Genomic DNA, 113971 nt, shown 5'->3' on the forward strand with positions numbered 1-113971 from the left:
ATTGTGAGAGAGGGGGAGATGGCTGCAGGTTAAGCAGCCTCGAGCTCTAACACAGGCCAAGGGCAGACCAAAAACTTCATAGAACCTATTTTGTTCCTGTTGTTAAATTTTATGGTGAGGATACCCAGATATTGCATCAGGTTGAAAATGCAGATACATGCGTGATTTCGATAAACCTCCAGTTAATAGTCTGCCTGGATCACCTACGTATGACAGCAGCATCTTGGTTGTCTATGCCTGTGACGTTACAGCTTGTTGACTGCTGTGATATATGTCACCTTTTACTGAGTGTAGACACACTCCTGGAGGTATTTAAAAGACATGTAGACGTGGCACTTAGGGACATGGTTTAGTGGTGGACTTGGTAGTGTTAGCTTAACAGTTGGACTCTATGATCTTAAGGGTCTTTTCCAACCTAAATTATTCTGTGATGCCTTCACGTTTCTGTCCTGCCTTGACATTTGCAGGTATTTAACATGCTGCAGCAGAAGACTAAGGTGGAGGAAGATGCCATCAAGGACAGAGGTGTCCCTCACAAGACAAGAGCAGTAGGATAAGTGCCTTGACAAGGCCCACGATAAATGCAGATTAGGGCCACGGTGCTTTAGGCTTGTGTCTGTCAAATCATGCAACTGTGGTTAGAAATGCTGGTGTACAGACAGCACATTTCTTCCTGACAGGGGTTAGTTTGTCAAGCGAGGCACAGGCTAGCTGCTGCCAAGAGCTACGTCCTTCTTCATCTTGGCCACAGGTTTCCCGTGCCCTACAGAACATCACGCCGCTTTCTGGTGAAACAGAAGACATTCCATTTACAAGTTCTTTCCTACCTCAAGCAAAGAATCATCTCTTCATACAGCTGTGGACACCTCTTCATACAGCTGTGGACACAGAGAGAGAATGGAAAGTTTCTTCTTCAGCTTAATCATTCCCCATATGGAACAAGTCATATCTGCCCACTGAAATGACCCAAGACAGTTTACACAACTTTTTACTTTTATGACCCTTCCCGTCCAGCCCTGGCATTGGGTCTGAAAGCTATTTTGGGCTAGTGTTCCTCTGATAATGCTCACAAATTTACAACTCCAGAGTCACTAGTAGCAAGTGACTCAACCCAAGATGTAGTTGCACCTCAGGACATTGACTTGAAAGATAAGGGGACGAGGGGGGCAATACACTATTTCAGCAATTTCCACATGAAGTTCAACAAGAGGAGAATGAACGCACGGAGAAAATATGTGGTATTTTCCTGGTAAACACGTGGTCACAAGGAAGGAAGGGAGACAGAAGTGTCCGTTTATAGCATAGTCATTTCTAAACTTGAACAGGTCATGTTGTCTTTCCCACCAAGGACTTGCAACATCTTTCTGGTCATGTGAAAGGGTCCACAGCAAATAGGTGTAGGTCCCCCCCAAAAAAAGCAACAAACCAAAACCCCCACATGCAACAACAACAGAAAAAAGACACACACACACACACTAAAATCCCACACCAAATTAAGTTCTAGATTCACATCCAACTCTCGAGTGTCACAAATCAACACAGCTTCAACAAAGCCAAGGACTCTTCACCAGAACACACCAGCTGATAGCGGACCTTTATCTGCCTCTGCCTATAATAACATGATTCTTCGGCAGTTTTGTTCTCATCAATAAAACTGGAGCAAAAAGTATTTGCCCTGCCTGTCATAGACACAAACACCTTTTGATTTTTTTAAATACTCATTGAAACCTGCACACTAGTGGATTTTGAAACAACACAGTATAGGCGAAGGCTGTCCATTGTTTTACGCAACGTGCAAACTATAGCATGTGGCATATGCATTTATAAAGCGTGAAAGGCAGTGGAGAATTAGAATTTCTAGCCTATATAATAATTTAGTTTGATGCTAGATATCACCTCTTTGGAGGTCTTGCCTATATCCTCTGAACCTTAAAGCTAAAAGCAAATTGCAGTGCCATTTATGCCCACAGGTAATTCCACTTTTGAAAAAGACTTTTGTGGAAAGCCATTTGCTCCAAAATGAGATGCATACAGAAGTGACGTGTGGAAGAAGGGAGTTGTTTCCAGCAGCTCAGAAAAAAAACCAAACAGCTGCATCCCTGGAACTTCAATAAACAAGATGATTACATTTTTTCTCTTGCTGCTGTAAGATGAGGACAGCGGGCTTGCTTCCCCACTCCCAAGCCAAGGGACTGCGTTGCAACGGTGTCATGATGTTTACCAGGCAGATCTAGCCCAAATCAGACAAGGCCGTGCCTTGTCTGTCCTCCCTGTTTAAACTGTGTTGTAACCAGGAAAGGGATGAATGTGTAACCAGAGTAAGAGATAGCAACACGGAAACATGGTCTATCACTTGGTGACACAGAGTCCAGATGCCATTCTGTGTGCTGTGAGACAACACGAGCAGGGAAGTTGCTGATGATGGTTGACTGCAGTTGGAATGTGGCGCACCTGTAATTTGGTCTGAAATGTTAATAATCCACAGGGCTACTTAATGTTTTTCTGTGTTTTTTAAACATAAACTCACTGTAGTAAAAAAAAGTTACAGAGAACTTTAAAATGCTCACAGTCATGAGCATGTTGAACTTCCCCATACGAACAAGCTGAACCTTTCTGTTTAATATTCAGGTTCCAAACTGCTGTAAGACTTCAACTTTTTGCCCCAGTTCAGGATGGAAGAAGTGACCTGAAACGCTGAAAACATTCACAAGGTAGGCAGATAGAAAGTGTTTGTCCTCCCACAGTCTGGTTTTCAGACTAATTCCACCCCAGCTTACCTAGTGTGCGTGTTACGCTCCACCAGCCACATGGTCTCTGCCCTATTGCTCATCCATCCCACAGGACAACCAGCAACGCCCATACGGCCACTGCAGCACAGTTCTCAGTGGTGATTTTTTTGTAGAAGAAAATTGTCCCTCATCCGATGGCTCCAGGAAATCACGCTATAGCAGTTAAAGTAGTTACTAGCTCTCGTTGTCCCCCCTTTACCTTAGCTGTTGCAGTCACAGCTCAGCCTCAGCTCAGCTCAGCCTCATTTTGCTGCTGGTTGAGGCTACAAAGCCAGGCTTTGCATGGAGGTGGCCACAGCAAAAGCACACACACCTTTCTCTTGGCACTGCTGGGTGTGTGAATGGCTTTTGGCGGAGATCTGGAATGGAAAGGTGAGGACAGGCATGGCAGTTCACTACAGCCTGTCCATCAAGACCACATCTCCCTTACAGAATCACAGAATCACAGAATCAACTAGGTTGGAAAGGACCTTGAAGATCATCTAGTCCAACCTTTAACCTAACACTGCCAGTTCCCATCTACACCATATCTCTCAGCGCTATGTCGACCCTACTCTTAAACACCTCCAGGGATGGGGACTCCACCACCTCCCTGGGCAATTCATTCCACTGCCTAATAACCCGTTCTGTAAAGAAATACTTCCTGACATCTAGTCTAAACCTTCCCTGGCGCAACTTGAGGCCATTCCCTCTTGTCCTATCGCTTGTTACTTGGTTAAAGAGGCTCATCCCCAGCTCTCTGCACCCTCCTTTCAGACAGCTGTAGAGGGCGATGAGGTCTCCCCTCAGCCTCCTCTTCTCCAGACTAAACCCCCCCAGTTCCCTCAGCCGCTCCCCATCAGACCTGTGCTCCAGACCCTGCACCAGCTCCGTTGCCCTTTTCTGGACACGCTCAAGTAATTCAATGTCCTTTTTGTAGTGAGGGGCCTTAAATACAGCTGAAGCTGTTTCTGCGATCCTTCTTCCAGCAGGCCGCTGGTACAGAAACCCAACAGCTCTTCCCACCTACCTGAGCGCAGTCAGGCGTCTTAAACAGCGGATCACACCACTGTCAGATCCAGCAGACGAGGAGTGAAGTTCTCATCCCAAACTACTACCCACACCTGCTGATTATCAGCCCTGCAGATTCGCTGTTGCACAAGTGTTTGCTAAATCATTGCAGACAAAAGCAACTGATATGGCTTAAATCATGGAAATCAGTTGTCTAAATTAGGGGAGCTGATTTTGCCTGATAGCAATTTTGGTGATCATTTCTCAACTTCACTGTTGGTAACATGCACCTCCAAAACGCACAAGAAGGTGGTGTGAATTTAGGGCGGTAATTTTTCCACCAGCGTGTGCATATCTGGGATGCAAACAGCCTTAGTGTAAGCCACAAAAAGAGGTGGTTTGAGCTGATTTTGCATGGCTGCAGACTGGGCGGTGGGCACACATGCTGTTCTGCCAGGAGAGAAGTGGGGGAAAATAACCCTACCTATTAGGAGACAACAAACTGATGAAGGTGTAACATCTTCAACCTCTTCAACAACCTCAACAGAAGTTGTCTGTTGCTAATATTAACTAGAAAAAAGAACCCCAAAACAGGACTTTTTTTGCCAGCATAGCTGCATTCACGCAGTGCGTTTTTGGAAGCAGTGGTAGTAACAGCTTGGAGGTAAGGGATTTGTGTTTGGGATTTCTTTTTCTGCACTCCAGAGAACATTGCTGCACTGACTAAATGTGGAAATATAAACTAGATCCTCCTTGGCTTCACCCCTAGCAGGTATCATTGATGATCTCAAGGAACCTTGAGCAGCTCAAGACAGTTGAAGCCCCCCATGAGGACCAGGACCTGCAAACACAAAGCTGCTCCTTCCTGTCTGTAGAGTCCTCCTGGTCAGGCAGCCTGTAACAAACACCTACGACAATGCCACCCTTACCCACCTCCTCTTTAATTTTCACCCATCCCCAGGTGAGCTCCTTCCTAAAGAGCCTGTATCTCCCGGTTGCAGCACTCTGGTCATGGGATCCATCCCACCATGTCTCCGTGATCCCACCCAGATGGTGGCCCTGCAGCTGCACGCAGGTCTCCAGCTCCTCAGGTTTATTCCTCATGCTGCTGGCACAGGCACCTCAGACAGGCATCCCAGTGCCTTGGCTTTCTAGAAATGGTTTGGGGGATTTCTCCACGACGGTGCCTTATAAGCACTTATTTGCTCACACGCGAATGCTGAAGGTGGCACCACTTAAGCTGTTTTGTTGATTTTGGTTTCCCTTCCCATCACATCACCCAGGCCCTTTGCTTGTTGACCTTGTCTGTCACTCTCTCCCAGGCTGCTGGTTGCTCTGTCCCTCCCCATTGTTCTTAGTGCCTGTGGTTAGCTGGGGAAAAGGGGGAGACTCATTTAAACTCACTGCCCTAGAAAAGCTGTTCTGCATTGTGCAGGACGTCCATTGAAACCTTATGTCAGGGCTAGTCAGTCATTGAGAGTTTAATTATACAGACGTTGCCTCCATACAAAAGTTGTGTTGACATAAGCTATATTGATTTAGTTATATCAATATGACTCTCTTTGATTATGTCCAAGTGTGGACACATCCTCCTCTAGCTTCTGCGAACTGTGAACACTACAGCTCCCCACGAGGTGTGGCACATATAAACCCACATACACTGGGTTTTCCATGACCGTATTCAGTACTTTTTGCAGAATTTCCATGCAGCTACGGCCAAACCAAACAGATAACACTCCAGATAAATGCTTAGTCCTTTAATTCCACTCAGTGGAAATTTCCAGGGTGAGAGGGAAGAGAGCATTTGCGTTTCTAGCTGTGCTAAAAACTTGTTAGGGGGAAGACAAAAAGTTGAGAGGAGTAACCTCTTCAAAGTCCATGTCCTCAAAACGGCGAGTCAGAAAGCCCTTGCCAGGGACTGTTTATACTGTGGTAAAAGGGACAGAGAGAGCCACCAGTTCAGGCTCCTTATATTTTGCACCTGATGCACTGGGATCACTCAGCAGTAAAATACAGCACGGAAGGGGCACAGAAAGCTTTCAGGTAGGAAAGTGCTGCGTGGGTTGGTACTTGTATAAAAATAGGGATTCTCCCCATTAAATCTGGCTGAACACAAGCAAACTTTTTTTTAAGCAAAAAACCTCAAAGGCAATTTTTTGTTTGGGTTTTGTTTTAATTCTCTGGGAATTTTTTCATTTTTTCAGTAAAACAATTCAAGGGAATAGCTTCATTTAAGGTTTCATTACCAGCAACAAAAACAACGGTATTTTTCACAGATAAACACGAAATTCCAAAGGATCCCACTACCTTTGCAGGGCATTTTCTTCCATCAAAAAACTAGTTTTTATCAAAATCTCCCTTTCGTGAAATAAAGTCAAACGGATCCTTTGAGCGGGATTGGATTTTAGCTGAATTCCAGTTTGCTTTGAGGAACGTGCCCTCCTGTGGGTATCTGTTACAGCTGCAGCAAACACGCTCCTTTGCGAGCAGGCGTAGTTTCTTCTCTTCCTTTACGAGCAGCTTGCTTAAATAAGGCTCCTTCCCCCAGACCCACCTCGATACCGTCCAGGCTGAGGGGGATGAGATCTGGTTTATGCAACAGGTTGCAAGAAACAAGGAGAAATGAATTCCAGTGATCAGCTTGACTCAAGAGGTGACAGACAGGTCCCTAATTAAAAATAACAGCCCTGTGATTACTCCCTAGGTTCCCAGGAGGGGACTGGCTAACTTCCAAGGTTTGTAGGACTTTATCAAAGATTGTGTGATGGGCATTATCAAGAATTTCAGGGTAGTGCTGGCAGAGTACAACAAAACAGGGAACCTCTGCTTTGGGTTTCATACAAGAATTGACACTTTGGAAAGAACAAGAGCATATCCAAACGTGTTTTCCATTTCTTTTGCAGAGGTACAGATGCCATGCAGCGGAGAGGCGTGCCCTAAAAACTAAAGTGGTAACAGCCCTGCAACCACACATCGCAGGTGGTACTAAACCGGGAAGAACTGCAGGCACTTCTGAAGGATTTCATTAAGCTCTCAGTAAATTTGAACGATGAAGCAAAATAAACAGGACGCAATTCAGTATGGCCAAATGCAAAATATGGTGCTTAAGCAGCAATAAGTGACCACAGTATTGCAGGATCAAAAATAGTTATTATGCAGTGCTTCTGTAGGAAAGGCCTGGGTTTTTCTTACAGGAAAACCAGAGGGTTAATTTAGAAAACAAAAGATTGAGGGAAGAAATGAGAACTATCTTCAAACACATCAGAAGGAGATATTAAGAAAAAGATATTGGTCTCCATTTCCCATGGTAAAGGCGGATGTTTATGTGCATTAGATGACCTCAATAACAATTCCATCTCTGTTTTCTGTTTTACTATTTATTAAGCAATGACACCCTCACCTGTGTGAGAGACCTGTCATTTGTCTCCCTCGTCTGAGTGGGATGTGACAACCTGAAAGCTGACCTTGTTAAATATCCTTGGCTGAAGGGTCCACAACCCATTAAGACAGTGACTTATTTTTCTTTGGAGCTTCTCAAAATCTCAGCTGGCATGTCCTTGGTGCTCAGACACACAACTCTGTGAATTTTTCCAGTATAACTCTCGCAGTAACCTATTGAAAGCAGGTGTACTAACCCCAAGTCTGCGGACAGACCAAACGCTAACCAGCAAGTCCAGTCTCTCCAGTTTATATCACCTCACTCAGTCACTTTCTCTCCGTCTCTCCTTTTTCCAGTTACTCCTTTCCTGATATGTTAGGTAAGAAAACTAATAATCCTGCGGCATTTGGAGCTGGCTGTGTTATTGGAGTCTCCATGGGTACAAATTCCACACACTTCCTTGGCTTAGGCTGGGACATACTTCTCAGAAAACGTTACAGAAAAATACATCATAAAAGCTTTTTATTGCATGTCAATAAGGTGATCCTTGAAATCTTGAGATGTCTGACAGGGATTTTTCAAAGCAATTGAAAAGTGCACGTGGTGATTCTGCTGGGTTTAAACAGGGGGGAAAAACCCAACAAAACCCCCACAAACGAAAGTATTCTGTAAAGCTTTGTAAAAAATGCTGCTTTCCTTGGCAGCACCTGCCTTCAAAAACCATAGAGAAGAACTGAGACCAATCTAGAGCACGTATTGGTTTTCATTATGCAGCCCTTACTGCCAGAATTAAAATAAACAAGAGAGGATGTGGGGAGCGGAGCACCTCCCTCTTCTGTGACTAAAGCAAGTGTCTTAGCCACTTCAGATCTATCAGTCATTTCAAACTTAAAAGAAATACCCATGATATAGGACTGGGTTAACTCTGCATGGGTCAGGCCAGCTCTGAAGCAGCAAGGTTGATGTGTGTTGGTGGGAGATGTAGTTACCCACAATAAGAGGAAGGACACATCCCCACTTGTTTTTAAAGCTATTCCCTCCATTCATAATTTCTTCTTGAGGAGCAAAACTGTATTTAACCTTAACCACAAAGCCATGACCAGGCTCATCATCACCATCATACTATCAGGACTCTCTGGTCGCAAACAAAACCTCTTAGAATTTGAACAGCGGAACCATCTTAACTTTCAAATAGGTTTGGATTTGTCACCTATTATAAATGCAAGGTGAAAAAGAGAAAAATCACATTAATAGCAGTGTCAGTGTTTCCTTCTCTCTTCTCAGGGACAGACACAAAACAGCCTGCATGAAATGCCAGAAAACCAGAGAATTTGGCCATTCTTTGCAAAAAGACTGCGACAAGATGGCTCAGCATGAGCTGGGGTTCTTGCAACTACTTAATATTCATTTCCAAGGGAGTTGCTTTAACCACCTGGAAAGGTCTGTACATGCTGATTTGTTTTTATAGGAATCCAGAGGAGCATCCCAACCCTGAAGGAGCAGAATTTGTCATGCTCACAACAAAAAGCCTGTTTCCCCCCCCCAAAAATGAAGGAATAAAGGCCATCCTTATGGATAGATTTTACTCTGTATGTATTCAGGACACCCACCACTGCCTTGCTAGTGAGGCCAGGCAGGCATGTCCAGACTGGAAATGTAAGTCTGAGGCTACAAATCCCCTTCTTCACACAGCATGATCTTTTGAGTCTCTCCTGGTCACTCAGGGAAGGGCTTTCAAGGAAACTCCACCTGAAATCTGCTGCGTTTCCAGCCTGAACCGCTTCCAGGAGGGCAGAGGATGTCTGTGCTGGGTAACACCGACTCCCACCGCAGGTGTGGCGGGGATGTTCATTTACAGGGAGAAAGCGTAGAACCTTTTGCAATTCTCTGCGTCCAGAGACTATAGTTTAGGCTTTTTTTGCTCTCCACCACCAACATAAAAACATCAGCTACATCTTCCCACCCATAAGCAGGTGCTACGTGGGTTTTCCCAGGTGCAGTATCCCGAAGCCTTGTGGTGCTGCACATGTGCAAAGATACGTTATCTGTGGGTGACCGGATTCTGCACATTTTCCGGCCGAGCGCGGGCGCTGGGAGCCGTTCCCCAGTTGCTGGCAGCTGGCAGACGGCTCCTCCGGACTCGCTCCGGCTCCACACGGAGCTCACCAGAAAATGTGTGGCTGCTGCAGCCGTTTGGGGTTAGAGCCCAGCGTTTTGTGGACTTAGCCCGTTCCTTAAAACCCGTGATGGATGCTCCATCAGGAAGCACTTGCTGTTAGACGGATAATTTTATGTCACGGGATAACGATGCTGCTTCTATCCGTACCCATCGCATCCCCCAAACGAACTCCAAATGCTGCCGGGGCCCCATTTCACCTGCCAAAATTTGCATTCACCCCAGGCCCCTGTTTCTCCATCAGCTCCCATCCACACCCCCCCCCCCCCCCCCCCCCTTTGTTGGCTGTGACTTCGCAGCCGGTCGCTATGGAAACGGTTTGATGTCGTGGGGAACTGGGAGCTCGGGGAGGGAGAAACCAGCGGCAACTGGGAGAAACCCCGAGCCCGCCCGCGTGCCGACCGGATTCGCGCCGTTGCCCAGGAGTCAAGGGGAACTTTTAAATATTTAATAGAGGAAAAAATTAACTTTTTTCCCCAATCTAGAAGCGCGGGGCTCACACAGTCACCGCTTTTCTCCCCCCCCACCCCCCCCCCGCGCGCCCTGTGTCACGCACCCGCCCCGCCCCGCGCTGAAGCGCCAAAGCGCGCGCCAACTCTCCGCCCCGCCCCTTCCCTGCCGCCATTGGTCCATCCCCAAAACGTCCCGCCCCTCCGACGACAGACAGCCGGCGCGCCAATAGCAGGTGGCGCCGCGCGGGGCACGCCCCCACGTCCCGCCCTCCGGCGGCGGAGTGGGCGGGGCCGGGCGGTGACGTGAGGGGAGAGGGTAGCAACAGTTGCCTCGAGACCCGGCGCCAGGCGCCATAGTGACCGTAGCCCTGGAGACTGTTACTTGCCAACGGGAGCAACGCGCGGCCCCGGCGGCCGGAGCCCAGCGCAGCCCGCGACGCCCGGCGGGGAGGGCAGGTGAGCGGGGGCGCGGCGACCCGCCGGGGTTGGGGAGGGGGGGGGAGGACAGCGGGGCCGCCCGCTGAGGGGGGGTCCCGCCCGCTGAGGGGGCCCGCGGCGGGGTGGCTGGGGGGACACACACACGCGCGCGAGTCGCTTCGCGGCCGCCGCGGGGGGGGGGGGGCGGCGGAGGACGCGGGGACACACACACACATCCCCCCACCCCCCGTCCCGGCCCTCCGCCCCGGCCGCAGGTTCCCCGCCTCGCAACGCTTCCCCGGTATCCGCCGCCCCACGGGGCCGCCCGGGGCTGAGGGCGCTCCCCGCGCCGCCCCCGGAAAGTTGGGAGCGGCGTCGCGCCCGGGCGGAGCGGGGGAGGCGACACCCCCCTCCCTCCCCGCCGTGCCGCTGCCCGGGGGCACCGCCCGGAGCCCGGCGGTCCCCGCTCCGCGCCCTGCCCGGGGAACGGGAGGCCAAACCGCCCCCCTCCGGCGTGGCGGGGCGGGTGGCGGCCCCGGCGGGGTCGCCGCATCCCTCCCGCCGTAACGAACTTCTTCCCGGCTCGCTTGCTTTTCTTTTTTTTCTTGAACTCCCTGCTCGGAGCATCAGGTTTGGTTGGGAACGAGCGTTCAGGAACAAACCGCGGCTGCTACAGAGCCCGGCAGGCTCCGTGTGTCCCCCCCACCCCGCGGCGGTGGGGGCCTGCAAGTACTGGTGAGAGTTGGGAAGCGGGGACCCAGCCGGGCAGCCCCCCCGCCGCCGTGCTCAGGACCTTGCACACCCCTCGTGGTGTCTCCGCTTTCCCCCGAGCACTTCTCCTGGTTTTACCGGGCGGCGGGGAGAGTTGATTTCAGCTCCAGTTTATCCCTTTCGTTTGCCAGAGCACTGAAATCCCAGCACTTGCTTTCTTGTTGGTCTTAGAAACGAGCGAAAATTGCAGTGACACCTATTTTTAAGCATCTGCCGTCTATTCTTGACTTGGTTTCTCCTGTTTGTTTTGAATAAAGTATGTTGTAAAACAAGACTCATCCCCTGTTAAAGCAGGATTTTGAGTATGTGCCTATTTCAAGCGTGAGTTCCTGCAGTCTGATTAAATCTTTCCATTCTTTTTACTTAGATGCTATTTTTTTTTTTTTTTGGTTTTGCTACTGAAAGAAGCAAATCTTACTAATTAAAGAGCAAAGTGGAATAAATAATAATCTTATTAAATCTACTTCATGTGTTTGAGCTTGGAATGTCCTTAAACTGACCGTGCTCAGCTTCAGATTCATTTGTTAGTCAATGCTTTTTTCATCTGCTTCTGCCCAAACTTTTCATCTCCCCATCTCGGTTAACAATGATTTGAGAACAGGGAGTAATTGCTGGCTTAAAAAAAGAAGAAAAATAAGTCTTAAAATAGAAAACTTAAGCTCCCAAAGACTGGGGTTCCTTCTTTGCTGTTTGGCTTTTTGGTGTGAGTTTGCTTCGGTCAGTTTAAGAGGAGTTCAGTTAAAGCTGCACATCTAGAGGAAGGGGAGGCATCTTGGAAGGCCCTCTCATGGTCACTCTCGTGTTGAGGGAGTCCAGGATGAGCAAAGTTTGACTTCTAGAAGTCAGGTGAGGAAAAACCACACTTGTAGGACCAAATTGTGGATACTGTGGATATCTAACATTGGGACTGGGATGTGGTGGCTCCAACATTGACTCTCGTTGTTTCATTTTGAAAATCTTAGTTCATTTTTTTTTTAAAAAAACAACGCATCCAGCTGGTTCTTTACCTCTGACTATTGCTGTCCCAAGGGATGTGAAATTTATTTGTATTTTGTGACATGTTCTGCATTTGCCTTTCAGTGTATACAGTTGTGGGCGTGCTCTGGTTTTTTTTTTGTTTTAAGCCTTTAGAGTTCATGTTCTCAAAGCTGTTCATGTCCCTGTGAGGTTTGGAAATACCTTTTTAAATGGAATCTAGCTTCTCAGGTAACTACAGGATCTCAGCCTTAAGGGTGAAAGTGCACGCAAAAGCAAGCGAGGGGTTGACAACTGGAATTTCTTTGTCCCCACTTGCTTTCTGCAGAACGGGAATGATCCCAGCGCATTCGTGGATAAGAGCATCCGCTGCCACAGAGCAGGAGCCAGGTCTGTCAGACTTCACATGGGGCTCCCACAGACAGTCCCTGCTTTGCATTTCCCTGCTGTGCCATTTGCATCTCATGAATTCCTCTCGTAGTACCGTGTCCCTCTCCTGGGGCCCTGCGTGCCAGCGCCAGCTCTGTTCACCGTGGAAGGGTCCGAGCGAGTGCAAAATCCCAACGCTGTGCTACAGCAACCGGAGAGGGTGTAAGACACGCAGGCAACTCGCTGGGTGCCGTGACCGTGGCCTAGTGCTGCAAATTCTCCCCTAGCAACAGATCTGCCCCCTCAAGGAGCGTTTTGTAGGTTTAGCATATAAGTTTGTAGGTTTAGCATATAATTTTGTAGGTTTGGCCTATAAATGGAGGCCCATCTTCATCAAGGGACTTTGGTGCCACGTGTCTTGTTGAGGGGTGGGAGGGAGGGGGTTGCCCATCTCAAGACTTAAGCCTGAGTGCAGTCTAGGGAGAGTAGCCGTTAAATGATGTGTTATGTACGTGAAGGTACATTAAAAATACACTTGCTGTATAGTTTTGCATGTGTACATCTGAAATGGTAATTTAAGGCCGTAATTGTTGAAGGCATGAGCAGCCAGTGTCACGGATGTTGTGTGTCCTGGGTAAATCCTCCAGCTGAGACTATTCATTGCCACTAAAAGTCACCTCTGTACTTGTTACCCTCTCTGTCACAAAACGTCTTCAGGGCTGCCATAAATGTAAAGCCTCAGTCAGCGGTTAATAACTGTAGCTTTTCCCAGCTCCATCGCAGTAAAATAGATGGCGCCAGTCATTGTCTTTAAATAGTCTCATGCTTGTAACACCTCAGAGCATTGACAGCTGTTATGTTTAATCACAACATGTTTTCGCTTTTAATACGGGCCTGTAAACATAGCTGTTTTAATGTATTCTAGCATATTTTCCTTGTTCAGTTTTAGTACTCTAGAGCTAAAAGCGTCCTGCAGCGTGCGGAGTCACAGCGCGGGGAGGGCAGTGCTGATTCAACAGGCTTATCTTACCCCTCGGCTTCTCAGCCAAAGTTTCTGCTGGAGGCTGCCGAGTTATATTTAAACCAAGTTTTCCCCTCTTTCCCTCCCTCAAAACAAATGCCGTCGCAGTTAACGTCGGGCCGCCCGCCAGCTGGAGCGAAGCGCTGCCCGGACCAGCGTGCCAGGGCTTGCCGTGGGTGCTGCGGGGAGGAGAGGAGCTGCCTCACCTCCCCCTGTGTCAGTGCACGCAGCTCCGTGAGCCGGGATTATGTTTCTGATATTTGAAACATATGCAAGGTTTCTTTCCGTAATCTGCGCTTTGAGACTCGGTATTTTGTCTTATTTGGACTGGCAGTTCTTTACTCCTGTGTTCAAACATTCACAAATCCACCTTATTGTCTAAGAATGTGCTGGCTTTCTCACGTTAGGTTGTTTCTGTCTAAGTAGCATATGAACTAATTATGCCATAAATACGTAAACAGACAACAAAACATTTCTTCAGCGCAAGCCACGTACCCATTAATACGCTGAACAAAGAAGAATCTTTTTGTACGAGGCACTATCTACAGAAAATCACTTTTTTTTACACAGGCAGCGCGGAGGCAGTTCTTGCAGTGCCCATCAGTACACAAACTGTTTTCAGTTAAGGGGGAAAGGGAAAAAAAAAAACACCCCACCTTCAGTTTTGGGCCATGTTTTTGATGAAAGATGGCTATGTTGCATTTCCCCCAGCTAAAACAGAACAACTAGAAAAGTTTAAATTTGTGTAATTCGGCTGACTTGCTAAAACAATATTTAGTGATGTGCAGACATGTGATTTCATGTCAATGAATGCGAAAATCTTCTGATGATATTCTTACTCACGACACTGGGGGGTTAAGCAGTATCTATCCAGCATTAAAGTTACAAGGAGTATTTCAAACTGCAACAGGAGTCCTCCCAAATAGAACTTCATAAACTGTTTTGTTTTGTTGATCTGGTATTACACCAGAGTTAAGAGCTGTAGAAATGCCAAATGAAGGCAATTGATAAGCTTGCTTGTTTTCCTAAATTAGATTTCTATTAAGATATTAAGAATTTGTTTTTCTGAGCTTAATAAATGCCTCAGCACAGTATAAATGTGTCGTAGCAGCGAAGCTTTGAAAGAGATTAACAACTGAACATTGCAGTTGCTTTCAAAGAAACAGGTCACAGAATGCTGTGCCAGTGATGACTTTATACAAAGCAAATACAAAAATATTTTAGATTCTTTGTTTCCTTGTCCCAAACCAATACTCTGCTGAAGGAAATCCTCAGTATCTCTAGCAAGAAGCTGACAGAAGTAATAATTGCATTGACTGCCACGGTATTCCTCACTGATGCATCATTTAGTTAATTGATGTATATTATGACTGTCCAGTCTCCACAAATTTTTTCTGTTTGAGGTGGTTCTTTGGCTTTATGCGCAGGAATGTCTGAATGCGTATGAGGACAAACGACAGCAGGTACCTGTGTGTAGGCTATGATGAAGACCAGCAGTTTGAGGCACGTCCCTGTCTTCTGGGGCAGAGTGACTTCATGCTCTGACTTCTTCAGGGCATCTCTAGTTTATACGAGGTCTCTAGTCCTTACAGAGAAAATGCAGAACATAACCAGAAACAAAGCGAAAGCGGGAGGCAAGAAGGCTTCTATGGATGCCACCATGTCCAAGGTGCGTGTAGCAGCGTCTCTCCGTGGAGATCAGCAGGAGTTGTCCTGCCGCCCCTCTCGGGGCAGCCCAAGCGGAGCCGACAGAAGCACTTTCCTGTTGCTCGCTGCATCTACGCCCTGAATTTTGCTACCGTACATAGTGCCGAAGGGGTGTGTTTCTTTTCTGTGCCCTTGCCAGCTGACGCTGTTCTGCTGTGAGAAATTCACAGTGTGGGTCAGGGTTTCCAAACCGCTGCTTGCTCAGCTGTCCTCACAGGAAGGATTTGCGTTGTACTGTGGTACGTGGCAGCAAGCTCCGGGCTTTGGGGCAGGAGACCTGTCTCCAGTCCTGCTGCCTCCCCTTGGTCTCTTGGTGTTGTACACAGATAGAGATGTTTGCATGGGAAATTGTATTTTCCTCATCCCTTCTAGAGAAGCGGTTCATGGCTGGATTTACTTTTCTCCCGTGCAGTTTTGGAGTGTGCACGGGCAGACACGTGCTGCAAACCCGTGCGGCTTCTCCTTCGCGGGCCTGTTACGGATGAGTGAATCCTTGTAAAGTCCACGTGACATGAGTGAATCTGGGGGTAAAGAAAGATGGTTCTGTCTTCGCTGAATTTTGCAAGTGCCCAACTCGTCTGGAAGCGCTAGCATGAAACCAGTACTGAACCTGTGTGGTGATGCACCAGTTATTCAGGAGTTTGTCTGGGATTATGTGGTTGGTGGTTCTTTGAGGTTAACACAAGGCAAAGGGCCCCGCTGAACTGAGCCCGTAATTAAGGATGCTCCTTCTTTTGGAGATGTCAGCAGTTGAGACTGACAAGAAGCATCGGGGGAAGAGGAGAGAAAGGAAAAGGCGCGGGTGGAATGATTATAAGCAAACAACCTAAGCATAATAAGCAATTTCCTTAGCTGCCACCTAGTTAGTCATTGCGAGACTATTCTTTAGTATCAGCTTAAGATCCCATTGCCACCATGACAACCCTGGAACTATTCTGGATAATTTCTGTCTTAACACACAGCTGATCAAACATTCACCTTGCTTTGGGAATTATATTCGTTCTTCTAACCTCTGGTGGAGGCTATCGGGGGTGTAGGGAGTTCAGTGGGTTTTAGAAGAAGGAACCTCATGCTGACAGGTAGAACCCCTAGACTGGCCTGTCTTTGTGTAGCTGAGCAGGTGCACTTTGCAACCACTTTTTTTTTCTTCTTTTTTCCTAAAACAGTGCTACAGTGATTAGAGAAACCAGGACACCGAGCATTTAATTTTTATTATAATCATGTACATCCAGCAGCCCTAGACTGCGATGCAGTGATGGCCTAATACAACACTGGTCGAAGTTATTCTAGTCACTTGATTTGGAAAGGTGATTTACAGTGGATGCAGTGTCTTCTAGAATGGCACAGTCTAGATGATCTGAGCACGTTGCATCTGAAGACAGCTTTTGCACAGAGGATTTCCCATGTTTTGGTGCTCACAGAACTAGATGCCGACGTAGTTGAGCTCTAATTGGCTCATGTGAAAAGGCCTTTTTCTTTTCCCTGCTTGGCTTTCTCCAAGATCTGATCCTGAGCTGAACCCGTGCTTGGTGATGTGTGGGCTGGATTAGTGCTTCTTGTGCCTAGGGGACAGGTTCAGAGGGCTTTACAGTCTGGTAATGGACAATTTCACAATTAGACAATTTCTTAAGTATCCTTTACTCGGTGTATAAACAAGGCTGTGGGACTGGTTAACAAGGCACAGGGACAGTAACTCTGAATGCAGATGGCATTCCTCTCCCCATCGCCTCACTGCCGTGGTGGAAGAGGGTTTCAGCAGTGCCCAGGGACAGAGCTGAGTCTCCACGTGGACAAAGCCAGGCTTTGCTGAGAAGGCAGCCTGTCCTTGCCAGGCAGTGTGTCGCTGTCTCCCACGGGTGAGTGTGCCTGTTCTTCACTGCTCGGCCCAACCTCTCCAGTCTGCTGCAACTGAGGCTGCCACTGGAGAAGGGAAGCAAAAGGAGGCACCTGGAGATGTGTGTGATTAGGTGGACAGAGAGCCTGTCTCCACGCAGCCAGGGGATGCTTGTGGGACACAGGGCTGACGGACAGATTCTGCGCAGAGCTGGATATTCCAGTCAGTTCAGCCAGATGTGGGGCCTTTCTGGCAAGCAGGCAGGAGTCTTGTATTTTCTCTTACCCAGACTGTGTTCAGTAAACAGAATTTGTGCACAGTCTCTGATAAGATGAAGCTTGCAGAAAGCTGGGAGGAAGCAAGTGCTGAGATAAGACCAACCTCTCAGTGTGTTGTAGGTACACTGTCAGTGTTGTCACCTCGCTGGTCTGTGCAAGAACATCCTTCTTTCTCCTCCCTCCTCCCAAGCTGTCTTGGATGGTACAGTTAAAAAAACAACTTGAAATCCATCTCTGGGCTGTGAAACATGGGGGTATATGTGAATGGACTACTTCTGTCTAATTTATCTTCAGTCCTTGCATTTAAACAAAATATGTGCTGTTTAAACCCCAACTCCCTTCCCCCCAAAAGAAGATGAAATGCAGATCTTTTCAAATATTCATGACCTTAAATGACCAATCATGGGAGGAAATTTTTCTTCAGTAGGTACAGATAATAAGAGAAATAATGGCTTCTGGTCACCAAGCTAATCTTCAGAGCTTCCTTCTTCCTAGCAAATATTTATTCTTCTTAATATGATAGATGTGCACCATTGTTCAGAAGACTTGCACCTGCCAGGAAAATGAAATATCCCTCACCCAGGTCCTAAAACCCTTGAAGAAACTGGGGTTTGCCTGCAGGTTACCTGTCCTTCACAGTTGTTTGAACTCAGAATGGAGATTTTTCTATATTAATTACCTTCCCCCAAACCGTAAATATAAGGCTCACCCTTCATGTTTTAGGCATCAGCTCTGTTACATTCATCTGCAGAGGCTGACAACCTGCAGCACTCTGGAGCCAGGCACTGCAAAAACAAAGGTTGTTCATGGCGTAGCCTAGAGATCTCTTGGTGTCAATGTTTTCCTTTAGGAATAGCATTTGCTGTGGTAGTTTCCATAAGATTGCTCCCAACACCGTGATCAGATAATGTTCACCGGATAGGAGCCCCTGGCAGGCAGGAAGCACTTAGGTGCTTAGAACTGCTGCTTGCTGTGCTAATAAATGGACTTATTTAAATTTCAGAGTATTGTCTTCTGTGCTGCAACCATTAGAGATAATTGTGTAAGGTAAGGAGTTGAGCCAGATAATTCATGTTTCAAATTTTATTGGAGCAGCAAAAGTGGTTTTTGATTCTTACCACTCATGTTTTCCACATTTTCATTCTTCCCAGTCTAGGTGCTGCTCAGAACTTAATCTTTAAAAACAAACAGACAGAAACCAAGAAAAATACCCCAACTTGTTTTTAGAGAAAGAGCGCAGTCAACATTTCTGTAACATTTAATAAACTATGTATTCCCAGAGGTTTACCTGGCTACCGAAATTTTGAGTCAGTTCCTTATTTAATCTTCCTTGAGGTAGAGGCACTGAGTAGAAGTAGCTTCTTTTAGACTTATTATCTAATAGTAGTTAAAAAGCATGAATGTCTGAGCTGTTACAGTGCCAGGAAGCCCCACCATACCCTGATAATCCCTTATCCTGGTGCAGTGGGGGCTGGTCTCTGCCCCAAAGTACTCACAGGGGTTTCATGGGAGAGGCAGATTGTTTTACGACAAAGATGGGGGTTAATTGGGTGCTGGCAGAGTGTTTTATCCGTCACAGAAATCTCCTCTGCAGTCCCCATCCAAGACATTCCAGTGTGATGCCTCATCAGCTGCTGCTGCGTCATCTCCGTACTGTTGGGAAGGGCTGTCGCCACAGCCTTTCGTTACTAGGGAAGAGCCCGAGGTGCCTTCAAGTGAAGGATCTTTAGGTTATTTAAGATACATAACCCTTCTAGAGATCAGCTTTGCTGAGACAAACCGCTCCCCTGTGCCTTCGTGGAGGCAACGCGTGACGTGTGAGCTGTCATGTTGGTGCTTAATAAACTACCAACTAATTTTTAGAGTTGATTTTTGGGAGTCAATATTCTGATTCTTACCAGGGTGTGAGGACAGAGCACACACAAGTATGGGCCAGGCAGTGCCTTTCTGTTTATTCCACTGTATCTATTGTCATGGTGGCTTACAGCTGAGCCGGGTAGTGGGCTGCGGAATAAGTTTCTCCTAAATACAAACTGTGGACCGGGTACTTTTCCGCATCTTTTCCGTGGATGCAATCACTCAGAAAAACATGATCTGCCTTATTGCAATGCTCAGGAATTTTTAAGTCCCCTACTGCAGCCCCACAGGGAAATGGGCTTTGTCTTTAGCTCCACAGGTACCATGCAAGCTCTGTCTTCATATCTCACTTGTAAAAAGCACATTTCCTTGATGGGGACTGAAAGGAGACATTTTAATATCAAAACATCTGAGGGTATGCCTGTCACAGTAAAATCTCTGTATGTTTATGCAGGCCCTGGGGCTTTATCTATATCTGTGTATGTGGAGATACATGCATTTTTTTTATATACACACACACGTATATAAAATTATACCTATATATGTACATTATGATAGAGTAGTTCCAGGAGTGCGCCACACTGAAGGATGTTTATTCCACATTTCTGATGCACCTCCTTGCCTCCAGACCCAGTCCTCGCAGGGGTTTCCATGCCACCTTAGACTCTCCTGTAGAATTGTGCTCTGAGGCATAAATTAGTCTCTGATCTAGCAAGTCCCATCTTTTTCTGATCCAGAATCCACATCTATTGGTACTTCAGAGTCTGTCTGGGAAGCTCTGCCTTATTTGCTCTCTGCTTTCATTTCCATTTCCCCTTAGGGAAAAATTCAATACCTGCCTTTTTTCCAGGAGCTAGAAAGTTGAGATGGGTAGACTTGTAAGGATTAATATTTGTAAACTGCTTTGAAATCCTCAAGTGATTGCTGCTTTACTCACTGATCAAAATCACATACGTATTTTTTGGGGTGGTGTCGTTATTAAAGGTCTTTTCCAACCTAAATTATTCTATGATTCTCCATCTGCTTCATGCCCTCTCAGAACACTTTATGCAGAGACACTTGCCTTTTACCCTCTCAACACCAAGAACGGGGATGTGTGCTGCACGGCTCTGGCTGCTCTGGGTCCTCTTAAGAGAAGCACTCGATGCTGTTGCTGGCTTCTCTTTGCTCCCCTGGATGTGCATGGGCACAGTCCTCCAGGAGAAACAGCTACTTGGTGGATCTTCCTCCCACAGTTTGCTCTCCCTTCTTCAGAGGGCTGGCAGTCTTGCAGGGTGCTGGCTAGTGAAGATGCAGAAACCATGCTCAGAGCCATGTTTTGGTCCTGAAAAACTGAGAGAGGGAAAACAGCTAACCAACTCCTGGAGAAATTATTTAATTAGATAAATGCTTTTGGGGAAGAGAGTCATTAGGGGATTTCACGCTGAAATGATGCCAGTGTCATTCTTCAGGCTGTTTTACAATCCCAGTGAACGCACGTGTAGAGTGCTCTCAAAAAGTGAAATTTTGGAACAAAAATATTTGGGAAGATGAACTGTAGGTGAGCTAAACTCTGTTCTTCCACGTTGCCCTGTTTGCGGTACCCGATGAGAAATACAGGATAGTTTCAGTGACACTCCCTCTCTTTGCACATTTCAAGAGACAATTTATGTTTCTGAATTTTTCCAGCTGTATTCTAACCTCATGTCCTTAAAACTCAAGCTTTTTTCTTAAATGCCACCAAATAACTAAATTAATACATCATACGTTGCAATTCTTATTCATGTTCCCTGAAGAATTACTTAATACTTTGGTGATGAGTCTCTTATTACTCTATCCTTAAGGAATTTTTGTGATCGCTTTCATTTTGGCAAATACACGGTTGAATTTATATTACGATGTTGGACAACAAAATGTTCCACAGTGAACATTTTGAATGCATCTCTTGATTTCTGACTACTTTCTTCATATATGAGGATTGAATTACATGATTAGATACAACATTATGCAGTATTTCCTGGAGAAAAATAAATTGTGGATGAATTTCTACTTTACACTCTGGCTTATAGCCATCCTGGGTTGATAGTGAACTGAAAGTTGGCAAGAACTGACAGCTTGTAGCCTCTCTGCACTAATTTTTTATACCTTTTTCTCTATCAGGTTTATAAAACTTTTACTAATTTTCTTGCATCACAAGGTTAAGGGTTGAGCTACTTCCTGTTCCCTGGAAGCAAGATTTTCCCCCAAATCAGCAGTAGCGTATGCTGACCAGTTAAAGAAGGTATGTAATAATATGGTCCAATAATGTAATAACAGAGGATTTTAATTTTTAAGTCTTCTTAAGTCTTAAAGTAACTCAAACTTAAGTCTGAGTAAGAGAAATCTTACTCAGCTGGGTGCAGTGAGTTAACTGCGTTATTCCTTTGAGAAAATAGTGTGTTGAAAACCTATTTTGGAAGGTAAACTAATCTCTGTACTGATGCCATTTTATAACAACAGTGGGTGTTTTCCCACCTGCAGAAGCACAGACAGCGTTCTCCCCTGGAGACACTTGTGCACACATTCGCGGAACTGGAGATCGAGGTTGCAAACACAATATTTGTAAAAAATGTCTTTTTTTTTTTTTTTCTTCTTTGCAAATGGCTGCTGGCATCATTGCTGTAACTGCCTTTTCCTAGAGACAACAATGTCTCTTGTGAACTTAATATAAACTGCTTGTAGTACTCCTTTGAGTCCATTTCTTGAACTGTATCTTTGAAAGATCCCTCTGTAGCTTTGTGTCAGTGTTGGAGGGTGAGCCAGCTGACTTTTTTGTTATATAGTGATGGTGGGAGAAAAAATCTGATGTGAATACTCAGCTGAACAATGTGCATTATTTCTACTGGAGTGCTTTTTGCCTGAGCAACGTAAGTGCAGATGCAGAGAAGATGATGGTGTTTTCTTTTTTCCCTCCATCTGTAGAAAGTAGAACTTCTCCATCGAGAAAATTAGATTTTTTAAAACTTCTGTTAATGTCTTGATGGTATGTACTCCTCTGACCTATACCACTGAACTAAACCCATTCACTTTTGATTTATAACATGCTAAATGAGAACAGAAGCTGACCCTTCTGTTCTGGAAGATTGAACTGGAAATTCGGGATTAACAAAATCTACTTTTTTGCCTTTGAAACAGGCAGATGGGATCCTTTAACATATCATTTGCTAAAGTTTATTTTGACTGAAGTCTGATGTCAAGTAGCATCCCCAGCAAATATTTAAGAATAAAATACCATATTGCTGACTTACGACTCTGTTGCTGTTGGTTTAAACTAACTATGGTTATAAAATCACTCGTATTGGCAAAGGTTCTGATAGCACAGCCGTAGTTGTTTGTATATAGGATTTTAAACCAGTTGTATTTTCTGCTATTACGTTAATGCAAAGCATGTTTTGACATCTTCCCCTTAGCTCCCTGACTAAACTGTCTGGGTTTGGAATTCTGTCTGGCTGCACTGAGGAAACTCTTCCCTCTATTCCCCACCTGAATCTCTTCTCGGTAAATAAAGGAGCCACTGAAAAGGTTAACTGTTTTTAAAGAAAACAAATCATTCTGCTTTTAAAGTTGGCAGTGCAATGGTCTTTACTGGCTACCTGCTGAACTGAGGCTCTCCAGAGGTGTTGGAAGCTGCTTCTAAAATGCTTCAAGTTCTTTGAAGCATGTTTGGCTCATAAATACCTACAGCTCATAGCCCATGAGAGACCTATGAGTCACAGAGTAGGAGTTAGGAAAGGGTCAAGTTATGGATGTTGTAGAAATCCCAATCCCAATACTTCAAGTAACAGAGTAAACTGTGATGCTTCATTTGACAGTGCTCCTCGACCTCTCTTCTCTCCCCTTCACAAATGTCTTTTTTCCCTTCTTTGTCTATTTGGGGAAGAACGCTACAAATGGGATTTATTCTGAAACGGTGAGATTAGTGTTAGCTTGTATCTTCTGGCTTTCTTTTTAAAGACAAGTTTATGCAATTCAGTCAATGAAAGGAAAATTAAGAGGGAGCGGTAATGGGTCGATAGCTAAACAATTCATAATTTAACAAGAAAAAAAAAGTGAATCGCTGATACCGTTGGAAGATATGAATGCTGACTGATTCCTCGTATGCTTCTGAAGCTGTGCAGCTCAGACAGGAGAATCAGTTTGAGGTGATTTAATCAAGCCACCCGAGCAATCTCTCTTACGGAAAAAATCCACTGAAAGCTTCACAGCCCACACAGAGGAGCAGGGTCTTGGCTCTTAATGCCTCAGACTGATCTCCCTCTGCTTCAGATAATGACAAATCTTCATTGTTCTTTGCAGCAGAATAAGGGCGAAAAGTTGCTGCTGATAGTTCAGAGTAATTCAGTGTTTCCTGCGTTTTGCTTTTTTGTAAAAACCAGAATGGATCGATGCTTCAGGCAATTCTGGAGGATGCTTAAAACCGCAGTGCTGGAGGCACGGGTGTTCCAGCTCGGACAACACCCTTGCACCAGCTCTTCAGCTGTTCTGGAAATAAAATAATCTGCTCCTGGTTTTTGTAGCTTTGATACAAAAGTCTTTTAAGTCAGCTGCGGTGTCACTGTCAGAGAGGTTGCTCATGACAGTAACAAGTTTTGTTAATCCTTGCACTGTTAATTAGGCTCTTTGTGTGAATTTGCAAACATCTGGGTGACCAAGGGAGTGCCACCTTCTTTCAGGAACCTGGCAGAAGAGCCCCGATTCCTCCCCCATCACCGCCATTTCATTCGTATGATTTAAGAATTAAAGTCTGTGCCAGTCTTCCTGACGAGGGACCGAGAGCGCGCAGGTTATCGCGGTGAGGTGACCGCGCAGGGCGCGCTGTTTCGGTGATGGAGTGGCACAGTGGATTGTCTGCCCCGTCTGGGGGGGGTCTCTTGCCATTTAAAGTCTGCCTGTCCGAACAAGTGTGGCAGGCTGTTGCCATTTCAAATATCTATGAGAAAAAGAATAAGCCGGTGTCCCGGCCGCTGAGCCTTGCGGTCACTCGCTTCGTCAGGTCCTGTGCAATCACCCAGGAGATGCTTAGGATATTGCTTCTCACTCTGCCTTTTCTGCTCCCTTGTAAAATGCTGTATCGTATAAAATGTGCTCTGTTGCAAAACACTTCTTGACTGCAAGACTATTCCCAGAAAACTTTTCTCTTTGCTAGTGGTGCTGCACTTTGCTACTAGTATTTGCGTTGCTGATTATTTGGCCTTAGGAGGATAGTTACTTTGTTCTCAGCAGCTGATGGCTTTCCTTTCCAGAGGAGATGGATTTGTTTTTTTCCATCCCTGAATAATTTAGATACTACTGATAGCTTAAAAATATTGTTTTGCAGAGTAACTAGGTACTTGGGTTAGACTGCAAATGAATATTCTTCTGTATTTCCACCTGCAAATTACAAAACTGCTACATGAAGTTTACTGTTACAAAGCTTTAGGGACTCTGATTTAGTTTTCATTTAATCAATTTATTTTGTAGAGGAAAATTTATATCAAACGTGGCAGTCTTTTTAATAGATATGTTTCAGGAATGAAATGATGTCTGATTCTGGTTCCAAATGTTCTGTGACATTAGTGTTAAAAAAAACCCAAAACCAACAAAGGAACCAAAAAACACAATTATTGCTTCTCTTAATTGTGAAATGGGCAGAGTTACTGTGTATAAAAGAGAGCTGTTTTAATTTTAAAAGGTTTTCTCATCCTCAGCTGTAGCCCACTATTGTCACTTACCAGTGCAGCCCCAACCCAGGAAATGTCTCATAATTTGAAAAACAAACATTTTTTTGGCTGGAAAGCATTTAGCCTGGAACCTTGAATTAAGATGTTGATATAAAGCAATAGGATGCTCTCAGTTGAGGAAAATACAAATTTCTTTGTTTGGAACATGGCAGTGTGAGGTGTGCTGCAGACCTGTACACAGAGGGTACCCTCAGTCGCACACCTCACATTGTCATGCTCCAAACAAAGAAACTGGTATTTCTAGTCCCTGATCCGATGCTCACGTGGAGGAGGAGTGTGTAAAGCTGTGAAGCAAAGCATGCCTGGCCTTCTCATTCCTTGCTAGCTGGGGTCTTGGCTGAACATTGCCATTGCTTGGCAGCTTGTGTGTTGACTGCAGTGGAACCTTCTGCATCTGAAGAGGGGCTCTGATACCAGGACCTGCTCTGTATCTGGGCTCCCTCCCAGGCTCTAGAGGCGTGTGGATGCTTCTCTCTGCTCCTGGTCTTCCTGCTGTAGCTCAGTTTGCAAGTGGAAGCATTCTTAGCATTCCTTCCAGTCTGCATTCTAGCCACACAACATCTAATTACACTTCTCCACAACAACTAGCCAGCAAATTAACATTATAATGGATCTTAAGGTTTTGTAATTACTCAAAAATGTCAATGGGCTGGAAGAGTGCTGGGCTCTGCCTGTCAGCAGCCTTTCCTCCCAGAGCAGTAGTGTGCACCCACTTCCCTCTGGTGCCTTCGGAATCTTCCTGCAGGTGAAAAATTTGTTGTCCTGAGGCCTTATCGTCCTTAGCAGCACCTTTCTCCTCTATTGTAAAGGCTTGTTCTGGTAATTACTTTGGATATAGGAGTGTCACCAAAGTTTGGGACCAGACTCTCAAGGGGAGCTGAATATGTCACTGAATTCTTTGCTGACCTGAAGTATCCCAGCCATTTCTAAACACCAGCAGCTGCTGCTTTCTTTTGTCCTGTCCCAATTTTGATTTTTTGTTTCTTCAGGCAAAATGTCTACTGAAATTGCTGGAAGAGCTGCCTTTGGCAGGGATGGGGATGCTACTTGGAGAACTGGTTCACAGGAGGGGAGCAGAAAGCTTTGCACACTGCAGTCTCTCAGATTCTACCTTAGCGCTTGCACTTGGGCAGGACAACAGCATCCCTTCTGCTGTCCATCTCCCCTCCTTTACAGCTCTGTGACCTGTCCTGGCAAAATCAAGGCTTTATTATCACAGGAGCGGTACCACCTCCGAAGGGTCGCCTCTCACCAGTCCGGGGTTGGATGCAGCAGGAGCCGTGGGGATGTTTGCATTGCTTCACTCCGGGCACTAAACTTAAATCAGGATTTTAGACTCCCTGCGTAGGCAGCGCAGAGGCAGTTGCCTCCAGAGGTTGACTCAGAGTAGCTGCATCTCCTGGTGTACCAAAAATGAGCTCTTCAGCCCCTAATGAGGGCACTCGGGGGAGGTGGCTAATGCTGGGTGCTGGAAATCCTGTGCATCCCATAGCGGCTGCATCAAGAGCATCCTATAGCTAAATGGGGTATATTCATCCCTTACAAGGCTTTAACTCCCGTTTCCAGTTGCGTGTAGCCAGCATTCGCTTTTGGGAAAAGATCCATCTGCTATGAATTGAGGTTGCTGTCTTTTTGTAGAAAGGGGGAAAGGAATGAAATAATAGTTAATACTTAATGCATATGAGCAGCAATGCTGCTCGGGTTGCCTAGCAGCCAGTTAGACAAGCAAGAGAATAAAAAGGGCTGTCTGAGTGAATGTGGCTGGAGCTGGTTTCTTGGTTTGCGGGTGGAATCTGACCCATGCAGTCCGTTTTTTTTTTTTTTTTTTGGGAGGGGGAGGAGATGGTGGAATTTGCCACTAATGGATATTTTAGCTCTGTCAGATCATCTCTATCCACTCCCCCACCCCCATCTGTTTTTCCTTTTCAGTTTTTCAAGTGTAACTTGGAAAGCTTTAACCAAGGGGAGGTGTTAAAGTTTTGTATGGTTACTGGAGATGGAATGGGCAAAAAAAAAAATCTCTCAAAGAGACTTTTCCCCTCTATTTAGGACTGTATCTCTAGCAGTCTGGAGATCATTAGCATTTCACGGCCTCTTCAATATACTGCTCAGCGCACGCAGTAAATGCTGTATGGACTGGAAATAGCTCCTGCAGTCACACTTAACGCTTCTAACATTGCTCTCATTCTTGCAAGAAACGGATGTACATTTCATTTTCTGGAAAGCAAAAGTAGAAAGATACTTGGGAAAAAAAAAAAAAAAAGGTTGAGCTGCTATATGATTGCAAATAAACTGCTCTATCCAACATGGGGCCAGAAATTCCCAAAAGTATAAGGTTGGATTAAAAACCACTAGGAGATAAAAATAAGGGAGGCAGGCTGCCTGCTTAAATAGTGACTTTGTGAAATTGGGTGGTTCTTTTTACTTTTACAGTAAAAGTGGGAAAGCTGGAAACCCTTTTTCTTGTCAGGCATGTCTCTGTGGGAGTAACAGGACTCGAGCAACTGAAACCCTAAAACCCCCCCCTAGCATCCACACTTGAGATGAGAGGTGTCAACTCTCAATTTTAATGTGTTTTCCGCATCCCAGCGGTAACTTTTTAGCATGTTACAAGTAGGAATGAGGGCCCTGGGCAAAAAGGAATGGAATGAGAAGAATCTTGGACTTAATTTGCCTATCTTAACAAGGAATAATAGTGGGTCTTTCAGGGCAGTTAGACTCTTTTACACGCTGAAATGAGTTGATAGGTCTTGGATCAATGCCAGCAAAGGTATCACTAGAAATTTTGGTGGAAGGACCACGATTGGGACAGGTCTGGACAGCGAGTCTCGGCTTGCTTCTCAGGCTGACATTTGAGTGAGACCTGAGTTATCAAGAGGTTGGTCAAGTTCATCTCTGCTGCTTCTGCTGCCATGGCTGAGATGCTCGTCTTAGCCAGAATTACCTTCTCTGATATGACTCTACAACTCGAAGACAGTTCTAAAGCAGGTATGTTTATTGCGGCGCCGGGGTGCAAGGGGATTTCTCCACAAAGCTTGCAAACCAACAGCACATTTTACCAGAAACTTCTGGAGTGTGGATATACATATTTATTGGATTACAGAATACAGATATACCTATGCATGAGTAAGGCTGGGTTAGTTCTAGGGGCTGGTGTCAGCAATTTATGTTCTCTTTGCGCCTGCGCATTGCCTCCTGGGGGGCGTCTTCCGGGGTCTTTTGGAGGAAGGCTCACTGTCCTCCTCACCTTGTACTTTTCCACCCCGTTCCTCGGAGCATGAGCAGATTGTCCTAAATAATTTATTGAACAAGAGTGGTCCCAGCCGGTTTACTCTATCTTATCTAAAAACACTAGCATACTAGTTTCTACTGTTCATACATGGCTATCTATGCTCTGCAAAGACTCAGCGTGTTAGAACACATCTGCTTTCTGAGGACATGTCTCTTATTTTTGCTGAACATAGTAGTTCTTGGTAAGTTTCCACAGAACAGCCAGGGCAAGCAGGATTATTAAGCAATATTCAGAAATTATAAATTGCTATAATAAGTTGCAAAGCAGGTGATCATTTCCCCGTATCGTCTGAAGTGCTTTACTTGGCCAAATGTTGCAATGTTAAAGCATCTTTTAACCATATTTCTCACAGCTTGGAGATTTCAATGCTGAAATCTACCATAAGGCAATAGGTAGGATGGGCAAGGATGCCATTACATAAAGGAGCTTGTTTCGAGTTTACTTTTTTGTGTAATGAGTGCGAATGCTACTGGATCACCTCAAATAGCTGCAAATGGTGCATATTTTATCCCTTTGCTGGGCAGATTTTTCAAGTGATGACATTTTTTAATTTTCAGTTGTCATTTTTAAGTTGCCAAGCTTTGCCAAACTCTTGGCTGTCTTGCACAAGTGTCTGCTCTCTGTTGAATGCTGCTCTGAACATCACAAGAAAAAGATCAGCTGCCTCCTTCAAAATGTTCCTGGATCTACTGTTCTCATGCAAGAGGCATGTGAGTCCCCCTGAGGAGGAGATAAATGCAATCAAATGCTAGAAGACCAAGGAGTAGTCTGGGGGCTGAGGTCAGCAATAGTTTGAAAAAAAAAAAAAAAATTATCCTTAAACCAAAGAGCAGAGTTTCTGAAAGACCTTATTTAAAAAGTGCCCAATACTATGGCTTTTTATTTTTTATCCAGTGGATGAGTGATTTGTGCTTTTCATGACATCAGCCCCAGAGAAGCACAACAGAGTGCTGCAAGTGTGTAGCAGAGCCGTGGAGGACTGTGCCATTAGGAGATAAACGCTGAAGTGCCAAAGGAAGCACTAAAAGCACCCCACACTTCGAAATCGGCAACTTCAGTGATAAGCTTTATCGTTAATCACTGTGAAGGTGAACTGATGTGATGCCAGCGCCTAAGCTTAGGTTTAAAAGTTGGAGGGACAAATTCTGCCCAAATTCTGCTCCTATTGAATTTGGGAGCCTGTGACAGCAGCATGTGGCCTTAATGATGATTAGCAAGCACAGCAGAACTTTTATGTTCTAGATCATACCACTGCGCCCAGGACAATGATGTTTCCATCAGCCCAACAAAAGCCTATCTCTATTCTTTATTTCCACAGAAAGCAAGCTCTCCCTTAAAATCCTCGGAGTGTTAATATTTTTTTTTTTTGCTTATGATTAGTCGACTCAAATTTTAATGTAAAAAATGCAAAGTAGGGAATTTAAATTAGTTTCTCATGTTCAGGGAACTAGAAGAAAACATCTTTCTGGTGAGTTTCTCCTCTTCATCAAATCAAAGGATACTCAACAACCACACATGCCCTCTCCAGAAGGCTTATTTCCCAGACAGACTACCTTTCCCTGGACTCAGAGATACAACCAAGAAAAGCAAACCTGTTTTAAGCAAGCTAAATCCTGCTTTAAAGGGATCTAAATTCTGCTGGGAAACTTCTAGGAATCTACAAATAGGTGTGTGTGGGGGGGAAATGAAGTTGGAAGAGTACTTGTTCAGGGCCTTGTGTGTTTGCGGGTAGCGGTGCTGGTGCCTGTGCCCTGCTTCCCTGGGCAGCGAACTGGGGACACGGGGCTTTGCATAATGATTCGTTACTACCGTCTCCAAAAGAGGTTAACTCCTTAATAATATTTTTAAAAACAAACCCACTAGCTTCCTTTCCTGAGCATCTGCTTTGAAGAACACTGTCCAGCCTGTTAATCCGTTTATTCTGAAATAACAATTAAAAAAAAAAAAATAAAACCAAAACAAAGCACCAAACCCCACAGTCCTCCCCCCTTTCAGTTACTATAGCAAAGAAATTATTTGTCAGTCCTCCCGGGCTTCTGAAAATACCCGCTGACATATTTAGTGTGCGGTCGCGGCGGGGCGGGGAGCGGGGATGGGGATGTTTGGTTTGGGCAGCGCTCCCCGCGTTGCCTAGCAACGCGCCCTGGACACGGGAGGGGACCGCGTCGCCCCTGGCAACCGCTGTTGCTCCCCAAACAGCGTGGGCCCCGCATCCTCCCCCAGCATCGGCCTCTTCCTCCGCCTGCACCGCGCTTCCGATGGGCTTGGGCTCATCAGCGGCACCAGGCAGGGCGCTGGGGGTCCCCCTTGCCCCCGAAACCCCTCAAGGTAGTCTCAGAATTAGGGCTAAAGACACCCCACCCCCCCCTTAGTTTATGATTCAAAAGGATTTAAATCTTCCCACTCAGCTTGATAGACTAAGCGCAATCCTGATCCGTCAGCACAGTGCTGGAGGATGAGCTTTTAAAACTGCAGCTTTGCCTTTGCCCACTTAGTGGATGGATAAAATAAAGTGGTTTCTGGGTGTTACCTGAACCCCTCTCTGGCCAGACTACGGACAGAAAGTTTAGTGAGCTGAGATGTCTGTTGGGAAGCCACCCGCTCATGTCTCCAGGCCAAAAATACTGCCCACAGGATTTTGTTGCATGGATAAAAGATATAACTTGGTTAATTCTAGTTCAGTAACAGTCAATTCTCTCTCTTTGGGAGAGTGTGAACTGTTAGAGCAGTGGACAGTTGTTGCAAGCCTTTATCTTCTCCCATTCATCTAGAATGCAGTCTGTGCTATTATTGTCCTCAGCAAAAATGCAGCAGTGCCCTTCTCCAAGTGCAGAATATTAAAATACATATTCCTAAACTGCGTTTCTAGGGCATCTAAAGCAGCCTTCTGATTTCTTTGCCTTTCTAAGAAAAATTGCGTGTCTCTGGATAGTTTGTGTCTTCTATTTGGGGTCTTCTTTAGTCCTGGTCAGCAGTCCTGGTCACCAACAGCTGTTATGAACCTTAAATTTCCACAGGAATAAAACCCATTTCATTCCCCCTCTTCACCGGTAGCAGTACACTGGTCTGGAAAGCAATTGCTTCTCTCCCAGTACTTGCTGAAACACGCACTGAATACTGCGATGGAGCAGTTGAATAACAACTGTGAGTTTAGTTGTGAGACCCCCCCGTGCCAGCCTGTGGCTCTGATGAGCAGTGTGGATTTTGAACTTGGGGCAGTTGTATTGCACGGGTGGAAGCACAATCATCAACAAGCAAATCTCAGACTCTCGTGAGAGAAGTTTGCACGTCCCCAAGGGGATGTTTTGGTGTGGCATCATCACGTACAGGGCGAGACTCCATTTTCTGTGGAGTGCAGGAGCAGAGCCCAGACCTCCGTGGCGGTTCCTCCCCAGTAACACCAGTCCCTGGTCAGGGCAATGCTCACTGGGAGCGTGCCCAGTTAGCACAGCCTGGAACAGCATCTCGTGTGCAGGCAGGACGGTGGGGTCAGAGCTCATGCAGATGTTTGAGAGAGACAAAGAAACTTGCCCATATTGTCAGGAGAAAGCAAACAAGCCCTCCTCCTCCTCCTCGTGCCCGCCCAGGCACTACCTGCCTTTCAGAGGGGAAAAGTGACTTCCTCTTATTTCTCTCCTTGCTCCAAGTCTCCTTCTGGCTTCTCAAACTCCCCAGTACAAACCCACAGCAACGCTAACGCTTGTGACCACTTGTTTATCCCCTGGTGCCATGTTTCAGTGTCCACCCCATGGTGGAATCTCTCCCAGAGACCTCTGGAGCTGATGCTGTAAAATCTGAGACATTGTCATCTCTTCTCTGAATGGCCACAGTTTATGTTTGTGGCTTGTTCTGCTTAACTTTGTTAAGCACCACAGTGCTTGTGAATGGTGCTACATAAATAAATAACAATATACTGGGCTGCGTTGGCAGTGGTTACTTCTATATTTGCTGTTCACCAGATAGGCATGGTGGAAATAGAAGTGAGGGCTGATAAATGTACAGGTTTAAATTATGCTGATGTCTTGGAATTAATTTAAAATAAATGACATATTCTGTAGTTTTCTGCCATAGGACAAGCTATAAAAGTGGGTCTTGCAAAAACGCGGTTGAGGATCAAGGTTTGCAGTTCCTTGTTCCAAAATGAGCCCAGCTCAGTCGGGTGGGGATTAGCTGTACCCAGGTACCTGGGATCATCCTGGGAGCATGCCCAAGCAGAGCTACAGACCGCAGGGGTCAATAACCAGATGTTCTGGTTTGGTTGATGATTGAAACTTTGAGATTTGTCCTAGAAAGGAACCTTTGAAATGCTTTTGTGCCAGGTTTTTGCTTGACGCGCTGTATTCCCCCTATTGAATCCCAGCCCTGGGAAACCCCTACAGTGCACGTATTAAAAATACGGGAAAATGACTGATTTGAGCCCAGAACTTGTTCTTGCTTTTGCCAGATAGCACCAATGCACATGTTGCAGCCGGTGTCTGAAGGGTCTGGACATGGAGTAGTACAGTGTAATACGTGACTTTTAATTCCTCCTTCCAGACGGGAAAGCTTCCTTACTGCTCAGCAGATAGCAAGACGTTGTCGCTTGGGTAGCATTATTTGCCATCGTTGTAGCAAAACTTTTCTGAAGTCAAGATTTAGCTGGTTAGTAGGAAAGAAGGAGTTTCAAGCACTTGTTGAAAAGGTCGTGCAAGGCTAAAAATCTGGAAGTTGTTGGACTTTTTCTTAAGAACAAACAGCTGAGACTCGTGCAGGTGAGTCTGTTGGGAGACTGAAGGTGAAATGCAGCATGGCAGTAAAGAGGCTGGATGCTGGCCCCTGCATTTCTGAGCACTAGAAGGGATGCATTCAGATCTGAAGGAACCCAGTCCTGGCTTTTGACACTTGAAGAGTGTTTGTATTAACCCAGAAAGAAAATAGGACAGGTTTTTGTCTGGGAGGGAGATTCTCAGTGTTACTTTGCCCATGTTCAGGTCTAAGCTCCGTGCACGTGGGATTTGTCCTCAGGCTGCTGCCAGCAACTTTAAACCATCACTGCTTCTGCTATTCAGTCTCAGCTGGCTCTTAAGGAAACTCCAAATTATAGGGCCAGCACAGATACATTCCTCACTCTCTTCTGCCTCTCTGAAAGTTACTTTTAAAGAAACAGCACGGATTAGTGAACTGCTGTTACACAACAATTACGTGTGCGTGTGTGTATATATATATTACTTGACTTGATTCCATGAAATCTAATTAAAGACTGAGTGTATATTTGTATTTTGGTGTATTATTAACTTGCTAATAAAAGCCATTTCCAAATTTGTATTTTTCCATGAGGACCAGGTTTCTGAAAAAAAGAAAACAACCAGCAGCTATACTGCGTCCTGCCCTTGAAACACGTGTTTTGGGTTTATCTGTGTTTCCAGGTAACTAGAGCTCTTAGACAAGCAGCGTTTGCTTCTGTTTTAAATTAATTTAACCTAATCAGTGGAAGGCTCTGGTGCCTTCTCTGTAACATTTTGAGGCAATGTAATAAGCAGCCTCTACAGAATCAGCTTATTATCAAGTTCCTTGTCATGTTTGCTTCCCCCTTCCATCCCCTCCACTTACCACCACTTATTAAAAGGCTAAAGGTTAGGACACGTGGTTCAGGACGCTCTTTAGATGAGCCAGCTCAAGTGCCAGCTCCCGCTAGTCTGGAAGAGCTCGCTTTCAGCTGCGATGGGGCTAAGGGCACGTTCACACTGCTCTGAGTACAGAGACGGCCCAGACCTCTCCCCCATCCTCGCCTGGTTCAGCAGGGGCTGGCTGCGACAGGCGAATGCTGCTCCAGCCCTCGGGATGCGAATGGTACCCGAGTGCTTGTTGCTGGTAGCAGGACGCGGGGCACCTCCCTGCACTGTCCCCGGCTCTGTGGGGTGGCTCGGTGTCCCCTGACTGCAGGCGTTGTGGGCTGAGGGGTTTTGGTGCAGAGGCCAAGGTTTTGATGAGCCAAGACTGTCCGCTCCTAACCTGCTCCCAGGTTTCTTGGCTCCCTCTGAAAGCCAGAACAGCAGGCTTTTCTTCCAAGACTTTTAGAACAGTTAAAAAACCAGGAAATACTGTCGCTCTCCTAAGTCAAGCTCGTGATTGCCAGTTGTACAACATTTTGGACAAGGATTAAGTTCAGGTGCTAAGCAGCCAGACTTCCAAATGCTGCAGCCATTGCCAACAGCTGTGCTGGGAGCTTTGGTCTCCGAGCATCTCTTGTATGGTCTGAAGGAAAAGATAACTCCTAAACAGGGATGGCTCAGCCATCCAAAAGCAAAGAGTTTCTTTTGGTTTCACAGATGGGTGAGCTGGAATCATGTTTTTCCAAAGAGGATGCAAAGATGGGGACACACTTGACCCTTGGTCTCGGTTCAGAGCCACGTGCTGGCCATCTGCAAGTGCCTGCTCGTGTGTTCCTCCAGCTTCTGTGTTTTATGGGCAGTGGAAAAAAAAATTATTAATATTTTCCTGATTCCAATTTCAGGGGAACGCCTGTTGTTTCTTGGAGATAGCATGCTTTAGAGACATGTGCAGCAGGGATAAAGGATGCATGTGGAGGCAGGAGGCAAGCTGGGTTTGGTACAAGTATTTGCTTTAGTTCTGCTCTAAGGTGGTTTAATTCACTCAACTGCATTTTCATTCACATAAAATAAAAAGTTTCTTCTTCCAAGGAATTAAACACTTCCTTTCTATGCTCTGGTTAAAACACAACTAATGCCTTTTCAGGGCAAATTACTAAATGCAGACTAAGCCAAAAATGTTCAGTGAAATGGAAAATAAATTTAAGAAGGTTTTCTTTAGTAAAATAAATGTGGCCTGGAGTGTGGTGGATGAAGTTGATGGATAGTGTGCATCTGCTAGAAAAGAAAGTCAAAATCTGCTATTCCCTGTATTCCTTTTATTATTTTCAGTCACTTTAGAGAGCGTTGAGGATTCTCAGTAGTGAATCTATTAAATGTAAAAAACATAGTTCCTCTTTCTGTAGTCAGGGGAGAAAATACCACTTAGAGCCCGTATAGAATGTGATGGCTAAATAGCATTTTTATTTATTCTGAATTCAGTTACTGCTGTTCTGGTTTCCCTATTTATCTAAGCTCCAAGCCAACTAGACCTGAATAAAAGTTCCAGAAACTGAATAACTATTTTTATATGTAAGTCTTCCTTTCAAAGTATGTAAAAAATGCACAAAACCAAACAAAAAAAGGCAAAACCCTGGGTTTTAATTTTGATCCTAGCAGGTTAATGTTATGGATGAGAAATAATTCCTTTTTTTAAATGAAACTAAAATATTCCCATTATTTTCAGTAAAATACCAGATATCAGGAGATTTCTGTAAAGAATTAATAGCTGTATCATGAACTTGTATATGGAAATGTGACTGTATGTGATTCCCTGGTTATTTTACCCCCTGGTCAGCCCAAGAGCTCTTGAACAGGAAGAAAATTTGGAGCACAAACAGTGCACAGCTGAGCATCCTGGCTGCTGGGTATCCTAAATCTCATTAACAGAAAGGCAAGCATAATTATAGCAGGTTCACCTGGAAAAATAAACTTTTTCCACCTTTATATTTTAATTTGAAATCAAAGCCATGAAGTACATCCTTCAGTCCTCAAAAATCTGATTTACTGTTGATTCTTGTCCTTCAAGGCAGTCATTTTACTGGTGGATTTTTATGCCCTACATTTAAATCCTCTTTGCAAAGAAGTTGTAAAGCCCATTTACAAATGGCAAATGGAGGGAATTACTTACCCAGCAGAGGTAATAAGACCCACCAAAGTTTACTGGGAAGCTTAAATATAAGTAGCTGTGAGAAACTGTCCCAGAGGTAGAATAACTCACTGTTCTTCTTAAAAACAACAACAAAAACTCATTGAAGACATTTTCCTTTCCCTCATTTAAGTCCCAGTATTATATTCTATTTCAAAAGTTCTGCCAGAAAAAAAAAAATTTGAAAAGTTTAAATAAGATCAAAGAATGACCAAGCTTTGAAAAGCAAATTAAATAAAGTAGTTCATGATTTATCTTCAAATGAGCAAGTGATTGACTGAAACAATAGCAATTTTAATATTTTGAAAGTAACGCTAGTATGATTATTCTGGATTAAGGAAAGCGTTCACTGGTTGCTGGTGTGGGGTAGCCAATATGTTCTACATTTTCACTTTAAAATGAAATACAAATAATATTAAATAAATTTGTAAATACAAGACCTAAATACCCCACAAGAGCCAAGACTGCCAGTCCCACTCCTGATTTATGTAAGGCTGCTCTTAAAAAATAAAATATTCACTTCAAACGGTGACATTTTCTTCTAGTATAAAAACACCGAGTAGGTTGGCCCGCAGTTACAGCACAAGCGACCCTGGGCCTGAGGAAGGCAGGGACTTAAATCCTCTTTTATTTGAAGTCTTGGAGCCGCCTGGGATGGCAGCTGGTGCTCAGCTAGCTGTGTGCCTACATGTCCCGCGGAGCGAGGGCCAGAGCACCAAAGAAAAATAAACCAAATATTTCCCTGGGGCAGACTCCCTGCTCTGGCTCTGATCAGCAGCAGTCATTAGACGTTTGAGGTCTCGGCGTTTTTTTGTTTGAGTGTTCAGGAGCTGATAGTTTATATTAAAACATTCTGTGGAAAAATACTTGCAGTTCCTCCTCATCTCCTGGCTGGCAGAGCTCATGGGCTGCAGCACAGACGAGCACCCAGGAGCACCCTTCCCACTGCTGGGTGGCTCTTGCATCAGCCCCGCTCCCTTCCCAAGCTCTTTTCTGGCCGTGGGGACCGGTGCAGAGGATGCTGCTGCTTTTTCCCCCGGTGCAGAGGATGCTGCTGCTTTTTTCCCCTCTTGGCACTCCAAGGCAACTCACAGGAGGAAGCTGTGTGACATTCTTCTGCTGCCCCCTCCTTTTCTCCCCCTCTCACTGCAAACTTGAATGTGAAAAATATTTTTAAATGCTCCTCTTATCTCTGTTTTACCAGCATTTTGGAGCTGGTTTAGGCAGGAGAGATTAACAAAGGCAAGGCTATTTACATGAAGGCAATGTGGCTTATGAATGAAACGGTGACAATTGGAGTTTTTATCAACCCTCGAGGCTTGTAATATTACTACTTATCTTTCTCAAATGTATTCAGATTTTGACAGCCCTCTGAGACCAATGCTCAAAAAATACCTTACCTGGGGGAGTATTGGGGCTTTTTTAGGAGTGGGAAAACTGAAGTGCAGGGAAGGGGAAGCATCCTGTTCAAGGTCACAGAGCAAGCTGGTGGCAGAACCAGAAATAGCACCCAGAAGTTATTAGCTTTTTCTGGATTTCCTTTCCTGTCACCGCTGTTTGCTTGGATACCGAGATAGCTGTGTGTAAACAGAAGGTTTCCAGAGGCAGCAGCCTTGTTATCTGCCTGATTCATTCAGTGATGATGCAACCTGGAATCCAGATTTCTGCAATGCCTTCCACAGTCGTGATGCTGCACGTGACATCACATGCCACGTTGAGCAACCAGCCTTTTAAACTTGTCTCTACCTGTCTCGAGTAGGGCCCTTCTCACCACGATTTTATTCCTTATGAATGGTCAGATCCTGTCTGCTCATTCCCCTGGCGTACCTGACTTGTCTTTCTGCTCTCCTTAACCTGGTAAGGAGCCCTGGAGCGGAGAAAGTCAACTGTGCCCCACCAGCAGCTTTGTTGACTACTAATTAGCTCCTCAGTTTGTGCAGACTCCCCAGCACCAGGGGGGCTGCCAAGCTGTCAGGCTTTCACCGGCTGTCAGAAGCCACGAGACACCTTTTAATAGCTTCTGTCGGTCACTTCTGCTGCGAGAGCACTACAGCCTTCTACACCCAGCCAGGAGCGGGAAGCAAACGTGGCTGGGATGAACCTCTCTTTCTTAGACCAGATCTAAGAGGAAGGCAGCAAATCTTAGATCTCTGGGAAACAGGAGGGCTCGCTTTTGGGCCGCTGAGTCTCTATAGGAGAGTCTGATCAAGAACACTGTAAAACTTCCTCCTCTGTGGGAGGTGAAAAATGAGATTGAGGGAGAGCAGCGAGTCCTTTCATGGGCATTTGTTTTCGGGATGTGGCAGAAGTGCCAAAGAGCTGCACAAGCAGACGGCCGAGCTCCAGCAGCCGATGTTTGTTATGGAGCTACGAGGGCATTCCTTACTTTGCACGCACAACTCCCAAGAAGAGCAAAGAGCAGGACTTGGAATGCCACTTTTCCTCTCCTTGAAAGCCGATGCTTTATCCATCCTCTGGAGCCTTGGCTCAGGTGCGGGCTCACCTGGTAGCTGTGCTCCCAGAACATCAGCAAAGCTTCCTAACACCTTGCAGTGGTCTCTCAGAGTGTAGGAATTCTGTTACGTTGTCAGCTTCTCGTCAGCGCAAACTAATGTTAGCAGATGGCGTACACGTATCCATCTCCAATTCTCAGAAAGCACAGGATGGCTTTAATGGGAAACGACTTATTCTTTATCCAGGATGTTTCACTGATAAACAAATAATAATAAGTCTTGTACGTGTGCCTTGGCGGTCCAGTACTGGGTCTGTCTACCTTGTCTGGAAGTACCAGCTGCAGATTGCGTCGGAGTCTTTGTGTCTGGCTTGGTTGTCATCATTAACAGAGTCTGCGTTTTGTAACAAATCTGGAAATAACATTGATGATTTATTTTGGCAGCAGACAATTCATCTTCCACCCTGCTGCCTCTCTCTGGTCTCTTTTGGTCACTGAGGGAAACCAGAAGATAAAATTTATCAGCAGAGATGAGTAGGTGGTAATTTTGAGATAGGCACCTCTTCCGAGTGTCCTTTTCTGATTATAACTACACTTGAAAAGAGACCTTTCTGTAGAGCTGAAATGCCAAGAGCTGACCCTGCCACAACCATTCTCAAATAGATCATTAAAATATATTTGGCAACTTACCCACCTTTCTTCTGTAACCTCACCATGCTATATTTTTCCACTCACAAAACCCTAGAAAGCTGTGAAATGGAGCCCTGGGCACAAATGATAGACAGTAAAACTCTCACAAAAGTTAGAAGAATATGTATGCTAAAAGTGACCCCTCTCTTCTGCCTGAGCAGGTTTATAAACCTGCAACCTTTGCCAAACATTGGGCAAACGTTTAGTTGCAAATGATTTTGGGCTGGAACAGGTAGAAGGCTATTTCATTAATTTACTGCGAGAATTATTATTTTCATGATCTCACAGTGCTCTTGCAACTGGTATCTTCTCACGAAGAGTTTTTGGCTAAAAACCATGCAGAGGCAGTGATGGGGAGAAGCAGGTGCTGCCTTTATATATAGAGGAGCTGCAGGGAATGGGGTCGTGCACGTCTGCTACGGGCAGACTTGGGGCCTACAGAGGGGCACGAATGGTGATAAATAGTGACTGAATTTCTTTGCCTTGTTTCTGGCTTGTTAAATTAATCTGGTGCTGTATTTGGAGCAGTGACTATGTGGGTTCTGTACCTGCTCTTTCTCCTGGATGCAAGAAAGATGATGTGAAAGAGAAAATCACTTGCAAGCTGTGAGGTTTTGGGGAAGTTGCGAGAGTAATTGTTGTGATTTGCTAATGGGTAGTGTGGGAATATGGGCTCAGCACTGACTGGAAAAAAATCTTAAAGAACTGTTTTATGAAGAATCTAAATATTTGGGGTTTTTTCAGTGTCTGAAGGAGAACAAACAGGCAATTTTTGTAACTTCACTTCCCCCTTGCATTTCTTTTTACCACAAAGAGCTATCGAATGAGCAGGGCCCAGTGTCCCTCAGTTTCTCATTTTTCCTTTTGGCTCTTAACTTGCACAAAGTTGAGGAAAAAATTTAAATATTGGATAGAGAAGGGAAATAAAATGAAAAAGATTTCATGCTGTTAGTTGGAAGCTACATTCAACTCAGCAGCGAGGCTGAGAAAGGAGAAATGACACTGCTCAAAATCTGGATGTTTCTGAATCTTTTGGTCTTGAAGAGACATCAGAAACCTTCCTAAAATAGGTTTTTAAACAGGAACTTTCACAAGAAACTGAGAAAAAAAGGCTCCCCCACCCCTCCATATTACATCAAAAACCCCAAAATGACATTGTCTGCTCTCGGGAAGCACAACCCTCGGTGTCCATCGGGCGGTTGGGCTTCAACATCCGCGGGGACGGGCAGGGGGTGCCGGGACAGTGCCGTAGGGGAGCGGGGAGACCCGGGGGATGGAGAGCCTGTGCTGCAGGGCAGGTGCTCAGCCCTGCTCCAGCGCCGTCTCTCCATCCCCAGGACATTCCTGTGTGGCCCTTGGGATGCTTCCCGAGGTGCTGAGCTGTGCTGGGTGAGTGCTGGGACAGGGACTCGGGTGACTTGAAGATGCTGAGGGCGTCATCTCCGTAGGGTTGCAGTGTGGCAGCAGGACCCAAGGGCCGTGGCGTGTCTGTGTTTGGGGACCTTGGTGAGGCTGATGGCATTTGGGGGCACGGGCACGGATGGGGAGCTGTTTCTTTGCGGGGGTGGTTTGGGGTTTTTAAATGGTGGTGAATCACTGCTCTGCTGCTGTTTGTGTTTGATTATCGGTTGTGATTATAAACCCAAACTGACCACCCTACTTTTCAAATGAAAGCATTGGCAGGTGTGTACTTAGATTCGATTAATTTTATTTTTTGCAGTAGTTAAACATGATAAGGCAGAGGGGGAGACAAAATTATTTTTAAAATATGCTCTTACTCTTCCAGACCTGAAGTTATCCTCACTATGACACAATAATTTTCCAACACTACTTTTCAGTTATATTTAGAAGTGCATTTTCTGTTCCTTCCCTCTCCTTTCTGTGGAACAATTGTGCAACTTTCTTTTTTCTTAATATAATACTGTATTAAAATTAGCTCCAAGACTAAAAGGAGTCCTCTGTGTAGGTAGCTACCTTCCTTCCTAGCACTTCCCCTGGATCTTCCACTGGGATTTTGTTCCCTTTAGCCGCGGGTTGCTCGGGTGTTTGCTGCGGTGTGTAGCTGTGTTTCCCCGGCTGATCTCGCCTCTGCTCTCCCCAGCAGTGAGCATGCAGAGTTCAGAGGGTGGCTCAGACCCAGCAGCTTCTGTGGCACTTCACACTTCAGCATCAGCCCAAGCTCCGGTAGTGCAGCCAGTGCCAGCGTCTCAGCAGGTAACGTATGCACAGCTGGGAATGCCGTTTCCATGGAGAAGAGACCTGTTTGACTGGCAGATGTATTTTAATCCAGGGCTTTTATGTGAGGGAGAGGATTGTTAATCAACTCATTCAGGTAGTGGGGGGAACTTGTTGCTGGACTTTGTGTTGATAAAGGCCATTGATATTTCATGTGTTAGCCCTATGAATATGCAAGCTTTAAAACACAGGATTTAGGTTTTAATTTAGCTACCCAAGGAAGTCACTTCATGCCAGTTTGGTGTTTGCTTCAGTATAATATCCTGTTGTCATTATTTGGTGTGTCAATAAAAGCAGAAAATGAAACAGTCCTTAAAGGCATCTCTGCAAATAAGGTACCAAGCTCGAGAGAGAAGAGGTGTGGGGAGTGCTAATGCAGGGAGAGGGTGGAGCAGCCACATGCTGGTCTCTTCCTTTGGTAGGTGGATGCTGACATTTTAAATTGGGGAGGGGGGATTGGTGATTCATATACATGAATATGGTGTGCACTTGGGAGGTCTCCTGATGGGAGAGAAATGATAGCTTCAACTGATGAATGAAAACTACGTAGTGCAAAACAGGAAGGGTTAAGTAAAACTGGTTCCTTTTTATGCCTTTTGGGGAACTATCAAAAGAAGTTTCTGTTGCAGGAAGCTGGAGGGATAAGAGGATGGGTGGGTGTAACTTAGCTACACCCTTCTCCAACTCCCAAGTGAGCAGAAGTAGCTGCCATTGGATGCTGATGAAAAGGAACAATTAAAAATTGTGAATTGGTAGGAGCATTCGATTCACCAGGAGATGTGGACGTTCACGTTGTGTGATCCAGTGCGCAGCTGGCCAGCTCGCTGTCACCTCTCAGCCTTCCCATCTTCGGTTTCTCTGGGCGACCTTTCTTGTTCGTATTGCAGTGATGTGGATACTGCTGAGCAGTAGTGTCAAGTATCTTGGGGATCATCAGTCATTCCTGTGAATTTGACTGTGACAACATGTTAAAGAAGTTTAGAAAACCCACTGGCTTTGGATTATGAAATTACCCCTCCAGCCTTTGCCAGTGCTATCATCATAACACGGAGTATTGAGTGGAACTCCATGGATTAAGGAAGATCCAGAGGATTGTGGAAGATTGCTGAAGAGGAGGAGCATCCAGAGCCTTCCCTTCTCACCAGCAGGACAAAGAAGATACTGGGAATGAACTACTGGCAGCATGACTGGTGTGAGGCTGAAGCCTTTGGTGTTGTTGATAGCTGGTCTTCCTTTCAGTGTGAGCGAAGGCTGTATGAACAGGATGGCCTCATCTTACAGGTTGGGGATGATTAATTTTTTTTGGTTGGAAGGTAGGAGCAACCAGACAGGCAGTAACAAACTACACAAGTAGCTGAGCTGGGCAGCTGTGCCAAAGGAGGAGATGTGTCGTTTGATAAAAGCAATGACAGAGAATGGGTAAAAAATAGGAGAGAGGAAAGGATCTTGCTGAGATTATAATGTAGGTGGCATTGGCAAGGCTTGACTTGAAAAAGGGCTTATAATGTTCCCATCGTGCACTGTTTGCAGCCTCTTTCGGAGAGAAAATGGACAAAGTGATGGCTGGCATAAGTGTACGTGTCCTTACCGCTAGCTCAGCTGCAGGATCTCCAGTGTATCCAGACTTGCTGAAGGTCAGCCTCAGGACTGGTGATGCAGAGGCTGCCTAGAAATCTGGGCAATTACTGTATTCCTGTAATTCTGCTAGAATAGAATTTCTGGCTTGTTACAAAGGGCATGTTGGAAGGGTGTCAAAGGGCTAAAAATCATAAATTTATATGTATAAGGTAGCCGGTGATTGTCAAGGTCTCTTCTAAGATTCACACAGGATTGTTTTGCAGCTTTTTGTTCTGTTGGCCCAATCTGCTGGGTGTTTTTGAACCCTCAAGCCACAGAGGATGACTGTCTCCTTGGAGAAGGTCCTCATTGGTTTAAAAGGCCATACTGATACTTGGCTCTGTTCCCACGGGCCTCACTGAGTCGTTTCTTTCCATCCTCCACATCCCCACGCTTGTTTTGCTGGATCTGCCAGGTGCTGAGCACTCTACGAGATGTGTGTCCAACCTCAAACTGCCAAGAGTAACACAAAGAGCAGGGGGACGGTGGAAGTGACAGTGCAGAGGGAGAGGACAGTGACCACCACAAGGCAACACAAAGCGTTTCTGTGCTCTTGGTGGCACTGAAAGGAGGAGCAGAACCATCTGAGCTTTGGTGCTGGTAGAAACCATAAGGGCTGTGACACCTTGGAGAGTGTAGTTTCTTGTTGCAGGAGGTAGAGTGTGGTTCAGTATAGCAGCTGGAGGAGAAGAACTTTGCAGCCATAGGAGGAAAACGTGAATGTGTGAGGAGGGGTTCTTGTTTAGCTGCAACTGAACCTCATGTTGAGCTCCTTCTGTCAATCAACTGTTAGCTGTTATTTCCTTCCGTGGAGACTTAAAGATGATCCGTGTCAGAAAATGTGGATCCAGCTTTTCCCAGGTTCGGGGTACTGAGTTCAGGCTGGTGCCCAGTGCAGTTTACACTGGAAGGATGGGGACCGCAGGGATGCTCAGTAAGGGGTTCTGCTGCCGCTGGGGTAGGAGGCAAGCTTTCCATGACGGTTTGAAAGAGAATACCTAACTCACCTGTGTTACAGACTGAAAGTAAGTGTATCTTACTGTATCTTCTTCTTTCAGAGGGTTTTGGTCCAAGCAACAGGCTCCGCTCCCAAAGGAGCGCAGATGCAGCAAATCTCTGTTCCCAGAGTTCAGCAGGTTCCACAACAGGTAATATCTCCGGGGGGAGACACCACGCAGGGACCCCCGTGTCAACAGGACCCCACGTCCCACACAACATTTGAAACTGTGCCAAATAGCTGCTTAGAAATACCCGTGCTGCTCTTAATTAAAGAGTTGTGTGCAATTAGAGAACTGGAGATCACTGTGAGAGCAGCTTTCTCCATCTCTCTCTTCCTTTCTTAGACCGATGGCAAAAGAAACAAGATATTTAAAGTTTAGAAAGAACTTTTACTGTAGCAGTTGTCTTTCATACATGTGAAGATTTGATGGATGCTTTTAATTGCCATTTAAAAGCAATCCTCCTCTGTAAAGATTTTTTTAGAGGCAAAGTGTTTGGGATTTTTTTTAATTACACAAATAAATGTACTGACTGCATGTGGCTTCATAGAAAGGTTAGGTGACAGAGAATCATGCAAGTGTTTTTATTTATCTGAACTTTGCCTTTTACAGTCCTTGTTTCCTAAGAAACCAGGCACATGGTGCTGCTTCATGTGGACAGTGAGTCTGACTCTTGACTTTTTCCTCTAGCAATTTTTTTTATTTGGTTGCTCAGTTTCAGAAAAAAAACTTGACAGAGGGCAACTATGTCCCTCCCAGACCAATGAAAAAGGGGGCTGGGGTGCAGATGGACACTGCCAACCTCCTCTCTGAAGGAAAGGCTGCAGCATGATCTCACCCTTATTAGTCAGCGGAGAACCAGCCCTGAGACATGTGTGCAGAGGAAACCCAGCTCCATTGTTTCCACTGCTCACGGAGCAACTACTTATTTATTTATTTTAATCTGACCTTTTAAAATAAATACATCCTTTGGGATTCCTAAGCATGTGGGGTTTTTGTTTGCTTTTTCTTTTTCTTTTAAAAAGAAAGCCTAAATGTCAAGGTAAGGTCGAGAGTTGTTTAAGGATGTAATATGCAATTTCTTCTGCTGTTTCTAGGCAATAACATATCTGTAAGTTGAGTTTATGATGCTTGTTTCAGGTGCAATCCGTGCAGCACGTCTATCCAACCCAGGTCCAGTATGTGGAAGGAGGAGAAGCTGTTTATACCAATGGAACCATGTAAGAGTCCCTTGTTGGCTGTAGCAGAGCCCTGTTCCCCTCCCAGCTGGATTGAGCCCTTCGGTCCTCCCAGGCTCCTTCCACCCTGGTGCTGCTGCTGGCACTGCTCGCCGTGAAAAGGAGGAAGAGGAGGAACAACCGTTTTACATGCTACGTTGTGTGCGTGGGGGTAGTTTCAGCCAGACTCCAGCCTTGCAGGAGGTGTTGTCCTCACGGAGGGACTGTTCTCCAGGGAATCCTGCCACAGAAAAGGGTCCAGTATTTTCCTCTGCCCAGCCCACTGTGTGTGTGTGGTGAGGTGGGGTGGCTTTAGGAACCGCAGCATAACTGCTCGAGGAAGAAGGGGGTTCTGTAAGGTTTCCTCTTCCTCCTCCCTGTCCGCTGTGCCCCCTGCTTTGGCCCTGCTGCCCTCCGGAGCGCTCTCAGCCTTTGGCACTGAGGTTGCCTGCAGTGGCTACAGAGCAATTCCTGGGCTCTGGGCTCTCGCTGTGGCTGTGGGCCTCAGCTCCAGGGCTGTCCTGGGACTGATTAACATTATTAGGACTGACTTCTACAGCACGGGGTTCAATTTTAATGGGGCAAATCCCACCAACAATGGAGTCGAGTTTTTTTCGAAAGGTGGTCCAGATTTCGGAAACTATTGTCTATGAGATTAGATCTGCCAGCTCCTCACCACCTCCTGACCCTGTTATTCCTTTGACAGACGAGCCACCTACTCCTACAACACCGAAACTCAGATTTACGCCCCCAGCAGCGCAGCATCCTATTTCGAACCGCAGGGAGGTGGAGCTCAGGTGACTACAGCGGCATCCTCTCCTACAGCCATTCCCTCTCACAACATGGTGGGCATCACCATGGACATTGGGGGAAGTCCGATCCTCTCCGGCTCGGGAGCCTATCTCATTCATGGGGGGATGGAAAACACTAGACATTCTCTGTCACATACTTCACGCTCCTCTCCAGCAACGGTATGTAGCCCTGCAGATGTTGCAGATCGGGGGCCAGGAATTATTCCAAGGGAACTGAAAAACCTTCAGAAAATAAAACTTCCTATCGTTATCACTGTGTATATGTCTGTATAACATGCCATGCAAATGCAAGGGAGAGAATAGACACTGGTGTACTACAGATATTTTTCAACGGGAGTTTGGAATGTGTCTCATGCTGCTGGGCAGAAGCTTGTCAAACTTTCTGAGTGGATCACTGAAATTATGCAGCATGGAGATAAGAGAAAATTCTCGGGGGGGTTTGGTTTTTTATCCCGAGCAAAATGTTTTGACTTTCCAATTCAAAAGAATTGTCTACATTTACATTTTCTAGTAAGTGTAACATCTGAACACGGGGCTTGACTTACTCAAAATAAAGAAATATATAAATATATTTTTAATTATGAAAAGACCTGAAAAATCCATTATTAATACAGTGGATAATTAGCACACAAGGTATGTCAAGCTGATCATGCCAAATGCACAGTGATCAAAAAGTCTTTGTACGTATCTCCTTGCACCATTGTGTATTCTTTCCATGCTATATGTTACAGAAAATGTATTTTAGGGATAATACTGATCAAACAGAAATGTTTTAAAGCTCTAATTTTTTAAAATCATGTCCCTCCAACTGTCAGTCGAGGTGCCAGGTTGCTAGAAGCACAGCTATACCGCTGTGTGGGAATTGGGGATACAACTATTAACCCAAACCAGCCTTTTTGCAGCTAGAAGCTCCCAGGGCTTTTATGTGAGAATCTCCCAGCCCTTAGTAGCAGCTGCTGCCAGGAGTTTGGAGCTCGTTTTCTGGGACACTGCTCACCTTCCTTTCCAGACTGACTTATGTGTGTTTATACGTTTGTATGTAAACATAATTACAAATGTAGGTGTAAGTCAGTGTATGTGGCCAGATTTTAAAATGTGAACAGCACCATCCAGGGAGAAAAACAGGAGCCGTTTGCCACTGAGTACTCTTGAAAATCTGGCTGGTTAGGTTGTACTTTCTTTTCCCACAGAGTTTTAGTGTATAGACTTCATGGGTTTTGAATCTTTGTGCCTTAAAAGGTTGCCTTTGATCCTGGAGTAAATGTGCTCTGCCTTAGATAGAAGTAGGGGAAAGGTCCTTAGCTTTGGGTGGAAGAGAAAATGACAGCTGCATCTGGATTAGTTGGGGTTCATTTCTTGTGTGAGAATTGTGTGTGTGTCTATTTTAACTGTTCATAGTTACAAACTGGCATTGGACCATCTTCTGATGCTCAAGCTTGTTATTTTGAAGGAAGTAGCTGCTGATCTTGTCACCTGTGTGAGACTGCATCTTGCAAAGCTGCACAACATTACTCTTGCTTTTTGGTTGTTTTTGTTTTTTTTTTTTTTAATTTCCATGATGATGGGCACAATGTAAAAAGCCCAAGTAGAATATATGTCAATAGAAATGTCCCATGAACAGATTTGGTTTGTAGCTGCCTATCGCATGAGAAGGCTGTTCAACAAAAAAAAGGATTTAGGAAGTGACCTTTATGAAAATGCTTCTGAAATAAATTCACGCTGTTGCATGTAGGAACGAACTTTCTGAAGGTATTTTAACACAGAACGTCTGTGGCTCTTGTGGAAGGGCTTGAGAGAGTGAAATAGTGGAGGGAAGACAATATAGGGATGTGTCTGTGTGTAGCTTTCAGTTCTTTCAGCACAGACCAGAGCTGAAGAGGGATAGAGCAGGGCCATGATAACTGCTTTAAATTTCACATAATAATGGGTGGACAGGTAGTGGAAGGCTTAAGGAGAGCAATGACTAAATTAAATCAATGGGTAGAAACATTATTTTTCATTGCAATGTCTTGCTTAAACAGAGAATAGGAAAGGCTGGTGTTAAAGAGGCCAGAGAGGCTGTAGTCCTGGCAGAAAGTGTTTGGGGCAGAATTAAGAGCTTTGTGGAGAGAAAGAAAGTTACAGCTCGTGCAAATGTAGCCAAGGAAGACTAGTGTTTGCATGTGGCCTTGGGGGTGTAGTGCAAAGGGGATGGATGTCCAGGTGGCCAGCAATGTGAGGGCTTGGCAACAGGAGAGGCAGCTGCAAGGAATGGGGAAGCAAGAGGGCTTGGAGGGTGTTGAATGCTTGAGGCAGAGCCGGCACTGAAACCTCGAAAGCGAGGAGAGTATCTATCTTCAGAGGAGACTGGAACTAGATAGTGCTTCAGATTTAGCAATGGTGTAAGAGCTGCCTCAGGAGGTTGAGGGATGGTTGGTAAAGACTGTATGTACACTAAAGTAAGATCTTCAAATATTTAAAGAAACCCGTCTTCCATATTTGCTGGAATAATGATGTTCTGCTCCATCAAATGGACTGACACAGCACATGAAGCGGTTCCATTCAATGTCTGTGCCAACAGAGCACTGTTAATCTTCATTTAAAGCAGGCTATACCGAGAGGAAATCCTTGAGACCTCCCAGAAGTAGGTCCTCAGAGCTCCTCACCTTCGTGCAGGGCTGTTTAAGAGCTTTTAGTCTTTCCCCTGTAATACTTTTTCTGCAGATGCAGGGTGTCCGTTTGCATGGGACACTTACCAAAATGCCAGAAGGACAGGCAGTGTTTGTGTGTTTGCGTAAGAGGTGTTGCTCAACTGGCACTGTGCTGCTCCTTGAACAGAGGAAGGAAATGGTGTCTCCCTCTAACACTGACTCATTTCCTGAAGGCTGCATCAGCAATCAGGCTTTGGTTCCTCATGGTACTTCACAGTGTTAAGACAGTTTTCTCAAAAACCACTGACACATAGTCTTAGACTGACCCTTTTTTGGATGCAGTGATAACTTCTTGCCACAGTGATGGCACTTTTGGATGGAAACCAAGGGACGTGTGGTGGAGGGGCTCGGACAGAGTATCACGTTCAGACATGGATATGGCACAGACTGTCTTTGGTTGCTGAATGCTACTTCAGAAGTTAGATCTGATTTGTTCTGTTCTCCCAGATCATTGTGCAACGCTTTGTGCATGTGCCTACGGATGAGTGCACAACCATGCATGTACAATGAGGACAGATGCTCGAGATAGCTGCTGGCTGCAAGTTTTACTGGCTGATGTGTGCTGCCTTGCCCTGCCTGCCCTAACAAGTCACAGATAACAGGGTTTTGAAAACATCTACTGGAGCAGGTTCTGCTCCTGCGAGTCCCTTAATAGATTTTTTTTTTTTGTTCGGGTTATTTTTTTTTCATTCCTCATTTACAAAAACCTTGTGCTCAGGAGCACTAAAGCTCTGGAACCAGCAGACATCTGCTAAGTAGTTTCCTAGAGATTGCAAAGGGAGCTCCAGTAGCAGAAAGGAGAAGACAAGAATGGTCCAGGAGAGGGTCGGACGGAGCATGAGGCAGCAGCCACAGCTGGGCTGAGTTTAGAACAGAAGCTATACAGAGGGAAGCACAGGGGCTCGTCAGGGGCCAGAATGCCTCACCGTGACTCTGCTTGCAGAAGCTCAGATCAATGGAAATGAGCACAAGTAGCATCAAGATGTGCCAGCATGTCTTTGTGGGAAGAAGCTCACTTAACTGAAAACTGTCTTCTCCCTTCAGAGTCTTTTTGCAGTTCTCTTCAGCAGCAAAGAGCTCTTACCCATTCCAGCTTAGGCAGTCTGTGTGTCAGCCCTCCTTGTGCCCCTGTTTTATTTAGTTGCCATTAGTGTTTTGTCAAAACGTTAAGAAGTAATAATAACCAAAGTCATTACTTCCAGTCTTCCTTGAAAGATCTGCCTAAAATGCACCTTCTCTGTAGCAAATCTCCTTTGACCTGCTGCAGCGTATCTGTCTGGTGTGTTTTAGTCTAGGCACGAAGGGGAAAGGAGATGGAAAACTGCTTCTCTTTTCTAAATGGGCAGTGCATATAGTGGAAGATCAAAAGCCCCCTGGTCTCGCTCTTTCACCCTAATAGGGATTCTTGCTGTGTTGCTAGTTTGCATGGCATCCAATAACGTCTCTGCAGCTTCATCCCATAAGGACTGTGCCTCATCTGTACCTCTTTTTCACAAGCCTGTTGATATAAAGCATTAATCATTCAAATATTAATAAAGAAATAATAATCCTGGCTGTTGCTAACTATCTGATTTCCTTTCTTTTTCTTTTTTCCTTTTTTTTTCCCCTGTGCACATTTTCTTTAGCTTGAAATGGCGATTGAAAACCTACAAAAAAATGAAGGGATTACATCACACAAAAGCAGTTTGCTCAACAGCCATGTAAGTTACAATCGGAATTTACAACCTTTTTCCTGCTTTGGTAGGAGCATTATTTGTAGCCCTTTGGTGTATTCAACAGCACGAGCCACTGAAAGCAGCCTGTGATTCAGCTGTGCTGCCCAAAACGGCCTCTTCCCAAGAAAAAAGAATCTGCAAAAAGTGCCGTGATGTTAATGTTTGTTTATGAGATGCTCTGGATTCTGTTAACTACCTCTACCCTGTGTTTATTTATTTCATCTGCCTTGCAATGGAAATTGCTGGCAATTAGATAAACACATTTGAGGAAGTTCTTTCCTTGCACTGGAATTGAAAGATGGCTGGAAAATAACTTGCAATTCTACAGCAATAACTTGGCGTGAATCATCACAGATATCCCTTAGATAGCGCATACCAAAATCCTACTCCTGTGAATGCCTTTATTGCCTCTTTCTGTGCCTCAGGAAGACCATTACTGTCACAATGCTATGCTAAAACCATTTGCTAGACCTCTCTCTTCTCACTATGCCAACGATTTCCCTGCTTTGTGTGAAGTTCCCACTATTCTACTGGGCCTTCTGCATCATGGTTTATGGCTCCCCTGCAGTAACACTTAATAGTGAGCACATGCTTGTGTGAGATTTGAAGGGTCTAATTCAAGTCCTGTTGAAGTCGTCGCTCTTGCCTTGACTTCACTGTGTTTTGGATTAGGCTGAAGCATGTTCTGCACTGATAAATCACAGTACATAAAGTGGTACTTTGTTATTCTAACAGATTTCCTTTTGCTTTGAATTTGAGGGCAGATCTGTTGTCATTCTTAGGTCCTGTAAAAAAAAATCTTTGACCTCTTCACCCTAGAGAAACAGCCTGAGAAAACAAAAGGAACATTAAACCTAACAGTCTGATTCTCTTAAGCTGATGTTGAACTCCAAGCCAGGGCTCCTGGATGAGCTGGATCCTTATTTCAGCTTCTAGAAATTGAAGGTTTCTTTGTTGAAGCTGGGGAAACACAAACCTACAGAATCAGATGCTCCTGTTCTGAGCATCTCTGTGCATCCTTCCTGTCCCAGGCTGTGGCCGTGCTCACACGCCCGTTCTGTGCCCCGAGCGCTGTGCAGATTTGTCTTAAGGATGATGTTGCTCTGCAGAATTTTTTTTGTTTGTCCCAGCGCAGAAAGGGACAGACCAGAGCAGGACGGGGTGGGTTGTGATGTGGTATTGAAGGAGGTTTGAAGAAAAGCAGAAAAAGAGCAGAGGAAAGAAAACAAAGATAGAAAAGAGATTTCATCTGGCCGCAGGCTGTGCAGGATGGAGTTGGGGCCTGATCCAGCCTCTGACCAGATCTTCCCCACCCTTGTCTTGCAGGGTAGAAGTAAAGAACTTAATGTTTCTCTTCTCAGGTTACAGTTCATAGTTTGACATAAGGCTTAAGTTCTCTTATAAATTCTAAAGCAAATAAACTACTTCCCGAGCATGTGTGTACACATCAGCTTTCTGCTTGTCCCTGCTGAAATTGTCAGTCCGGGCTCAAGCGATGTGCTGCCCTGGGCAGGGCTGGGTAATTCCCTCTGCCCAGGCGCAGAGCCTGAGCCAAGGAAACTCGGGGGGCCCTTGCTGCCCTGTGAACCTCCGGTGGCCTTGCTCTGCCTTCCCAGGGCACGGGGCGATGTCTGTGGGCATGTGGGAATAACGAGGAGGCGATGGTACGAGCCGTGCCTGTCGGAAACGCAGCACGCTGCAGAACCGCATCGGGCAATCTCCTCCCAGAGCTGGAGGAAGGTCGGTGCCGCTGCCCCGGGAGGCTGTGTGGCCTCTGCCCGGGGACGTTCTCAGGGCTCGACTGAATGAGCCGTTTGACTGGACCGAGGGACCTGACCACCCTTGGAAGTGAGCCCTGGTTTGAGTAGGAGGCAGGGCTGGAATCACAGAATCATAGAATAGTTTGGGTGGGAAGGGACCTTTAAAGCTCCTCTAGTCCAACCCCCTGCCCTGAGCAGGGACATCTTCAACTCGAGCAGGTTGCTCAGAGCCCCGTCCAACCTGGCCTTGAACGTTTCCAGGGATGGGGCATCTACCACCCGGAGACGGGAGGCTGCCAGAGGTTACTCCCAGCCACAGTGTGAGGGACAGCCCGAGGATTGTGCAGCCCAGAACCTCTCTGCACTTGTCCCCTGGCACGTGCTGTGTTACAAGGGTTTCTGCTATCCGGGATGTTTCAGTTCCCACCTCTTTTATGTTTAAAAAACAAAACAAAAAACCAGACAGAGGAGTATCTACCCCAAATGCTTGTGTGACTGACACCAGATTTTGTGAGAACCAGAAAGTGAAGCTGCAGGTGACTGTGATTTGTCAAGGCTGAAAGCAAAAGAGGAGCTTGACAAAAGCTGGTAGCCAAGGAAGTTGCAAGATAACGCTGACTGCACTATTGGGTGTGACTTAATTGCTTTTAGTCTTAAGGTCACAGAGTTTTTCATTAAGTGTTCTGTCTCTTGTTTCAAATTTCACATTTTGCAAATCTGTAAATTCTTGGGATAATGGTTTATTTTGTTGCTGTCAGAATGTTTCATGCCAGAAATTTTTGTTTGGTTTTGTTTGGGTTTTTTTTTAAATAAAGGGGTATCAGTCAAGAGGGAATTTTTTACATAATGCTGTTGAAACAAAGTCAATGTGAAATGGAGCCACACTTGATAATTTAGCTTCAAAAGCTCTCTGAGAGGTTATTTAAGTGCACTTGAAATATCAAATTTGGAAGCCTAAGCTAATGTTAATACCCATGACACATGATGTTTCTAGTGAAATCATGTCAATCTATTACTGTTACTGAAAAAGCTCTGTTCACAAGAATACTCCAGAGTCGCTGGGTCAGAGGATTACTTCTTTCCAATTATGAGCTTGCAGATGATACAAAGAAATTTGAGAAAAATGACTAAAATTTTTGTACACAAGTGCCTAAAGCTAGGCACATAAGGAAGCAGTAGGAAGCTATAATCTGCCTGAGGCCCTGCAGCTCCTAGATATCCATAGCACTCATAGGAGTAGGGGGACGATGTATCTTTTCCTCACTGCCTGTAAAAAAAAAAACAAACCCAAAAAACCAAAATAAACCCCCCAAAACCTGTTGGACTTCCTTCCTGTGGGTGGCAGGGCTCTTAGGGTAGGTGCTGATGGAGTTTTTCCACTGAGGAAAAGGTCTTACCCCTAAATGGTGTTTAGGTGGAAACACCTAAAATGAGACTGAACAGAAAAGTAGGAAACCTGTTAAAGGGAATAATTCTCCCTTGGCCGGGGGAGGAATGTAATGACCTAAGGAAGGATGAATCTCCTGCTTGGTGGAGAAAGGCGATGCTGGAGCTTGTGCTCATGTACACGGATGGCTCGGGGCTTAACTATGCAAGGGACCAGAGCTGACAGGCACTTGTTCTAGAAAAGAGACTTTTGAAGAAAATATATAGGTTCTGATGAAACTTTAATTGCAAAGGATCGGTGGGGTTGAGCAGGGAACTCCTGGTGCAAGGGAAGCATTTCTCCCCGAGCTCAGGATGCTCAGCAGGCACACGGGTGGTCGGGGGTCCGTCCTAACTCTGAGCTGGACTGAGCAGGGACTTAGGAACCTGCTCCTTTTAGTTTCAGATAAAAACACCTTAAATGTGAGCTACAAATGTGTGTCTTCATTGGTTTCTTTTTCATAGAAGTGCCCATAAGAAAACCTCTCCAAACCTGGACTTTCAGAAAAAAAAAGGTGGTGTTTTTTTTTCTCAGAGAGCCTCATGTACCGTTTTTTCCATTCTTAAAGTGCCACCCTTGAATCGAACAAGAACAAGGTTTTTGCTAAAGATTTTTTTTTTAAATCAAAACAAACAGTCAATAGAAATAAAGTTAAAGGAGAAATGAAGTTTAAATGTTCCCCTGTAGTGCCTATAACAAACAGCAGCATACAGCTGCGTAGTGATATTATTGGAACCTGATTGCAGTATAAACAGAAATGAAGTTGTAGAATATCTTGTCGTCACAACTGAGCAAAATTCAAAAAGTAAACAGAAAAAGGGACACAAATGCAAAGAATCTTTAATGTTCTCATTTTAAGTGCCTGATCTGTTATTACTAATGCAGGAAGAGCAAAAATCATGTTTTCAAAATTATATTCTGACAGATTTCTTTTTTAGGCTCTTTTGTGCGTTTCGTAATAGATTTCTAATTCAATAGTGGGAGTTCATATTGTGAAACTCTGTAATGTTTAAAGGAGTATAAAAAGACACTTGCAGAAGAAGAAAGCTGGAAGATGAAGGGAATATTCTAGAAGTACCTGGGATTAGACTGAAATTGTCCAGGATCAAATTTAAATGAAAGGGTTTTACCTATATATGAATTTTCCGTAGTAACATGCAACTTTTATATTTTTTTTTAAGGCTTGGAATTAGAACAGGTTTAGAAAATAAATAGCTGGTCCACATTCTGTATCTTCTGTAGGATAAATAAAATAAATGGTTTTAAAAAAACCCCACAAACCTTTTTAATTATTAATCTTTTAAATACAGGGGATGGGCCAAAATTAGCACAGATGTGGACTACTTGAAAACTGAGGTCCTGATGGTCTTTTATGTCAAAACCACTTTTGTTAGAGCTAGCTTAACGGGTGGGGGAGGCTCAGGGCTACAGAACGGCTCTCGAGGGTTTCCCAGGGATGTCTCTTCTGCAGGTGAGAGCACAAAGGGACGCGGATCGTTAGCAAACACCGAGGTCAGAAAGGTCTTAATCTGTGGAAGAACACATCAAAGAGTGTCTTAGGTGATGTGTCACTGGAGGGAGGTGGGAAGGTGACAAGCAGCTCTGTAAACAGCAGGACAGAGGGGAAAATGGTTTTTCTTCTTCCAGCTGTGGCCACCAAAAATGATGGATCCAGTCATCTGAACCTGTGGTTGCTTTGGATCAAACCCAGCTAATGAATGAAACAGTTTTAACTGTACAGCTTTGGATTCAGCTCATTTTATGTAGCAGAAGTTTAAATTTGGATACGTGAGTGATAACCACGGAACGTACATTCATAGGTGGTGAAAAGCCTTTGTGTGAGAGCAAAGTTGGGTATGAAACACGTAAACTGAAAATAACTCAATGGAGTGAGGTGTCAGAGATGTCTTTGCACATTTCAGGTTGTATTTTCACAGAGTTATTGATAGAAAACGTGAGTATAGCGGTGAATTGGGAGCCCAAAGTTTCACCAAGAGAAAACAGTAGAAGAGAGCCAGATACTGGAGAACGAGTGGAGAGGACTTAGCACGGGCCAACTTGTACATCCATGGGCATGGTTAAATCCCGCTGATTTCTAGACTTGTTTGGGCTTAATTACAATATGCGCTTGAACTATTTGTTAGAAGGAGATGATGTGGCTCATGTTTTGGCATCCATAACCTGAGTCTTGTTTGGCCGCTGATCTGCTGCGAGTGCAGCTGCTTCTGGTGGAGCTGTGCTTCTTGTGCATGCGAGGATGGAGGCCTGGGTGGAGCGGGAAGTCTTGAAAATGTTAATCCCAAATGTCCCTAACGACGATTAAAGGGCTCTTCCCAAAGCTATTAACTTCAGTCCATTCGTTCATCTAGTTCCTTCAAAAATTCACTTAATATAACACTTATTTATTGATGCTGAAGTCATTTAGCCAACTGAAACAGATTGGGGATTTTGTCTTTTTGCATTTTAATTCCTGTGCTGACATTGTGTGCCAGGCCTGCCCTTTCAGACCGACAGGGTATAAGTAATTTATATTAATTGCAATCTTTAATCAACACAAATGTCAAAAGAAGTTCAGACAGTAAATTTTGAAAAATAGATGGACCCCTTCAGATTCTTAAGGTTGCTTTGGTAACCGTTAATTTTATTGTTAAGGGAACAGTTGCAGACATGCCAATCTTCAAATTAATAAAGGCTTTGCAGCATGTTTGGTTCCCCTGAAATTTATTCCTCTTAGGCGGTATCTTAACATCTTTATTCTTGGAAAACATGAGTTCTTCCAGCTTTATTTTGGCTCTGCAGGAATTAATCCGAATCCAAGGTGGACACTGAGATGGCAGGCAGACTATGTTTTAATGCTTTTGCAAAATCTGACAGCGTTTTTGTTTGGGTTATTAGCTTTGGGCTGGGGGTCCTTTTACTTTTATAAAAATGCAACCAGCATAAGTTATTTAAATTAACTTACAGAAATTAACTACCCAGCCTTAAGTTCTCTTGAACTCAATGTCAGATGGGCTCACCTGACGTTTAAGCATTGACATTGTTTGACACAGCCCGTTCCAGCCCTCTTTAGACTTTCATGTGTTCTTTATTTATGTTTTCCATACATAAAGCTCCAGTGGTTGTTGGACAACTACGAGACGGCGGAGGGCGTCAGCCTTCCCAGGAGCTCTCTCTACAACCATTACCTGCGGCACTGCCAGGAGCACAAACTGGATCCAGTGAACGCCGCTTCCTTCGGAAAACTGATCCGTTCGGTGTTCATGGGGCTGAGGACTCGCCGCCTGGGAACCAGGTTGGTAGGAATCTACATTTAAATAAAAAAAAAACCCTCCTACAACTTTTCTGATGCGTAGCGAGAACTTACCGAGCATCATTTAGCAGGCACAGGTCTTTCTTCTGAGATCTACGGAAACAACCAGCCATGATCTTGTGGGAAAAGAAATTGCTATTCTGAGGCACAGAAGTAATTTCTGTGTGTTGTGAGGCAAAGCTGCTTTCTCACTGTGAATCAGTGGTGTGAGAGGCTTGACAATACAGTTAATTTCAGACAGGCTCCAGGTCTGTGGTGGCAGTGCCTTCTCCAGCTGCACGGTGGAATTTGGTCTAAGTCCGCTTCCTAAGGAGTCTAAGAATATTTTATTTGAACCTAGGCTGCTTCTCATTCCATTCCTGTCTCAGAAAGATGACATAACTCATCTTCACAATTGTCACTGTCAGTTGCAGAGCCCAAAATTCTGGTGCTGTGAAACGGTTTCTCCGTTCAGTAAAGTTCCTCCATCACAGAACCTGTGCCCACGTCTTTGATGCAGACAAGCTGTACAGATGTAAATGTCTTTTTTCCTAAATACCCAAAGCAGCAGGCTGAATCTTGTGACAGAATCTTTTCTTTTAAAACATCAAAGATCCATATGATGTTACAACAAAAGCGTAACATAATAAAGCATACTTGCTGTAATTACATCTGTGCCCTTCAAGGGAGCATCCAAAGTGTCTGCACAGCTTTCACAACTGAGTTTGCATTTTATCCCAGCTTCTAATATAAAAAAAAGTAGCTAATACACTAAAGAAACAGTGATTGCTCTGATTTTGTAAGATTTTATAATACAATTCAAGATATTTGGACTTCTAAATGAGAACAAAACCAGATGTGTCCGGGGCATACCACAGCTGGAATCTGGAGGCAACAGTTTTAGGAAGAGCAGGGGAGAGTTTGGATTTCTGTAGATTGGTTCAAGTGCCAAAGCTCTGAAATAATTTCTTTAGAGGAGAGAAATTCTTTAATCCCATCAAGGATTAAAGAAAAAACAAACAAGCAAAAAACCCACTTAAAATTGCAGATGTGCAGACTGGGAAGGACACAGTAAACTTCAATAAATATGGAAATAGCTGTCCACCACTATTTTTGTATTCATTCATTTAGATTATAAATGCAGCTGTTATTTAATCTGCAGGCATTTCAAATCACTTAAGACATGGCCGAAGTGTACTTCATACCTGAGCTCTCAGTGTGTGTAAACCCCTTTGGCACAGGGACAAAGACTGAATGATTCAACTGTCCCCTTGAGAAGAGAAAATTCCCCCAACAAGGAAGAAGGGGTTAATTCTTTGACAAATATTCCTCTCTTAAATTTCTCTGTGTAGTTTTCCAATGGGAAGCATCTTTGGAATTAAGATGCCTTCAGACCCTGTCATAGTGACACAGCAAATGAATTTTAAGCAAGCCCAATGAGAGGGCTCTGGGGACCCTGCTGCTGCTCCCCTGGCTCGGTCCCCTCTTCCACTGAGGACTCAGCTCAGCCGTTGTTAGTGACAAATTGGCTAAAGCCAAGTTGGACATACTGTCGTCATGTATCCATGGCTGCATAATTGTCCTTCTCGCTCCCAAAAGCAGACGCTTGGGGACTAAAAAATTCCAGTTTGGTGGAAAAATTTAACTGACACATCTGTCTAATGGGATGGCAAGACATTCTCCTAAGGAGCATCTCAGCAGCTTTACTGACCAGCAAAGGAAAAAGAATTTTGCTTACAAACAGCTTTCAGTTTTTACAAAACTGCAAAAATGAGCAACTCCAAGAACAAAGCCACATCAAAGCCCGTTGCCATTGCTGTGAAAGTGCTGGCAACGGACAGACATTTTTCTTATCATAGTTGACTATTCAGTCAGGCTTATTTTATCCAAGTGTAGATAAAGATGGAAGTTTGTTTTTATGGAAAAAACAAATCCTTAAACCCAAATCAAATAGCAAAGTGTCCCCTGAGGTCTTTCTGTCATTCTGTTTAATAACACTTTGTATTGTAACACTTGTCTCTTCTTCTCCAGTTACCATGGGTTACTTGGAACAAACCTTGCTGGGTTTTAAATGTGGATGTCACTGAACTTTGTGACATGTGGTTTTAAATTTTATAGGGGATGATGGCATTCATTAGTTCAGCCATTCAAACAGTGCTTGGCAGCAAACCGACATATGCTGTAAGAAGTAGGGTGTATTGTCAAAACAAGCCTAAGAGTAAACTGCAGGGCTACAATGTCCCTTCCATTGACTAGCTTACACTGAGCAATTTCAACGCTGATACTTCCAGGGGAAACTCCAAATATCATTATTACGGGATCCGTCTAAAACCAGAGTCCCCGCTGAACCGCTTGCAGGAGGACACCCAGTACATGGCGATGAGGCAGCAGCCCATCCACCAGAAGCAAAGGTAGGTGCTCCCAGCGTCTTGGAGCTCGCGAGCCGAGGCCCCGCCGCTGCCGCGGGTGAGGGTCCTTTCCCAAAGAAAGCTGCAGACCCCATCCTGGGGCTTGGCTTGGCTTGGGGGCAAAGGCAGTGCAGGGGGATGGTTCAAACCCAAGTGGTGCTGAAGTGCGAGAGCTGAGCTGTGGAAGAGGGGGCTGCAAGTCTCTGGCTGCTCTCAGTAGTGGAAGGGTCTAAAACCAATTCTGGTAGATGCCCCATCCCTGGAAATGTTCAAGGCCAGGTTGGACGGGGCTCTGAGCAGCCTGCTTGAGTTGGAGATGTCCCTGCTCGTGGCAGGGGGTTGGACTAGAGGAGCTTTAAAGGTCCTTTCCCACCCAAACTATTCTGTGATTCTATGAAACGGTGTTTATCTGCCTATTCCATTTGCCAGCAGCTTGATTCAGCCTGCTGCTCCAGAGAATGCCACCGTATGTGGCACTTCCCCCTGCCTCCCCCTGACCCAGCCTCCCCCTGACCCAACTCTTTTAGGACCTCGGCCATGGAGTTATTTGTGCCAAATCAGTGTAAAGGGCTGGGGGGGGGCTTCTGTTGTGCTTGGGTGGGTTTTGTTTTTCGTTTGGGTCTTTTTTGTGCAAGTTCAGTAGCGCTGTGGTTAGTCTTGTGTCTGAGTAATTTTGAATACAAAAAACAACATGCAGGGGAATTTGGAATTGTCTCCTGGAAGCATGAACACTTCTGGTTCTTGCTGGAGTGAAGAAGGAGCAGAAGAATTTATTTCTTCAACTCCCAAACAGAAAGTAAATGCAAAAGTCAGCTCCCGAGACTGAGAGTCTGCCCTCTGACGCTCACTCCAGTTCTGCTTCTCATTTTCTGTTTTTCTTGGTGTCACCTTGGGCAAACATCTTAACCCCTTTAAATTCTGGCTTGGGGAGTGATTTTCAAAAGGAGGTTCTCATTTTCTCTCTCCAGTTAAGTAGGTGATATAAATGGTCAGCCCTCAAAATGCTGGCCTTGAATGTAGCCTCATGTCTGCCTGACTGTGTTGCAGATACCATGTATGTGTTTTCTGGTGCCTGTGTAAATCCTAAACCATGCTCTAAATTCAGGTATAGACCAGCACAGAAGATGGATGGCATGGCAGAGAGTGGGTCCAACAGTAACCCACACACCACACCGGAGCAATCGGTTGCTGCTCAAAGTCAACATCATCAGCAGTTCATAGGTGAGGGCACTGCTTATTAGGTATTATTAGATTTTTAGTATTCGATATCTCATATTTAAGCTTAAAACTTTAAGAGGAAGGACGGTCTTGTCCAGCAAGCCCTGGCTGTTCTGCATTTGTTTGCTTTTCTACAGTATCATATATTATACATATAGAATATATATTTTTTATATCTTGTAACGTCACACTTGCTAAGTTTATTTTCTAGCTCCTGTACCCACAGGAAGGCTTTTTCCTTGTGCCATCAGGTCTGTTGGTTCCCTCTTAGTATGTTTTTAATTCATCTGGTTTTACCCAAATCGTCTGGAAGGAGCGGAGGTCCTGAAGAGCCTTGCTAAGACAGGCAGCCAGCGGGAGAAGAGCGATTCTCTTCATGGCAAAGGCTGCAGAGGATCCGTACGGGCCTTCTCCTTGTGAGACAAACTCGCTGGCTCTGCTGGTCGTGGATCTGTGTGTCTCCATCATTCAAGCAGAGTTACCGAATCCCGGCCAGCTCTGAGCCTTCTCTGAAATACAATTGCTCCTGCTATGTTTGCTGTCCAATTATATTTTCCATTGTACTTTCAAAATACCAAAGTGACATTTTTCAGGCTTCGGAGAAAATCTAATGGGAAGCGTGGTAGATGAGGACAATGTATTCTTGTTTCTTTTATTACAGAGAGGAAAAAAAACATTTTCCTTTTCACACTGAATAAATGGGCTGCGGTTGTTTGCTTTTTGCCCAGTATAACAGCACGAATCAGGGAAAGTACTAGATTATCGGCCTTGTTTCTCCTGTTTCATCCCAATTGAAGCACAAAGGATAGCCACTGGTGACAGCAGCACCTTGTACTCATCTGCAGTCCTGCGTAACTGAGTGCTCCTCTCACCATCTTTCCCAATCTCTTTTTTCCCCTAGATGTAACTCATGTCTTTCCTGAGTTCCCAGCCCCTCATCTAGGTAACGTCCTCCTACAAGAAGGGGTCACCATGAATGATGTGAAAACTCTGCAGCTTCTTTACAGGCGACACTGCGAGGTGATTCTTTGGAATATTTTTAATTGATTGATTAATTGACGTGGGACGTAATTCGTGTGCTCATCTTATATCCTGCTCTTGGGCAGAGCTAGGATATCATAGGGAATGCTTGACTTGCTAGGTATTACAACTCAAATATTGCTCTCTATGTTATTTTTTTCATTGTGTGGTCTGTTTTATGTTATGTTGATTATTAAAACAATGCCCTTTCCATTATTTTTCTTGGAAATTATTTAATCTAAATGACAGCACATGAAATTTATGCTTACACTGTGTGACAGGACGCTAGCAGAGCAGCTAATGATTTGTGTTCTTTGTTGTTAGGCGACTTTGGATGTTGTAATGAATCTTCAGTTTCATTATATCGAGAAACTGTGGCAATCCTTCTGGAGTCCTAAAACACCATCTAGTGATGGCTCTACTGCCCTGCCAGCCAGGTACACTGCTGTGCTTTGGTTCTTTCTGAATGCTCCATTTTTCGGTGGTATTTTTTCTTTTAAAAATGCATGAAGTATTTCCAGCTTCATTAGGCATTTTGAGTGCTTTGTAGGACTTGAAAGTATTTACTTCCCTGCAGAATCATTACAAAGAGTGTCAGAAGTGTTTAATATCGTCAGGACCACACAAAGTTCAGACCTCTGAGGAAAGCATCTGCTCTGATTATGTACGTCTCTGTGCCTTATACCTCCTGTAACAAGCACTAATCCAAAATGCAGAGGTGAATGAGAGCAGGATGCTGATTTTGTACATGGTCATCAGGAGCAGTAACAAGTCCAAGCCATTAGGTATCGGTCTCCAGTGACATCTCGGGCTCTGAGATTTTACTGACATCTAGATTGACTCGCTTCTTTGGCTGGCTCTCCAGATCTTTAAGTGCCTCATGTTTTGAGACAGATAAAGGCAAACAAAGCTACTCTGATCTTTGTACTCCTGCCTGGTTTGTTGTTATTGCCTTTTCTTCATCCTTTGTGCATGGGTAGTCTGCTGCCAAGAGACAGCAGAATGGAAATAAGTGAAAACAGAGAAAATCAACAAGGTGTGAAGGTTTCTTCTTAAAATCTGTATTAAAAGTCTGTATTATCCACTTCTACTGATGATATACAGACATTTTATATTAAGAAGAAAAATGGTAGAAGTTTGAGTAATAGGCAAATACCCCATAATAATCTGTAGAATATGGCCCTGTTGTCCTCAGTAGATGTTACCCAACGGCTATTTTCCCGCAGAGGATGACTGCAGCTGTGTTTGATTGTTTCAGAATCTCTTTTAGTTTAGGGTGTATCTCCAAGGCATGTCACAACAGCACAGAGAGCTGTGCTAGGTACAGGTAGGCTCACTTGGATACTGGAGGCAGCATTTCTGCAGGGCTCTGGCTAAACCAGCCTGTCTCACTAAGGCTGTGTGCTCTAGCACCTCTCCATACCACGGCTAATAGCCGAGATGGGTAAATAAAGCACTCCCTCCCCTTGCTTTATATATATACAAATATAAACCTGAAATATTATCAAAGTGGCAAGCTGTTTGAAAGCATGATAAGATGCAGAATATGGTTCCACTTAACAGAAAGGTGAGGTACCTGATGACCAGTTTCTCCATGTGAGTGTTCTGGGAGTATGCCTGTGGAGTTCATTTGCTAAAACTGCCCAGGCAGAGGCTGTAAGTGCCTCTTTATAGTATGTCCAAGGCTTGGCTTTAATGGTTTTGATGTAATGCATGGGGAAAGTCCCTTCTGAATTCCCAGTTCCCAGCGTAGTGTGTGAGCAGCTCTGCTTTGATGCTCTGGCATTGCATTAAGGCTTTGGTTTCCTCTGTTTGCTGTTTAACCAAATATCTTATGCCATAACCGTGCAGAAAAAGTTTCCATACATCCACAAAGTGAAAATAATGCAAGCTTGATTGACCTCATTCAGTTAGAGACAATATGCTCTGTTCTCATCAAAACACCAGATATTTTTCCTTCTGTAAACGTTCAGCATTTGAAGGTGTTAAACACCTTGAAACCATTTATAGTATCTGTCAATACCGGATACTCTGCTCAAACAACATTTGCTGGAAACTTTGGGTCCCCACTGCTACAGCTGAGGAGGTTTAGAGCAGGGGGGAGAGGAGAGAGGTGTGAAGGTTTTGGAAATAGCTGGGTCTGTAAGGAGGAACCAGCTAAGCCTGTGTTTGCTGAAATGGCTGTACTGGAGTACAGTTCCCCTGTACACGTGAACGTGAGCGTGCGAAAGGCAGCCGAGACTGAGGGTGGGCGCAGCAAAGGCAGGCTGATTTGAGGGAAAACTGGTCAGAGCTCCGACCCCATGGACAGAGGGGTACTGGCAGAGTCAGACAAGACTTGTACAAACAATCAGATATTTCCTTTTGAAAGAAACATGAATGGCTTTTTTCTGCTGAAAACCGGGGTTAGAAATCAAGAGGAAGGGTGAATGCGCTGAATGCAAACCTGCTGCTGACTCTGCCTCCCTCCTCCCTCCTCCTCCTCCTCCTGCAGTGAAGAAGAACACGAAGGGACCCTCCCGAAAGATAAGCTGATCACTCTGTGCAAATACGAACCCATCCTCAAATGGATGAGAAGCTGCGATCACATCTTGTACCAGGCCTTGGTGGAGATTCTCATCCCAGACGTGCTCAGACCGGTGCCCAGTGAGTACCCTGCAGCGTGGCCAGGAGGGCAGGGCTGGTCCCGCCTCCCCGCTGGGCTGAGGCATTGGATGTTGTGTCTGACAAACAGCCATCCGTGACTCACTCGGTCTGGCTACCACTTGCCACAAAGATTTCCCTTGTAAAAGCTGATTTAGAGGTTTTTGTTTTGAATACAAGCTAAAATATTACGGCAACAGCAATATTCCTCCTGCAGCATTGCTCTGCATCGATGGTACTTTGTGGCCCCTGGAAATTCCTCTGCCTTTTAAAATTTGGTTTATTGTATATCCCATCTCCTGACTTTGGCTGGGAGTCAAGGTAAAAGCATAGGCTTAAGGCACAAGGAAGCACGGCTAATCCTTGTGAGATGTTTCCTTGGAGACAGTATCTTTGTTTACGTAGGACCGTCCTGTCCCCTACTGCACCTCCTGGAAATTTGGGGTCAACTTTTGTTTGGGAGATCAGCGATGGGATGTGGAGGGTTTTCTCTCTGATTCGGCTGCTCAGTGAAGTGTGTGTGTCAGTCTCCCCGAGGCCTCAGCTCTGCCCTACACTGGTCTGAGCAGTACTGGAAAGCCACGTCCCTCTGGGCTGCTGATGTCAGTGTACATGCTGGGGCATGTGTGGGTCTTTAAAGAGCATACTTCAACATTTGGAAAATGTTCAGAAAGACAATGAATAAGAAAAGGATAAGAAAGAATAAGAAAAATAAGAAAAGTTTGAGTAACAACATTAGAGAATGTGAAAAGTTTGAGTGCCTCTCAGGACCCAGCTGATTTCCTTGGTGCTAGATGGAGATCACAGCTAACCAGACCAGAGGCTGTGCTTTCCACAGCAGCCCTAAGCTAGAGAGTGGTGTCCAAAGATGATACGGAACAGCTCGTCTAACTCTGCAGACTTCTTTGCAGGCACACTTACACAGGCGATTCGTAATTTTGCCAAGAGTTTGGAAGGGTGGCTGATGAACGCAATGAGTGAATTTCCCCCCGAGATTGTCCAGACCAAGGTGAGCAGGGGGAGCGCGTTGCAGGTCAGGGATATGAACTGAGTGTGTGTGTGTGCGTGTGCGTGTTGCAGTTTTCCACAGCGATTGGAAATCTCTGCCGGGGTTTGGCTACATGTACTCCAGACTAGCACGGTGTAATGAATAATTATGAACCAAAATCAGCAAGGAGTGGGAGGACAGGTGGGGCAATTCCTTTGTTCCAGAGGTGAATGATGCTCTGTCCACTGAGCCATTCTTGCGTCCTGAAATTGCAGATAAAGCTTTGTGGAAGAAAATCTCTGCACTGGAATGAGACTGTCCTACTAGAAAGCTCAGGGACACCTCATGGACCAAAGGGCATTGCAGAGACTGAGCCTAAGGCTCCCACTCCACCTCTCCTAAAGCTGTGGATTGTTGCAGCCTGTTCTCACTTTGCTGGTCTCTGCTGGAGGCAGAGCGTGAAAACCCGGTAGTTTAAAGAAAAGAAATGCAGAGGCTGGTTTGCAAGAAGCAGAAGTGCTGCTCTGTTACCCCAGCTGATGTGTGCTGTGTGCTTGAGCTCAGCGTTGGGAAGACTTTGCCTTCCGGCTCCGTGGCCTCCCGCTCGCGGTGCCCTGCGTGCTGTGTTGCAGGTTGGGGTCGTGAGTGCCTTCGCGCAGACGTTACGGAGATACACGTCCCTGAACCACCTGGCTCAGGCCGCCCGTGCCGTGCTGCAGAACACTTCCCAGATAAACCAGATGCTCAGCGATCTCAATCGGGTCGACTTCGCCAACGTGCAGGTAACTTCTGGTACCTTTTCCTAGGTCATGTTGTCTAGAACTGGGACTCTACAATGAGGTTGTCTGCCTGTAACCAGCATCTTATTTCTAATACTAAAAAGCAATTAATTGAACAATTTAACAGGTTTGGTGTTACTTTTCCAGGTAAGTTTGCCATCTTACTGCGAACAGTGGAGAAGGTACCAAAGAACTTCTGTAAGAAGTGGTGCTACCACCAACAGTGTAGTCCTAGTAATAATATTGTATGGTGGTCTGGACCATACCTCCTGGTGGGAGGAGACATGATTCAGAGCTGGTTTGGAGTCCTTGTCTACTAGAAATGAAGTTGAATTCCTGGCTTGGGATGCAACAACCATGCGGGCTTGGCATGAGTAACTGTCAACCCTTCTTCCTGAGCAGGAGCAAGCCTCGTGGGTGTGCCAGTGCGAGGAAGGCATGGTACAGAAGCTGGAGCAGGATTTCAAGCTCACTCTGCAGCAGCAGAGTTCTCTGGACCAGTGGGCTAGTTGGCTGGATAACGTTGTTACACAAGTCCTGAAGCATCACGAGGGCAGTCCCAGCTTCCCCAAGGCAGCCAGGCAGTTCCTGTTGAAATGGTCTTTCTATAGGTACATTTTCTTTCTCGTTTTGGAAATATTTCTGCATCGGGCTTAGGGCATGTAAACAGCTCCTTGGAAAGCCAAGGCCAAGTTCTTTACTCCCATGCAACTCTGGTTAACTGTTGCTCTGTCCTGGTACAGGAGGGAGCATTGTGTCTCCTGTGTCATTTCAGGATGGGGATAGGATGCTCCATCAACTAATTTCTTAAAGGGCTTTGATACTCTTGGGTTAGAGGTAGAAACAGAGCACTGTGTCACTCAGTACCTTCAGGGACAAGAACTCACATCAGCCGTGATGCAAGTGTAAAACACAACCCAAATATTTTGTTTCCCGGCCATTTTCCAGCTCCATGGTGATCCGTGACCTCACCTTGCGCAGTGCTGCCAGCTTTGGTTCCTTCCACCTGATTCGCCTGCTCTATGATGAATACATGTTTTATCTGGTAGAGCATCGTGTTGCCCAGGCAACAGGGGAGACGCCGATTGCTGTAATGGGAGAGGTGAGAATTGTTTGTTCCCTAGAAACAAACCCAAACTAAGTAGTGCTTGAAGAAATACAGTTGGTTCACAAACCACACCATGTCCTGAACATGTTTTTATAACCATCCTTGCCAAAAGATTTACTGGGTTGTTTTGAGTGCCTGGCACAAGGATCCAGCTCCTCGAGCATCTTGGCTCACTGATACCTGAAGTGATGGGTTTTGGGGCAGTTGAGCATCAGCTGGGCTTTGGAGGCCTGGAGGAGGGAGGAAAAGGATCACCCCACTTCTCTCCATGACTTGTGGGTACCAACCTGACTTTGGGGTTCCTGCCAGAGCAAAGTCCCATCAAACACAAAAACTAAACCAAACAAAAAAAGGTCCAAAAGTTACTTTCCCTGTAACTTTCAGTGGTACCGTTCACTGAACTTCTTCAGGCCTCTGCAAGCTCCAGAGTTCCATGCACAGTCAGCCACACTCTCCATTTTTGACTTGAAGAGAAATGATGGGTTGTTTGTGTTTTTTGGGGGGATTGTTGGGGGTTTTTTTTTAGCAAATCAGACAGTAAATCTGGTTCCTGGCTTGCAGGCAGGTCCTGTCCTGCCTAGCTGAAACCACATCCAATTTTTCGCTCTGAAATGCACAGATTTAAAAGCCCCTGATCAACCTGTGACAGCAGTATAGAAACTACTGTTAGATTAAAACCGATCTCATTTGCTCCTTGGAGCTCGTGCTGTTTTCTTCCTTCCACGGAGCTCATGCAGGGGAGCCAGACAAATCAACTACATGCCTTTTGCTTTCCCTTCCCCTCCTGTTGGACCCGTGCTGTTGCACCAAGTCAGCAGTGCTGCAAGTTCTCACTATTCCCTGCAAAACCTCTGTCTTTATTGATATTAAAGGAACATGAAAGGCAGAGAGTGGCTTCCAGCTGTGGGAGGCTTTCATCCTTCAGGTTTTGCCTTCCCTTCATTAAACTCTTGCAATATTTCTGTTCTCCAGGAGGAGGCTGATTCTTCCCAGCAAAAGAGGATGAATTGTGTCCTTCCATTTCCACTGCTGGTTTTATAACTCCTGTTCTCCTCAGTTCCTTCTGCTGCCCAACTTTGCATGACTTTTCAGCATTATTGTTACAGCAATTTAGTGTTTCAGACCTTATCACAGAGGGATACAACACATCTCCAGAACCAAATATATTCCCAGCTCTCTAGTTACGCTTGGCACCGTGGCCTTGCAAGCCAAAGCACTCTCCTGACGTGAATGCAAAGGCTTGGCAGAGAGTTGCAGAGAGGTGGAGTGGTGGTCAAGTCCCAGGAGAGGTGAATAGCTGGCGTGTCTGAGCACTCTCCTTGACAGATGCAGAGGGCTGGAGAAAAGGCACCATCCTTTGGTCTGGGGCAGCACTTGGCCTTAACTTGGGAGATCAAAAAATTTCTCCCTTCATTCCAGAGCTCGATCCTGCCCTGGATTGTTGTGAGTGGTGTTTGCCCAGAGGTTTTAATGGCAGCGACAGACTTTTCCCCAAAACACAGGGTTGGTTTTGCTTTCTGCTCTTCACCACCGGCACTGCTGATGCTTGTGGGTTCTCCTGAGCCCTTAAGCTGCTTGTTAGAATTGCTTGGAAATAGATGCCAACTTGCAGATCTGGCGCCTTCAGTCTCCAATAAGCCTCACTTACCTTGAAACTCCTTTTTCTTTCAGTTTGGTGACCTCACATCCCTGTCCCCAACACTGCTGGACAAAGGTACTTCCTCTCCCTCAAGGGAAGTCCTGCTGGGTCAGGGTTGAGTCGCTGTGGGAGGGGGAACCTCGTGCTGACTCTTCCACCCGGCTCTGTTGGGGAAAAGACCCTCTTCCCCTCCGGTCACCACTCTCATGCTGAGACCTGTCCTTTGCAGATGACATTAGTGACCTGGGCAGCGAGGTGGACACAGACTCCCGGCGCCTGGGGGAGCCGCTGGTGAAAAGGGAACGCAGCGACCCTGGCCACTCGCTGCAGGAGATCTGAAACGGGGACTCGGCTTTTCTCCAGCTGGATGAAGACATCCGGAGCCAGGTTTGACAGTCGCAAGCCTGAGCCTCCCCGTATCTGCGTTATTAGTGCCTCTTAGTTTCTCTTTATGTTTACTTGTGTTTGAGGATGGGCTCCAGGGGTGAGCTCGGGTGGGTGGTGGGACAGGGCTGGTGTGGCCGCCTGCTCTCCTCCAGCGTGAGAGGGCAAAGGTCCAACGTCTGCTGCCGAGCGATGGAAGCCTCCATGGTGAGCAGCGGATCGGATGTGCCTGGCTAGGAGAGGCTGTCCTCCTCTCCAGCCCGAGCGAGCCGGGCCAACGAGGCTTTCTCTTTCAGGGAAGGTGGTTTGGGTTTCTTCCCCACTTCTCAGACTTCACTGTGATACAAACTTGAACCAATCAGTGCCCAAGAAGAAGGAAAATTACCTGACCCTTCTCCTGCAGCCTTTCAAGACAAGCTGTCCTGGCTCTGGCTTTGCCAAATCACTCGTACCGGGGAGCGCGGGACAGCACGTCTCTCTTGTACCCGCCTGGGGAGAGGGCTCCAGGCTGGTCCCGGTGGAGTGGTGCACGTGCAGGCTCTGGGACCGACACGTCCACGTTCTGGGACTGCGGGACGAGCGTTCCCAGCTGCTCTCGTGTCTCCCCAGCCTGGCGTTTCATCGCTGCTCCGCGAGTGCTCCTGGGACACTGTCAGGACAACTCAAGATACCAAAGGACTCTGAGGAAGCAGCAGCTGGTCGCAACGTGCGTTCGTTGCCCCCTGCGCTCTGATGCCCGTGGACGATCCCCGGGCGATCCCCAGCCTCACCAGGGTACCCAGGCAGAGGGGAGCTGGTCCCGTGTCCAGGATTTTGTAAAATTCTCGCTGATGTCCTGCTAAAATGTTGAAGGTGGGGTGCAGCTGCCTGCGGAGCTGCGTCCGGAGGGCGAGGGTGTGCGACTGCAGTGCCTTAGGGTGGGCCGGCGTGCCTGCTTCCCCCCGCTCTGGGCGAGCCGGCGCAGCTCGGACTCTGATAAAACAGCCCGTCCCGTGTGGCAGCGTGGGGCTGTCACGGGCCCCGGGTGTGCTCAACACTACGGGGGCGTTTCCCCTTGCTGAATTGCTTTGCCTTCTCCAGCGTCGTTGTGGTGGTGGCTCCCGTAGGGCTGAGCTGGGGGAGCTTCTGCCCCAGCGGGGTTTTATTTTCCTTTTCCATGTGCTGTGGGGTCTGGGCTGATGTGGACTACAGGGCAGAGGAGGGGGGTGGAATCTGTCATCAAGCCAAGGTGCAAAACAAAGCCCTGGGGCAAATCTTTCTGTGAATAAAGGCCGTGTCATAAATAGCTTTTATTATTATTATTTCTAATGATACAGTATTTGATGTGAGCTTTTCCAGGGGTCTCGTGTACATTTGCATATCAGAGTATACTCTATCCAAATATATTATTTACTCATTCCAAATGGTACTAAGGTAGCTGTGACACTTTAAAAAATATTGCTAATTGAAAGTAAAAAGAAAGTGTGTGTAGTGGCACATCTTTCCCTCTTACTGTCCCGTGCTGTTGTCTGTCAGGGTGATGTTTGTCTGTATATGTCTCATATTGAAGTAGCAGGAGACAAGTGAGAAAGCCGGATTTATCTGTAAATAATGACAATGAATACTCCCTGGGTCAGAGTCTGCACTTCAGATCCTGCTGATGAGATAAGATTGTCTAAAAAAACAACTGAGCAACAAAGTCTTAAACTCCCCTGCTCCCACTGAGTGTGATATTAACTTCAGCTGGTGCATTGGCTCTTCTTTGCAGCCACTTCCGACCGAACCCAGCCACCTTCTGCTTACCACGGACGTGCGAATGAGATGCTCTGGAGCTCTGCAGCACTGTGCCAGGAGTCTGGATAACCACCTAAACCCGAAATGCACAAAATTCCCAGCTAAACCCGAATAGCAATAAACATATATCAAATGCTCAGGCCTGTACAATAATTGTTGTGGTCCCATTTTTTCTTTAATCACTGGAAGGAGATGTCAGGCAGATGCTGCAGCCCTGCAGCGTCGGGGGGAGATGCAGGAGCTGCCCCGTGCAGTCTAATTAAAGCAGTTTTTGGGCAGGGATGTGGTGTCTGCAGGAAGGCAGATTCACCTCGAAACAGCAGCTGGTTTGTAGGGGTAACGTGCCCATCACACCAGTGTTCGTGGAGGGGAGAAGAGGCTGAAAGGTCGGGCTGCTGCTGAGCACGGGGCCACGAGAAGCATTTTCTAATTACGCTTCCAAACTAATTGTGGAGGATGGGAGCAGTGGGACAGGGATGTGACAAGTGACAGATAATCCTGCTCTGACCCCTTGGGAAGGGGAAGGTTTAGCCTCGGCCCCTCTTCCCCCCATGTCTTTACCTCCCTCTCCCTCTGGGTTATGCCTGGTCTTGCAGGGATGGCTGGACCCGCCTGAGCCTCTTCCTTTGGATCCTGAGGCTCAGGGCTGGAGCAAGGGGGTTATTTCTCCCTGGCTCCCTGGGGGGCCGAGCAGCAGCTCCTGACCCCGAGCATACCTGACTGCGAGGGGAAAGCAAAGCGCAGCTCAAAATGATCCCGTTAAACCCCCCCAGCTCCGGTTTGCCTCTGGCCCCATCACCCCTCCTAGATGGGCAAATCCCTGCAGGGAGTTCGGTGCGGGGGGGCTGGGCTGGGGAGCCGCCGGGCCCCGCGGTGGGACCCCGGGGGAGGCTGGGGGAGGCTGGGCTGCCTGCGTGGCCCCTTGACAGGGACAGGGAGCACCCGCCGTGGGCGAGGGGTGGGTTGCAGCACCGTCACCACGCGTGATTCCAGCCAACACGCGTGATTCCAGCAGAGAGACAACTCGGGATGGTGGTGAGGGGGGGTTTAGCCCTGGGGTGTCCTGACTGGTGGTGGATCTGCCTCCTGGGCAGATTCAGGTGATGGGTGTCCTCGTTGTCACCTGCCACCAAGTGCCACCACCCTTCAGGGACCGTGGCTGCTCCCAGCTCCTGTGCCAGGCGGCTCTTGGCCACCTCTCCCATCCCAGGACTTCTCTTCCACCCACCATCTCACCACCACCCAGTTCCCAACCAGCAGAGAAAGCTGGAGGGGGGGGTGGCAGGGGTGGGGTGGTGACACCAAGTGCACCAACCCCAGGGAAACCAGGGGAGCGTGACATCCCGGGAGTGCTTTGGGGTTGTCAGTCCCTGTGACTCGTCCCACAGGGATGAGCTTCGAGCTGGACAGTGCTGCACAGCCCAGGGGTCATTGGGAGCAGCCCCGTGTGACTGGGGCAGGGGGGCTCAAGGTGAAGGTGTGACGAGCCCTTGGCCAGTCTTTGTGGCCACAGGGCACAGAGAAATGTCAGCTAAACCCCAGGTCTGAGGGTCGGCCAGGCCAGGCTCCCAGCTTTGACCTCTCCAGACGGCAGCTCTGGTTCACAGCCCCTCTGCAGCCCCCCCACCCCATGCCCTGACATCACCCCCCACTGCTCTGACAGCCATGTCCTCACCTCCGTTGCCCTCCCGCTGCTGCCCAACGTGGGGCACAAGCAACGGGGATGAGTTTCATCCTGGACCTCCTTCCCCATCCCATGCTGAAGCTATGGGCTGTCCTGCCCTGCAGTGTCACCCCCTCCCAGGGGGCCCACGCCCTTCCCTGGGCTTCACCCCCTTCTTGGGGCTCTTCTGCTGCCCCTCATTGGGGTGGGGGGTATTTCTGCAGGAAGAAGGACCTTTGCTCATCAGCAGGCAGCATGAGGTGCCCAAACAGTGCCCTGGCCTGAGCCCTCCCTCCACTTCCACGTGACTGTTACTGTCCCCGTGCAAAACAGAGAAACTGAGGCACAGACTGAGATGCCTCATGGCAGCAGTTCGCTGCCCCGCTGGGTATCACGGGGTGCTGGTACCTCTGCTCCTCCTCTGCTGGCCTGGCCTGGCCTGGCCGGGCCGGGCTCCACACTCGCTGCAGGAGGAGCCCGGCTGCTCCCGGGGCTCAGCTGGGACCATTTAACCTGCAGATTGGTTTCACCTGGAGCCTGGTGGGTCTTGGTGGGGGCAGGTCCATGACCACCCTCTGGGACTCTTCCTGGGTGGCTGCTCTTATAAGCCAGCAGTCTACTTGCTCTTAGGGCTTTTTCTTTCTTTCTTTTCCTTTCTTTTCACTTTGTATTTAGGAGTTAGTTTGGAGGTGGGGAGGATCGGGGCCTGCTGCTGGCAGGGCTCTAGGATGTAGTGCCAGGATTTTCCACCCTCTGCAGCGCTGCCAAGCAGGTAAGGGCACAGCAAGGAGCTGCCTGACTCCCCTGTCCCTGGGCTGGGGGTGGGGGCTACAGCTCAAAGCAGGGCTCTGCCCACGGTCAGGATGTGTCCCAGCACTGTCCTTCTCCTGTGTAATGTCCCAGATGAAGGATGATGTCGTCACATGGCTCTGGGGTGGCCCTAGGGCTCGGTTCCCCACCCAGCTGCAGCACCCCTCTGCCAATGCAAAGAAATTCCTTCCCAGCACTGCATCTCCTCTCACCACGGAGCCGCTCCTTTGCCCTGCTCAGCCAGAAGGATTTCTTTAAGAGCTTCGATGGGTATGTGGCTGCTGGGATGTGTATGAGGGTTGAGTCCTGATCTTGCCTCCTGTATGTCTCCAAGGGAACATGTCCCTTGTCTGGGATGGGTCCAGTTTCATGTCCCAGCACCAGGAGGCTCACAGTGTGCAGACTGGTGTTGCTCCCCTGTAGCCAGGGTGAAGCTGATGGCCCTGGGTCTCACTGGTGTCTCTGCTATCTGCACTGTTGTGGCTGGGACTGGGCAGTGCTGCACATCCCAAAGGCCACCAGCTCACACCTGTGTCCCTGCTGCTCTGCCAGGAGCCTCTGTGACACAAGTGATGCTTTGGGGAATGATCTGTTGGGCTGCAACTGCTCCATGCCCGACCCGCAGCTGGTCCGGAGGATTGTGTCCCAGGTGGAGTTCTACCTCTCTGATGAGAATCTGGCCAAGGATGCTTTCCTCCTGAAACACGTCCAGAAGAACAAGATGGGCTTCATCAGCATCAAACTGCTGACGTCCTTCAAGAAGGTAGGCAGCCCATGGCACCGGCCAGCTGGGGTGGGGAATGGCCTTCATGTGGAGGATGTCGGGGTGTCTGGGTGTGCTCTGGCTGTCTCTGGTGGGGTGTACGGGGAGGTCCAGGCTCCCCTCAGGCTGTCTGTATCCCAGTGAAGTGCTGATGGTGCAGAGCTGGGCTCTGCTCTTTGCCTTCAAAGTGCTGCAGCAGTTCTCCAGCCAGGGAGGGTGGCTGGGAAAGCGGTGAAGTCCTCAAACCAACCCCAGGGCTGGATTCACCTCTTCCACCCATGATCCCCCCAGGCTGCTTTGGGAGAGAGATCATTGCTTCACTGAAATCTGCAGGGAAGTGCTGGTGGTGTGATGTACAGGAAAGCTGCAGCTTGTTGTCACAGTCCAGGGGGCACTGGGGACCTTCTGCGCACCCCAGAGTTGTTCATGTGAAAGGGGGATATTGCCTTGCTGTGACCTCAGGCTGATGGGGTTGCAGCCTGCCTGGAGGATGGGTTTAGAGTGGTCCCTGCCTGGGGAGACTCACAGGGACACGGTGGCCCCCTCTCTCCTGCAGGTGAAATATCTGACGCGTGACTGGCGGCTCACGCTCTATGCCCTGCAGTTCTCGGAGCTGCTGGAGGTGAATGAGGAGGGCACTAAAGTGAGGCGGCGGGTCCCCATCCCCGAGTCCCTCCTGAGCATCCCCCCCAGCAAACTGCTGCTGGCCTGGGAGCTGCTGCCCCAGGAGCAGGACATGCTGCTGCCACTCCAGAAGAATTTCCTTGAGACCATCACGAGGATGTTCACCCCCTTTGGTGCCATCACCTCCATCCGCATCCTGCGGCCGGGCCGCAAGCTGCCCTCGGATGTGCGGAAATACACGTCGCGCTTCCCCGAGCTGCTGAGCAAGTGCTGTGCGCTGGTGGAGTACGAGAGCCTGGAGAGCGCCCGCAGGGCCTTTGAGGACCTCGGTCGCCAAAGCCACCCAGGTGGGGAGAGCATCAGGGTGGTCCGGCTCTGCGGGAAGGGCTCCAAGAAGAAACCTGGGGCCAAGAGGGAGGTGGTGGAGGAGCTGGTGGACCGGCTGGGTTGGAAGGCAAAGACAGCAACGACAACCCTCCCCTACGACGTTGGGGACTCCCTGCTCTGCAGCTCTCTGAAGATGGACAGTGCCCCAACGTCACTGTCCCTCCTGAACAAGGACCCCTCGGCACCCGCCTGGCCCGACAGCGATTTCAAGCCCAGCGACTTCAAGCCCAGCAACTTTGGCAACGCCTTCACTGGATCGCTCCTCACCAGCAAAGTCTTCCCTCCGCTCGGGACAGGCTTGGGCACCAGCAGCTGCTATGGCCTCTGCTCCAGCACCGAAAGCCACCGTGGCTGTGGCTGGGGGAGCGGGGTGGGTGCCTGGGCACCCTGGTGCAGCAGCCCTGCTCCTGATGCCAAACCTCCTCCCGAGATTCCCCTGGAAGCGAAGAGGGTGCCTGAGCCCTTTGGCCGGTGGGACGGGGTGCTTCGCCTGCCCCGTGGCCCCGATGGCACCAAGGGCTTCTACAGCAGCACTGGGAGAGGAGAGCTCGTCCTTCAGCACTGAGACTCCTTTGTGTTTGGGGCTTTTTCTTTTCTCTTGTTTTCCTCCCTTCGAGCAGAACAACTCTCCGTGGCCCCCAAGAGCTGCAGGTGGTGGCAGTGCAGCTGCTCCAGGGGACAGGAGTTTTGGGGCAAGGCCGATGCTTGGGGCAGGTCAGCGTGCGAGGCGAGATGCTGAGCAGCAGCGGCACCGGGAGCTGCGCCGCGCCGAGCTGACGCCGACGGGCCTGCGCCTGCCCGGGGTACAGAGCAGGTCCCCCACCCCAGCGGCATCACTCAGACTGCCCTAAGGAAGGGGCTCAGCTCCCCAGCCAACCCCCAGTGCTGGGGGACTGCCCCAATGGGGACCTCATCCTGCACCATTGGGCAGCCAGGCCTGGGGAGCTGAGGCCATTTCCCCTTGGGCCCAGGTTGTGGAGCTCGGGTGGGAAACGGGCAATAAAGAGACATGAATTTTCCAGGCACTTCTGGGCTTGTGCAGTGATTTTTTTTTTTTTTTTTTTTCCTTATTCTATTTTGCCCATGGCCCAGTCTTGTGCCTGCCCAGGGTGCAGCCAGGCCAGGGGAGGAGGGTCCCAGCCTGGCCGGCAGCTCCCTCCCTGGCCGTTCCTGGGGTGATTTGGGGTTCTTTTGCTGCGGCAGCGAGGCGATGCCGGGCTGCGGAGCGGGGTGGGAGGTGAGGAAGGGCATGAAGGTCTCGAGGCTGGAAAGGGCTTTGCAGCGAGCCCTGTCCCCGCGGGAGGGGACGCTGGTTGTGTTCAGGACGAAGGCCTTGTGGCCCTGGCTGGGGTGTGTGCCCGTGCCCCCCCCGGCCCCCCAAGGTCTGTCCTGGTGCCAGGGGCTCCGTGCTGCTTTCTGCGTGGGGCTGTGTCCGTGAGTCCTGCAGGGAGCCGTCTGCCCTGGCTGCCCCGCCAAAGGGCTGCTTGGCCTGGGGAAGGGGCCGGGGGGGGGTCTTCCCCCACCCGTCATTGCCTGCCCCGCTGGTGGTGACTTGGCCCTGGGGGCGGCTGGGTGCCCTTTGGGGCTTGCTGGCTCTGATCTGGGGCTGTTGCACCATCGGGTGCCGTTTCGCGGTGCCCCCTGCGCTGCCTCCCCCTCCCACACAGACACGAGAGGTTTTGAATAAAAGAGATTTTAATGACAAACAAACAACAAAGAACATCCCATCAATACTACTCTAATCCTAATCCCTCCCCCCCAAATACACGAACATCCCCACCCACCCCCCCCAAACAGCCCACCCTCGACCCCCACCCCCCAAATACAATAACATACCCCCCCCAATACACCACCCTCCTCCCGCACCCCCCAAATACCCCACCCTCATCACCCACTGCACCGCTCCCCACATCACTCTCTAGTCCCCCCTGGCCCCCCCGGGCTGGCTGTGACCGCCCTGCGCTTGCTGGGGGGTGGTGACAGGGTGCTCTGCCCCCGCTTCCAGCCCCGCTTCTCCGGCACGGCCGGCTGGGATGGGGGCGGCTCCATCCCCACATCCCCCCACGGCTCCTGGGCCTCCAGCCCCATCAGAAAGTCCTCCAGGCCCAGGACGCTGTCGATGGTGTCGGGGATGGTGAAGTCCAGGCAGAGCAGCTCATCGGGCAGCTCAAGCGAGGAGGAGTCACAGGGGGGGATGGCTGCACCGTTGTCCCCAGGGTCCCCAGGCGTGGGGCTGCTGCTCTGACTGTCCTGGCTGATCCCCACCGAGTCCAGTGACCAATCAAAGAGGCTCAGGGCCTCTTCGAGCAGCATCTCATCACTCAGTTCGAGGTCTTCCGGTGTGCCCCCAAGGTCTTCATTGTGGGGGACAGCACCGGGGCTGGTGGGGACGTTGCTGCCTGGGGCTGGCCTCGTGGGGGTGGCTGTGCTGGAGATGTTGGTTCTCGGTTGCCCCTGGACATCCTCGTAGATGGGGATGGACACTGGCAGCACTGGGGAGCCTGGGGCCATCGCTCCCCCCTCTTCCCTGGTGACTCCACTGTCCCCAGGCGTGGGGCCGCTGCTGGGACTGTGCTGGCTGACCCCCACCGTGTCCAGGGAGTGACCGAAGAGCCTGAGGGCCTCTTGCTGAAGCATCTCTTCGGTCACCACCAGGTTGTCTGTTGTGTCTCCAGGTCCTTGGCTGTAGGGGTCAGCAGTGGGGCTGGGGGGGACGTCGCTGCCTGGGGTGATGTTAGTGCCCAGGGGTGCCCCCGCGGAGGTGGCCATGCAGGTGATATTGAAGGGAGCAGATGGCCCCTCGACGTGCCCGTAGCCGGAGATGGATGTGGATGGTGGTGGCGTGTTGGTCCACTCATAGCCAAACACACGGGGGTCAAAGCAGCAGCCGCATGGAGCCGTCAGCAGCTCTGTGTGGGTGAGAGGGAGCTGTGCTGAGCCGGGGGCACCCTCTGGGGACACCCACCGAGCCGGCCCCCATCGCCAACATCCCCCGGCTCTGCGCCAGGCACGTGGGGAGCTCGTGGCCGGGGAGCTGCCCACGGGGTGAGCTGCTGTGCCAAAGGGACGGGGTCACAAATCGGGGAGGAGACTGGCTTCTCCGAGGTGAAAGTGGGAGAGATGGCGCCAAGTATCTGGTAAATTCTCTGGCCGTGGGCTGTACTGGGCACACATCAGCCAGGCAAGGGCAGGGACACTCGCCCGGGCTTGCCGAACCCCCATGCGAAAACTGCCTGGGGAGGGGGCACGGGAGTGATGGGGGCGCTGGGATGCCCGTGGTCGGGGGTGCTGAAGGTGCCGAAGGTGCCGGGGTGCCGGAGCAGAGAGGGGTGCCATACCTGCTGGGGGGGCCTGGGGGGCGTGGGGTGCCCCCCCCCGGCGGGGTGCCCAGGCTGCAGGGAAGGGCTGCTCCTGCCCAGGCAGTGGGCACAGGTTGGCTGAGCCTGGAAGAGAGACGGGAGCCATGGCCGGCGCTCACCTCCGCTCTGGCCCCCAAGAGCATCCCCGGGCTGCAGGGGTCGGGGTTGGGGTCGGTGCCTACCTTGGGGGGAGAAGATTTCAGGGAACAGAGAGAGCCGCAGGAACCGGGGCCCAGGGGCGTCCCAGGAGTTGCACAGAGACACCCACCCTGGTGGCAGCGCCATGGCTTGTGGTGGGTGTTGGTTGCTAAGGACTGGTGGGTGTTGGTTGCTAAGGACTCTCTGGGGTGTCCCGGGACGGAATGTTGGGGCTCCCTGGGTTACGCCCCGCCCCCAGCAACCTCCCCAGTTCCACCTGGGGAGGGAAAGGGTTAAGGGGGGCTGGGCACCCCTACGGGCACCTCTCAGATGCTGTGGGTATAAATTCTTTCTTTAAATACTATTTTTCATGGAGAAAAAGAACAAGTTGCTTCAGCCGAGGTGTGTGGGGACCAAGCTGCATCCTCAGCCTTTTCGTGCCACACACCAAATGCATTTGAATCTCCTGCCTGTGATTCTGTTCACTGCTCTGAGTGGAGCAACCGAGACAGGAAAAAGGACCTCGAGGGCGCGAGGGAAGCTCACGCAGTGTCACTTGGCCACATGCTCTCCCCTGGCGTCGCTCATGCAGCGCTTCAGGTCCTTCAGTCTCATGTATGAAACAAGCAGCTCTGGACCCTCCTCAGAGGGGTCAGGCTTTCCCCGGGTGTGTGATACCCAGGAGGAGATTGTACAACCTGCTGCATGCTCCCAGAAAAGGACTAGATTCTGCACAACATCCGATGATGAGATGCTGGGGGTCTTTGTGCTCTACAGGACCCCAGGGATCGGGTTAGTACATCCCCTCCTCAGACTTGGGAGGATTTGGCAGTACCAAGGATGTCCTGGTAGGAACAGAGGCCTCTCACTCCCGCTGTGTGAACAGCGTGTGGTGTGGGGGAGTCGGGACAACTCCCGCCGTGAACTGGAGGCCAAAGATCTCTCCTGGCCTGTATCCTCTTAATTAAATAGACTGTTCTCTGTTAGTGAGGCACCTCTGGCTGCAAGTCTGTGAAAGGCCATCTGCTGCGTAACTCGTGGCAGGGACCGATACTGGGGGCGTGAAGGCAACCTCGCTTCTAAAAACATAAAAGTTTATTTCATTTCAGAGTGCAGCTTAGCAACCCCACTCCTCGACACACACCAGCCTAACGCCTCCTCTTGACCCGCTGCCATGGGAAAGGGCCTCATCAGCCCTATCTGTAGGAATTTGCCTTGTGTTTAGGCAAGAAGGTGAAGCTGGTAGGTACAGGTCCCAGAAGCAGCTCACTGGAAGAAAGGAGAAGAACAAAAAACCAAATCAAATCAAAACAAATAAACCCCCAAACAAACAAAACCAAACAAAAACCCACAAAAAAACCCAAGGAGAGATTTATCTTCAGTACAGCAGAGCCACCCGCACCCAGCTGTTGCATGGCTCCGTCGCTCTACGGCGATGGTGACTGCAGTCAGATGTGTCAAATAAGCCCTCACCCTCCCAAAAATTTAGGGCTGCTGCACAAAACCAGCTCTGGTGCTGAGCTTTAACCCTGAGCACTGCGCTGGAGAGACGCAGCCTCCAGATACGGGCAATGCTCTTCTTGCTGGGGAGTCACCGAGAGTCGATGCCAAAATGGGTTCCTGAGTTTGGTGACCTGAATACCAGCCTCGCTGCTGGCAACGACGGGCCTAAAATCAACACGAGCCTTTGAAAAGCAACTCCCCACCTCTCGTTGTGCTTCTGCAGAGCCAAAACCCTGTTAGTGCCAAAAAGTATTAAGGTCAGATCTTAAAATGATGTAAGCCAGTTCTACTGCGATCAGATTTATCCTAGCTTAAGACTGCAACTATTTCACACTTTGGAACACACATTGTGTTTTCAGTGCAGAGTGATTTTCTTTATAGTCAAGGAGGTTTAACTTATTTCCTGGATGCTGGTTCAATACAGCATCACTAAAACTTTCCATAAGACATGTCAGAGAGAGAGTATCCCAGCAGGGCATAGAATTGCCTAGCAGGAGCCTGGATCTACAGCACAAAAGCAGAAATGGAGCGTGCTCAGAGAACCCTGCTTCTGGTTTGCATCTCCTTCAGATGAGCTTTAATGAATAAACCTAAACTGCTTTAAACTTTTGAGTTCTTATGGCTATAAATGTCTGTTACACGGCACTGAAAAGACCACAGGTTACAAAGTTTTGTGCAGCCTAACGCAGGCTTGAAAAATGGCATTTAAAAATTCTGATCAAAACTCGATGTACTTGTAACATGGTTTTAGGCAGCTGTTCCCAGGACTAACAAAATGGATGAGGATTAGCAAAACCAGAAAAGGCTGTAGCCATGCTCTATTTTTGCTAATCTCCGTTTCCATGAGATGGGAAATAGCAGCTGGCTGCTCCAGCTCACATTTTTGCTGTCTTTGAGCTTGCAAAGTCATTTCAAGCCAGTGCCTGAAGGACTCGTAGGTGTGGGGAAAAACAGTTTCCTGCACTTTGTTGCATGAACTCAGAAATCAGATCATGAAGAATGGGGAAAACGCTCAGCTCTCCTAACTTGGGGATGGGCACTGCCTGCCTGCCTGGCGTCTGGGTGGGCCTGGCAGGGTGGGACCGTCCGGGCAGAGCACGGAGGGATCCGGTGCCGAAAGCCTCAGACGTCCCATCGCTGCTCTGTCATCTCTCGGTTCCTGTGACTGTTCTGGGACAAACAGCGTGTCATGAGAGAGGTCAGCTATTCCAGATTTGCAGCGGGTACTGGATGACCTGCTGAAGCAGATACAGGGATTGAGAGAGCTCTTTATGGCAACTCCAAACTCCGTTAAAACCTCAAAGTACTGGTTAACCCTTGCTGCTTTCTTACAACCTCTTAAACTGATGGGAAAGAGCCATCACCCCCCCTTTGGAGAATGCCTGCGGGCACAGTGATTTTGTGAGGCTCTGCAATGTCCCTTCCGAGCAATTTCAATGAAGTTCAATGCTTTATCACCTTATTTTAATCCAATCATCCACGTTTTGGCTTGCCATCAGCGTCTCCAGATAGTCTCTCCCCATGTAGTAAGGTGGCCGCTCATTAATTTTCTGAGGTAGGTGTTCTAATAAGCCAACTGGAATATACCTGGAATAAAATGCAATGGCAGCGTGTGCTATTGTTCAAAGGTTTGGTGCATTGAAGACCCTCTCAGCCGGGGAGAATTACCTGCACAGGAACGAGAGCCATTCCAGCAGGAACTTCCTGGTCTTCTCCACTCCCTGAGTATCTGACCCCCAGTGCTCAAGGCCATAGTTGGTGAAGTCTTTGAGGATATCAAATCTCTCGCTGGAGGAGATATCCCAGTGTCTCTGTTCCTTAATTTCAGTGAAAAGCCACGGCTTGATGAGTGCCCCTCTGTAGCCAAAAAAAATGTGCAATTTTTCCCATGACTGATGCTTCTGAAGACGCCAACTTTAAGAGACTTTCCAGCACTTATTTGTCAGCCAATGCTGCTTTAATTTTTTTTTTTTTCCAATTTCAATAGGAAGCTGCTGTTAGTTCCCACAGACACAGACTGATTTTACCAAGTTTCAAAGAGTAGTTTCAGCAAGAGGAAACCTCTCGTGTTTTGGGTTTAGGGGTTTTTAAATGCTTTTTTTACTCTTGCACTGACAGAGCTCAGAAGCAAAGGGGACACACACGCACTTGCCTTGCAATCATAATTCCTGAAACGCCCATCTGCATGGCTCGATTAGCATCTTCGTAAGACAAAATATCACCATTTCCTGTCCAGAAGGGAGAAGCCAGAGGTCAAAGTGATACACGAGGGCAAGTCAAAATGAGTTAATCCAGGCATGGGATAAAATTCAAAATGGACACAGGGTCCAAAAGCCAGATTGTCCAAGGAGGTTCTGGGGCTCATGTTTAGACTCCCAGGGATGCTTCTGATTAATGTTCCCCTTACAAGGAAAAGGAGGGCTGCTCCTCTCTTCTCCTCCACTCCCAACTCCTACCCTGACAGTTTAGCTGGGACTGTCTTTGCCACGGTGCCCAAGAGAGAAAGCACCTGCTAAAAACAAAGTGTTCTGTGTCCTGCCTGTCCCTTCTGCTCCTACTCCACTCAGTGCTTGTCACGCCCAGCCCCAAGCACATGGGCAGATCTGCGCTGCACAAGAGCTGCTGGTAACTCCCTCCATCGTCTCAGCAGCAGCAGTACTCCAACCTTCCCCCCAGGCTGAACGTCCTTGGGAGCCTGTTTTTAATTTTTTAAAGATATTCCAAATCAAACACGCGGCACTTTCAGCCCACGTGACAAAACAACAGGAACACCTACCAAAAAGAGGCATGGGGCTTGCTATTTTAGCACACTCTGCTATGTAGTCCCAGTCAGCGCCCCTCGTGTACCGCTGCTCCCTGGATCGGCCGTGAAGCTGAGGAAAAAAGTTGTAGTAAGACCTCACCGAATGCCCTGGAGGAGGCAGGGCAGAACGGGAGTGCTGGGGGAACGTGCTTCTGCAGAGGCAATGGCAGCGGGCTGGGGTAAGGGCTCCCTGTGGATCCACAGCCCAGGCAGTTGCTACCAGGCTGTGGAAGTGGTTAGCAGAGCTGAGAAAGGGCTGGGTGCTTTCTGAGGAATGTTTTGGCTATTTGCAAGCCAGAGTAAGAAGCGACTGTTCACAGTGAAAGGGAATATTCACTGTGGGCAGGAACTACTCAGCCCCATGCAAATGAGATGGCCCCATCGCTTCTCCAGCCCTGCTATAACAAGGCTTATTGGGCTGAAACCTCTGTTCCAGAGCACTGCAGGAACCATCTCCCTTCATAATGGACACAAGGCTCAGGAGCACCTAGGAAAATGCTTCCTGCATCTGAATTTTTCTCTATTATTAGCATAAAACACTAAAATGTAGTAGGCAGCTGGTCAAAGGCATTTGAAAGATGCTGTGGGGAAGGGTAAGGTCACCTCCACGTCATGCTCTAGGCTGACACACAAGCAGAGTTTCCCAGACACCAGCCAACAATCTCACACCACAGCAAGTATCCCCGTACCGTGACCATGGATGCTCCCCACTCTCGGATCTTGGGGATTATTTTATGAGCCACATTAATCTTTTCTTGCACCCCTGTCCGTATCTTCACAGTCAGTGGGACGTCCAGCACCTGCAGAAATGGGAGAGTGAGGCCAGGCCCAGGCAGGAGTTGGCTCCATCAGCTCATCTCCCGCTGCCAGCAGGTGCTCTGACTCACCAAATTCATCCCTCTGACGATCTGTTCAAACTTGTTGGACCGAGTCATCAGAGCACAGCCTCCTCCCTGGGAGACAAAAAGCGGCACAGTCAAGACTTTCTGCTTCACTGCACAGCAAAGAGCCTCCTTGGAGCTGCTCAGCAGCAGCCCTCTGCTCAGGGAACACAGGTAAGACTTGGAGCATCTCAAGGCTTGGAGAAAGGCTCCAAGAGAGAAAATTCTTCAACAAAAAAACCCCAACAGCCCTTTTCCCTTTCAACTTCTGCCTGCTGCCAGGCAGAGACAGCTGACCATGCCCTGCTCTTTGAACAGCTTATTCACCTTCTTGCTGAAGTCTAGTGCCCACAAACTGGGAGCTCCAGATCAGACTGGCAGGAGCAGATCAGGTAGCAGCGGACGAGGCAAGAGACAAGCACCTATTGAAGGAAGCCAAACACGCTGCAGAACGTCTTACCTTCTTGTAGACCAGGTCAATGGGACACCCAACATTGATGTCTACAAAGTCCACTTCAATTGTCTGGTTGAGGAGCTCTGCACATTTGGTCATCGTGTCTGGAAACGCTCCCTCCAGCTGCCAAAGGGGGACAGGTTACATGAGTTCAAGGAGCAGCTTTTCTCCTCAGAAGTGAGTTATCATTTGTTTGGTTATCAACATGATAGCACTCACCTGCACCCCAAAAATATCTTCAGTGTGATGCCGTTTGAGGAGAGCCCACTCAGAGGACTGGCCCTGAAGCAGGTTTGTGCACACAGCCATCTCTCCACAGGTGACATCTGCCCCGAAGCGCTTGCATATCCTTCGGAAAGGGAGGTTACCACACTGAAAGAGACAGCAGAGAAATGGTTTGTCAGGGGATTTGCTCTGTTCCGAATGTGGCAATGGCAAATTTTGACAAAAGGACAGAATTATCTACCCACCGTGGTCAGTGGAGCCAAGTAGAGCTTGCCTTGGATTTCCAACTGGAAAACAACAAGGATGGAGAAGCATGTTAGCAGGGCTGAACCAGCAGTGGTTAAACAGGAAGATATTCCAGTTAGCAATTTTATCACTTGTCTTGGGTAAAACTTAATAGGAAACCCAGGAAATCACCGTTTTGTTCAAGAACCTCAACTATTCCCTGAGAACCTATCATTTGAATAAAAGAACCAGAACCATTTGTTTTCAATGCTCAGCTTGGAGAAAACTCCAAGCAGTTACAGACACAGAGGCTGGACAGACTGGCTAATGGATGCAAGGGTGGAGGTGATGAAGAGGAGAAGGAGGCAACGCTCTCACCCCAGGAGAGCACCGTGCAAGCCAACCAACCCCAGCCTTGGCTCTCCTTGCGGATCATTCCCACCCCCACTGACAGCTCAGCCCCTACCCTCCTTTACAAGCAAGGGCTGCAGCTTCTCTTGGTTCTCACCCCTCCAAGGACACCACCACAGTCCCAAGAGCTCACCTTCCTGCATCCTTCCCCTCATGACAGTAACGTGGTCCCCAGGCAGCTCTGTCCTCTGCCTGCCTCTCACCCAGCTAAGAGGTCTCTTCTGTCTTCCCAAGCACAATCTCAACCACTTCACAGGTATACAAGAGACGGCAGCCCTCGACCAAACTCTCACCTTCTTCTTCTCACACGACCGCAGCTTTACAACGTCTTCGTCTGTCACCGGACCCACTGTTTTGGTGGAGGAAGCCTCCTCGCCACCTGGGAGGCCAGGACTCTGCAAGGCATCTGGTTTGGGATCTTCTCCCTGCTCCGGTAGCACAGGACACTCGGGGCTGTCTCCCAGGCCCTCCTGGGGGGTTGTGCAGTTGGACACCTCTCGCTCCTCTGGAGAGTGCCCTGTGGCTTTGCCTCCCTTCCCACCATCACCGTGGGGCTTGGCCAGACCACGGAGATACTCATCAGCCTTCCTGAAGCTAAACTTCCTCTTGCGCAGCTGGTGCTGGAGGTCTTTGGAGAGGTTGTTCCTCACCAGTGACTTCCCTTCCCACTGCTTGGCGAGGTCCGTGTTGATGATGTTCTGGTAGCCGTCCCCGAGGTGGGCCTGGGCAAAGCGGCAAGTGACGCCGTAAATGCACTTGCCGAAGGTTTCAAAGAGCACGCAGCTGCGCCCCAGGTCAGCCGGCTTCGCAGCCATGTACTCGCCGATGTCGTGAAGGAAGCGGCACCGTGCACCGAAGTAGCACTTCTCTGCACACCCCTTAAAACAATAAAGAGGAGGTTAAAACCTCTGCCCTCCACTTGCCTGCCTGGGCACGCCTGTACCTTCCAGCCGAGGGGTGAGAGAGGGGCCAGAACCGCTCTGAGCACCCACCACTCCCCCGGTGACATTGGGTGCCTCATGAAATGCTCCCAGGAAGCTGCCTGCTGGAACGTGTCGCAGAAGAGCAGGACGTACCCACTTGAAGGGACGTTTTAGCGCTACTGCCTCAGGGAAGCTGACACCCATCCCACTTCACCCTCTCCCAGCCAGCCAATGGAGGCGGTTTTGCCAGCACAGCCCCCAGCGACACTCTCCCTGCTGGGAGTTTGCCCCCGGTGCGGCTCTATCTTCAATGTGCTTTCCTAGACTTAAAAATAAATGCAGCCCTTGAGCAGAAAGGACCCACAAGGGTCCCAAATTCCCCAGAGGCGCAGAGTAGGGCCCCCGCTCCCTACCTGCGTTACCGACGGGCACAGCCTGCTCTGTTCGTAGTGGTTGGGTTTCATACACGGCCTGCTCTTGTTCTGCCCCCGGGCCCGCTTCCGCTCCGTGGGCTCCTTCTCCTCCGCTCCAGCATCCTCTCGGCTTTCCCCGTCCTGACCGAGGTCTTCCGATCTCACCCGTTTGGCGGGAGGCTCGCTCTGGCAGCTGTCGACATCCTCCTTCTTCTCCTCGACCTCCTCCTCCTCCTCCTCGCTGCCCACCTGGCCGCCGGGCTCGCCCCTGGCCCGCAGGTAGGCATGGAACTGCTCCTTGGAGGCGAGGAACCTGCGGAGACACAGCACCCGGGTGACCCCAGCCACGGCGGGGAGCGGGGGACGGGGGCGAGGGGGCTGCCTGCGGCGGGGGGGCGGGCACGTACCGGGACGGCCACGGTGGAGCCGGGCACGTACCGGGGGGGGCGGTTATGGAGGGGCCGAGCACGTACCGGGGCGATTATGGCAGGACCGGACACATACCGGGGGGGACGGCTGAGGAGGGGCTGGGCACGTACCGGGACAGACATGGAGGAGCCGGGCACGTACGGGGCGGGGGGCGGTTATGGCGGAGGCAGGCACGTACCGGGGGGGCTGGCGGGGCTGGACACGTACCGGGGGGCCGGGAGGGGCAGGGGCGGGGCGGAGCGGCCTCAGGCCCGCACTCACCGGGCGCGGACCGGCGCCACCCCCGCCGCCACGGCCGCCGCCATGCTGCTGCACGCGGCGATGACGCGGAGCGGGGCGGGACCACGTGACGGGAGCGCGAGCCCGGCGGGCGGGTATAAAAGGGCCGGCGGAGGCCCGGCCGCCTCACAGCGGCGGGCAGGCGGGCTGGAGGAGGGGGGTGTTGCGCGGGCGGCTCGGTGCCGTGAGGGGACCACAGCGCTGCTGAGGGTCGCGTCTGTCCGGCTGCGGGAGACCTTGGGGCCTCTGGGCTTGCCGGGAGGCACCGGGGCTTGTCTGTGGAGGGAGGCCCTCAGGAAGGGCGTGGCTGTGGGGGCAGGCAGTTCCCCTGCCCCGGGGAGTGCCTGAGCTGAGGGGCTGCCTGAGGGGGGAGAGGAGGCCGGTGTGTGGCCCTTGCACTTGGGAGAGCCGTCGTCCCTCGTGTGGATCTTCAGCACTTCTCTCTATTTTGGGGCACCTCCTGCGTGTTATTTCATGAGGGATCCAAGATTAACAGGGATTAACACCAGCTGCTGTCCAGGCCTTGCTCTTGAGCAGGACTAGTCATGGCTTGAGGGACAGGAAAAAAACACCTATGGGCTTTTGTCTCATGACTTCTGAGATGTTCCTTGATTTTAGGGGGAGGGTTTGGCTCTTCTGCCTCTTCATAGCTGTCAGCTGGAGAAGATGGAGCTCTCTGCAGGGATGCAGGGTGCTTGGTGTGGGTTTTTTGCATGCTTGGGATTTTTTTTTGAAGCAGTAAATGTAAGGCCTGGTTGCTAGGTGCTCAGCCTAAACTGAGGGGATGAGCCATCTCCTGTTGCACAGAGCTGTAAATCTGCCTTGGAGCTGTCCCACAGGCAGAATTTTGTTGTGGCTGCTCCGGCAACAGGATTTTCCATATTACCCTTTGGAAACATTTTTAAGCTCAACCCAGCTGAGGCACACGAGGGCTTTGTCTTTCCATCACTGAGAAGATGGGAAGAGCTGGTCTGTCCTTGTCACAGCGGGCTGCGTGCCATTGTGGCTTCCTCTGCCATGGGCAGGCTGCAGGATGGATGGAGAAGCCATGAGACAAGGCCACTTTGTCCTGAGACTGGGATTGTCCTCTGACATGGGCTGTAGCCAACACAAAAGTGACTCCAGATCTGAGGTACTGCCACCCATTCCTGATGGTTGTGTTAATGAGGTTCTCCTGCTAGTGCAGTGAGCAAGGATGGGGCTCATGAGACTGGCTGGAGTGTAAAGTCTGCCCTTGCGTTGGGTCCATGGGTGGAAGTTCAGGCTGTAAAACAAACTGATGTGTCAAGTGTGGGGTGTTTGGTGTGAGATGCACACACTGACATTTGCTCCCTCCTCTGGAGCTGCCACGTCTTCCCCATGTGTTTGGGACAGTCGTTACAGGCTCTCCTGGTCCATAGTCCCTGCATGCCAGAAACAGCCAGCACCTCGTCTGTGATGCTCTGAGCCCATGCCTGGTGTGCGTGGACCTCAAGCAGGAATGATCTTGTAGCGAGGGGGCTCGCTGCCTCATGGGATGATGTGTTCAGAGCTCTCCTGGATGAGGTTTCCTTTCCAGTTTAGGCTCGTATCCCTTCCTTTGCAGTTATGCTCCGTCATCTGCACAGCCTGTGTTTGACTCACACTTGGCCTTGGCTACCGAGAGGGCGAGAAATAGCTGTGAAGTCCACATGAAGAAAGACCCCTGCTCAATCTTTTTTCCTGTCCCCCGCCCTGCACTGAATCTGATGGCCTTGCCAGGCCCTTTTAGCTGAATAAAAAATTACCTCTTTGTTTTCATGAGCCCAGAAAAGCAGTCTGGAGAGCAGTTTCAACCCTGCATTGTAACACAGGTACCAATAAGAAGCAGAAGGTAACTCATGTTTTTTGCCTTTAGGGGCTGCTAGAAGCTGGCGGAGAGCAGCCGTGCTTGTGGCGCTGGGGAATTACCGCAGCACTGAGTTTGTTTATGGGCACAGAAGGGTTGTGTCTGCACATGGGACAGAGGTAAGAATGCACGTGGGGCTTTAATTTTGGTGTTTTCCTGTTTTCTGTTGCTGTAGTGCAGTTCTCTCCAGATGCTCCATCAGAAATGTCTTCTGGCAGGAGCTGGGAGCCTGGTAGGGTGCTTTTGCTGTTGCCAAGGGTGGGCAGGTTGCATGATCAAGCCAGGCTGCTGCGAGAAGAGCTTTTGGCTGATTGGGTATTAATTAGTTTTGGAGTGAAATATGAGGAATGCAAAATACTATTTTAAGCTTCAGCTTGGCTGAGGGAAGGAAGGAAGGAAATGAGGCCCTGGGGATTAATGAAATGATTTCACTGATGTTTTTGTGGGGCAATAAGCCTGAAGTCAAAGTGCTTTTGACTTGCTGTACTCAGCTGAGGTCACAGACTTTCACATCTAATCCCTTCTCAGGGCACTGGCTCGGCAGTTTTATGAGGCTGAACCTCCGGCAAGCTTCCCCACAGACCCTGGTGAAGGGTCTGAGAGCAGAGCCCGAAGCCCCTGGGATTGCCAGCTCTGCTGCAGCCTCTTGGGCACGGAATTGGAGCCAGCTGCAGTCTGTGTCATGCATCAGCAGGGCAGCTCCTGCCCGATGTGATGGGGGCTTTGCCACATGCAGCCGAGCAGCTCGATGTTCCCCCGTGGTTGTTAGAGGATGTGTACAAAGGAAGTCGGGGGAATCTCTGCAAGGTTCAGAGAGGTGCTGCTCATGGCTGCTTTAGGTTTTTCACCCCTTGCTGTAATTGGGTGATACTGTTGTTGGGAGGGGGGCCGGGGAGCGGGTAGCTGTCAAGGTGGCGTTGCAGCTGCCTGAGCTGGATGGCTTCTGTGGGTGACTGTAGTGCTTGGATCACTAGAGCGGCCACTTCAAGATCCTTCAGCAGCACTAAAGCAACTGAAGAAAGTCAATACCCAAGAACTTGCTGGGAAAGGCCAAGTCAGGAAAAAAGGAAAGGTTGATTACAGGAAAGTGTGATATATATACAGGAAGAACTAAGTCAGGAAAAAGTTCAGCTGCTTCAATGTCCAAGTTAAACAACACACGTGTATTAATGAAACTACCCCTTCCATGGGTTCCTGCATGAAACTCGGATGTGTCAAGCCCCTGGTTCTGGCTACTACACCCAGGCGTTAGCTGAAAAATGAGGTTCTGTAGCAGCCCCAAGAGGTCACCTCCACAGCTGCAATGGGGTGAGAGCAGGGATAGAAAATTGGGCTGGTCACGTTTGTTTGGATGCCTTTCATAGCAGTGCAGTAATGTTCTGACAACCTTTGCTGGTTAATTGTGTAAACAGGCAAATGCCACAGAAGGCAGGTGTGAGATTTGCCATTGATGTATGAGCAGGGTGGCTAGAGCTGGAAGTGAACCATCGGGTCCTATCCATCTTCTGGTCAAAGCAAAATCCATTCCTCATGTCTATTGTCTACTCTTTTATCCGGTCTTGTTTTTAAAACCCCATGCAACAGCACTTCCAGCCTTCTGCAAAGGAGACTGTTCCCATTGCTCATAAATCTACTATCAGGAAGCTGTTTCCAAGATTAAAGCTTAAATGTTTCCCCTCTCTAGTTTCAAGCCTCAGCTCCCAATTCCCTTCCTGCCATAATCACCAGGTCTCAGCCTCCTCCCAGCAGCTGATGGTTCATGTGGATACACGCTGGGGTCTCCATACCCCACACCAAAACCCCAAAAGCCACTGTGCCATGTCTGCCCAAGAAGGCCTGTGGTGGGACACTTTGGAAATGAGGTGGGCTCCTCAAGTGCTTGTAAATGGCTGAGCCAGGCTTTAGGCAGGCAATTGTGTAATGGCACTTAGAAAAATATCTCTTGCTGTAGTTCCCTCTTGGGTAGTTTGAGCTGTTCAGAGCGCTGACTTAGCATTTGGCCCATGGATGGAGTCGTTAAAGGTCATTATCTGGGCAAGGCCTGTGTGGTTTTGGGACAAGCTGTCAGCACACGGGAAGTGGACTGGAGTCCAGAGTCTGTTGTGGATATCGTACCACCTATGGCAGGAACGATCATTCCTGAAACTCTGATGGTAAAACCATGGTGGTGAGCTCTTGGATCTGCAAAATGTACATGGAGTGTGGGCAGGGATTTCTGACAGAGGAGGGAGCGAGGGACAGAAATGTACAGGACATCTGGGCCCACATGGGAGCAAGGGAGCAGTATGGGATCCTGAGTCTCTTGGCTGTGGCACTCAGCCCTTCATTAGTAAAGCTTGGAGAAGACCCCAAGTCTTTTCATCAGACCCTAAAATAAGACAAAGCCAAGGCACCAGTCACAGGAGAGGCTGATTTCTTGGCAGAGGCAGCTCTGCATGACGGAAGAGGCAGGATGTGGCTTTTCCCAGCACCCCGGGCACAAGACTGGGGAAAGGCTCCAGTTGTCCCATTCTGGGAGCTATGGGGGGCTTTTCACACCAGCCTTTGATGTCCCAGCCTTCATCATCCTCAGCCCTGCCATTCCAGGGCCATGTTGGGGCAGCTCCTTAGGTTGGTAGGGAGAGAGGCTCCTGAGAAGGGACCCTTCTCTTCTGACCTCCCCTGTCACCTGAGGTCACCCTGTCACTTTTCCATGCAGGTTGGCTAATCCCCCATGGCTCGGTCCTCTGCTGGGACTTCAGGGGAGTTGAGGATCTGGACAGGAAAGGTGCTTTCCTTCAGCCCTTTAGCTGGCCTCTTCTAATGCCCTGTACCACCAGATAAAATCTTTTGTACATTTTTATTTTTATTTTTACATGAAAAAGCAACACTGAGATTTCCTCCTGACATTTAACTCAGTCAGTAAGTGACAAACCGAATAAACATTCCTGTTTCACTGGGACAAAGGCTCCAAGATCCTGCTGTGACCAAAATGTTTCATCATTTCCGAAGTGAAATGTTTCAGTTAGAAAAAATAAGAAAAGAACAACTGAAAATGACACGTTTTAATGTTTTTCTAATTATTTTCTCCATTTTGGCTGAAGCTATTAGTCAAATTTGGCCCCTCTTCGCAAATAGTTTTGGAATGTTCCAAAACTTCTATTTTGGTGACTTTTCCTGTCATTAATGAATAAGTTTGATCTCTGCCCTGCTCACCAGCGCAGTGTGTGTTCCCACTCGCCCCTAGGTGTTTTCCTTTCAGGTTTGCCACTGGGATCTGCTTTGGCACCCCAGCACAGTGACTCCTGCAGCTGCCTGGCTTCCCCCAGGCAGACTGGGGCTGCCTCTACCCTTTCCCATGCTGGATGTATGTCAAAATGCACATGCATGTGTGTTGGGTGTTCTTGTGTGCTCAGGCTGTAAGACTCCTGCTCATCTCTCTCTTAGATGTGGATGGAGCAGGTTCTTTTTCTCAACACTGATTCCGTGCTATCCTAGCGGTTTACCCCATGACATACCGGGGCTGATCCTCTGTGCCAAGTTCCTCCCAGTCACTGGCACAATATATTCCAGGTGAGTGATGTTTTTCTCCCCAAAACCTGGCTGCTGGGAGCATATGTTGCCTCCACAGCTCAGCAGCAGTCCTGGAAATGAGCTGAGGAGCTTGTAAACCAAGGAATGGCGAGCAGGCTGGGATCTTCGCTGTTGCCTCTGTTTGTCCTCATGCCTGCTCTGCTTGCATGAGTCAGAGGAACAACATCTGTTGATTTTTAGGGTCACAGATGGTTTTGTTTAGCTTGTTAGTCGTGATAGCGTGGCCTGTGACAGACACATGGCTGCTTTCAGGGGTGGGTACTGAGGCTCAGAAACAAGAGGCTAAAGCATGTTCTTCTGTTGGTCGGTTTTGGACCTTACCTCGCCTCTACCATGGCTTACGCCATGCAGTGGCCCAGGGAACTGCCCTGCTCAAGGCAGATGTTGCTCCAGGGCTGGCAGAGAGGTGGCAAAACCTTGGCCCTCATGCTTGTGCACTGCTCAGTCTCGGGAGGAGAGCTCTGCAGTACCCTCCAAAGCACAATGCTCTTCAGAGCTCCCTTGTGCTGGATTTTGGAGCCAGTTGTTTCTTAGCATCCTTTTGTACCTTTTTGTTCACCGTTCTTCCTAAGGCACCTGCATGAGGCTTTGAATCGCCTCTCTCCTGGTCCCTTCTACATATGAGTTGGTTGTTGAACCTGTAACTTCGGGACAAGCAGATACTGCGAAAGATAAGCAGGGTGGGTCACTCATGCCATTTTTTTCACTTGCTCCTCTTCAGCATTCTGCTGGAAATACAGATTTGCAAGAAGAAACCCCTGCAACTTCATTTAGTTTGGGAAAAATAAAATCTCAGTGTTAAGTTTTATCCAAAGCCCTTCCTAGCATCTCATTTTTTGTAGACTAGAGTAGATGTATTTTTTTTTCCCCTTTCCTCACTAGAAGGTAGAGAGGACTGATGCAATGTCATGTAAACTTGGGGCAACCTGTGCTGTGGCAGCTGATGTTTTGCAAAGTTAGAACCATCCTGTTTTCCCCTGTCTCTTGATATCATGGTGTACCAGTTTTTCATCCTGTCTTTACTCTGGAAGACTCACTATATGCCTTAAAAAATGAGTATTGGAGCCAGATGCCCTTGTCTGCCTTGAGTGAGAGATACTCCTGTGTGTGTTAAGGACCTTGCCCAGCTGATTGGGGGGTAGGGGGTATCCCCTTTGTCTCAAGGGGTTTGTAGCCAGGCGGTTTCATGGCTGTGCCCTGCGTAGCTGTGCCACTCCAGGCTGCTCAGGTGCCTTGGGGGGATCACAGTAGCACAGTGACTGCAGCATTCCTGTGCTGATCGGGTGCATTCAGCTCCAGAGCATGTGCTTGGCCAGTAACTTACAGGCTAGCTCAGCCCTTTTGTGAAAAAGAGACAGCTGTCTCTGTACTGTGGACGTGGTCCCACGCAAATGAGTGAGAAAAGAGGGAAGGAAACAGCAGTATTGTCCCCAGAAAGTTGTATTGCTTTTGGGATGGAAAGATGTCACTTCACTCTTCCTTCTTGCAAGGGAGAGAGAATGAACCAGCTTTGGTTTAGCAGTCCTAATAAACATCATATGTGAGCTTTAGGGTGCTTATACAGGACAAACCACCCTTTCTGGCTTTTTGCTGTGCTCAAACAGCTGCTGGCAGCTCTGCTCATGCTGTTGGAGGGTGAAGGAATAGCAGCACTGAGAGCAGCCATTCACTTCTTCCAAGTAGACCTTGGCAATGCCTGGGATGTGAGAAGTCCAGAAGAAAGTAAATGGGCTTTGGCTGGGGTCTTGGAGCCCGAACGTGAGCTGCGCTACCAGAACTCACTGTACTGGTGGGGAAGTGAGGAGATCGCAATGTTTGCAATGAGCCTTGACACTCCCCTTCCTGAACTGGAAAACTTCCTTCCCATTTGTTCCTCCTCCTCTACCCCCGTATCCCTTCTCAGCAGGGACTAATACACTTGCTTTCTAGGCTGGCTCAATACTGACAAGAGATTGCATCTCTGTGCATCGGTATGTATGTTCCCTCCCCCTGCTAACAGCAGTTGAATCCCTTGGCTAATTTCAGCAGCGTTTGGCAGAGAGGAAATGTCTCAAAAGCATTGAATTCCTGCAGGTTTCGTAGGGGTGGGTGGTTTGGTTTAGCACCCAGGTTTGTGCCCACTCTAAGGGAGGTCTCAGGCCGTTGGCCAGCTGGCAGAGTGGGAGCTCAGCGGCCGGTCGGCGCACACAGCTCCAAAGCAGCTGCAGTGTACTCCAGTTCCTGCATGGCACGGGGCGGGGAGCATGTAGAGGGTGATGGGGGGCACTGCAGGGAAGGGTAGGGGATACCTGGGGGGAGTGTGTGTGCATGTGTGAGACTGTGTGGCATTACTGCAGCACAGAGTCTGCAGTGGGTTCAGGAGGGAGCTGTGATTACTGATGCATGAGGAGAGCTGGAGGAGCTATAGGACATCAGTCCATAAGGGCTTCTCCCACTCCCAGGACGGCCCACAAAGGAATAGAGGACAAATTCAATGCTAAAATGTGCAAACAGCTCTGTGGAAACACTAAGAATATAACCTTGCTTTAAATAAATCCCCAAAAGCCCCCTTAAAGTGAGTCAGATACAGGTAGCCAGAGCCTGTTCATGCTAGCTTTGCCCTACAAGGCAGGATCACTAACGCAAGCGCTCAAGCAATGCAAGTCTGTCCAGCTGTAAACCTGCTATTCCACAGAGTCATTCAGTTCTAAGAACAGGTGAAGATTTTTCCAAAGCTTTAATTTAAGGAACGGGGTGCCCTTTCCTGGTTAAAGGTAGGATCGTGGTCCCGTAAATGCTATTGAAAAGCTTGACCTGTTTCTCCCCACAAAAGGTCCATGTTTCTCCCTCCTTCCTCCCGCCCCAGGAGGTTTTCTGCACCAGGCAGCCTTTGCTGAACTTGGCTCTGGAGAGTCTGTCTCCCCACAGCTGCTTTTTCTGCTGCATCTCTGCAAATCATCAATATTCATGTGCTTCATCAGCAGAGCCTCTAAGGGGCTCTGGAAATCCAGAGTGGGATCCAGTGCTGGAAAAATCTTTCCTGTGTGGGGTCAGGGAGCAGCGGGCTGTATGTTTGCCACGAGAGGGGGTTATGAGCCTGCGAGAGCCCAGGAGTGGGTGCTGAGGGTGCTGCGGCTCAGGGCAGGGTGCTGACAGGTCCTGGCTGCACGGAGCATCACCCTCGGGCTGCACCCAGCAGCTCTGTTGGGCGCTTCAGCCTGCTGGGGCCACCCTGGGGATGGGCTGCAGAAGGTGCATTTATCTCGCTCTGCAGGCTTGCTGCAGCTTCATCCCATTGTCCCTGTGAGGGACGGGATGACAGTGGGTGAAGATGCAGTAAGGCCCCATAAGTGCTGCTGGGTGGTGAAGTGGGATGGTGTTTAGCAGGAGCTGTGGCACCTGCCGCAAGGCAAGCGGTGAGACAAGGATGTTGGGCAGGGAGGAGCTGGGTTCTCGTTTGCACGCAGGATCTTGCTCCCAGATGACATCGTGTGCGAGAGCTAAAGCAGAAGGTGATTTTCCTGACTGCAGTCTGGGTGAGGAGTGCTTCGCACATGCTCCCTCCTCTCTCATCTGGTTAAAAGCATTGCTTTCCTTGAACATATTTTCCCATGAACTGCTTCCACTGCCCCGTACCATTCTCTCCTTTGCACTGATACAACTATTTGTGTGATTGCAGAAAACCAATTTGAGGAACTGATCTAGCTGATCCTATTTATTTTTTTTCCCCCCTTTCCCTGGACAGGAATATTTCCTTCTCAAGTGTTGCTTGAGCATGTTGTGTTCTGGGGTCTAAACTAATCTGCTGACAGAACTGAAACTAAATTATCCTAGCGTATTGTCCTGTACCTTTCTCTACTGTAATATAAAAAGCTCTTAATTTCTCCAACTAGGTCATACATGTACAAAGAGCTTAGAGAAGTTGTCTGGTTTCAGCTTGAATACTGGGAATTGAGTGTCCTGCCATTTATTCTGTTGTTTTCTGGGTTTTGTCTGTTGCTTTCTTCCACTGTTTTGCAGCCTTCATTTTAGTCTTTGTATGTGGGCATGCTTGAGCAAGGGCTTGGACGTTGAAATGTTTTCCTGTGTGGGATATTCTCTCCCACCATCAGAGGAGATGGGATGGTGAATGTAGAAAAGGACACTAATTAGGAAACACTCTTCTTTCTTTGAGGGGGAAAATACTTAATGGTCGGTGGACTTAAAATTTTGGACTCAGTTTTGCAATTTCCCGTGATCTACGCCTATTATGTGCCTTTGTGATCCCAAAGATTTTTCAGCCAACAAACCACCTTAAAGCAAGGGCTAGTCCAGGGAGGGATCAAAAACCAGCCTGGCCCATGAACTTCTCATTCTGCAACAGTTCCCATTTAAACCTCCTATTTCTGCCCCGAGGCCACTGCCAATGGCCCCAGTACAGCATTAAGTGTTTGGAGGCTACGTGGTAAACTGGACTGGTTCAGAAGAAACCTGCCACCAGACAGGGATTATTAGCCCCGACAGTGCCCAGCCTTGGCCACCAGGCAGTTGTGCTGTGGGGGGAGCACAGGCATGAGATGTTCCATCAGGTGTGAAGAACCCATAGAGGCTTTTTGAGTGTTTGTATTGGAACTGGAGTTGAGCATCCTTGGTTTTATTCAAAGTTCTGTTTTTCCCTCCTCTGTGCTGCAGCCTCTGTGTTCTTTTGGCTCCTGCGTTTAATCTGCTCCTGCTCCAGAGCTTAGGTTGCCTCCAACAATGTCTTACTCTGCGGCCCTGCAGTTCCTGCCACAGCAAGGTCCTGGTATCATTTTGGATGTCAGGACACTAATTTGATATTTCCCCTCCTCACTCCCGTGACCTTTTGCTTGGGATTTGAAGCCTTGGGAGCGATAGAGGTTCTGGGTCTGTGGACTCAGGTGGGTACATGCTGTACAGCTGCAGCATTTGCAGTTGAATTCTTCCGTGAAGTCTCCTTTATGGTCTGTCTGCTGCACAGAGGTGAGTAACAGTACTCAGTCCCCACCCATCAAACATAATTAGGTCCATTTCCTAACAACCCTTTGGACTGCTCAGGTGGGAGCACCTTTTCAATGGGCATTGCTTCCAGGAAAGAGAAGAACCAAGAGCCTGTTCCACAGTGCTGGGACTGGCTCTAGGGCAGGTTGCAAAATCCCAGTTGCTGGACCAACAAACATCAGGATCCCAAATATCTGCTCAAAAAGGAGAAAAGCCCCAAGTGATGAAAACGTTAGTGGTCAGGATGAAATCAGGGACTCGGTGACGCTTTGTGCTCTTCTGTGCCAGTGTGCTCAGCGTTGTGGTCCTGACCAGTGACCTGGATTACTGCCTCTGCCTCCCATAAACTGGGGATCCTGGACAAATCTTATATAATGTTTTTCCCCTGAAGTGGCTATGGTTTATTTTTCCTGAGAAAGGATTTGTTTTTCAGAAGATATCAATTAAAATAGAATCTAAATCTGTTCCAGAGAGGGTGTTGGTTGGATGAGTGTCTCTATTTTATTAGGTTTTGTTGGTTTTTACATTGTTGATGCATCCATTAGGCCACATACCAAGGAAAATGTGGAGGGGAGGGGTTAGGCTAAGGCAACTGTGTCTTTTGAAATGTCCATTAATCTCCATTTATACAAGGAAATTTTTTTCCAGAGGTCACAATTAAAAGACGTTCCAGTTGACCTTGTAAGTTGTCCTCCACTCTCTGATTTAGTACCTTGACCAAATGTCCTGAATTTGACTTTTGCTGTGATTTGGGGTTTGGTGAGTTGGTTTGATTTTTTTTTTTTTTTTTTACATTAAAGGTCTTGAAACATCTTGCAGGGTGACAACAGTGTCCCTCCATGGGGGGACATGTGGTAACTTGGTACTGTTAGGGTCTCTGCACCTTCTCCACGTGTGCTTCAGATCCTTTGTCTCTCAGCTCTCGTTTGTCACCACCACCACCTGGACAAGGCTCGTACCCTCATGCACATACTGTGTTATCACCGAGCAGGCCCATACAGTCTCTGCAGAATGTACCCTTTTTGGAATAAAGTTTTTGCTGAACTGCACGGAAGCCAAAGTGAATTGTTTTGCCGGTTTAGCTTGCTGAAATGGTTCAGCACAGGGTGTGATGAGTGCGTGGGCCGGGGTGGACATCCAGCCAAGAGGGCAGGGCTGGGGCAGCCTGCAGTTGTGCTGGTTTAGGCTTCCATGGAATCAATGCTGTAGCTGCTCAGGTTTGAGCACCCTGCCTATGCTTCTGGTCAAGCAACAAATCAATGCCACATGTGGCATCAGAACCAGAGTCCTGGTCCTCTAGGTGTTGTTTTTTTTCTCAGGACAAGTTATTAGTGAGCCTGACTTTCTTCTTCAGCTTTGCTGTCTTGGGACTCTGGCTGGCAAGCATAATTAACAAGGGCCGGGGTTTGTAATTCCTGGCACAGAAACAGCATTAATGGATTTGTTCAGTTCCCTTTTATCAGCCTTACCAGCCTGCCTCTTATCTCATTACTTTGGGGAGGGCTGAGATGGGATTAAAAGAACATGAAGGTCTGATAAATGGAGACGGAAACCTAAGAGCTGGGGCAGATCAATACAGGTCCATCACAAAGACTTGTGGAGAGCTTGCGGGGCTGATTAAATGGACCCAGCTCTGGGGGAACGAGGCTGCCATGGGATGGTGCTGGAGCTCAGGGACCCCGGAGGACTGTGTCACAGCAGTCATGAACCCTCTTGGGCTGGGTGAAAGTGGAGCACATGTGAAGGCGTCTGGCACTTCGCTTCCTGCAAATCAATCCTGTGCTTCTGTTTTCCTGACTCAGCAGTTTGCCGTAGTGCTGATTAGTATCTTGACTGGATGAAGCTTTCCCAGGCTTCACAGCACTGCAAAGAGTTCCTGGTGCCTCCTGCATCTGAAGAAGCCACTTATCTTATTTGTGCTCCTCTTCTCCCCGAGAGGTGAACTGTGATATGTGGAACATATTAGGCGCTGTCTGTAGAGGGCTGTGGATGGAGCTGGGATCTGGAAGAAGAGGCAAGTGGACTGCTCTTTGGTGTGGGAAGAAGGGTGCAAAGTTTGGAAACTTCTCCAAGCCATCTAACACACCTGAGGTTGCCAAGGGAGTAGAAAACAGGTCTTGTGGGAGCAGGTTTCTCTGCACCTGGAGCAATACCACGAGAGTGACCTTTGTCCTGAATGTTGGGCAAGCTGGTGCCTCCTTAGGCATCCTTCCTTCCTTTTTCTTATCCTCATAGGCTGAAGGGGAGTATGGACTTACGGTGCGGTTTGGAGGCAGCCTTGCTGTTTTCCTGGAGGCAAGGAACAGCTCTCCCTGTTCAGCACACAGCCACCCGTCAGCACATGATGTGGTTTGGGGAATTTTGTTTCACAGCAGCCTGGTTCTAGCATTGTCACTGACACAAAAACTGGCTTGTCCTCTGTGAGCAGGAGAGGGCTGTAGGGTCCTTTCCCTGCAGGGCTGCTCTGTGTCTTGCTTTGCCTGAGTTTGTGAGGCCTCTAGCCTGGAGGAGGGTGGGGAGGGGGGAGTTCTGTCCTTCCTCCATGCCTGCTGGGATCAGCGTGGTGAGGACTTTGTGGTGGATGTGGGCACTGAGTATTTTCACGTGACAGTGCCATGTTCCAGTTGAGCTTTGACACAAACCCAGACAGGAGTCAAGACCCAGCTTCTCAAATTGGCTTCTGGGGCATAACCCTTGTCCCTGTCTTCCTTTAAACCAGTTCTTTCACTTCTGCTTGGAAGCTCTGAAAAGCATCCCAGGACTCTCCTGGGGGCCCCTATTTTGATGCCAGCTCTGGCATCCTTCACTCATTTCTCCACACCCTTTCTCAGGCTTCTGCTTCCTGTGCATCTCCAGCAAGAACTGGGGAAGAGCTTTCTCTTCACCTGGCATTGGTCACAGATCTCTGCTCAGTCTCTTTCTCCTCCCTGCTGTCTTTCCCTTCTTCTGATTCCCTCCTTTAATTTGCCTTTGCTTATTTTGAATACAAAGCTCCTCCATCACAGTGTTTATAGTTTGTAAAACCTTGGGCCCATTGCTTATTCTTCTTCTTATACCCCTACTTAACCGCCTTGGCTCCCTGTGCCCTTTCTCTGCTTCCCAAGTATCCAGAATGAATCACAGTCCCTGTCCCCAGCTGCCTGCCGCATAGTTCCCATATCCCAGGAACCCGGTTCCCAGAACTGCAGCAGTTCAGTCACAAAGTCTTCCTCTTTCTCATCCTTTAAAAATTGCTTTCTGTGGAGTTGGCAGCAAACATCTTTGCCTCTCTCGTGAGCATCCTGTGCTAGGAGCAGCCTCGAGCGAGATCTCTCTCATCTGCACGATGCCCAGGACACACCTGGTGTGGTCTGCAGGAACGCTGTGGGCATCCCACCGCTCAGCCAGTGCTCAGAGCATCCCCACCTGCTTTGGAAGCTGCTGAGTTGGTGCTGCCTGGCACGCGCTGGCACTGGGCTTATCTCCCTGGCACCAAGTAAATGTCATCAGCTTGCTTTGTATCCACTTTTCCATATCAGCTTTTGTCATGGTTTCCCTTCGTCTCTTCCCAAAATAGGCTGGTCAGCTCTAAAGCACAAATGCCCTGGTTCCCATCTTTGTAAGGGTGTGGTGAGGAATGAGCACTGGCCACGTCCCAGCTCTGTTCCCCTCCAAGAGCTCCTGGACCAGGTTTTTTTTCCTTTAAGCAAACTGAATCTTCAAGCCACTTTTTGTGTCCAAACAAATGAAAAGAAGCCGATATTCATGCGCTTTGATCTGAGACTGAGTCAGAGCAAATCGTGGAGTCCGGTGTGAGGGAGAGAGACCCACATCCTCAAGTCAGGGCTTGTGGAGAGGAGGAGCAGGAGTCATGTGGTTAGCCCGGTGGAGCTGTACCGGAGCAGGGCTGGAGCTGTAGGGAGCCAGGGATGCAGCGTGTGCCAAGCCGACGCTGCGGAGCAGGAGCGAGGCCAGCCAAAGGGCAGGGAGCACTGAGCCTGCAAATGGCGAGGCGGGGGCCGGGGTGGGAAGCTGAGGGGGTGGCTCACTGCAGCAAAGCCCTCCTTGGTCATGGTGCTGCGGTGGGACCCAGGCAGGTCCAGGTGGGTGAGAACAGCTCTGCTCTTGCTCTGGTGAGAGCATCTCTGCCACTGGGGTGGCATGGGCAGAGGGAGCGCAGGCCCGTTTGCTCCTCTCCAGAGAGGTACACCCAGAGTTTGAATTTCCTGACTGCTGCACTTTTCCTGCCTGTGACTCCGTCCTCCTCCCCTTCCCCAGGCAAAAGCATCTGAACCGAAATATTTCTGCCGGTGGAGACCAGCACACCACACCATTTGAAGTCCTTCCCGTCAGGCCAGGGTCGCTCCAGTGGGAACCTGGGACTCGAAGCAGCCTGCGGTGCAGGTGAAGGCCGCAAAGCCAGCGGTGTGCAGCTGCTCACCGGCTCTGGATGCTCTTCCTTGGTGGAAATGTTCCCACGCACATCAGAGCCCACTGCTGCTGCCTTCACGCACCTCCTGTCGAAGGCGACAGCGCACTCCCCTGTCCTGTCCTCCAGAGACATGAGGTCCAGCTCATCCCATGCCTGTGCATGAGGAGCAGGGACAGCGGCCGGCAGGAAAAGCGAGCCAGGCCAGCTCAAAATAGACCGCTTGTCGGAGTTTTCCATGAGACCTTTGAGACTCCTTATCTCCCCGCTGCTGTTCTGGCGCAGGACAAGTTGCAGATGGATCAGCCTCCATAAGCAACATTACCTCGGTCACCCCGAGGCTTCCTGCTGCCTGGGCAGGATGCGAGGCCGTTGTCCCACGGGATAACGGCTGCTGCAGGGTGCACAGCGGCCTCTCGTTTAGCAGGACTGATTGGGTGGAAGTGAAACCTGCCTAGTATCATGAGGACAGGGGATCTCGAAGCCTGGCTTTGGTGGCAGCAGCTTTAGCAGAGGTTGGGCACACAGGCTTGGTAAGCTGTTAAAAGATGCCAGCAGTTGGCAGGTGGTCTTGTACCTCTCCTGCTGTAATATCTGCCCTGCTTTCAGCGATGCAAAAGGCAGCAGGGGCAGCCCAAGCCACCCTAAAGTCTGTGATCCTCCTTCTCTGTAAAAATAAGTATATTCCTGCTAGGAAGCAGGCAGAGCTGCTGCTTTGCTTGATGGGAAGTTGGTCCTTGCCAGGCTCCTCCTACAGGTTCATGGTCCTGTGCTCAGGTGTCACCAAGCTTTAGGCTTGTTTGTAGCCCCGGGGAAGGTTTGGCAGTGTGACCTCCTGGTGCTTTCCACAAGTGCTTTCCTCACCCTGTAAGGATTTTCTTGTGGCCTTAATGAGACATCTGGGGGCAATTAGTTTTCTGTTTTATGACATGCCTGGCTTTCTTCATTGGATGTGGCATGGTGGGGCTATGCTAGTTCTCCAGCCACATCTGGGAAGAAGGGAGTGAAGGCAGGAGGTGCTGACTCAAGCTTTGCATCCATCCTTCTCCTTCCTGGTGCTCATTGCTGCTCTGTGCCTTGTGTGCCTGTAGAGTCCAGGTCCAGGCGTAATCCCACAAGAGCTCTGATTCACAGTGGTGGAGGATCAGTCCTGCTGTGACCTATTGCTCTCATTCAAGTCCTGAGATTAAGGTTGAGCCTGCTTCCCACCCGCAGTATCCTGAAGTTTCCTAGAGTAAGAGATTACAGAGAGGATTAGATATAAACCTTTGCTGCTGCAGTAAATCATGTTTTTCACTGCTGCCAACTATGCAGAGAGGAGAGACAGCATAGACTGGCGTTTCCCATGGCAGTATAGCTGACCCCAATTATTTCAAAGTGATAAATCACCACCTGTCCCTGATCTATCATAAACTACTGCATAGTATTGAAAACCAAGCAGGTTAAAGAGGAAATAACGAGCATCCTTTTTCATTGCTTTTCAGTTCTAGGGCTTTCGGGGTGATGTTTCTACGACCTCAAGAGTGTATAAACTTCACCTAGAGGTGTGTGATCACTCTAGGAACTGAGGCTTTGAGATTGGCACTAAAACTCATGAGACCTACAGCACTTTTGTAAGGGCTTCCATCACCAGCAGGGAGCAGCTAAAGGGGACCCTCCATCGTGGGGCTTGAACAATTACTTTGGACAGAGTTGCCATCATTTTTATTTTACAGAGGGGGAAACTGAGGCATGGAAGAGTGATGTTCCTTACTGCTAGAAGTGAGGATTTCTGGGGCTTTGTGTGATGTTTGTCCCATAGAGTCTCTTCCCTACCCTGACCAGTCTCTATGCTGGGGAGGATGCTGACAGTTCCTGATGAAGGATTTGCAGCAAAGGGGAGCCCACACTTGGTGCTAGGAAGAACCAAAAGGAGAAGCTGATGCTGGGCAGCTACTTAATTGTGATTTCTGAGAATAAGGTTCGTTTTAGACAAGTTCTGATGCTCCATCCCTTTAATGGACCAACATATGTGCAGACCTGTAGAAAACACTCTAAGAAATCTATTAGAAATCCTGCATGGAAGAAAAGGCCATTGAACTGTTCCACTGGGAATGACAGGGCTTTTTTGTCTTTTATTTTCCCCTTGTAGTTCACTTAATCAGCTAATGGCTTTTGCTGACAGATATTTATCAGCCTGAACATGCTTTCCCTGGTCTTGGAAAAATAGAAATCTTTACTCCTGGCTCCAATAAAAAAATCAGCCCAATATCCCTGAACGAGCAAGTCTGAATATCAATCCTTCTCTTGGCATCTCAGCTCTGGGAGTCGTTAAGAGGAGAATGGCAAAAGCAGAAAGCAAAGCCACCCAAGGTTAGAAACAGGCCTGACTATTATTATTAAGGTTTTTTTCAGCCAGAAATTTCATATGTTTAATGAGCTGAGGGGCATAGCGAGCTAGCAGCTATCCCCAGGGCTGGAAGCAAAGCTGCCCCAGCACAGCTCGCTGCAATGTGTGAAACAGCCCCATTCTGGCGTGGGAGAGGATTTGTGGAGCAAGGACCTGGTAGGGCAATGTGGCACCGGTGCTGCTGTGTCTTCACGAGACATTGCCAGGACCTGGCTCCGGCATCCCTCACTCCATTGCCCATCAGAAGTCATTTCCCTGAAGAAAAGGGGCTCAGCACCCTGTTAGTGACTGACTGCTCTTGTTCTGCCTGTGTCCCTCCCTAGCTACAGAACTAATCCTCCTCTCCTTTACACCATGTTTGCCCCCTGTATTGATTTACTCCTTTCCTACACCAGTTTAGGATGTTGAAATCTGCTTTCAGTCCTGTCTGCAGCAAGTGAAAATCGACAGAGGCACCTCTGTTTGGATTAACCAAGTCTGGCCTTATAAAAATATCTCTTAAGCACAGCTCAACAAAGCAAAACATCCAAGATACGTTAGATCGTGATGTTAGATTTATTATCGAGGAAACAACCCGTAACTTGTGAGATGTTGCTCTCCATCATAAATGCAGTTAGACATTCTTTCCAGGGCTAACGAGAATGAAGATTGATGTCCTCGCCCCTCCTCTCTGGCGGTGCCAGCAAACGCTAGGGTCTTCCCTTTTGTTCTTCTTGAAGCACTTCATGGTTCTGAAAATTACTGAAGTGAAATTTTACAATGAGCGCCTGCTGGCTTGTGACTTTTGTACATCTAGGGAGTCCGAACAGGTTTGTAAAAGCTCTTTTGCTCTCTGTATATATGAATGTATGTATATACATATATATATATTTATATTTTATATATATGTGTGTGTATAGACTAAAAGGAACTCAGCTCCTATTCTGTTGCTCAGGGCTGGGATCTGCATATTCTCTTTTGAGTATTTCATGCGAGATATTAGCTGTGACATATTTTGAACAAAAATTTTAATTAAATTGGTGTTTGTGAGCTGCTGGGGGCCTTTGGCCACTATCTTGCTCAGGAAAGAAAATGACCTCATTTGTGAGAGTTGCAGGGTGAAGGAAACCAGCTTCCATCCCTGTTGGGTAGTGAGGAACATGTGGAAGGAGGCAGCATTCCTGATGGAGAGGGAGATTCAGCTCTGAGAAGTAGCTCTAAAGCTCCTGGATGCCACTTTTCAGCGGGGATCAGAGGGATTCCCTGGACCTGGTACCAACCAGCACAAGGCTTTGCAGACACCTCCAGCACACTGAGGGACTTTGACCTTGGTCTGGTGGTCCAGTTTATGAGAGAAAAACATCTCGAACACAGCCGCAGCGCAGCAGTAGGACCTTTTGTATGGCTAATGTAATCCAAACCGTAATGAAGCCAATAGTGTTTTCAGCCAGCTCAAAGGCATTTGCCCAGGTGCTGGGCTGAATCTGGCCCTTGCAGAGTCTCATGAGCTGTGCAGTGCTTGCCAACCCTCTGCCTGTTTGCAGATCTGTCCACTTCCCTTCGTGCGTTCTTGTTGCCTAAAATGTAACACGCTTCATCTGCTTCTGTCTAGGCACAAGGTTTCAGGATGCGAGAAGGTTTGAGGAAAGATTTATCCCTGCTGATTGGAAGTGGGAGAAAGTTTTCCAGTCCCAGATTTCCCCACCGCCATCAGAGCCTGACTGAGAGGTACGTCACCATCACAGTGCTGCTGAAGATGGTCTCGTGCTGTGCATAAATGGGAAAAACATTGACCTTAGGTGACAGCCCCGTGACCGTGGTCTGGGAACAGGTAGGAATGACTGTAACCAAAAGGGATATCTCTGGAGGTGGTGTTAGTCCTCCAGTAACACCCAGGTCGCCACTGCACTGTGTTTGCTGTTAAGGATGGGCAGTTCTAGCTGGACAGATAGCTCTCAGACAGACATTTCTGTCCTAGCAATAAAACTGAGCCCTCAGTGTGGGGTAAATCAGAGAATGTCCCCCAGAACTAAGCTCTGGCAATTTACACCTGCTGAGAATCTCTGCTGTTGTCCTGGGAGATGATAAAAATGATGTAGACCCTTCCAGCCCTGCTCTGCAGTGATTGCAGCCTGGCTGTAAATAAGAAACAGTCTCAGCAGCACTTCCACTTACCCAGCGTTTCGCTCTCACGGATCCCTGTGCATTTTGCACTGGCTTGGGAGTGTTATGAACTGGGAAACCTTTAGCAATGCGTTATTCAAAACACACTGGCTTTCACTGCGAAGTTTCAGTTGTGGTTTGTAGGGCTGGGCTGAGATTATTGCATTTAAATTCAAGGCAGATTTCATTCACTCATGGGGAATGAATGCTAGTTCCTTGCCTCCCTGCTAGGAAATAAGCCCTGGATGCACAGATCTGCGCAGAGGCCCTGGCCCCAGCTCACCTGGCTGCTCTTGCGCTGCTCAGATAACGGCTCTGCCCCTCGCCCGGGCAGCTGTGTGCTCCAGAAACCTGCTGAGATGTTGACATGTTGCATTCGTAGTAGCTTCTGGTTATGGGAGAAGGACAGAAGACTGGCGAGGGAACACAGAGCTGAGGAGAGGTTTGTCCCTTGTGCAAGTAGCTTCTGATTTTGGCAGGGCGACAAAGGTCCAACCCTCAACAGAGGGAACCACCACAAAGTCTGCTCCCTGTCCCCATGGTCTACATGACCAATGTGAAGCTCTCATGGATAAAAGCTTGGACTTGGGGCTCACTGTGCAATCTGATCCTGACCTTGGTTTATTGTTTAAACTGCTGCAGCCTCGATGTATGGTGGAGGCTGAGCAAACCTCAGATCTTGTTTCAACTGAAACAGGAACCTCTGCACAGCCATTGACACCAGATGGTCTCAGCTGGGTTGAAGTCCAAGTGGATGAGGAAAAGCAGTATAAAATCCATCATGTAGACATGGCCTTAGAGTCTCCTAAAGGGTGTAAGGGAACCTGAGTGTTTGAGCTGCTTAAAATCAGACTGGATGAACTTTTGGGGAACCCGTAGAGTGGAACCCTGCTACTGTGGCCCTGGGGTTTGCTGTTTGACAGCAATGGGGAGAGGTTTTCCCCCAGTTGCTCTGCAGTCACTCCAGTATAAGGTCCAGGAGAGCTGATGTTTGCTCCTGACTCTGACAAACACACCAGTAGGTCGATGCCCTCTTGTTCCTTATCTTTTCTGCTGAGAGGAGAAGGTGAACCCATCTTTCACCAGGGCAGGGTGTTCAGCACCTTGCATATTGTAGCTTTGAGCTCAGTTGGGACCATCGTGCCATGAAATGACAGCAGAGTATGGGAGAGTCCCTGGACAGGACTGGTCACAGGCAAGGAGATCTCTGGGTGCTGGCTGCAATCCCATTGCCAGGGGGCTGCAAGGCAGGAGCAGGGAAGCGACCACAAGGGCTGGAAGTGACAGAGTCCTGAGACCCTGCCACCCCTGCCTGATCCCTCTGAGCAGCAGCCCCAGGCAGCGGCAGGTCCGGAAACCCTGCAGATGCTGTTCGTGACACTGATTAGCAAGGCTCTGAGCTGTCGTAATAGGACAGGCCCCTTGCCTGCAAGCCTTGGTGGTGATTTCTGCTTTGGTTTCTATTAACAAATCTCTGTGGTTATGTGCTCATGCTGCGCAGTGAGGGGCGGAGGGTTCAAAGCCAAGATAAATAGTCTTGGGGTCTGGCCGGGGCTCTAGGAAAACAGAGAGCGCAGCGAGTAATTTGGTTAATACGTTCAGACACAACCATTAGCCCGCCAGTGCTTCCTGTGAGGGAGGCTCAGCCAGAGGAAGCTGGACCGCAGCAGGTTAGGCACAACCAGTGAAGCTTTGCAGTGCAAGGGCTGGCCTGGCACCGGCATGGCCACGTGTCCCTGTGCTCTCTCCTGCAGCTAGCTGTGGTGGGGATGGGAAGGCAAAATCCCTGCCTTGCCTTTGCTCCCGGGGACACGGGTGATTCGTGGTAGCCTGGCATGTCGTGGAGGGCAGAGGCTGTGCCTGTCCCTCTTCCCAGCTTCCCACTCGCCTGTGCAGGAGAACAGCCTCAGCCACCAGTGAGCAGGATGGGAGAGCTCTGTCCCACACTGGGTCCCCTTCACCTGCAGTGATTCGTCTTTGGCTGTGAGGGGTCTGGATTGGGCTCGCTCAGCGCACTGGTACCTGCGAGATGGGACGGGGAGGGGGTGACCCCCGACCTCCCGCAGCCTCCAGCGGACATTCAAACCCTCTGCTGGGTTCTGCTTGGTGATGGGTGTTGTTTTTCCTATTGTGGCATTAATATTCCTCCCTCCTGCTTCATTCCAAGGTGTATTTACACCTCCCTGGCTACATATGTAGGTACCAGAGTGGGTGAGAGCAGAGTCTACAGCTAAGAGTATTTATAGCCCTTGGCCAAAGACAACCTGGGGCAGTTCGGGAGGTCTGGTGCTGTGGGGCTCTGCTCTGTGCACAAATCCTGCAGTAAAGGTCCCAGGAAAGAGGCTGGTTTCTGTGTCCTTGTGCCCAGGCATTCTGCAAGACTGTGTCCTGTAGTGTGGGTCTGAGAGAGCAACAGCTCTGTCAATCCTTGGAGCGAGAGCTTGTGATGAGCAAGAAAGCCGGATAATCTGCCATCACCTTGAAAGCAGTGCTGAAGTGTTCAGCTCCTTTGGTTGTCTCCTTTTGGCAGAGGAGAGGGAATAATCCCAGAAACAACAGGCTTCTCTGAGAATCTAAATTAGAGTCCATCCATCACAGCACCTTTTCATTATTTATTTGTGCTTTTCCTTCTCTTAGCAAATGTCTTCAGCTGTCCTGGTCTGTCCTGTTGACACCACAAGAATGAGAGGAAGGGAAACCTCCCAGGCAGACATTCCTCCTGCCTGCTGGCTCCCTCACTCCCCTTTACTGGCTTCAGGAAGCAAGAGCAGGGGGGTGCCAGCCAGCACAGTAAGACTGGGTTCATGGGAGTCTTCTGCAATAGCAGCTGATTTTGGGGAGGCCAAGGCTAGCCCCTTTGACTCTGATTCCATAAAAAACAGCCTGCTTCGGCACTGAAACATCTGCAGCTAATGGGAAGAGCAAGTCGCCCTGCAGGCATCCGAACGGTTCAGCTCTGAACCTCAGCATCTCTCTGCCCAGCAGCAGCTCCCAGTCTGTACACTGTGCTGCATCGCTGCCTCGCGTGAGGTTTATCGCGTGCCGAAGGATGCCTTCTGCTTGTGGAGCGATGTGCCAGCTACGGCTGTATGCGATGCAGCCTCGTCAGGTCTCGTTTTCTGTAAGGTCCGGTGCGCAGGTGCATTTTTGCAGCCCCGCAGGCTGCTGGTGCTCAGAGGACCACACACTGGGGAGCTTGGCCATGTGTGCCGGAGGCCTGCTGGGCTACGGAGAGTGCGGGGTCCAGCTTCAAAACACGGAGGGGGAAGTCTCCAGCTGGGAAAAGACAAACTCACTCTGTTGAATGTTTTAGGTCCAGTTCCCCAGCTAGTGCGAGCAAAGCAGCATCTGCTCACTTTAATCCCCGTCTGTACTAAGCAAGGATGTTGCTATGCATTGTCCAAACAGGGTTTTTGCAAAGGAAGGAAAGTAAAACCCAAGATAAACCTATCACTAATGGCAAATCCTTTGAGAAAGCCAAACACCACTCCAGGAGCTGCAGTGAGATTTGGGGAGTGTCTCCCAGCTGCAGACTCAGGAGCACCCTTGACTCCAGCATTAACCACATCTTGCCCACACACGGCGTCTCCGAGCTGGCCAAATACTGACCACTGAGCAGCCAGGTCCTACCCATGCTGCGGGCTTCCCCAAGCTGCACCTGGGGCTTTGCTCCTGCCCTTCTGGTCCACACAGGCTGGAGGCTGCGAGCACTTGCAGTCCCTGAGCCCTGTCCCGGCATCCAGACCGCCACGCTCCAGGGTGGCTGCCAAAAGGGATGGAGAACAGAAGTAAAAAGGTAGTCTGGCTCATCACGAACTGTAAGTAGCCAAGCCACCACCTGCGGTGGATCACAGACTTGTATTAGACCCATCTCCATGGAGATTAAACCCCGCTGCCACTCCAGAGGATCAGCAGGAGAGCTGTGCCGACAGTGGGGCACGCGAGGATAAGAGGAAGTTTCGCTCGTGCTGCCTGCCAAGTCTAATCAGGATCTTTCCACACTGGCTACTATCTGTTGGCGTCTCTCCGGGAGCGGACAGACCTGTTCTTCCTCTTGTGCCCCAGGGAGCAAGAAACATCTCACAAATCTCCTAAACTGATTTGAGAGAGTAAAGCAAACCTGGGACAGTGACTTCCAGTCCCCTGCAGAGGAGGAGACATTGGGAGCAGCTCAGAGCCCACCTGGAGCTCAGAGAAGGGCTGTTGCACTGCTCAGCTTTATTGCGTGCACCCGAAGCAGTGGGATGCACCTGCCCTCACATCTCTAGTCCAGCTTGGTGGTCCCTCCCCTGCGTTTCTACCTTGCACGGTTTTCTCTGCCTTTCCCTAGCCGCAAGGGCAGAGGGTTTCCCTTATATTTTGCCCCCTAAGCTTGGCTGGGGCTGCAGCAGATTTCCAGCTGCAAAGCACAGTAAATCACAGGCCAAGCGAGGCTGCCTCCCAGCTGCACGGAGAGGGCTCTAAGTCCGGGGTCACTTAGCTGCTGCACGGTAGCTCCAGAGAAGTGATCTGTGGATTAAATTTCCAGGAACTGGTGGGGCTCGACTCAGTTTTGAGCCACCAATTCACCCAATTAAAAATAAACACAGTTATAGACGGGCTGTGCTCAGTCACAGCTGATTTTTATCGACCCCGGCTGGGTGTTGAGATGGAAAGAGCACTCAGTTGGAGTCACTCTCTTTCCATTCCCAATCCGTGCTGCCTCGGGAGGATTTGGGAAGCAGAAAGTTCGAGTTGGGGCCTCTGTGAAATTCTGGCTGCTCTGAGATTTTCCCACACGTTCATTAGACATACAGCTCATTCAAATTTATTTCCAGAGGTTTTAAGGGCTGAAAGGCTCATTGTATCTATCTGGTGTGATACCCGGTTTCTGCAGGAGCTTGAACCTGCGGCATGCAAAGCCGAGAGGCACTAAACACCGTGTCGCTGCAGTGGTTAATGACTGGGTGAGGGGGCTCTTTTCTGTCCCAATTTAGAAGGTGCAGGAGCCAGCAGAAAGGCAGAACCACTGTGGAGCTCAGTGGAGGGGCACCTGCCCTGGGTTGCATCCCTTAAGGATGTTTTTTAGCTGAGGTGTCGGTCCATGCAGTCAGAGCCACGAGATGCTACTGTGACAGAGCCGGGCTGTGCCAGCAGCTCCCAGGAACAGGGTCCCCAGCTCCCCAAGGCCCCTCTCCGTGGTGGGAACAGCAGGGTTATCGGAATGGGGTGGCTCCTTTCTAAGATGGAAATTTCTCCTCTGGCCAGAGGCAGCGATCTTGGCTTGCATCCCTGCTCCCTGTCACTGAGCCTCGCCACCTTCCAGGGTTCTCTTTGTTCACAAAGAGCCTCAGATAAGCTTCTTGGCAGGGGTGCTCTGTTCTGCAGCATTAGTATGGCTCAAGACAGTTTTTTTTTTAATATTAACCTCTTGTATCCCTTAGAAGATGCAACTCAGACACAAACCCTGGGGCTGGAGCAGCAAGTGGAGGCTCTGCGTCGCTGGGAAGCATCGGCATCACCGCAGGGGTTGGTTTCCTCTGACAGCCATCGTGGACCAAGGAGATGTCAGCTGGATGAGCGACACGGGGGTAATGGCCGTGCTCACCCACAGGCTGAGCCCTGTGCTGGGAGCACCCAGCGAGACCTGGTGAGTAGGAGGAACCTTCTGCCTGGTGAAAACAGGCTTTGAACCCCTCCCATCAGAGCCACAGGAAATCTTGCCATGGTTATGAGCACCTGTACCTGAGCTTGGGTCTGTGAAATGCCTAAGGAATGGTTGTAACTCAGGCAACATTTTTCTTCACTGAGTTGGAGTATTTCACACACAGATGTGTTTGTGAGTCAATTTTTTTTGCCAGTCTGAAAACACACCTTAAGCCTCCTGTTCACGCTCTTAAAACAAGTGGTCAGTGATTTGGGGGAGCCAGTCTAAGGCATCTCATAAAGCACCTCGTGGGATGCTGTAGTCCCTAACCAAAAGCGTGACCCTGGAGCCCTGCAGCGTGCCCTGATTCACAGGGGAGGACTGGCCGGCAGCCGATGTGCTGCCCTTCCCTGCCACTCAGCCTCATTTATCTTCGTTACTTGGGCTGTTTACGCAAGCAAGAATTGGCCAGAGGAACCCGGCACCGCTGCGTGCCAAGGGAGGAAGCAGGCACCAGCAAAAGCTCTTGTGGCTGGCACCCAATTGCCTGCACACTCTCTTTCGAGAACAAAAGGCCAGGATGCAGCCACCATGGCCCGGGGCAAGGGGCGGCTCTGGTCCCTCGCATGGCTTGTGCCTGGGGTCCTGGCAAGGGGACCCACCTCCTCGTGCTTCGTGCTGGTGGCCCGAGGGCATCCCACAAGCTGAGATGCTCAGGCACCTCCACACAAAGCTCCTGGGAGCAGAGCTCCTGAGTGCCTTTGCTCCTAAAGCTTGAGTGCTGTCCTTGGGTTTAGTCCTCGCTTAATCCTTTATGGCGTGGGAGCTGCTGCTGAGTTTGTGGTTGGAGAGAGATGTCTTACAGACAAAGCAGTATCTCTCCTGGCTGCTGAGCTAGCACAGCCTCCGGTGCCTCCCCACTTTGCTTCTCTTATTCAAGCAGCTCCTAGAAATCTCAGCTCGCCCCATGACCCTGCTGCAGAGAGAGGGGCATCCTCCCTGTCCATGGGGCTGGAGGGGGCCTGGGGCTCCCCGGGGCAGAGCCAGGGCTGAGCACCCCTGGCCAGGCTGCGCTTGCCCAGAGAGCTGCCACTGGCTGCAGGGGCTGTTCACTAGCCTGGAGTGGGTTTCTGAGCCGAGGGTTGGAGATCAGAGGAGTGCCAAGCTGCTGACGGCCAGCTGCTACTAAAAAGAATACACACGATTTTCCAGAGTGTTTGACAGGGTATCTGTGTAAAAAAAATGCATTTTTTTTTCCCTGCTCCAGCAAACCCCATTTGATGTAAAATTGCTGATGGGAAAACCACTTGCTGCAGTTCTGAAGAAAAGAATGAACAGGATGGTCCAGGGATGGTATCATCTCAAAAGCTTCTCTAAGCCAGCAGCTGTGAAGAAAAGCCTAGACATGGCAAAACCCCATTGACTCCTGCCTCGAGGTAGCCAAGTCCCCCCCGCCAGCAGCTTCCCGTGGTGGGCGGCTGCGCCAGCGTGCACCCGGCGCCAAGAGGATGTGCGAGACAGAGCACGCTTTGTGTCACGCCTGGCCCGGGCTTGCCTGGCGAGGAGAAACCCAGCACGAACGTGCTGGGGTCTGACACACCACCTCAGTGGTGGTACTGGCCCTATGGCCCATCCCGGGACTTGACGAGGAGCTGTGCTGGAGTCTCAGGACTGATGCCATTCGGTCTTTCTGCTGTTTTGTTTTATTGCAGCTTTGTGTCTCAGCACCTCCACCCTGACAGTGCTCCTCTCCTGCCCTGCCCGTACGTCGTGCAGGGGAGAAGGTCGTACCCCACCACGAGCAGGGAAGCAGGAGGCCATTGCAGTGCCCAGGGTGGTTGTAGGTTTGGTCAGCACGCCTAGATGCCTTCAGGGTACTTTGCTTCAGGCTCCTTCCAAAGCCACAGCAGTTGCCCACTCATGGCAAGATCACCCCCAGAGTCACTTGGGGACACTGGCTTTTCTCACACCTACTTTCCAGGTGATGGGAAACAAAAGAACCCAAGATATTTAAAAG

At 48.6% G+C, this 113971-nt stretch overlaps 4 protein-coding genes across 15 annotated transcripts; 2 read left to right on the forward strand and 2 right to left on the reverse strand.

Annotated features, from left to right (window-relative positions):
* The first annotated feature begins 10129 nt into the window (after positions 1-10129).
* On the forward strand, positions 10130-70835 carry RFX2 (regulatory factor X2). Of its 10 annotated transcripts, XM_074851496.1 has the most exons (20): positions 10188-10242; positions 12278-12339; positions 41068-41177; positions 43874-43963; positions 44954-45033; positions 45737-46001; positions 50158-50232; positions 56544-56725; positions 59014-59133; positions 60236-60351; positions 61250-61368; positions 61693-61805; positions 63863-64014; positions 64923-65020; positions 65632-65781; positions 66181-66389; positions 66727-66880; positions 68558-68600; positions 68755-68912; positions 69206-70835. In XM_074851496.1, exons 2-19 carry the CDS (start codon positions 12285-12287, stop codon positions 68862-68864), a joined length of 2241 nt encoding a protein of 746 aa, XP_074707597.1. In that variant the 5' UTR covers positions 10188-10242; positions 12278-12284; the 3' UTR covers positions 68865-68912; positions 69206-70835. The 10 variants fall into 10 exon arrangements, with proteins under 10 accessions (XP_074707599.1, XP_074707606.1, XP_074707597.1 ...); XM_074851495.1 differs by having other exon boundaries at positions 68755-70835; XM_074851503.1 differs by having other exon boundaries at positions 45737-45827; positions 68755-70835.
* A 2423-nt stretch (positions 70836-73258) lies between these two features.
* LOC141935607 (la-related protein 6-like) lies at positions 73259-75494 on the forward strand. The gene is made up of 3 exons (XM_074852001.1): positions 73259-73425; positions 73708-73918; positions 74475-75494. The coding sequence occupies exons 1-3, from the start codon at positions 73259-73261 to the stop codon at positions 75492-75494; spliced, it is 1398 nt and encodes a 465-aa protein (XP_074708102.1).
* A 1346-nt stretch (positions 75495-76840) lies between these two features.
* On the reverse strand, positions 76841-78573 carry LOC141935366 (proline-rich protein 22-like). Its single transcript, XM_074851506.1, has 3 exons — positions 78471-78573; positions 78268-78372; positions 76841-77838 (listed from the first exon to the last, which is right to left on the reverse strand). Exons 1-3 carry the CDS (start codon positions 78571-78573, stop codon positions 76841-76843), a joined length of 1206 nt encoding a protein of 401 aa, XP_074707607.1.
* DUS3L (dihydrouridine synthase 3 like) lies at positions 78306-87002 on the reverse strand. 3 transcript variants are annotated; one of them, XR_012626552.1, is made up of 14 exons: positions 86955-87002; positions 86265-86577; positions 85222-85806; positions 84538-84579; positions 84287-84439; positions 84074-84190; positions 83620-83685; positions 83422-83532; positions 82706-82802; positions 82082-82157; positions 81598-81786; positions 81388-81516; positions 79571-79695; positions 78306-78372 (listed from the first exon to the last, which is right to left on the reverse strand). XR_012626552.1 is itself a non-coding variant. In XM_074851607.1 (13 exons), the coding sequence occupies exons 1-13, from the start codon at positions 86996-86998 to the stop codon at positions 79623-79625; spliced, it is 1839 nt and encodes a 612-aa protein (XP_074707708.1). In that variant the 5' UTR covers positions 86999-87002; the 3' UTR covers positions 79500-79622. The 3 variants fall into 3 exon arrangements, 2 of the variants coding, with proteins under 2 accessions (XP_074707708.1, XP_074707707.1); XM_074851607.1 differs by lacking the exon at positions 78306-78372 and having other exon boundaries at positions 79500-79695; positions 85222-85650; XM_074851606.1 differs by lacking the exon at positions 78306-78372 and having other exon boundaries at positions 79500-79695.
* Positions 87003-113971: the final 26969 nt, after the last annotated feature.

This window comes from Strix uralensis, chromosome 27, assembly GCF_047716275.1.
Source record: "Strix uralensis isolate ZFMK-TIS-50842 chromosome 27, bStrUra1, whole genome shotgun sequence".
Lineage (NCBI taxonomy): Eukaryota > Metazoa > Chordata > Aves > Strigiformes > Strigidae > Strix > Strix uralensis.

Excerpts from the sequence above, each read along its gene's own strand:
- LOC141935607 (XM_074852001.1), top strand. The coding sequence starts at position 73,259 with ATGTCGTCACATGGCTCTGGGGTGGCCCTAGGGCTCGGTTCCCCACCC. Across the intron at positions 73,426-73,707 it reads TTCTTTAAGAGCTTCGATGG|GAGCCTCTGTGACACAAGTG; the intron begins GTATGTGGCTGC and ends CTGCTCTGCCAG. Across the intron at positions 73,919-74,474 it reads TGCTGACGTCCTTCAAGAAG|GTGAAATATCTGACGCGTGA; the intron begins GTAGGCAGCCCA and ends TCTCTCCTGCAG.
- RFX2 (XM_074851495.1), top strand. The coding sequence starts at position 12,285 with ATGATCCCAGCGCATTCGTGGATAAGAGCATCCGCTGCCACAGAGCAG. Across the intron at positions 64,015-64,922 it reads CGTGCTCAGACCGGTGCCCA|GCACACTTACACAGGCGATT; the intron begins GTGAGTACCCTG and ends ACTTCTTTGCAG. Across the intron at positions 66,390-66,726 it reads TTGAAATGGTCTTTCTATAG|CTCCATGGTGATCCGTGACC; the intron begins GTACATTTTCTT and ends GCCATTTTCCAG.
- DUS3L (XM_074851606.1), bottom strand. The coding sequence starts at position 86,998 with ATGGCGGCGGCCGTGGCGGCGGGGGTGGCGCCGGTCCGCGCCCG. Across the intron at positions 83,533-83,619 it reads TCGTCAGAGGGATGAATTTG|GTGCTGGACGTCCCACTGAC; the intron begins GTGAGTCAGAGC and ends CCATTTCTGCAG. Across the intron at positions 82,803-83,421 it reads GGGGAGCATCCATGGTCACG|CTTCACGGCCGATCCAGGGA; the intron begins GTACGGGGATAC and ends TTTTTTCCTCAG.
- LOC141935366 (XM_074851506.1), bottom strand. The coding sequence starts at position 78,573 with ATGGCGCTGCCACCAGGGTGGGTGTCTCTGTGCAACTCCTGGGACGCC. Across the intron at positions 78,373-78,470 it reads TGAAATCTTCTCCCCCCAAG|GCTCAGCCAACCTGTGCCCA; the intron begins GTAGGCACCGAC and ends TCTCTCTTCCAG. Across the intron at positions 77,839-78,267 it reads CCCCCAGGCCCCCCCAGCAG|AGCTGCTGACGGCTCCATGC; the intron begins GTATGGCACCCC and ends TCACCCACACAG.